The following is a 141,438-nucleotide window of genomic DNA, read 5'->3' on the forward strand; positions in this document are numbered from 1 at the left end:
ACAATGGATGGATACTCTGGAAAATGGATCTTAAGCTTGGATGTTATCCAGGTCCTACAATACGTTGGCATAGGCTGCTCTGTTATTGGAGGACTTGTGAATGGAACTAAGCCATGGAATTATCACCAAACAGCCCTACTCCTGACCTTATGACGGAGGGAAGGCCATTGATGAAGCAGTTGAAGATGATTGAGCCGAGGACACTACCCTGAGCAAGTCTAGTAGCAATATTATGGGGCTTGTGTATGACTCCAGCCACTGAATGGGTTTCACAGTGACTTCAGTTTGTCAGGGCTCCTTCATGCAATTCTTGGTCAAATGATGTCTTGATCAAGTTCCACACGAAATGCTGCTCGTTAAACTCAGTGTCGGACCGGGGATTGGATGAGGAACTGGCTGACGGGTAGGAAACAACATGTTTGTTAGAGGAGTCAAGTCAGCGTGGAGAAGATAACTGAGTCGGTGCCTCGGGTCTCAGTCCTGGGACCGCTAATGTTTCTAATCCATATATTCAACCTGGATTCAGAAACTTGATGCCAAGTGGTCAGATTTTTGGATGGCTCCAAATGCAGAGTGGCAGTAGAATTGGAAGAGGCAACTCGGAAACTACAGAATGAGTTGGACCAGATGTGTAAGCGGAAAGAACAGTGGCAGATGAAAGTTGATGGAGACACATGTAAAGTGCTACTCATAGGAAGGAAAGACTATGTGCTCCGTGACTGGGTTGAGGGTTTTGATAGAATAAATAGGAAGAAACTAGTTCCACTGGCGGTTAGGTTGATAACCAGTGGACACAGATTTAAGATCATTGGCAAAAAAAAACCTAGGGGGAGATTAGATTTTTTTAACAGCCAGTTGTTGTGATCTGGAATGCGCTGCCTGAAAGGGTGGTGGACGCAGATTCAATAGTCACTTTCAAAAGGGAATGGGATATATATTGGAAAGGAAAGATTTGCAGAGCTTTGGGGAAAGAAAAAGGGGGTGCGACTAATTGGATAGCTCTTTCAAAGAGCCGGCACAGAAAGGATGGGCCAAATGGCCTCCTGTAATGTATGATTCTATGACTGGTGTGAATATAGTTGAGGATGAAGCTGAAGGAAACCTGGGAGTCTTAGACTCAACGCTAAAACATGTCCAACCAAAGCAGCGCAGCAATCAGCAAAGCCAATCGGACGTTGAACGACAGAAGCAAAAGAGTAGAATACCAATCAGAAGAGGTAGTGATCAAGCTGTACACGGCTCTGCTCAGACTGCACTGTGTCGAGTTCTGGTGGCCAAGAAACTAGAGAGACGTTCAAGCACTGGAGGTAGTACAGGGAAGAACCACGAGGTATGATCACTAGTGTTGGGAGTCTTGAGTTAGGAGGAAAGACTGGCGAGCCTTGGGCTTTTTGACTTGTCCATGCGATGGAATAGCATCCAGTGATGCTCCCCTCACATGCTTGGTGATAGAGGTCCTGAAATAGGTACATCGGAGGGTCACTAGAACAATCCCTAGTTTATAGGCTTGAGGAGCTGGATCTTTACTCTAGACAAGCAAGATTTAATTGAAGGATCTATATTGTATTGTATTGATCAGGTATCTGCCAAGACTCGGTTTACCATCTCGTCTGGCTTCGAATACCTTTTATTGTCTCTTTTACTTCTTTTGTTTCTTTCACTTCTTTTGTCCGATCGCAGCCCTGCCTTCGATCTATTTTCTTTTCTTTCCAGTTTTGAAGAAGGGTTCGACCCAAAACGTCAACTCAAATTTCTCTCCACGGATGTTGCCTGACCTGCTGAGTTTTTCCAGCATTTTCTGTTGTTATTTCCTCTATATTGTGTGTGTCTATTTTAACGGGACAGGTTAAAATAGTCTGTCTAGGTGAGTGGATCCACGCATATAAACCGCAAATGTCTAGGTCAGATGTCAGGAGGTTTTTCTTTGCGCAGAGGGTTGTCGACACTTGGGACAAGTTACCAGCTCGTGCGGCAAGTGCAGATTTCGCTGAAAAAGTTAATAAAGGAGCTGAAGGACTTCCTTGCTGGGACTGATATCACTGCGTACAGAAGGTAGGTAGGACATTAGGTATGTGCCTCACGGTCACTCTGAATTCTTGGAATTTGTTTTGATCAACCTTTGAGAGTCAGAGATGAAATCCCCAGATTTTTTTCCCCTGAAAATTAGCCTAAGGTTTTTTTAAGTTGTTTATTTTTTGCCTCTTCCAGGGGATGACGTGACTACAAGTGGGAGGGAACACTGGGCATCACGTTGTTTAGTTGCTTCATGACTGGGACAGACCAAATGGACCATAGATTACATAATCTAGGCTTGTATTCCCTGGAATATGGAAGGTTAAGGGGTGATTTGATGTGAGGTTTTTAGGATTTTGAAAGGAATCGGTAGGGTAGATAGAGATCAACTTTTTCCCGCTGGTGGGGGAGGGAACACAACCTTAGAATCCGAGCCAGGCCATTCAGGAGAGAAGTTAAGGATCACTTCTCCACGCAAAGGGTGATAGAAGTGTGGAACTCTCTCCCACACAATGCAGTAGATGCTAGCTCAATTAATAATTGTAATTCTGAGAGCGATCGATTTTTGCTGGACAAGGATATAAAAGGATATGGCAGATGGATGGAGTTAGGATACAGATCAGCCGTGATCTCATTGAATGGCAGAACAGGCTTGAGGGGCTGAATGGCCTCCTGTTCCTATATTACTTGTTCCATATGGATATGACCAACCGGTCTTTTCCTTTCCGTATGTCCATATGGAACAAGGAATATAGGAACAGGAGGTCATTCAGTCCCTCGAGCCTTTTCCTGCCATTCACTTAGATCATGTCTGATCCCTATCCTAACTCCCATCTACCTGTCTTCAGATTGATGAAAGAAGACACTTAATGGCTGGTCTCAATGCAGAGCACAGTGAAGACTGCAATCAAACAATGTCAAGGGGGGAAAAACACTAACCGGCATCTTTACTAATCTCTGTGTTGCAGTTACTATGGAGCCAGAGAATCCCGACACACTTAATTACTCAGAGTTTATTTACTGAAGAAAATCTTGACGGGTACAGAGCACTTCAGAGGATTTTACAGAGATTACTTGGCGAAGCGGTCAGTGAAAATATCTGGAGCAGAGGAATCGGCCAATAGCACAATCAGTTAAAGGGACAGTGTCAGAGGTCAGTTAAAAAAAAAATCCCCACGTCACCCAGAGTGGCCAATGAAATGGTGAAGAAATCATTTCAGATCAAACCCTTGCGTTTATTAAAGATTCCTCTGTTCCATCAAGGTTAGAGATACCTATTAGTGACACAGCAATAGAGCAGGATCTTCAGGAACTTCCAGCTCTGTCCCCCCTCCCCCCTAATTACTAGGAATAATAACCTTTGACCCCAGTGTGAACTATTCTACCCACGATTCCCAGTTGAACCAAACTGGGATGTAGCTGAGTAAAGGATGTCCCAGATGTCACAGTCTGGGAATAGTCAGTATGTTCGTTGACAAGGTGTTTAGTGGTGTGGGATTTACACATGGCAATGAGTTCCTTTACTTATAAGCACCGTGTTACTAGCGTGCATCCAGTGTAGAAGCAGTTAGAGCAATTACCTCAGAAGGCAACCCATTCTATTTGGAGCATTGAGCTCAGCACTGAGCAGAGCAGGGTTTGAAACTCCACGGGGAAATCTCGTTGGATTTCAAGTCTAACGCCTTGACCGCTTGGCCATCGCAGCTAGATCAAATAAAGCTGTTGGACTATAACCTGGTGTTGTGTGACTTCTTACATTTGTCCACCCCAGTCCAACTCCGGCATCTCCACACCACAGATCTTTGTTAGGCAAGGGTATTAACGGTTACGGAACCAAGGCGGGTAGTTGGAGTTAAGACACGGATCAGCCAGGATCTAATTGAATGGCGGAGCAGGCTTGAGGGGCTGAATGCAACGTTCCCGTTAAGATGCGCGGCCATGCAGCGCTCAGGAGGCCCCGCGCAGGCCGCCTGCCGGCTGCACAATGGGAGAAACCGCACATGTGCGGTATTTTGAACGGGCCCCCCACCAAAACAAAATGAAAGGGAACATTGGCTGAATGGCCTCGTCCTGTTCCGATGGCAAACGGTTCAGTGCTCATGTCGGGGCATGTCAGCCGAATCCCGTGCCCGGGTAGAGTGAGAGTGCGGGTGACCCCCGGCTCATGCTGCCTGACTCTACTGCAGGCCATTTACACAGTGATGGCACCACGTGGCCGGTGACCCATGATACTACTGTCAATAGCGGACTTGCTTTTTCTGCCTTCATCAGGTCACTCAACCTCTTTCAGCATTGGACAGGAGAGGACAGTGGGGGTGGGTCATGAGTATCACTGACGGCCGATGCCTCCTTGCCCACCCCGCGCGCCCCCCCCCCCCCACATCACTTCTTTCGCTGAGTATGCAGCAAGCCCTCCGTCCACAGCCTCGTCTCTTTTTGCAGGGCCTCCAGGTTGTCATTGGAGACACTGGAAATGCACTGCTTGGTCCTGTTCCTGGGATTCGTTTTGCGTCAGCTGCTGACGAGGGGTCTTCTGTGACTGGTGGAAGTGTAGGTGTCAGCCGTGGCTCAGTGGCAGCATGCTCATCTCTGAGTCAGAAGGTCATGGGTTCGAGCCCCACTCCAGGAACTTGAACACAAAATCCAGGCTGACACTCCAATGCAGTACTGAGAGAGCGCTGCATTGTCGGAGATGCCATCTTTTGGATGAGACATTAAGCTGAGCCCCGTCTGCTCTCAGGTGTATGTAAAAGAACCCACGTGCACTATTTCGAAGATGAGCAGGGGAGTTCTCCCCGGTGTCCTGGTCAATATTAATCCCTCAACCAAGATCACTTAATCAGATTATCACATTGCTGTTTGTGGGACCTTGCTGTGTGCAAATTGGCTGCTCCTGCTCCCTAATGCTGCTGCCCCATAACAACAGCTTGTATTTATACAGCACCTTTAATAGGACAGCGTCCCAAGGCACTTCACAGGACCTAATTGGACGAAAATGGATGGCAAACAAAGCAGAAATTAGGACAGATGACCAATATCTTGGAGGTGGGTTTTAAGCAGCGTCTTAAAGGAGGAGTGAGGTAAGAGGCAGAGAGGTTTAGGGAGGGGGTTCCAGAGAAACAGCTGCAGGGTTTAAAGGTCTGCAGCAACACCTTTCCTCTCCCCTCCCCCACCAGGCAACGTGAGTTGTGTAATGAACTGACCCTGCAAATTCTGACAGGGTCAGTGGCACAGGTCAACAGACAGGAGGTCCTGTCGCCCCAACCCCCCCACCCTGCTCCTCCTCCAGGGCACACAAAAATAATATGGGACCCCCGCCCCGATCCTTGGAAACCCCAGCCCCGGGATCCCCACCCCCAGGTCGTCCACACTGGGACACCCAGGACCCCAAACGCCAGAAACCCCACCCCCGGGATCCCCACCCCCAGGTCGTCCACACTGGGACACCCAGGACCCCAAACTCCAGAACCCCCACCCCCGGGACTCCCACTCCCGGGGCTGCCGCCCTGGCGCCCCATCCTTGGGACTCCCTCCCCCGGGATATGCACCCCTGGGAACCACACCCCCCGGGACCCCCACTCACGGGGCTGCCGCCCTGGCGCCCCATCCTTGGGACTCCCACCCCTGGGACCCGCATCCCTGGGTCTCCCATCCCCGGGACCCCCATCCCGGGACTCCCGCCCTGTCACCCCTACACCCAAGAGCCCCACCCCTGAGACACCCACCCCCAGGGCCTCCATCCTGGGACTCCCACCCCGGGACCCCCATCCCTGGGACTCCCACCCCGGGACCCCCATCCCTGGGTCTCCCACCCCCGGAACCCCCATCCTGGGACTCCCACCCCGGGACCCCCATCCCTGGGTCTCCCACCCCCGGAACCCCCATCCTGGGACCCCCACCCCCGGGACACCCATTTTGGGACCCCCACCCCCGGGACCTACATCCCCGGGACTCCCACCCCTGGGGCCCCCACCCCCAGGAACCTCATCCCAGGGACTCCCATCGTCCAGGACCCCCATCCTGGGAACCCCACCCCCAGGGGCCCCACCCCCAGGACCCTCACCCCCAGGAACCATAGCCCCGTGCCCCCAGTCTTGGAAGCCCCACCCCGGGACACGCACACCCAGGACCCCCACCACCTGAACCCCATCCTGTGACCCCCACCCCCGGCTCCCCCAGTCTCGGAAGCCCCACCCCGGGACACGCACACCCAGGACCCCCACCACCTGGACCCCCATCCTGTGACCCCCACCTCCAGCTCCCCCAGTCTCGGAAGCCCCACCCCGGGACACGCACACCCAGGACCCCCACCACCCGGACCCCCATCCTGTGACCCCCACTCCCGGCTCCCCCAGTCTCGGAAGCCCCACCCCGGGACACCCACACCCAGGACCCCCACCACTGGGACCCCTACCAACAGGACCGCCGCCCCCAGATCCCTACACCCTGGACCCCCACCCACAGGAATTACACACCCGGGACCGCCAGCTCCAGAACCCCCAGCACCAGGACCCCCATTCCTGGGACCCCCACCCTCAGGGCCCCAACCCTTGGGACCTCCACCCCTGGGACCACCACCTGTTTGTAAATGTTTCTGACGGGCGATGTTGTCTCGCTGTCGTTTGGGGGGCAGATACTCCTGGTCCCGTTGGATTGTCCCGTCATTGCGAGTATTGGAAAACCAGACAAGGTAGAGAGCGTGGTCGTGAGACCGCCCCCCCCCCACCCCGCCCCCACCTCTACCACCTACCTCTCAAATCTTCCTACAGGTGGCCACCCTTGTGCTGGATCCATTTCCTCCTCACTCCACATTCCTGTAGCGGTGGAGCCTGGTCGACCCAGGGGCAGGAGGAGGAAGGTCTGCATCAGCCCGCCCGCCCCCCGTTAAACTTAACCATCACCAGGGATATGTATGGTTCAGAGATCAAAATAGTCGGCGAGATAATTTTGAGGTCAATTTTAATCTAACCCACCCGTCGGGAAATTGATGGGGTCGAGTGCAATGCTGGTTTCACACCCCGCCCAATTTTATTGAAGTCAACATAGAGCAATATCAGGCAGGGTGTGAAACCAGCATTGCCCCCAAGCCCTTGCGTTTCTTGCTGGTGAGTTGGGTTAAAATTACCGCCGGGGCCCATCATTTAACATGTCATTTAACAGAGTTTTAGGGAGGAATTGCCCGAACAAGAAAACGCCGGAAACACTGGTTCGGAGAAGGTGGTTTTAAAGGTGTGTAGGTGTCGCTGATGGTCAGTGATCTGGTAAAAGGACACAGTCCCAGCCTCGTAATCCAGCTGGATGCGGATCCGGCTGATGGCCGGGTACTCCAGTAAAAAAGTGTGCTTGTCTTTCTGACAGGCCGTCAGAAGACCGCGGTAGAAATATAAACACCACGACTTCTTGCTGTTGGTGAAGTAAGACTCCAGCCCCCCCCGATCTATGGTCCCATAGGCCACCCCCACCCCCCAGGCCACGCCGCCGGTCTTCAGGTCCCAGGAGTGGCAGCCAGCGGTGAAACTCTGTGAGCACAGGATCTGGTGCATGTTCTGGAACATTTTGGAGTTGTGCCAGGAGTTCTCCCCCATGTACCCAAACATCACCGTCTTCTCGTCATCGGAAACGTTCAGGAGCCAGTAGGCTGAGTCTGGATCCAGAGTCAGCATCGACCACTGATCTAGGGGAGGAGAGAGACACAAGGGTCAGGCGCTGGCATTACGCCTCACGGGTAAGGCAGTTGAGACCAATTCATTAAATATATTCAAGAAGGAGTTAGATATATTTCTTCAGGCTAAAGGGATCAAGGGATATGGGGAGAAAACAGGGACAGGGTACTGAATTTGGATGATCAGCCATGATCTCATTGAATGGCGGAGCAGGCTCGAGGGGCCGAATGGCCTACTCCTGTTCCTATCATGTTTCTATGTTTAAAGGTCATCGCGCTGATCCCCTCCCCCTTCCCGCCAGACAGGCAGCAGTGTGGCAAATTCCACCAAATAGTGCAAGGAAATTGGAAGAAGAAATATGTAGGCAAATCTACATAGAAGTTGAATAATAATCATGGGAAATTTCAATTACCCCCAAATAAACTGTCAGGGAGAAGCAGCGAAAGGAGAAAAGGGAATTGAGTTTTTACATTGGAAAAGGGACTCCTTTCTCACTCAGTGCATAAGAAATCCAACAAGAAGAGAATCACTGCTGGGTCTTGTAATGGGTAATGAACCAGAACAGGTAACAGAAGTAAGAGTAGGAGAGCATCTTAGTAATAGTGATCACAACATAGTAAGGTTCAGGGTTAGGATCGAGGGTGAAATAAGTCGGCACAGACACGACAGGTCGAATGGCCTCCTTCTGTGCCGTAAACCTCTCTGATTCTATGAAGTAGGACAAAGACTGTGGTAATAGATTGGAAAAGAGCAAATTATGAGGAAATGAGGGTGGAGCTAAAGAAGGAAAACTGGGAGAAAATCTTTGAAAAACAAAGAGACAGAAAAACCGTGGGAAATCTTTAAAGGCGTAATTGATAGAGTTCAAGAGAAATGTATTCTACTAAAAGCCCAAAACAAGCAAGCTAATTATGGGGCACCCTGGATGAATAAAGAACATTGAATCTAAAGAAATAGACATACAAGAAGTACTTTGATACTGAAGGAGAGGACAAAGGGGATTTCAGGAACTTAGGAGAGGTTAAAAAAAACTATCAGGAAGGCAAAGAGAAATTACAAAATCAAATTATCAAGGAATATAAAAAGAAATAAAGTGTTCTATAGACACATAAATAACAAAAGGAAAATTAAAGTAGGGATAGGGCCACCGGAGAATGAGCAAGATAAACTCACTGGTAATGGCAGGTGTATTGAATAACTACTTTGCCTCAGTTTTTACTGAAGAAGATAACAGAATAGACACGTCACTAGAGGGTGAGCTTAAAAAGAATATTTTGGGATAGAAAGGGAGAAAATAATTGACAAACTAGCAAAACTAAAAGAGGATAAGACCCCATGTCCGGATGGTGTGCACCCATGCATACTCAAGGAGACTAGGGAGGAGATAGGAGAGGCATTAGTTTGTATATACAAAAGTTCGATAGAAGAGGGGATGGTGCCAGAGGACTGGTAACAGCTAATGTTGTTCCTATATACAAAAAGGGACAATAGAACAAAACCTGGGATCTATAGACTAATCAGCTTAATGTCAGTGATAGGAAAGATTCTGAAATATATACTAAAAGAAGTGATGGAAGACCATCTAGAGACAGAATGTTTAATAAAAAAGTCATCATGGTTTCCGAAAGGCTGTCATGCTTAACTAACCTGATAGAATTCTTTGAAGAGGTAATGGAAAGAGTAGACAAGAGCAATGCAGTAGATGTCATATACTTGGATTTGCAAAAGGCCTTTGATAAGGTACCGCACGGTAAGCCCATGACAAAGGTTCGGGCATGTGGAGTCAGGGGACAAATAGCTGAACAGATAGCAAATTGACTAAAAAATAGAAAGCAGAGAGTAGGGGTAAAGGGTAGTTATTCAGATTGGAGGAAGGTAGAATGCGGTGTTCCACAAGGATCAGTCCTGGGACCACTGTTACTCATAATTTACACTAATGATTTGAACTTGGGAACAAGTAACTCAATATCAAAATTTGCAGATGAAACTAAACTGGAAGGTATAGTGAACACTGGGGAAGAATGCAACACAATACAAGAAGACATTAGAAAACTTGCAGACTGGGCAGTTACGTGGCAAATGAACTTTAACATAGATAAACGTGAGGTGATGGAACTTTGGTAGTGATGCGCTATCAATTACTCATAAAAGACTGAGAGTTAAGAGAGTAACTAAAGGCTTTTATGAACAAAAGAATGAAGGCCTGCCTCGAGTGGTCGACCGGTCCAGAATACAAAGGGGCTGGGGAGCAGTCACCTTTATACTAGGACTTATGGGAGGAGTCAGCCGAGGCATGTCCAGGCATGTACACAGTGGAATACAAACAGTGGTTTACCACATTCACCCCTTGTTTAAAATTGAGTCCGGCGGGGTGAAGTGTATTAAAAGTTAGTGTATTGGAGTCTCTCCGGAGGTCTTGTCTGCCGCTGTGATCGGCGTGGCGACGGCAGGGGTAGTGGAGCTTCCGGCGCCGAGTCCCGCGTAGGCTGTGGCACAGGCGTGTCGTCCTCGTAGATGTCGAGCGGGTCGCTGGGCCCAGGCCTGCCGTCTGCCGGGGCTGGATATCGGATCGTGGGGGGGGGTGGTAGTGAGTAGTGGGTTACTGCGGCCCCCGAGGGTGCAAGGTCTCTTATGGAGACTGTGTCCTCCCGCCCGTCCGGGTATGCAATGTAAGCATACTGGGGGTTGGCGTGGAGGAGGTCGACCCTCTCGACCAGGGGGTCCGTTTTATGGGTCCTCACGTGCCTTCTCAGTAGGACCGGCCCTGGGGACGTCAGCCATGGCGGTAGCGATGTCCCCGATGTGGACTTCCTTGGGAAGACAAACATTTTCTCATGAGGGGTGGCGTTAGTGGCAGTGCAGAGCAGTGACCGAATAGAGTGGAGCGCATCGGGGAGCACATCCTGCCAGCGGGAGGTTGGAAGGCCCCTAGACTTTAAGGCTAGCAGGGCGGCCTTCCAAACTGTCGCATTTTCTCTTTCCACCTGTCCGTTCCCCCGGGGGTTGTAACTGGTGGTCCTGCTTGTGGCAATACCCCTAGTTAGCAGGTACTGACGGAGTTCGTCACTCATAAACGATGAGCCCCGGTCGCTATGGATATAGCTGGGGAAACCGAACAGGTTGAAGAGGTCGTTCAGACATTTAATGACCGTGGCACTGGTCATGTCCGGGCAGGGGATGGCGAACGGGAAACGGGAGTACTCATCAATAATATTGAGGAAGTACACATTGCGGTCGGAGGAGGGGAGAGGCCCTTTAAAATCAACGCTCAGGCGCTCGAAGGGGCGAGTGGCTTTTATCAGGTGGGCCCTGTCTGGTCTATAAAAGTGCGGTTTGCACTCAGCGCAGACTTGGCAGTTCCTGGTCATGGTCCTGACCTCCTCAATAGAGTAAGGCAGGTTGCGGGCCTTGATGAAGTGGAAGAACCTGGTGACCCCCGGGTGGCAGAGGTCATTGTGGAGGGCCCGCAGTCTATCGATCTGCGCGCTGGCGCAGGTGCCACGCGATAGCGCATCCGGGGGTTCATTGAGCTTCCCGGGCCGGTACAAGATCTCGTAATTGTAGGTGGAAAGTTCGATTCTCCACCTCAAGATCTTGTCATTTTTGATTTTGCCCCTCTGCTTGTTGTTAAACATGAAAGCAACTGAACGTTGGTCAGTGAGCAGGGTAAATCGTTTTCCGGCCAGGTAGTGCCTCCAATGACGCACAGCCTCCACAATCGCCTGGGCCTCCTTCTCAACAGCGGAGTGTCTGGTCTCCGGGCCTTGGAGGGTTCGTGAAAAGAAGGCCACGGGTCTCCCCGCCTGATTGAGGGTAGCGGCCAGGGCAAAGTCGGACGCGTCGCTTTCCACCTGGAAGGGGATGGATTCGTCCACTGCGTGCATGGTGGCTTTAGCAATGTCTTCCTTGGTACGGTGGAAGGCTAAGCGGGCCTCTGCCGTCAAGGGAAAAGAGGTGGACTTGATCAGCGGATGGGCCTTGTCCGCATAGTAGGGGACCCACTGGGCATAATAGGAGAAAAACCCTAGGCACCTCTTCAGGGCCTTGAGGCAGTGGGGCAGTGGGAGTTCCATAAGGGGACGCATCCGGTCGGGGTCGGGGCCGATGACTCCGTGTTCCACAACACAGCCAAGGATGGCGAGGCGGTTTGTGCGGAATATGCACTTCTCCTTGTTATATGTCAGGTTCAGGAGTTGGGCGGTGCGGAGGAATTTTTCGAGGTTTGCGTCATGGTCCTGTAAGTCACGGCCGCAGATGGTCACATTGTCCAGATATGGGAAAGTGGCCTGCAACGCATTTTGATCTACCATCCGGTCCATCTCCCTTTGGAAGACGGAGACCCCGTTGGTGACGCCAAAGGGAACCCTAAGGAAGTGATAGAGGCGGCCGTTTGCCTCAAAGGCAGTATACTGGTGGTCCTCAGGGTGGATAGGGAGCTGGTGGTATGCTGATTTCAGGTCAATGGTCGAGAAGACGCGGTACTGCGCAATCTGGTTGACCATATCAGCTATGCGGGGGAGTGGGTAGGCGTCCAGCAGGGTGTAGCGATTTATTGTCTGGCTGTAGTCGATGACCAGGCGCTGCTTCTCGCCGGTCTTAACGACCACAACCTGGGCTCGCCTGGGGCTGGTGCTGCCCTCAATAATCCCTTCCTTCAGGAGCCGCTCCACTTCGGTTTTAATGAAAACCCTGTCCCCGGCACTGTATCGCCTGCTCTTTGTGGCGATGGGCTTACAGTCGGGGGTGAGGTTAGCAAACAGTGGGGGGGGGGTGACTCTGAGTGTGGAGAGGTTGCACCTGGTGCGCGGCGGGCAATTTGGGAGCTGCTGGCTGCGGACTGTGAGTGGGGGTAGGGGTCCACCATACGCCATCGTAACACTTTTAAGGTGGCACTGAAAATCTAACCCCAGCAGGACGGCAGCGCAGAGGTCGGGCAGGACCAGAAGTTTAAAATGATCGTACACGGTCCCGTCTACGAGTGTCACTACGCAGTAGCCGCCGATGTCCGCCGACTGGGACTCGGAGGCCATAGAAATCCGCTGGTGCGCAGGCAGGACTGGGAGAGAGCAACGCCGCACCGTGTCGGGGTGGATGAAGCTCTCCGTGCTCCCAGAGTCAAAAAGGCAGATTGTATCGTGGCCATTTACCTTAATGTCCATTGTGGAACTGGCCAGCTGGTGCGGTCTCGCTTGGTCCAGTGTAACGGATGCCAGCGTAGGGGTCGGTGTGTCGCTGCGGGTATCAGATGAGGCGGTGTTGGGGGCCTGCTGCGTTCCGGCTGTCGTCCAAGATGGCGGCGTCCATGATCCCCATGTGGCTGGAGGCGTCCAAAATGGCTGCTGTACCGGTGGTTCGCACATGGCCGGGAAGGCCCAAGATGGCGGCCCGCATGGCCCACACGCGGCGCTGCTGGGGTTCGGGGTGGCTTTGGCCCTGCAGACGTTAGCGTAGTGTCCCTTCTTCCCGCAGCCCGAGCAGATCGCGTTTTTCGCCGGGCAGCGCGCTCTGGGGTGTTTTGCCTGGCCACAGAAGTAGCATTTCTGGCCTTGGGGCACTGCTGTCTGGCCTTGGGACACTGCTGCGGTAGTTGGGCCGTTGCTGGGGTGTGGCTGGGGTGGCACGGCGCTATGAGGCGGTCCTACCGTGTCCCAGGCTGTCATTCCCCGCGGCGTCCACGGTGCAGAGGAGTAGGCATCCATGCCCCGGTAGGCTGCATCCAATGATAGTGCGAGTTCAGAGGCCTTGTTGAGGTCGAGGTCCCTCTGCTCCAACAGTCGCTGTCGGGTGTAATTGGATCTGTGGCCCGCTACAAAAGCGTCCCGGATAAGTTCCTCTGTGTACACGGCGGCCTTTACATCCTTACAACCACAGGCCCGGCCAAGCACAGACAGTGCCTGAAGGTATTCCACGGTCGATTCCCCAGGTTGTTGTTTACGACTCCCCAGAAGGTGCCTGGCATACACTTCGTTCACTGGGCGAGTGTACTGGTCCTTGAGGAGCTTGATAGCGTCCGCGTACGAGGTCGCGTCTTGGATGACAGAGTACACTCGGTGGTTCACTTTGGAGGTCAGGACATCCAGTTTGTCCTCGTCCGATTTGATTGCTGCGGAGGCGGTCAGGAATTTTTCGAAACACTTAAGCCAGTGAGTAAACTTGGTGGATGAGTCCGCCTCCCGATGATCTAAGTCCAGGCATGCTGGTGTGAGGATCTTCTCCATTATAAAAATTTTGTTAATAAAATTGATGCGCTATCAATTACTCATAAAAGACTGAGAGTTAAGAGAGTAACTAAAGGCTTTTATTAAGAAAAGAATGAAGGTCTGCCTCGAGTGGTCGACCGGTCCAGAATACAAAGGGGCTGGGGAGCAGTCACCTTTATACTAGGACTTGTGGGAGGAGTCAGCCGAGGCATGTCCAGGCATGTACACAGTGGAATACAAACAGTGGTTTACCACAGGTAGGAAAAATAGAAACATCACCTACACCTTAGAAAATAAGAAACTGAATGAAGTAGAAGAGCAAAGGGATCCGGGGTACAGGTAAACAAATCATTAAAAGCAGCATCGCAGGTCAGCAAAGCAATTGAAAATGATAACAAAGCACTGGGATTTATTTCTAGACGCATAGAATTCAAAAACATAGAAAAACATAGAAAAATAGGAGCAGGCGTAGGCCATTCGGCCCTTCGAGCCTGCTCCGCCATTCAGTATGATCATGACTGATCCTCTATTTCAATACCATATTCCCACTCTCTCCCCATACCCCTTGATACCTTTTGTGTCTAGAAATCTATCTATCTCCTTCTTAAATATATTCAGTGACTTGGCCTCCACAGCCTGCTGTGGTAGAGAATTCCACAGGTTCACCACCCTCTGAGTGAAGAAATTTCTCCTCATCTCAGTCCTAAATGCCCTACCCCGTATCCTGAGACTGTGACCCCTCGTTCTAGACCCCTCAACCAGGGAAAACATCCTCCCTGCATCCAGTCTGTCTAGCCCGGTCAGAATTCTACATGTCATTAATGTCAAATTAAAAGTAGTAAAGTTATGTTAAACTTGTATAGGACCCTGGTTAGACCACACTTGGAGAGAATGTTTCCACTGTGGGAGAATCCAAAACTAGGGGACATGAATACAATAAATCTCATAAATCCGATAGGGAAATAAGGAACAATTTCTTTACTCAGAGAGTGGTTAGAATGTGGAACTCGCTACCACAGGAAGTGGTTGAGGGAAACAGCTTAGATACTTTCAAAAGGAAACTAGACGAGTACATGAGAGAAAAGGGAATAGAAAGATATGCTGAAAGGCTGAGATGAGACGGATGGAAAGGGAGGAGACTCGTGTGGTGTATAGACACCAGCACAGACTGGTTGGACCGAATGGTCTGTTTCTGTCCTGCATATTCAATGAAAAAAATTACTGGCCCGAGAATCACAGTGTTTGTATCGTTATCTCTGTGTCTGTGTGTGTGTGTTTGTATCGCTATCTCTGTGTCTGTGTGTGTGTGTTTGTATTGCTATCTCTGTGTCTGTGTCTGTGTGTTTGTATCGCTATCTCTGTGTTTGTGTGTGTGTGTTTGTATCGCTATCTCTGTGTTTGTGTGTGTGTGTTTGTATCGCTATCTCTGTGTCTGTGTGTGTGTGTTTGTATCGCTCTCTCTGTGTTTGTGTGTGTGTTTGTATCGCTATCTCTGTGTCTGTGTGTGTGTGTTTGTATCGCTATCTCTGTGTCTGTGTGTGTGTGTGTTTGTATCGCTATCTCTGTGTTTGTGTGTGTGTGTTTGTATCGCTATCTCTGTGTTTGTGTGTGTGTGTTTGTATCGCTATCTCTGTGTTTGTGTGTGTGTGTTTGTATCGCTATCTCTGTGTTTGTGTGTGTGTGTTTGTATCGCTATCTCTGTGTTTGTCTGGTTATGTGCCTGTATCTATAATCTCTGTGTTTGTGTGTGTATATATCTCTGTGTCTGTCTGTGTGTGTGTCTGTATCATACCACACAGAAGGAGGCCATTCGGCCCATCGTGCCTGTGCCGGCTCTTTGGTAGAGCTGTCCAATTAGTCCTACTCCCCTGCTCTTTCCCCATTAGCCTGCAAATTTCTTTCCCTATATCCAATTTCCTTTTGAAAGTTACTCTTGAATCTGCTTCCACCGCCCTGTCAGGCAGTGTTTCTTCATGTTGCCTCTGGTTCTTCTGCTCCACAGGAGGTTTCTTTCCTCCTTGAGCTCGCCGAAGGACACCTGCGTTACATTGTGACAGGTGTCCCGCCCCAGCCAAACTCCCCACCTGCCACTGTGTGGTTGGTCAGAAGCGTGTGTGTACTCTTCCGCTTTTTGCTTGTTTAGTTTTGCGATTGTATTTGACAGCTTTATGAAGCAAGTCGGTGATTTTAGTTCTGCTTCAGGCCTACAACATAGTGATGTCAATTTAGAATAATCGTTGCACGTCTGCGGGGAATTTTGTGGTAATTCTAACACAATTTTGCAGCCTCCAGAAGGTTTCCCTTTTTTTATGACCTACATTTCTCTCTCTCGCCCTTCCTCCCTCTCTCCTTCCCTATCGCCTATAAGACAGATTTTACAATGTTATTTTGTTTCAAACAGCTTAATTCTGTGTCCTCTGGTTACTGACCCTCCTGCCACAGGAAACAGTTTCTCTTTATTTTCTCATGATTTTTAACACCTCTATCAAATCTCCTCTTAACCTTCTCTGCTCTGAGGTGAACAACCCTGCTTACATGGGATTACAATAGGATATACGACACAGAAACAGGCCATTCGGCTCAACTAGTCCATGCCGGTGTTTATGCTCCACTCGAGTCTCCTCCCATCTTTCCTCATCTAAATCTATCAGCATAACCCTCTATTCCCTTCTTCATCATATGGTTATCTAACAGTCCCTTAAATGCATCCATACTATTCGCTTCAACCACTCCCTGTGGTAGCGAGTTCCACATTCTCACCACTCTCTGGGTAAAGAAGTTTCTTCTGAATTCCCTATTTGATTTCTTGGTGACTATCTTATATTGATGGCCTCCAGTTTTGCTTTTCCCCACAAGTGGAAACATTCTCTCTGTATCCACTCTATCAAAACCTTTCATAATTTTAAAGACCACTATTAGGTCACCCCTCAGCCTTCTCTTTTCAAGAGAACAGAGACCCAGCCTGTTCATCCTTTCCTGATATGTATACCCTCGCATTTCTGGTATCATCCTTGTAAATCTTCTCTGCACCCTCTCCAGTGTCTCTATATGCTTTTTATAATATGGCGACCAGAACTGTACGCAGTACTCCAAGTGTGGTCTAACCAAGGTTTGATACAGGTTTAGCATAACTTCTCTACTTTTCAATACTATCCCTCTAGAAATAAATCCTAGTGCTGGCTTTGCTTTTTTTATGGCCTTTTGACCTGCTTCGCTACTTTTAGTGATTGGTGTATTTTACTCCGAGATCCCTTTGTTCCTCTACCCCACCCAGACTCGCACCCTCCAAGTAATAAGTGACCTCCCTATTCTTCCTACCAAAATTTAATACCTCACACTTATCTGTGTTGAAATTCATTTGCCAATTATATGCCCATTCTGCAAATTTATTAATGTCCTCCTGTAATTTGTTGCAGTCCTCCTTAGTACTGACTATCGCCCCCCCTCCCCCCCAATTTAGTGTCATCCGCAAATTTAGAAATTGTGTTTTTGATTCCAAAATCTAAATTGTGAACAGCAGTGGTCCCAGCCCTGATCCTTGTGGAACACCCCTACCCACCTTCTGCCACTATGAATAGCTACCCTTTACCCCTACGCTCTGCTTTTTGTCTTGAAGCCAGCTAGCTATCCATTCTGCTACTTGTCCCCTGACTCCACATTCTCTGACATTATTTATCAGTCTATTATGGGGTACCTTATCGAAGGCCTTTGAAAATCTAGATAAATTACATCTACTGCATTACCCTGGTCTACGCTCTCTGTTACCGCTTCAAAAAATTGAATGAGGTTGGTCAAGCAAGACTTTCTCTTTTGAAATCCATGCTAACTATTCATCATTATATTTTTGGTTTCTAGATGTTTTTCTATTTTCTCCTTTAGTAGGGATTCCATTATTTTTCCTACCACCGATGTAAAGCTGACTGGCCTATAGTTCCCTGGACATGTTCTATCTCCCTTCTTAAATATCGGTATTATGTTAGCTATCCACCAATCCTCTGGCACTACACCTTTCTCTAACAAATTATTAAATATATGTAGTAGTGCCTCTGCTATCTCTTCACTAGATTCTGTTAAAATTCGTGGATGCAATCCATCCGGACCAGGGGTTTTATCCTCTTTGAGGGTGACTGTCTGTGTGGAGTTTGCACATTCTCCCCGTGTTTGCGTGGGTTTTCTCCGGGTGCTCCGGTTTCCTCCCACAGTCCAAAGATGTGCGGGTTAGGTTGATTGGCCATGATAAAAATTGGCCCTTAGTGTTAGGGGGGATTAAATACGTGGGGTTATGGGGTTACGGGGATAGGGCTTGGGTGGGATGGCTGTCGGTGTAGGGACCGGGTGCTAGGGTTTGGATGATCAGCCATGATCTCGTTGAATGGCGGAGCAGGCTCGAAGGGCCAAATGGCCTACTCCTGCTCCTATCTCCTATGTTTCTATGTTTCTATGATTCATTTATTTAATATTTCTCTTTTTATTTTAAATGCGGTTATCTCATTTTTAATCTCATCATCCGATGTCATGTCCACCTGATCTGTCTCCCTGGTAAATACTGAAGCAAAATAATTATTTAATATTTCTGCCATTTTGCTATCACTGACAGTGATTTTATCCTGTTCATCCCTTAGTGGCCCTATTCCCATCCCAACTTTCCTTTTTTAAATTTATGTGCCTGTAAAATATTTTACTATTTTGTTTTCTGTTCCTTGATAATTTAATTTCATAGTTCCTTTTTGCTTTCTTAACTGATTTTTTTGACTTCTCTCCTAACTTCTTTGTATCCTCCCTCTCCCCTGCTGTCCATGTACTTTGTGTATGGCCTCTTTCCTTAGCTTCAATTTTCCCCTTATGTCTTTAATCATCCATGGTGTCTCATTAGTGTTTAGTTTGTTCTTGATTTTTAGCGGAATATATTTTCCTGGACTCTGTTGAACACCGTTTTAAATGTTTCCCACTGCTATTCTACATCATTGTTTGTCAATATTGTTGTCCATTTTATTTTCCCAAGTTCTATTCTCAGCCCCTCAAAATCAACTTTTCTCCAATCTATTAGCCTAATCTTTGTCATGCTTATGTCTTTCTCAATTATTATCTTAAAGCGTATTATATTATGGTCACTATTGCCTAGATGTTCCCCTACTTTTACTTCTCTTTTCTGCCCTGGTTCATACCCCATTACTAGATCCAGTAGCGAATACTCCCTTGTTGGGCTTCTTACATATTGGGTTAGAAAGGAGTCCTGTACACATTGTAGGAACTCCATTCCCTTATCCCCTTTACCTACCTCTTCTGCCCAATTAATTTCAGGGTAGTTTCAATCCCCCATGATTAATATTCTATGTTTTTTACTCATTTCCCTAATTTGTTTGCATATTTCTTCCTCCACCTCCCTTCCACCAATAGGTGGGCTGTAGATACCCCCTATTCGTGTGATTGATCCTTTCTTTCTTTTTATCTTTATCCACATGAATTCTATTTCTGTTTTACTGATAGCTGTGTCATATTTTTCTACAGCCATTATGTTATCCCTAATCAGTACAGCTACTCCACTTCCCCTTTTTCCCTCTCTATCTTTTCTAAATATGTTATACCCTACAACGTTTAATTCCCAGTTCTGATTTTCCTGTAGCCATGTCTCAGTAATCCCTACTATATCTGGTTCCTTGCAACGTATTATTGCCTCCAGTTCCCCTGTTTTATTACAGACACTGTGTGCATTGCTGTCCAGGCTGTTTAACTAATTTTTAATAGCAGTTCCTCTCACTTTATTTTTAACCATCTTTTTACACTCCTGTTCTATAACTATTTATTCCCTGGCCATCTATGGCCTCCCTTAGTTTAGTGTTTCCTAAGCTCTCTTTTCCTGTTCGGTTTATATTTAGGCTCGTTTCATTTCTTGTAGGTCCCTCTCCCCACCTTACTAGTTTAAAGCCTCTCCAGTCCCTCCACGTAACTGGAGTCCCTCATCCCTGGTACCATTCTACTAAGTCTCTTCCTAAAGTGCGGTGCCCAGAATTGGACACAATACTCCAGCCGAGGGCTAACCAGTGATTTATAAAGGTTTAGCGTAACTTCCTTGTTTTTGTACTCTCTGTCTCTGCTTATAAAGCCAAGGATCCCGTATGCTTTTTTAGCAGCCTTCTCAACTTGTCATAAGAACATTTGTGTACATACACCCCCAAGTCTCCCTATTCCTGCACCCTCTTTAAAATTGTACCATTTCGTTTATATTGTCTCTCCTCATTCTTCCTACCTAAATGCATCACTTCACACTTCTCTGCGGTAAATTTAATCTGCCATGTGTCTGCCCATTTCACCAGTCTGTCTGGAGTCTGTTGCTGTCTCTGGTTGTGTCTGATCTGTTTTGCCACGAGCCCCTTGTATTTATAAAAGCTGCCCTCTCTTACTTGTGGTTCCCAATATGGCGGACTGGTACGTGAAGGAATTGCTCATCCTATTCTTGATCTGTTCAGGTGCGTTGTACAGATTCAGGACAAGCTTTGGAGCATCTGGATCTGGTTGTTTCTGAGTCTTCGCAACTCTGCAGGGAAAGAGGAGATGAACTGCGTTCATCAGTGAACATATTACAGTTCAGGAATCCAAAGAATCGTTACCGCACCGACCCCGGCACCCGCTCATCCTCACACTGACACCAAGACGTAAATCCTTTGAGAGAGCCGTCCAACGATACCCCACGCTCTCCCCATAGCCCTGGAACTTCTTTTCTTTCAAGTATTTATCCAATTCACTTTTTAAAGTTATTATTGAATCTATTTCCAGCGCCCCTTCAGGCAGTGCATTCCAGATCACAACAACTCGCAGTGTAATTTTTTAATATAGTTATATAGGATCTGGGACTGACGCCTGTGCATAGGATCTGGGACTGATGCCTGTATAGGATCTGGGACTGATGCCTGTATAGGATCTGGGACTGACGTCTGTATATAGGATCTGGAATTGACGCCTGTATATAGGATCTGGGACCGACGTCTGTATATAGGATCTGGGACTGACGTCTGTGTATAGGACCTGGGACCGACGTCTGTATATAGGACCTGGGACTGACGTCTGTATATAGGATCTGGGACTGACGTCTGTGTATAGGATCTGGGACTGACGCCTGTATATAGGATCTGGGACTGACGTCTGTCTATAGGATCTGGGACTGACGCCTGTGTATAGGATCTGGGACTGACGCCTGTATATAGGATCTGGGACTGACGTCTGTGTATAGGATCAGGGACTGACGTCTGTATATAGGATCTGGGACTGACGTCTGTGTATAGGATCTGGGACTGACGTCTGTGTATAGGATCAGGGACTGACGTCTGTCTATAGGATCTGGGACTGACGTCTGTGTATAGGATCTGGGACTGACGTCTGTCTATAGGATCTGGGACTGACGCCTGTGTATAGGATCTGGGACTGACGCCTGTATATAGGATCTGGGACTGACGTCTGTCTATAGGATCTGGGACTGATGTCTGTGTATAGGATCAGGGACTGACGTCTGTGTATAGGATCTGGGACTGACGTCTGTATATAGGATCTGGGACTGACGTCTGTGTATAGGATCTGGGACTGACGTCTGTGTATAGGATCTGGGACTGACGTCTGTATATAGGATCTGGGACTGACGTCTGTGTATAGGATCAGGGACTGACATCTGTGTATAGGATCTGGGACTGACGTCTGTATATAGGATCTGGGACTGACGTCTGTGTATAGGATCTGGGACTGACGTCTGTGTATAGGATCTGGGACTGACGTCTGTGTATAGGATCTGGGACTAATGGTCGTTTTATACTCAATTATGTGTTGACCTTAGCGACTGAGCCACTGGAGAAGTTGGAAGCCAGAGTTGATCCTGACTGAACATCGTCCGCCACCTGAATTGTAAAGGGAGACAACATGTTCTGCTAACTTTAATAACCCTTCTGACAGACGTGGGCACGGGTTCCCGAGCAGCAGCACTTATTTACTATACAACTGAAAGAAACTTACTTCGAAAGGAGCTGGCCTGATTTCTGTGGGGGAGAAAGAAGAGGAGAGGAAGTTAGAGCATTGAGTTACTGGGTCAGCACACAGTGAAATACAACAGTTAGACTGATATTAGAGCGTTGGGTGCATCAGAGCGGGTCACAGGGACCCAATCATTAGATGTGAGGCCCCAGCAGCAACGCTGGGTGACGTGGGCAAAGCTCAAACAATGGCCAGCCTCAGAGAAAGACCTCATTCAACAACAACAACAACTTGCATTTATATAGCGCCATTGACAGAGTAAAACGTCACAGGGCGCTTCACAGGTGCTTTATCAAACAATATTTGACACCCAGCTACATAGAATCATAGAATGGTATAGCATAGAAGGAGACCATTCCGCCCATCGTTTCTGTGCCGGCTGTTTGAAAGAGCTATCCTATTAATCCCACTCCCCAGCCCTTTCCCCTTAGCCCTGCAAATTTTTCTTCTTCAAGTATTTATCCAATTTTGAAAATTATTATTGACTCTGGTTCCGCCACCTTTTCAGGCAGTGCGTTCCAGATAAAGACAGACTTGCATTTCTATGGCGCCTTTCACAACTACCGGACGTCCCAAAGTGCTTTACAGCCAATTAAGTACTTGTTGAAGTGTAGTCACTGTTGTAATGTGGGAAACGCGGCAGCCAATTTGTGCACAGCAAGGCCCCACAGACAGCAATGTGATAATGAGCAGATAATCTGTTTCAGTGATGTTGATTGAGGGATAAATATTGGCCAGGACACCGGGGAGAACTCCCCTGCTCTTCTTCGAAATAGTGCCGTGGGATTTTTTACATCCACTTGAGACAGCAGGCAGTTTAACATCTCATCCAAAAGACGACACCTCCGACAGTGCAGCACTCTCTCAGTACTGCACTGAAGTGCCAGCCGAGATTTTTGTGCTCAAGTCTCAGGTGCAGGACTTGAACCCACAACCTCTGATCATAATAACTGGCTGTGTAATTTTATTTTATAGTAGTATAGAACCTGAGAATTACACTTCTGTTTTTTTTGCCAATTACCTTATATCCGTGTCCTCTGGTTACCGACCCTTCGGCCACTGGGAACAGTTTCTCCTTATTTACTCGATCAAAACCCTTCATGATTTAGAACACCTCTAACAAATCTCTCCTTAACCTTCTCTGCTCCAAGGAGAACAACTCCAGCTTCTCCTGTCTCTCCACATAACTGAAGTCCCTCATCATTCTAGTAAATTTCCTCTGCACCCTCTCGAAGACTTTGACATCCGTCCTAGAGTGTGGTGCCCAGAATTGGACACAATACTCCAGCTGGGCCGTAATCAGTGAGTTATAAAGGTTTACCATAGCTTCCTTGCTTTTGTACTCTATACCTCTGTATATAAAGCCAAGGATCCCGTATACTTTTTAAACAGCGTTCTCAATTTCAAAGATTTGTGTACGTACACCCCCAGGTGCCTCTGTTCCTGCACCCCCTTTAAAATTGTGCCATTTTATTTATATTGCCTCTCTTCCTTCTTCCTACATAAGGAGATATTGGGACGGGTGACCAAAAGCTTGGTCAAAGAGGTAGGTTTTAAGGAGGGTCTTAAAGGAGAAGAGAGAGAGGTGGAGAGGAGGAGAGGTTTAGGGAGGGAATTCCAGAGCTTAGGGCCCAGGCAGCTGAAGGCACGGCCACCAATGGTGGAGTGATTCAAATCGGGGATGCGCAAGAGGCCAGAATTGGAGGAGCGCAGAGATCTCGGGGGGTTGTAGGGCTGGAGGAGGTAGGTAGAGATTGGGAGGGACCATGGAGGGATTTGAACTCAAGGATGAGAATTTTAAAATGGAGGCAGATGATCACCAGCAGGTAATCTGTTGTTTGCTGAAGGTGTACCTGGATAAACGAGAGAGCGTCCATTTGTACCAGATTCTGGGTTTCGTCGTGTATCAGTTTAATCAGATTCATTCTCTTGATCAAATTATCAGCGCAGGTGGTGCTCTGTGTCAACACATTGAGCCCCTCCTCTTCAATCACTTTCAGGGCATATTCTTCATCTTCTTCTAGGCTCCTCCTCCACTCCGAGAACTTCTTCGATAGGTTTCCTTTCAGCTGATCGATCTGCGTCTGAAATTCCAAACCATGGTCTGGTTACAAACTGGTCGCTTACACTGTGAGCACGGGGCACTTTACTGGACCATCGTCATCATACCAAACCGGAATCACCGCTTCATGGAACACATTGGAATCTTCACAGCTTTTTATTCAATTTTTTTTTTTAAACTGTGTGAATATTGTGTTCATCGAGGTGAGGGAATGTTAGTGGTTGGTGACCAGAACACTTGTGGATGATCAGCGCACTCAACAGGCACTCCCCAGGACAGGTAGATGCAGGGCAGAGCGCCCTCTACACTGCCCGCACAACACTCTCCAGCCCTGCCCTCAGGAGAGAACCCTTGCTGCACTGGAGTGATATTCGTCCATTTTTTAAAAATTGATTCACGGGATGTGGGCGTCGCTGGCAAGGCTGACATTTTTTGCCCAACCCTAATTGCCATTGAGAAGGTGGTGATGAGCCGCCTTCTTGACAATTGAGTGTCTCACTGGGCCATTTCGGAGGGCAGTTAAGAGTCAACCACATTGCTGTGGGTCTGGAGTCACATATAGGCCAGACCGGGTAAAAATGGCAGATTTCCAGACTTAAAGGACATTAGTGAACCAGATGGGTTTTTAATGACAATCCAACAGTTTAATGATCATCATTACTGATACTAGCTTTTTATTTCAGATTTATTTAATTAACTGAATTTAAATTCCCCAGTTGCTATGGTGGGAGTTGAACTCATTAGTCCAGGTCTCTGGATTACTAATCCAGTAATGTAACCACTATACCACCGTTCCCATACACTTTCACACACTCCGACTGAGATTTCCTTAGGCACACATTGGTGCGTGGGTGCACGTGTCACAGGACAGATTCGGGATTTTAATTTTGCAAAATGAATCTGAATGGTTGCCATGGATACTCTTCAATATGTTGTTGCTTTTTGCTGCCTTTCCTTCACGTTTTCTCTCTCTCTCTCTCTCTCTCTACCTCAGTCAGGCACAGGATTCAAATGAGTGTCGTTGAAAGCAACTTTTATTCACAACCGAAGAGGTCTCACTGAATTGAACACGCTGCAAGATATTTATTTCATTCTTGGGATGTGGGCGTCGCTGGCAAGGCCGGTATTTATTGCCCATCCCTAGTGGCCCTGAGAAGGTGATGGTGGTGGGCCTCCTTCTCGAACCGCTGGTAGCTGGGAGCGGCTCGCTCGGCCACTTCAGAGGGCAGTTAAGAGTCAACCGCATTGGGGTGTGGGGACTGGAGTCACGTATAGGCCCAGACCGGGTAAGGACGGCAAGTGTCCTTCCCTAAAGGGACATCAGTGACCCAGTTGGGTTTTTTACGACAAGCCGACAGTTTCGCGGTCACTTTTACTGAGACCAGCTTTTTAATTCCAGGTTTTGTTTTGAAAGTGAATTCAAATTCTCAAACCGGCCACGGTGGGATGTGAACTCTGGATTATTAGTCGAGCAACATTAACCACTACGCTATCGTACCCTCCGTAAAACGAGTAGATGGATAGAAAAGAGGACGTCGCTCAACAAATTAAAAATTACAGATATTAATTAAAGGAACAGAAAGTACTGGAAACACACAGCAGGTCAGTCAGTGTCTGGAAGAACTAACGTTTGGAGTGAGGACCATTCTTCAGAACTGAAACACCAGCGGCAGGTTAAAACGATAAGAAAAAGGGGAAGAGGAACATATGTGTGTCATGGGTGAAATAGTGTGAGAGATAACCTCAGTCAAGTAAGCATTAAGATATTAACAACAACAACAACTTGTATTTATATAGCGCCTTTAACAAAGTAAAACGTCCCAAGGTGCTGCACAGGAGCGTAATCAGACAGAAATTGACTCTGAGCCAAAGCGGGAGGTATCAGGAGAGGCGACCAAAACCATGGTCAAAGAGGTGGGTTTGAAGGAGGTGCTTAAAGGAGGAGAGAGGCGGAGAGGTTTAGGGAGGGAATTCCAGAGCTTGGAGCCCGAAGACACAGCCGCCAATGGTGGGGCGAAGGAAGTTGGGGGACGCGGAAGAGGCCAGAAATAGAGGAGCGCAGAGATCCCGGAGGGTGTGCAGCGGAAATAGAAGGCATGGGGGAACAGGAGGAAGTGGGTAGACATGGAAAACCCAGGGCTTGATAATGAGGAGGCAGCTGAATTCTGAAGGTTCATTCACTCCTCGATACAGCAGGCTAAGCAAAAAGAGTGAGCTGCCTGTTTCTACAGGGCTGCAAAGGGCAATTGACGGAACGCACGAAGCAGTCAAACCCCCACAGGAAAAGCCCCATGTGATTCTCCATCCATTAACATTGAGAGTCTGGCTGCTCTAGCCCGACGCGTGCTCCCAGCGGGAGCTCCGGATCACAGAAACACACCTCAAATCCCATCATGTCAGTATAAACAAGCAGCTCGTTCCCATGTTAAAACATCCAGCTCAAGGGAAGACCCTTCTTAAACCCACCCCAGCTGTGTACTCTACCTTTACTTCCGATTCGGTTATCTCCAAGTCTTGGTGTTTGAAATGGCAATTCTGCTGAATTATCCGAAGATTCTCAACTTCCCTTCTCAATTTTTCCTATGAAGACAGTTTAAATAATTCAAAGAAAAAATTATTTGTGGCATGAATCAAAATAGGTATTCCAGGGAGTGCGGTAGACAGTGGTCCAGGGAGTGAGGTAGACAGTGGTTCAGGGAGTGCGGTAGACAGTGGTTCAGGGAGTGAGGTAGACAGTGGTCCAGGGAGAGCAGTAGACAGTGGTTCAGGGAGTGCGGTAGACAGTGGTTCAGGGAGTGCGGTAGACAGCGGTCCAGGGAGTGAGGTAGACAGTGGTTCAGGGAGTGAGGTAGACAGTGGTTCAGGGAGTGCGGTAGACAGTGGTCCAGGGAGTGCGGTAGACAGTGGTTCAGGGAGTGCGGTAGACAGCGGTCCAGGGAGTGAGGTAGACAGTGGTTCAGGGAGTGAGGTAGACAGTGGTTCAGGGAGTGCGGTAGACAGTGGTTCAGGGAGTGCGGTAGACAGTGGTTCAGGGAGTGAGGTAGACAGTGGTTCAGGGAGTGAGGTAGACAGTGGTCCAGGGAGTGCGGTAGACAGTGGTTCAGGGAGTGAGGTAGACAGTGGTTCAGGGAGTGTGGTAGACAGTGGTTCAGGGAGTGCGGTAGACAGTGGTTCAGGGAGTGCGGTAGACAGTGGTTCAGGGAGTGCGGTAGACAGTGGTTCAGGGAGTGCGGTAGACAGTGGTTCAGGGAGTGAGGTAGACAGTGGTTCAGGGAGTGCGGTAGACAGTGGTTCAGGGAGTGAGGTAGACAGTGGTTCAGGGAGTGAGGTAGACAGTGGTCCAGGGAGTGCGGTAGACAGTGGTTCAGGGAGTGAGGTAGACAGTGGTTCAGGGAGTGTGGTAGACAGTGGTTCAGGGAGTGCGGTAGACAGTGGTTCAGGGAGTGCGGTAGACAGTGGTTCAGGGAGTGCGGTAGACAGTGGTTCAGGGAGTGCGGTAGACAGTGGTTCAGGGAGTGAGGTAGACAGTGGTTCAGGGAGTGCGGTAGACAGTGGTTCAGGGAGTGAGGTAGACAGTGGTTCAGGGAGTGAGGTAGACAGTGGTTCAGGGAGTGCGGTAGACAGTGGTTCAGGGAGTGAGGTAGACAGTGGTTCAGGGAGTGCTGTAGACAGTGGTTCAGGGAGTGAGGTAGACAGTGGTTCAGGGAGTGAGGTAGACAGTGGTTCAGGGAGTGAGGTAGACAGTGGTCCAGGGAGTGCAGTAGACAGTGGTCCAGGGAGTGCGGTAGACAGTGGTTCAGGGAGTGCGGTAGACAGTGGTTCAGGGAGTGAGGTAGACAGTGGTTCAGGGAGTGCGGTAGACAGTGGTTCAGGGTGTGAGGTAGACAGTGGTTCAGGGAGTGCGGTAGACAGTGGTTCAGGGAGTGCGGTAGACAGTGGTTCAGGGAGTGCGGTAGACAGTGGTTCAGGGAGTGAGGTAGACAGTGGTTCAGGGAGTGAGGTAGACAGTGGTTCAGGGAGTGCGGTAGACAGTGGTTCAGGGAGTGCGGTAGACAGTGGTTCAGGGAGTGAGGTAGACAGTGGTTCAGGGAGTGCGGTAGACAGTGGTTCAGGGAGTGTGGTAGACAGTGGTTCAGGGAGTGAGGTAGACAGTGGTTCAGGGAGTGCGGTAGACAGTGGTTCAGGGAGTGAGGTAGACAGTGGTCCAGGGAGTGCAGTAGACAGTGGTCCAGGGAGTGCGGTAGACAGTGGTTCAGGGAGTGCGGTAGACAGTGGTTCAGGGAGTGAGGTAGACAGTGGTTCAGGGAGTGAGGTAGACAGTGGTCCAGGGAGTGCAGTAGACAGTGGTCCAGGGAGTGCGGTAGACAGTGGTTCAGGGAGTGCGGTAGACAGTGGTTCAGGGAGTGAGGTAGACAGTGGTCCAGGGAGTGAGGTAGACAGTGGTTCAGGGAGTGAGGTAGACAGTGGTTCAGGGAGTGAGGTAGACAGTGGTTCAGGGAGTGCGGTAGACAGTGGTTCAGGGAGTGAGGTAGACAGTGGTTCAGGGAGTGAGGTAGACAGTGGTTCAGGGAGTGCGGTAGACAGTGGTTCAGGGAGTGAGGTAGACAGTGGTTCAGGGAGTGAGGTAGACAGTGGTTCAGGGAGTGAGGTAGACAGTGGTTCAGGGAGTGCAGTAGACAGCGGTCCAGGGAGTGTGGTAGACAGTGGTTCAGGGAGTGAGGTAGACAGTGGTTCAGGGAGTGCGGTAGACAGCGGTTCAGGGAGTGAGGTAGACAGTGGTTCAGGGAGTGAGGTAGACAGTGGTTCAGGGAGTGCGGTAGACAGTGGTTCAGGGAGTGAGGTAGACAGTGGTTCAGGGAGTGAGGTAGACAGTGGTTCATGGAGTGAGGTAGACAGTGGTTCAGGGAGTGAGGTAGACAGTGGTTCAGGGAGTGCGGTAGACAGTGGTCCAGGGAGTGAGGTAGACAGTGGTTCAGGGAGTGAGGTAGACAGTGGTCCAGGGAGTGAGGTAGACAGTGGTTCAGGGAGTGCGGTAGACAGTGGTTCAGGGAGTGCGGTAGACAGTGGTTCAGGGAGTGCGGTAGACAGTGGTTCAGGGAGTGCGGTAGACAGTGGTTCAGGGAGTGCAGTAGACAGTGGTTCAGGGAGTGCGGTAGACAGTGGTTCAGGGAGTGAGGAAGACAGTGGTTCAGGGAGTGAGGTAGACAGTGGTTCAGGGAGTGAGGTAGACAGTGGTTCAGGGAGTGAGGTAGACAGTGGTTCAGGGAGTGCGGTAGACAGTGGTTCAGGGAGTGCGGTAGACAATGGTTCAGGGAGTGAGGTAGACAGCGGTTCAGGGAGTGAGGTAGACAGTGGTTCAGGGAGTGAGGTAGACAGCGGTTCAGGGAGTGAGGTAGACAGTGGTTCAGGGGCTGCGGTAGACAGTGGTTCAGGGAGTGAGGTAGACAGTGGTTCAGGGGCTGCGGTAGACAGTGGTTCAGGGAGTGAGGTAGACAGTGGTTCAGGGAGTGCGGTAGACAGTGGTTCAGGGAGTGCGGTAGACAATGGTTCAGGGAGTGAGGTAGACAGTGGTCCAGGGAGTGAGGTAGACAGCGGTTCAGGGAGTGAGGTAGACAGTGGTTCAGGGAGTGCGGTAGACAATGGTTCAGGGAGTGAGGTAGACAGTGGTTCAGGGAGTGCGGTAGACAATGGTTCAGGGAGTGAGGTAGACAGTGGTTCAGGGAGTGCGGTAGACAATGGTTCAGGGAGTGAGGTAGACAGTGGTTCAGGGGCTGCGGTAGACAGTGGTTCAGGGAGTGAGGTAGACAATGGTTCAGGGAGTGAGGTAGACAGTGGTCCAGGGAGTGAGGTAGACAGCGGTTCAGGGAGTGAGGTAGACAGTGGTTCAGGGAGTGCGGTAGACAATGGTTCAGGGAGTGAGGTAGACAGTGGTTCAGGGAGTGCGGTAGACAATGGTTCAGGGAGTGAGGTAGACAGTGGTCCAGGGAGTGAGGTAGACAGTGGTTCAGGGAGTGAGGTAGACAGTGGTTCAGGGAGTGCAGTAGACAGTGGTTCAGGGAGTGCAGTAGACAGTGGTTCAGGGAGTGCAGTAGACAGTGGTTCAGGGAGTGAGGTAGACAGTGGTCCAGGGAGTGAGGTAGACAGTGGTTCAGGGAGTGCAGTAGACAGTGGTTCAGGGAGTGCAGTAGACAGTGGTTCAGGGAGTGAGGTAGACAGTGGTCCAGGGAGTGAGGTAGACAGTGGTTCAGGGAGTGAGGTAGACAGCGGTCCAGGGAGTGAGGTAGACAGTGGTTCAGGGAGTGAGGTAGACAGCGGTCCAGGGAGTGCGGTAGACAGTGGTTCAGGGAGTGAGGTAGACAGTGGTTCAGGGAGTGTGGTAGACAGTGGTTCAGGGAGTGCGGTAGACAGTGGTTCAGGGAGTGAGGTAGACAGCGGTCCAGGGAGTGTGGTAGACAGTGGTTCAGGGAGTGCGGTAGACAGTGGTTCAGGGAGTGCGGTAGACAATGGTTCAGGGAGTGAGGTAGACAGTGGTTCAGGGAGTGAGGTAGACAGTGGTTCAGGGAGTGCGGTAGACAGTGGTTCAGGGAGTGCGGTAGACAGTGGTCCAGGGAGTGCGGTAGACAGTGGTTCAGGGAGTGAGGTAGACAGTGGTTCAGGGAGTGCGGTAGACAGTGGTTCAGGGAGTGCGGTAGACAGTGGTTCAGGGAGTGCGGTAGACAGTGGTTCAGGGAGTGCGGTAGACAGTGGTTCAGGGAGTGCGGTAGACAATGGTTCAGGGAGTGATGTAGACAGTGGTTCAGGGAGTGAGGTAGACAGTGGTTCAGGGAGTGCGGTAGACAGCGGTTCAGGGAGTGCGGTAGACAGTGGTCCAGGGAGTGCGGTAGACAGTGGTTCAGGGAGTGATGTAGACAGTGGTTCAGGGAGTGCGGTAGACAATGGTTCAGGGAGTGAGGTAGACAGTGGTTCAGGGAGTGAGGTAGACAGTGGTTCAGGGAGTGAGGCAGACAGTGGTTCAGGGAGTGCGGTAGACAATGGTTCAGGGAGTGAGGTAGACAGTGGTTCAGGGAGTGAGGTAGACAGTGGTTCAGGGAGTGAGGTAGACAGTGGTTCAGGGAGTGAGGTAGACAGTGGTTCAGGGAGTGAGGTAGACAATGGTCCAGGGAGTGAGGTAGACAGTGGTTCAGGGAGTGCGGTAGACAATGGTCCAGGGAGTGAGGTAGACAGTGGTTCAGGGAGTGAGGTAGACAATGGTCCAGGGAGTGAGGTAGACAGTGGTTCAGGGAGTGAGGTAGACAGTGGTTCAGGGAGTGAGGTAGACAGTGGTTCAGGGAGTGAGGTAGACAGTGGTTCAGGGAGTGCGGTAGACAGTGGTTCAGGGAGTGAGGTAGACAGTGGTTCAGGGAGTGAGGTAGACAGTGGTTCAGGGAGTGAGGTAGACAGTGGTTCAGGGAGTGCGGTAGACAGTGGTTCAGGGAGTGCGGTAGACAGTGGTTCAGGGAGTGCGGTAGACAGTGGTTCAGGGAGTGAGGTAGACAGTGGTTCAGGGAGTGAGGTAGACAGTGGTTCAGGGAGTGAGGTAGACAGTGGTTCAGGGAGTGAGGTAGACAGTGGTTCAGGGAGTGCGGTAGACAGTGGTTCAGGGAGTGCGGTAGACAGTGGTTCAGGGAGTGAGGTAGACAGTGGTTCAGGGAGTGAGGTAGACAGTGGTTCAGGGAGTGCGGTAGACAGTGGTTCAGGGAGTGCGGTAGACAGTGGTTCAGGGAGTGAGGTAGACAATGGTTCAGGGAGTGAGGTAGACAGTGGTTCAGGGAGTGAGGTAGACAGTGGTTCAGGGAGTGAGGTAGACAGTGGTTCAGGGAGTGAGGTAGACAGTGGTTCAGGGAGTGAGGTAGACAGTGGTTCAGGGAGTGAGGTAGACAGTGGTTCAGGGAGTGAGGTAGACAGTGGTTCAGGGAGTGCGGTAGACAGTGGTTCAGGGAGTGAGGTAGACAGTGGTCCAGGGAGTGCGGTAGACAGTGGTTCAGGGAGTGAGGTAGACAATGGTTCAGGGAGTGAGGTAGACAGTGGTTCAGGGAGTGAGGTAGACAGTGGTTCAGGGAGTGCGGTAGACAGTGGTTCAGGGAGTGAGGTAGACAGTGGTTCAGGGAGTGCGGTAGACAGTGGTTCAGGGAGTGAGGTAGACAGTGGTTCAGGGAGTGCGGTAGACAGTGGTTCAGGGAGTGAGGTAGACAGTGGTTCAGGGAGTGAGGTAGACAGTGGTTCAGGGAGTGCGGTAGACAGTGGTTCAGGGAGTGCGGTAGACAGTGGTCCAGGGAGTGCGGTAGACAGTGGTTCAGGGAGTGAGGTAGACAGTGGTCCAGGGAGTGAGGTAGACAGTGGTTCAGGGAGTGCGGTAGACAGTGGTCCAGGGAGTGAGGTAGACAGTGGTTCAGGGAGTGAGGTAGACAGTGGTTCAGGGAGTGAGGTAGACAGTGGTCCAGGGAGTGCGGCAGACAGTGGTCCAGGGGGTGCGGTAGACAGTGGTTCAGGGAGTGCGGTAGACAGTGGTTCAGGGAGTGAGGTAGACAGTGGTCCAGGGAGTGCGGCAGACAGTGGTCCAGGGAGTGAGGTAGACAGTGGTTCAGGGAGTGCGGTAGACAGTGGTCCAGGGAGTGCGGCAGACAGTGGTTCAGGGAGTGCGGTAGACAGTGGTTCAGGGAGTGAGGTAGACAGTGGTCCAGGGAGTGCGGCAGACAGTGGTCCAGGGAGTGCGGTAGACAGTGGTTCAGGGAGTGAGGTAGACAGTGGTTCAGGGAGTGCGGTAGACAGTGGTTCAGGGAGTGCGGTAGACAGTGGTTCAGGGAGTGAGGTAGACAGTGGTTCAGGGAGTGCGGTAGACAGTGGTTCAGGGAGTGCGGTAGACAGTGGTTCAGGGAGTGAGGTAGACAGTGGTTCAGGGAGTGCGGTAGACAGTGGTCCAGGGAGTGCGGCAGACAGTGGTCCAGGGAGTGCAGTAGACAGTGGTCCAGGGAGTGCGGTAGACAGTGGTTCAGGGAGGGCGGTAGACAGTGGTCCAGGGAGTGCAGTAGACAGCGTTTCAGGGAGTGAGGTAGACAGTGGTTCAGGGAGTGAGGTAGACAGTGGTTCAGGGAGTGAGGTAGACAGTGGTTCAGGGAGTGCGGTAGACAGTGGTTCAGGGAGTGCGGTAGACAGTGGTTCAGGGAGTGAGGTAGACAGTGGTTCAGGGAGTGCGGCAGACAGTGGTTCAGGGAGTGAGGTAGACAGTGGTTCAGGGAGGGCGGTAGACAGTGGTTCAGGGAGTGCGGTAGACAGTGGTCCAGGGAGTGAGGTAGACAGTGGTTCAGGGAGTGAGGTAGACAATGGTCCAGGGAGTGCGGTAGACAGTGGTCCAGGGAGTGCGGTAGACAGTGGTTCAGGGAGTGAGGTAGACAATGGTCCAGGGAGTGCGGTAGACAGTGGTTCAGGGAGTGAGGTAGACAGTGGTTCAGGGAGTGCGGTAGACAGTGGTCCAGGGAGTGAGGTAGACAGTGGTTCAGGGAGTGAGGTAGACAGTGGTCCAGGGAGTGCGGTAGACAGTGGTTCAGGGAGTGAGGTAGACAGTGGTTCAGGGAGTGAGGTAGACAGTGGTTCAGGGAGTGCGGTAGACAGCGGTTCAGGGAGTGAGGTAGACAGTGGTTCAGGGAGTGCGGTAGACAGTGGTTCAGGGAGTGAGGTAGACAGTGGTTCAGGGAGTGCGGTAGACAGTGGTTCAGGGAGTGCGGTAGACAGTGGTTCAGGGAGTGAGGTAGACAGTGGTTCAGGGAGTGAGGTAGACAGTGGTTCAGGGAGTGAGGTAGACAGTGGTTCAGGGAGTGAGGTAGACAGCGGTCCAGGGAGTGCGGTAGACAGTGGTTCAGGGAGTGCGGTAGACAGTGGTTCAGGGAGTGCGGTAGACAGTGGTCCAGGGAGTGAGGTAGACAGTGGTTCAGGGAGTGAGGTAGACAGTGGTTCAGGGGGTGAGGTAGACAGTGGTTCAGGGAGTGCTGTAGACAGTGGTTCAGGGAGTGAGGTAGACAGTGGTTCAGGGAGTGAGGTAGACAGTGGTTCAGGGAGTGAGGTAGACAGTGGTTCAGGGAGTGCGGTAGACAGTGGTTCAGGGAGTGAGGTAGACAGTGGTTCAGGGAGTGAGGTAGACAGTGGTTCAGGGAGTGCGGTAGACAGTGGTTCAGGGAGTGAGGTAGACAGTGGTTCAGGGAGTGCGGCAGACAGTGGTTCAGGGAGTGCGGTAGACAGTGGTTCAGGGAGTGAGGTAGACAGTGGTTCAGGGAGTGCGGTAGACAGTGGTTCAGGGAGTGAGGTAGACAGCGGTCCAGGGAGTGAGGTAGACAGTGGTTCAGGGAGTGCGGCAGACAGTGGTTCAGGGAGTGCGGTAGACAGTGGTTCAGGGAGTGAGGTAGACAGTGGTTCAGGGAGTGCGGTAGACAGTGGTTCAGGGAGTGCGGTAGACAGTGGTTCAGGGAGTGAGGTAGACAGTGGTTCAGGGAGTGAGGTAGACAGTGGTTCAGGGAGTGAGGTAGACAGTGGTTCAGGGAGTGCGGTAGACAGTGGTTCAGGGAGTGAGGTAGACAGTGGTTCAGGGAGTGAGGTAGACAGTGGTTCAGGGAGTGAGGTAGACAGTGGTTCAGGGAGTGAGGTAGACAGTGGTTCAGGGAGTGAGGTAGACAGTGGTTCAGGGAGTGAGGTAGACAGTGGTTCAGGGAGTGATGTAGACAGTGGTTCAGGGAGTGATGTAGACAGTGGTTCAGGGAGTGCGGTAGACAGCGGTCCAGGGAGTGCGGCAGACAGCGGTTCAGGGAGTGAGGTAGACAGTGGTTCAGGGAGTGAGGTAGACAGTGGTTCAGGGAGTGAGGTAGACAGTGGTTCAGGGAGTGAGGTAGACAGTGGTTCAGGGAGTGAGGTAGACAGTGGTTCAGGGAGTGCGGTAGACAGTGGTTCAGGGAGTGAGGTAGACAGTGGTTCAGGGAGTGAGGTAGACAGTGGTTCAGGGAGTGCGGTAGACAGTGGTTCAGGGAGTGAGGTAGACAGTGGTTCAGGGAGTGAGGTAGACAGTGGTTCAGGGAGTGAGGTAGACAGCGGTCCAGGGAGTGCGGCAGACAGCGGTCCAGGGAGTGAGGTAGACAGTGGTTCAGGGAGTGCGGTAGACAGTGGTTCAGGGAGTGAGGTAGACAGTGGTTCAGGGAGTGCAGTAGACAGTGGTTCAGGGAGTGCGGTAGACAGTGGTTCAGGGAGTGAGGTAGACAGTGGTTCAGGGAGTGAGGTAGACAATGGTTCAGGGAGTGCGGTAGACAGTGGTTCAGGGAGTGAGGTAGACAGTGGTTCAGGGAGTGAGGTAGACAGTGGTTCAGGGAGTGAGGTAGACAATGGTTCAGGGAGTGCGGTAGACAGTGGTTCAGGGAGTGAGGTAGACAGTGGTTCAGGGAGTGAGGTAGACAGTGGTTCAGGGAGTGAGGTAGACAGTGGTTCAGGGAGTGAGGTAGACAGCGGTTCAGGGAGTGCAGTAGACAGTGGTTCAGGGAGTGAGGTAGACAGTGGTTCAGGGAGTGCGGTAGACAGTGGTTCAGGGAGTGAGGTAGACAGTGGTTCAGGGAGTGCGGTAGACAGTGGTTCAGGGAGTGCGCTGGACAGTGGTTCAGGGAGTGAGGTAGACAGTGGTTCAGGGAGTGAGGTAGACAGTGGTTCAGGGAGTGAGGTAGACAGTGGTTCAGGGAGTGCGGTAGACAGTGGTTCAGGGAGTGCGGTAGACAGTGGTTCAGGGAGTGAGGTAGACAGTGGTTCAGGGAGTGCGGTAGACAGTGGTTCAGGGAGTGCAGTAGACAGCGGTTCAGGGAGTGAGGTAGACAGCGGTTCAGGGAGTGAGGTAGACAGTGGTTCAGGGAGTGAGGTAGACAGCGGTTCAGGGAGTGCAGTAGACAGTGGTTCAGGGAGTGAGGTAGACAGTGGTTCAGGGAGTGCGGTAGACAGTGGTTCAGGGAGTGCGCTGGACAGTGGTTCAGGGAGTGAGGTAGACAGTGGTTCAGGGAGTGAGGTAGACAGTGGTTCAGGGAGTGAGGTAGACAGTGGTTCAGGGAGTGCAGTAGACAGTGGTTCAGGGAGTGCGGTAGACAGTGGTTCAGGGAGTGAGGTAGACAGTGGTTCAGGGAGTGCGGTAGACAGTGGTTCAGGGAGTGAGGTAGACAGTGGTTCAGGGAGTGAGGTAGACAGTGGTTCAGGGAGTGCGGTAGACAGTGGTTCAGGGAGTGCGGTAGACAGTGGTTCAGGGAGTGAGGTAGACAGTGGTTCAGGGAGTGCGGTAGACAGTGGTTCAGGGAGTGAGGTAGACAGTGGTTCAGGGAGTGAGGTAGACAGCGGTCCAGGGAGTGAGGTAGACAGTGGTTCAGGGAGTGCGGTAGACAGTGGTCCAGGGAGTGCGGTAGACAGTGGTTCAGGGAGTGCGGTAGACAGTGGTTCAGGGAGTGAGGTAGACAGTGGTTCAGGGAGTGCGGTAGACAGTGGTTCAGGGAGTGAGGTAGACAGTGGTTCAGGGAGTGCGGTAGACAGTGGTTCAGGGAGTGAGGTAGACAGTGGTTCAGGGAGTGAGGTAGACAGTGGTTCAGGGAGTGCGGTAGACAGTGGTTCAGGGAGTGAGGTAGACAGTGGTTCAGGGAGTGCGGTAGACAGTGGTTCAGGGAGTGAGGTAGACAGTGGTTCAGGGAGTGAGGTAGACAGTGGTTCAGGGAGTGAGGTAGACAGTGGTTCAGGGAGTGAGGTAGACAGTGGTTCAGGGAGTGAGGTAGACAGTGGTTCAGGGAGTGAGGTAGACAGTGGTTCAGGGAGTGTGGTAGACAGTGGTTCAGGGAGTGCGGCAGACAGCGGTCCAGGGAGTGCGGTAGACAGTGGTCCAGGGAGTGCGGTAGACAGTGGTTCAGGGAGTGAGGTAGACAGTGGTTCAGGGAGTGCGGTAGACAGTGGTTCAGGGAGTGCGGTAGACAGTGGTTCAGGGAGTGCGGCAGACTGTGGTTCAGGGAGTGCGGTAGACAGTGGTTCAGGGAGTGAGGTAGACAGTGGTTCAGGGAGTGAGGTAGACAGTGGTTCAGGGAGTGAGGTAGACAGTGGTTCAGGGAGTGCGGTAGACAGTGGTTCAGGGAGTGAGGTAGACAGTGGTTCAGGGAGTGAGGTAGACAGTGGTTCAGGGAGTGCGGCAGACAGTGGTTCAGGGAGTGAGGTAGACAGTGGTTCAGGGAGTGAGGTAGACAGTGGTTCAGGGGGTGAGGTAGACAGTGGTTCAGGGAGTGCGGCAGACAGTGGTCCAGGGAGTGTGGTAGACAGTGGTTCAGGGAGTGCAGTAGACAGTGGTTCAGGGAGTGAGGTAGACAGTGGTTCAGGGAGTGCGGTAGACAGTGGTTCAGGGAGTGAGGTAGACAGTGGTTCAGGGAGTGCGGCAGACAGTGGTCCAGGGAGTGTGGTAGACAGTGGTTCAGGGAGTGCAGTAGACAGTGGTTCAGGGAGTGAGGTAGACAGTGGTCCAGGGAGTGAGGTAGACAGTGGTTCAGGGAGTGAGGTAGACAGTGGTTCAGGGAGTGAGGTAGACAGTGGTTCAGGGAGTGAGGTAGACAGTGGTTCAGGGAGTGCAGTAGACAGTGGTTCAGGGAGTGCGGCAGACAGTGGTTCAGGGAGTGAGGTAGACAGTGGTCCAGGGAGTGAGGTAGACAGTGGTTCAGGGAGTGAGGTAGACAGTGGTTCAGGGAGTGAGGTAGACAGTGGTTCAGGGAGTGAGGTAGACAGCGGTTCAGGGAGTGCTGTAGACAGTGGTTCAGGGAGTGCGGCAGACAGTGGTTCAGGGAGTGAGGTAGACAGTGGTCCAGGGAGTGCGGTAGACAGTGGTTCAGGGAGTGCGGCAGACAGTGGTTCAGGGAGTGCGGTAGACAGTGGTTCAGGGAGTGAGGTAGACAGTGGTTCAGGGAGTGCGGTAGACAGTGGTTCAGGGAGTGCTGTAGACAGCGGTTCAGGGAGTGCTGTAGACAGCGGTCCAGGGAGTGAGGTAGACAGTGGTTCAGGGAGTGCAGTAGACAGTGGTTCAGGGAGTGCGGTAGACAGTGGTTCAGGGAGTGAGGTAGACAGTGGTTCAGGGAGTGCGGTAGACAGTGGTTCAGGGAGTGAGGTAGACAGTGGTTCAGGGAGTGCTGTAGACAGCGGTTCAGGGAGTGCTGTAGACAGTGGTTCAGGGAGTGAGGTAGACAGTGGTTCAGGGAGTGCTGTAGACAGTGGTTCAGGGAGTGAGGTAGACAGCGGTCCAGGGAGTGCGGTAGACAGTGGTTCAGGGAGTGCGGTAGACAGTGGTTCAGGGAGTGCGGTAGACAGTGGTTCAGGGAGTGAGGTAGACAGCGGTTCAGGGAGTGAGGTAGACAGTGGTTCAGGGAGTGAGGTAGACAGTGGTTCAGGGAGTGAGGTAGACAGCGGTCCAGGGAGTGCGGTAGACAGTGGTTCAGGGAGTGCGGTAGACAGTGGTTCAGGGAGTGAGGTAGACAATGGTCCAGGGAGTGCGGTAGACAGTGGTTCAGGGAGTGAGGTAGACAGTGGTTCAGGGAGTGCGGTAGACAGTGGTTCAGGGAGTGCGGTAGACAGTGGTTCAGGGAGTGCGGTAGACAGTGGTTCAGGGAGTGCTGTAGACAGCGGTTCAGGGAGTGCTGTAGACAGCGGTCCAGGGAGTGCGGTAGACAGTGGTTCAGGGAGTGAGGTAGACAGTGGTTCAGGGAGTGAGGTAGACAGTGGTTCAGGGAGTGCGGTAGACAGTGGTTCAGGGAGTGCGGTAGACAGTGGTTCAGGGAGTGAGGTAGACAGTGGTTCAGGGAGTGAGGTAGACAGTGGTTCAGGGAGTGAGGTAGACAGTGGTTCAGGGAGTGAGGTAGACAGTGGTTCAGGGAGTGATGTAGACAGTGGTTCAGGGAGTGCGGTAGACAGTGGTTCAGGGAGTGAGGTAGACAGTGGTTCAGGGAGTGTGGTAGACAGTGGTTCAGGGAGTGAGGTAGACAGTGGTTCAGGGAGTGAGGTAGACAGTGGTTCAGGGAGTGAGGTAGACAGTGGTTCAGGGAGTGAGGTAGACAGTGGTTCAGGGAGTGATGTAGACAGTGGTTCAGGGAGTGCGGTAGACAGTGGTTCAGGGAGTGAGGTAGACAGTGGTTCAGGGAGTGCGGTAGACAGTGGTTCAGGGAGTGAGGTAGACAGTGGTTCAGGGAGTGAGGTAGACAGTGGTTCAGGGAGTGCGGTAGACAGTGGTTCAGGGAGTGCGGTAGACAGTGGTTCAGGGAGTGCGGTAGACAGTGGTTCAGGGAGTGCGGTAGACAGTGGTTCAGGGAGTGCGGTAGACAGTGGTTCAGGGAGTGCGGTAGACAGTGGTTCAGGGAGTGAGGTAGACAGTGGTTCAGGGAGTGCGGTAGACAGTGGTTCAGGGAGTGCGGTAGACAGCGGTTCAGGGAGTGCGGTAGACAGTGGTTCAGGGAGTGCGGTAGACAGCGGTTCAGGGAGTGCGGTAGACAGTGGTTCAGGGAGTGCGGTAGACAGTGGTTCAGGGAGTGAGGTAGACAGTGGTTCAGGGAGTGCGGTAGACAGTGGTTCAGGGAGTGAGGTAGACAGTGGTTCAGGGAGTGCGGTAGACAGTGGTTCAGGGAGTGCGGTAGACAGTGGTTCAGGGAGTGCGGTAGACAGTGGTTCAGGGAGTGAGGTAGACAGTGGTTCAGGGAGTGAGGTAGACAGTGGTTCAGGGAGTGCGGTAGACAGTGGTTCAGGGAGTGCGGTAGACAGTGGTTCAGGGAGTGCGGTAGACAGTGGTTCAGGGAGTGTGGTAGACAGTGGTTCAGGGAGTGCGGTAGACAATGGTCCAGGGAGTGCGGTAGACAGTGGTTCAGGGAGTGAGGTAGACAGTGGTTCAGGGAGTGCGGTAGACAGTGGTTCAGGGAGTGAGGTAGACAGTGGTTCAGGGAGTGCGGTAGACAGTGGTTCAGGGAGTGAGGTAGACAGTGGTTCAGGGAGTGAGGTAGACAGTGGTTCAGGGAGTGCGGTAGACAGTGGTTCAGGGAGTGCGGTAGACAGTGGTTCAGGGAGTGAGGTAGACAGTGGTTCAGGGAGTGCGGTAGACAGTGGTTCAGGGAGTGAGGTAGACAGTGGTTCAGGGAGTGAGGTAGACAGTGGTTCAGGGAGTGAGGTAGACAGCGGTTCAGGGAGTGAGGTAGACAGTGGTTCAGGGAGTGAGGTAGACAGTGGTTCAGGGAGTGAGGTAGACAGCGGTTCAGGGAGTGAGGTAGACAGCGGTTCAGGGAGTGAGGTAGACAGTGGTCCAGGGAGTGCAGTAGACAGTGGTTCAGGGAGTGCGGTAGACAGTGGTTCAGGGAGTGAGGTAGACAGTGGTTCAGGGAGTGAGGTAGACAGTGGTTCAGGGAGTGAGGTAGACAGTGGTTCAGGGAGTGAGGTAGACAGCGGTTCAGGGAGTGAGGTAGACAGTGGTTCAGGGAGTGAGGTAGACAGCGGTTCAGGGAGTGAGGTAGACAGTGGTTCAGGGAGTGCGGTAGACAATGGTTCAGGGAGTGAGGTAGACAGTGGTCCAGGGAGTGAGGTAGACAGTGGTTCAGGGAGTGAGGTAGACAGTGGTTCAGGGGCTGCGGTAGACAGTGGTTCAGGGAGTGAGGTAGACAGTGGTTCAGGGAGTGCGGTAGACAGTGGTTCAGGGAGTGCGGTAGACAGTGGTTCAGGGAGTGTGGTAGACAGTGGTTCAGGGAGTGCGGTAGACAGTGGTTCAGGGAGTGAGGTAGACAGTGGTCCAGGGAGTGAGGTAGACAGCGGTTCAGGGAGTGAGGTAGACAGTGGTTCAGGGAGTGCGGTAGACAATGGTTCAGGGAGTGAGGTAGACAGTGGTTCAGGGAGTGCGGTAGACAATGGTTCAGGGAGTGAGGTAGACAGTGGTCCAGGGAGTGAGGTAGACAGTGGTTCAGGGAGTGAGGTAGACAGTGGTTCAGGGAGTGCAGTAGACAGTGGTTCAGGGAGTGCAGTAGACAGTGGTTCAGGGAGTGCAGTAGACAGTGGTTCAGGGAGTGAGGTAGACAGTGGTCCAGGGAGTGAGGTAGACAGTGGTTCAGGGAGTGCAGTAGACAGTGGTTCAGGGAGTGCAGTAGACAGTGGTTCAGGGAGTGAGGTAGACATTGGTCCAGGGAGTGCGGTAGACAGTGGTTCAGGGAGTGAGGTAGACAGTGGTTCAGGGAGTGTGGTAGACAGTGGTTCAGGGAGTGCGGTAGACAGTGGTTCAGGGAGTGAGGTAGACAGCGGTCCAGGGAGTGTGGTAGACAGTGGTTCAGGGAGTGCGGTAGACAGTGGTTCAGGGAGTGCGGTAGACAATGGTTCAGGGAGTGAGGTAGACAGTGGTTCAGGGAGTGAGGTAGACAGTGGTTCAGGGAGTGCGGTAGACAGTGGTTCAGGGAGTGCGGTAGACAGTGGTCCAGGGAGTGCGGTAGACAGTGGTTCAGGGAGTGAGGTAGACAGTGGTTCAGGGAGTGCGGTAGACAGTGGTTCAGGGAGTGCGGTAGACAGTGGTTCAGGGAGTGAGGTAGACAGTGGTCCAGGGAGTGCGGTAGACAGTGGTTCAGGGAGTGATGTAGACAGTGGTTCAGGGAGTGCGGTAGACAATGGTTCAGGGAGTGAGGTAGACAGTGGTTCAGGGAGTGAGGTAGACAGTGGTTCAGGGAGTGAGGCAGACAGTGGTTCAGGGAGTGCGGTAGACAATGGTTCAGGGAGTGAGGTAGACAGTGGTTCAGGGAGTGAGGTAGACAGTGGTTCAGGGAGTGAGGTAGACAGTGGTTCAGGGAGTGAGGTAGACAGTGGTTCAGGGAGTGCGGTAGACAATGGTCCAGGGAGTGAGGTAGACAGTGGTTCAGGGAGTGAGGTAGACAATGGTCCAGGGAGTGAGGTAGACAGTGGTTCAGGGAGTGCGGTAGACAATGGTCCAGGGAGTGAGGTAGACAGTGGTTCAGGGAGTGAGGTAGACAATGGTCCAGGGAGTGAGGTAGACAGTGGTTCAGGGAGTGAGGTAGACAGTGGTTCAGGGAGTGAGGTAGACAGTGGTTCAGGGAGTGAGGTAGACAGTGGTTCAGGGAGTGCGGTAGACAGTGGTTCAGGGAGTGCGGCAGACAGTGGTTCAGGGAGTGCGGTAGACAGTGGTTCAGGGAGTGCGGTAGACAGTGGTTCAGGGAGTGAGGTAGACAGTGGTTCAGGGAGTGCGGTAGACAGTGGTTCAGGGAGTGCGGTAGACAGTGGTTCAGGGAGTGCGGTAGACAGTGGTTCAGGGAGTGAGGTAGACAGTGGTTCAGGGAGTGAGGTAGACAGTGGTTCAGGGAGTGAGGTAGACAGTGGTTCAGGGAGTGAGGTAGACAGTGGTTCAGGGAGTGCGGTAGACAGTGGTTCAGGGAGTGCGGTAGACAGTGGTTCAGGGAGTGAGGTAGACAGTGGTTCAGGGAGTGAGGTAGACAGTGGTTCAGGGAGTGCGGTAGACAGTGGTTCAGGGAGTGCGGTAGACAGTGGTTCAGGGAGTGAGGTAGACAATGGTTCAGGGAGTGAGGTAGACAGTGGTTCAGGGAGTGAGGTAGACAGTGGTTCAGGGAGTGAGGTAGACAGTGGTTCAGGGAGTGAGGTAGACAGTGGTTCAGGGAGTGAGGTAGACAGTGGTTCAGGGAGTGAGGTAGACAGTGGTTCAGGGAGTGAGGTAGACAGTGGTTCAGGGAGTGCGGTAGACAGTGGTTCAGGGAGTGAGGTAGACAGTGGTCCAGGGAGTGCGGTAGACAGTGGTTCAGGGAGTGAGGTAGACAATGGTTCAGGGTGTGCGGTAGACAGTGGTTCAGGGAGTGAGGTAGACAGTGGTTCAGGGAGTGCGGTAGACAGTGGTTCAGGGAGTGCGGTAGACAGTGGTTCAGGGAGTGAGGTAGACAGTGGTTCAGGGAGTGCGGTAGACAGTGGTTCAGGGAGTGAGGTAGACAGTGGTTCAGGGAGTGAGGTAGACAGTGGTTCAGGGAGTGAGGTAGACAGCGGTTCAGGGAGTGAGGTAGACAGTGGTTCAGGGAGTGAGGTAGACAGTGGTTCAGGGAGTGAGGTAGACAGCGGTTCAGGGAGTGAGGTAGACAGCGGTTCAGGGAGTGAGGTAGACAGTGGTCCAGGGAGTGCAGTAGACAGTGGTTCAGGGAGTGCGGTAGACAGTGGTTCAGGGAGTGAGGTAGACAGTGGTTCAGGGAGTGAGGTAGACAGTGGTTCAGGGAGTGAGGTAGACAGTGGTTCAGGGAGTGAGGTAGACAGCGGTTCAGGGAGTGAGGTAGACAGTGGTTCAGGGAGTGAGGTAGACAGCGGTTCAGGGAGTGAGGTAGACAGTGGTTCAGGGAGTGCGGTAGACAATGGTTCAGGGAGTGAGGTAGACAGTGGTCCAGGGAGTGAGGTAGACAGTGGTTCAGGGAGTGAGGTAGACAGTGGTTCAGGGGCTGCGGTAGACAGTGGTTCAGGGAGTGAGGTAGACAGTGGTTCAGGGAGTGCGGTAGACAGTGGTTCAGGGAGTGCGGTAGACAATGGTTCAGGGAGTGAGGTAGACAGTGGTCCAGGGAGTGAGGTAGACAGCGGTTCAGGGAGTGAGGTAGACAGTGGTTCAGGGAGTGCGGTAGACAATGGTTCAGGGAGTGAGGTAGACAGTGGTTCAGGGAGTGCGGTAGACAATGGTTCAGGGAGTGAGGTAGACAGTGGTCCAGGGAGTGAGGTAGACAGTGGTTCAGGGAGTGAGGTAGACAGTGGTTCAGGGAGTGCAGTAGACAGTGGTTCAGGGAGTGCAGTAGACAGTGGTTCAGGGAGTGAGGTAGACAGTGGTCCAGGGAGTGAGGTAGACAGTGGTTCAGGGAGTGCAGTAGACAGTGGTTCAGGGAGTGCAGTAGACAGTGGTTCAGGGAGTGAGGTAGACATTGGTCCAGGGAGTGCGGTAGACAGTGGTTCAGGGAGTGCAGTAGACAGTGGTTCAGGGAGTGCGGTAGACAGTGGTTCAGGGAGTGCGGTAGACAGTGGTTCAGGGAGTGAGGTAGACAGTGGTTCAGGGAGTGTGGTAGACAGTGGTTCAGGGAGTGCGGTAGACAGTGGTTCAGGGAGTGAGGTAGACAGCGGTCCAGGGAGTGTGGTAGACAGTGGTTCAGGGAGTGCGGTAGACAGTGGTTCAGGGAGTGCGGTAGACAATGGTTCAGGGAGTGAGGTAGACAGTGGTTCAGGGAGTGAGGTAGACAGTGGTTCAGGGAGTGCGGTAGACAGTGGTTCAGGGAGTGCGGTAGACAGTGGTCCAGGGAGTGCGGTAGACAGTGGTTCAGGGAGTGAGGTAGACAGTGGTCCAGGGAGTGTGGTAGACAGTGGTTCAGGGAGTGAGGTAGACAGTGGTTCAGGGAGTGCAGTAGACAGTGGTCCAGGGAGTGCGGTAGACAGTGGTTCAGGGAGTGCGGTAGACAGTGGTCCAGGGAGTGCGGTAGACAGTGGTTCAGGGAGTGATGTAGACAGTGGTTCAGGGAGTGCGGTAGACAATGGTTCAGGGAGTGAGGTAGACAGTGGTTCAGGGAGTGAGGTAGACAGTGGTTCAGGGAGTGAGGCAGACAGTGGTTCAGGGAGTGCGGTAGACAATGGTTCAGGGAGTGAGGTAGACAGTGGTTCAGGGAGTGAGGTAGACAGTGGTTCAGGGAGTGAGGTAGACAGTGGTTCAGGGAGTGAGGTAGACAGTGGTTCAGGGAGTGCGGTAGACAATGGTCCAGGGAGTGAGGTAGACAGTGGTTCAGGGAGTGAGGTAGACAATGGTCCAGGGAGTGAGGTAGACAGTGGTTCAGGGAGTGCGGTAGACAATGGTCCAGGGAGTGAGGTAGACAGTGGTTCAGGGAGTGAGGTAGACAATGGTCCAGGGAGTGAGGTAGACAGTGGTTCAGGGAGTGAGGTAGACAGTGGTTCAGGGAGTGAGGTAGACAGTGGTTCAGGGAGTGAGGTAGACAGTGGTTCAGGGAGTGCGGTAGACAGTGGTTCAGGGAGTGAGGTAGACAGTGGTTCAGGGAGTGAGGTAGACAGTGGTTCAGGGAGTGAGGTAGACAGTGGTTCAGGGAGTGCGGTAGACAGTGGTTCAGGGAGTGCGGTAGACAGTGGTTCAGGGAGTGCGGTAGACAGTGGTTCAGGGAGTGAGGTAGACAGTGGTTCAGGGAGTGAGGTAGACAGTGGTTCAGGGAGTGAGGTAGACAGTGGTTCAGGGAGTGAGGTAGACAGTGGTTCAGGGAGTGCGGTAGACAGTGGTTCAGGGAGTGCGGTAGACAGTGGTTCAGGGAGTGAGGTAGAGAGTGGTTCAGGGAGTGAGGTAGACAGTGGTTCAGGGAGTGAGGTAGACAGTGGTTCAGGGAGTGCGGTAGACAGTGGTTCAGGGAGTGCGGTAGACAGTGGTTCAGGGAGTGAGGTAGACAATGGTTCAGGGAGTGAGGTAGACAGTGGTTCAGGGAGTGAGGTAGACAGTGGTTCAGGGAGTGAGGTAGACAGTGGTTCAGGGAGTGAGGTAGACAGTGGTTCAGGGAGTGAGGTAGACAGTGGTTCAGGGAGTGAGGTAGACAGTGGTTCAGGGAGTGAGGTAGACAGTGGTTCAGGGAGTGCGGTAGACAGTGGTTCAGGGAGTGAGGTAGACAGTGGTCCAGGGAGTGCGGTAGACAGTGGTTCAGGGAGTGAGGTAGACAATGGTTCAGGGTGTGCGGTAGACAGTGGTTCAGGGAGTGAGGTAGACAGTGGTTCAGGGAGTCCGGTAGACAGTGGTTCAGGGAGTGAGGTAGACAGTGGTTCAGGGAGTGAGGTAGACAGTGGTTCAGGGAGTGCGGTAGACAGTGGTTCAGGGAGTGCGGCAGACAGTGGTCCAGGGAGTGCGGTAGACAGTGGTTCAGGGAGTGAGGTAGACAGTGGTTCAGGGAGTGAGGTAGACAGTGGTCCAGGGAGTGAGGTAGACAGTGGTTCAGGGAGTGCGGTAGACAGTGGTTCAGGGAGTGAGGTAGACAGTGGTTCAGGGAGTGAGGTAGACAGTGGTCCAGGGAGTGCGGCAGACAGTGGTCCAGGGAGTGCGGTAGACAGTGGTTCAGGGAGTGCGGTAGACAGTGGTTCAGGGAGTGAGGTAGACAGTGGTCCAGGGAGTGCGGCAGACAGTGGTCCAGGGAGTGCGGTAGACAGTGGTTCAGGGAGTGCGGTAGACAGTGGTTCAGGGAGTGCGGTAGACAGTGGTTCAGGGAGTGAGGTAGACAGTGGTTCAGGGAGTGCGGTAGACAGTGGTTCAGGGAGTGCGGTAGACAGTGGTTCAGGGAGTGAGGTAGACAGTGGTTCAGGGAGTGCGGTAGACAGTGGTCCAGGGAGTGCGGCAGACAGTGGTCCAGGGAGTGCAGTAGACAGTGGTCCAGGGAGTGCGGTAGACAGTGGTTCAGGGAGGGCGGTAGACAGTGGTCCAGGGAGTGCAGTAGACAGCGTTTCAGGGAGTGAGGTAGACAGTGGTTCAGGGAGTGAGGTAGACAGTGGTTCAGGGAGTGAGGTAGACAGTGGTTCAGGGAGTGCGGTAGACAGTGGTTCAGGGAGTGCGGTAGACAGTGGTTCAGGGAGTGAGGTAGACAGTGGTTCAGGGAGTGCGGCAGACAGTGGTTCAGGGAGTGAGGTAGACAGTGGTTCAGGGAGGGCGGTAGACAGTGGTTCAGGGAGTGCGGTAGACAGTGGTCCAGGGAGTGAGGTAGACAGTGGTTCAGGGAGTGAGGTAGACAATGGTCCAGGGAGTGCGGTAGACAGTGGTCCAGGGAGTGCGGTAGACAGTGGTTCAGGGAGTGAGGTAGACAATGGTCCAGGGAGTGCGGTAGACAGTGGTTCAGGGAGTGAGGTAGACAGTGGTTCAGGGAGTGAGGTAGACAGCGGTTCAGGGAGTGCGGTAGACAGCGGTTCAGGGAGTGAGGTAGACAGTGGTTCAGGGAGTGCGGTAGACAGTGGTTCAGGGAGTGAGGTAGACAGTGGTTCAGGGAGTGCGGTAGACAGTGGTTCAGGGAGTGCGGTAGACAGTGGTTCAGGGAGTGAGGTAGACAGTGGTTCAGGGAGTGAGGTAGACAGTGGTTCAGGGAGTGAGGTAGACAGTGGTTCAGGGAGTGAGGTAGACAGCGGTCCAGGGAGTGCGGTAGACAGTGGTTCAGGGAGTGCGGTAGACAGTGGTTCAGGGAGTGAGGTAGACAGTGGTTCAGGGAGTGCGGTAGACAGTGGTTCAGGGAGTGAGGTAGACAGTGGTTCAGGGAGTGCGGTAGACAGTGGTTCAGGGAGTGCGGTAGACAGTGGTTCAGGGAGTGAGGTAGACAGTGGTTCAGGGAGTGCGGCAGACAGTGGTTCAGGGAGTGCGGTAGACAGTGGTTCAGGGAGTGAGGTAGACAGTGGTTCAGGGAGTGCGGTAGACAGTGGTTCAGGGAGTGCGGTAGACAGTGGTTCAGGGAGTGAGGTAGACAGTGGTCCAGGGAGTGCGGTAGACAGTGGTTCAGGGAGTGAGGTAGACAGTGGTTCAGGGAGTGCGGCAGACAGTGGTTCAGGGAGTGCGGTAGACAGTGGTTCAGGGAGTGAGGTAGACAGTGGTTCAGGGAGTGCGGTAGACAGTGGTTCAGGGAGTGCGGTAGACAGCGATTCAGGGAGTGCGGTAGACAGTGGTTCAGGGAGTGAGGTAGACAGTGGTTCAGGGAGTGCGGTAGACAGTGGTTCAGGGAGTGCGGTAGACAGTGGTTCAGGGAGTGAGGTAGACAGTGGTTCAGGGAGTGAGGTAGACAGTGGTTCAGGGAGTGCGGTAGACAGTGGTTCAGGGAGTGAGGTAGACAGTGGTTCAGGGAGTGAGGTAGACAGTGGTTCAGGGAGTGAGGTAGACAGTGGTTCAGGGAGTGAGGTAGACAGTGGTTCAGGGAGTGAGGTAGACAGTGGTTCAGGGAGTGAGGTAGACAGTGGTTCAGGGAGTGAGGTAGACAGTGGTTCAGGGAGTGAGGTAGACAGTGGTTCAGGGAGTGATGTAGACAATGGTTCAGGGAGTGCGGTAGACAGTGGTTCAGGGAGTGAGGTAGACAGTGGTTCAGGGAGTGATGTAGACAGTGGTTCAGGGAGTGAGGTAGACAGTGGTTCAGGGAGTGCAGTAGACAGCGGTTCAGGGAGTGAGGTAGACAGTGGTTCAGGGAGTGCGGTAGACAGTGGTCCAGGGAGTGCGGCAGACAGCGGTTCAGGGAGTGAGGTAGACAGTGGTTCAGGGAGTGAGGTAGACAGTGGTTCAGGGAGTGAGGTAGACAGTGGTTCAGGGAGTGAGGTAGACAGTGGTTCAGGGAGTGAGGTAGACAGTGGTTCAGGGAGTGCGGTAGACAGTGGTTCAGGGAGTGAGGTAGACAGTGGTTCAGGGAGTGAGGTAGACAGTGGTTCAGGGAGTGCGGTAGACAGTGGTTCAGGGAGTGAGGTAGACAGTGGTTCAGGGAGTGAGGTAGACAGTGGTTCAGGGAGTGAGGTAGACAGCGGTGCAGGGAGTGCGGCAGACAGCGGTCCAGGGAGTGAGGTAGACAGTGGTTCAGGGAGTGCGGTAGACAGTGGTCCAGGGAGTGCGGTAGACAGTGGTTCAGGGAGTGCAGTAGACAGTGGTTCAGGGAGTGCGGTAGACAGTGGTTCAGGGAGTGAGGTAGACAGTGGTTCAGGGAGTGAGGTAGACAATGGTTCAGGGAGTGCGGTAGACAGTGGTTCAGGGAGTGAGGTAGACAGTGGTTCAGGGAGTGAGGTAGACAGTGGTTCAGGGAGTGAGGTAGACAATGGTTCAGGGAGTGCGGTAGACAGTGGTTCAGGGAGTGAGGTAGACAGTGGTTCAGGGAGTGAGGTAGACAGCGGTTCAGGGAGTGAGGTAGACAGTGGTTCAGGGAGTGAGGTAGACAGCGGTTCAGGGAGTGCAGTAGACAGTGGTTCAGGGAGTGAGGTAGACAGTGGTTCAGGGAGTGAGGTAGACAGTGGTTCAGGGAGTGCGGTAGACAGTGGTTCAGGGAGTGAGGTAGACAGTGGTTCAGGGAGTGCGGTAGACAGTGGTTCAGGGAGTGCGGTAGACAGTGGTTCAGGGAGTGAGGTAGACAGTGGTTCAGGGAGTGCGGTAGACAGTGGTTCAGGGAGTGAGGTAGACAGTGGTTCAGGGAGTGAGGTAGACAGTGGTTCAGGGAGTGCAGTAGACAGTGGTTCAGGGAGTGCGGTAGACAGTGGTTCAGGGAGTGAGGTAGACAGTGGTTCAGGGAGTGAGGTAGACAGTGGTTCAGGGAGTGCGGTAGACAGTGGTTCAGGGAGTGCGGTAGACAGTGGTTCAGGGAGTGAGGTAGACAGTGGTTCAGGGAGTGCGGTAGACAGTGGTTCAGGGAGTGAGGTAGACAGTGGTTCAGGGAGTGAGGTAGACAGCGGTCCAGGGAGTGAGGTAGACAGTGGTTCAGGGAGTGCGGTAGACAGTGGTCCAGGGAGTGCGGTAGACAGTGGTTCAGGGAGTGCAGTAGACAGTGGTTCAGGGAGTGCGGTAGACAGTGGTTCAGGGAGTGAGGTAGACAGTGGTTCAGGGAGTGAGGTAGACAGTGGTTCAGGGAGTGCGGTAGACAGTGGTTCAGGGAGTGAGGTAGACAGTGGTTCAGGGAGTGCGGTAGACAGTGGTTCAGGGAGTGAGGTAGACAGTGGTTCAGGGAGTGAGGTAGACAGTGGTTCAGGGAGTGCGGTAGACAGCGGTCCAGGGAGTGCGGTAGACAGTGGTTCAGGGAGTGAGGTAGACAGTGGTTCAGGGAGTGAGGTAGACAGTGGTTCAGGGAGTGAGGTAGACAGTGGTTCAGGGAGTGAGGTAGACAGTGGTTCAGGGAGTGAGGTAGACAGTGGTTCAGGGAGTGAGGTAGACAGTGGTTCAGGGAGTGAGGTAGACAGTGGTTCAGGGAGTGCGGTAGACAGTGGTTCAGGGAGTGCGGTAGACAGTGGTTCAGGGAGTGAGGTAGACAGTGGTTCAGGGAGTGAGGTAGACAGTGGTTCAGGGAGTGAGGTAGACAGTGGTTCAGGGAGTGCGGCAGACAGCGGTCCAGGGAGTGCGGTAGACAGTGGTCCAGGGAGTGCGGTAGACAGTGGTTCAGGGAGTGAGGTAGACAGTGGTTCAGGGAGTGCGGTAGACAGCGGTCCAGGGAGTGCGGTAGACAGTGGTTCAGGGAGTGCGGCAGACTGTGGTTCAGGGAGTGCGGTAGACAGTGGTTCAGGGAGTGAGGTAGACAGTGGTTCAGGGAGTGAGGTAGACAGTGGTTCAGGGAGTGAGGCAGACAGTGGTTCAGGGGCTGCGGTAGACAGTGGTTCAGGGAGTGAGGTAGACAGTGGTTCAGGGAGTGCGGTAGACAGTGGTTCAGGGAGTGCGGTAGACAGTGGTTCAGGGAGTGAGGTAGACAGTGGTTCAGGGAGTGCCGTAGACAGTGGTTCAGGGAGTGCGGTAGACAGCGGTCCAGGGAGTGCGGTAGACAGTGGTTCAGGGAGTGCGGCAGACTGTGGTTCAGGGAGTGCGGTAGACAGTGGTTCAGGGAGTGAGGTAGACAGTGGTTCAGGGAGTGAGGTAGACAGTGGTTCAGGGAGTGAGGTAGACAGTGGTTCAGGGAGTGCGGTAGACAGTGGTTCAGGGAGTGAGGTAGACAGTGGTTCAGGGAGTGAGGTAGACAGTGGTTCAGGGAGTGCGGCAGACAGTGGTTCAGGGAGTGAGGTAGACAGTGGTTCAGGGAGTGAGGTAGACAGTGGTTCAGGGGGTGAGGTAGACAGTGGTTCAGGGAGTGAGGTAGACAGTGGTTCAGGGGGTGAGGTAGACAGCGGTTCAGGGAGTGAGGTAGACAGCGGTTCAGGGAGTGCGGTAGACAGTGGTTCAGGGAGTGAGGTAGACAGTGGTTCAGGGAGTGCGGTAGACAGTGGTTCAGGGAGTGAGGTAGACAGCGGTTCAGGGAGTGCGGTAGACAGTGGTTCAGGGAGTGCGGCAGACAGCGGTCCAGGGAGTGTGGTAGACAGTGGTTCAGGGAGTGCAGTAGACAGTGGTTCAGGGAGTGAGGTAGACAGTGGTTCAGGGAGTGCGGTAGACAGTGGTTCAGGGAGTGAGGTAGACAGTGGTCCAGGGAGTGAGGTAGACAGTGGTTCAGGGAGTGAGGTAGACAGTGGTTCAGGGAGTGAGGTAGACAGTGGTTCAGGGAGTGAGGTAGACAGTGGTTCAGGGAGTGCAGTAGACAGTGGTTCAGGGAGTGCGGCAGACAGTGGTTCAGGGAGTGAGGTAGACAGTGGTCCAGGGAGTGAGGTAGACAGTGGTTCAGGGAGTGAGGTAGACAGTGGTTCAGGGAGTGAGGTAGACAGTGGTTCAGGGAGTGAGGTAGACAGCGGTTCAGGGAGTGCTGTAGACAGTGGTTCAGGGAGTGCGGCAGACAGTGGTTCAGGGAGTGAGGTAGACAGTGGTCCAGGGAGTGCGGTAGACAGTGGTTCAGGGAGTGCGGCAGACAGTGGTTCAGGGAGTGCGGTAGACAGTGGTTCAGGGAGTGAGGTAGACAGTGGTTCAGGGAGTGCGGTAGACAGTGGTTCAGGGAGTGAGGTAGACAGTGGTTCAGGGAGTGCGGTAGACAGTGGTTCAGGGAGTGCTGTAGACAGCGGTTCAGGGAGTGCTGTAGACAGCGGTCCAGGGAGTGCGGTAGACAGTGGTTCAGGGAGTGAGGTAGACAGTGGTTCAGGGAGTGAGGTAGACAGTGGTTCAGGGAGTGCGGTAGACAGCGGTTCAGGGAGTGCGGTAGACAGTGGTTCAGGGAGTGAGGTAGACAGTGGTTCAGGGAGTGCGGTAGACAGTGGTTCAGGGAGTGAGGTAGACAGTGGTTCAGGGAGTGAGGTAGACAGTGGTTCAGGGAGTGCGGTAGACAGTGGTTCAGGGAGTGAGGTAGACAGTGGTTCAGGGAGTGCTGTAGACAGCGGTTCAGGGAGTGCTGTAGACAGCGGTCCAGGGAGTGCGGTAGACAGTGGTTCAGGGAGTGCGGTAGACAGTGGTTCAGGGAGTGCGGTAGACAGTGGTTCAGGGAGTGCGGTAGACAGTGGTTCATGGAGTGCGGTAGACAGTGGTTCAGGGAGTGCTGTAGACAGCGGTTCAGGGAGTGCTGTAGACAGCGGTCCAGGGAGTGCGGTAGACAGTGGTTCAGGGAGTGAGGTAGACAGTGGTTCAGGGAGTGCGGTAGACAGTGGTTCAGGGAGTGCGGTAGACAGTGGTTCAGGGAGTGAGGTAGACAGTGGTTCAGGGAGTGAGGTAGACAGTGGTTCAGGGAGTGCAGTAGACAGTGGTTCAGGGAGTGCGGTAGACAGTGGTTCAGGGAGTGAGGTAGACAGTGGTTCAGGGAGTGAGGTAGACAGTGGTTCAGGGAGTGCGGTAGACAGTGGTTCAGGGAGTGCAGTAGACAGTGGTTCAGGGAGTGCGGTAGACAGTGGTTCAGGGAGTGCGGTAGACAGTGGTCCAGGGAGTGAGGTAGACAGTGGTTCAGGGAGTGAGGTAGACAGTGGTTCAGGGAGTGCGGTAGACAGCGGTTCAGGGAGTGCGGTAGACAGTGGTTCAGGGAGTGAGGTAGACAGTGGTTCAGGGAGTGTGGTAGACAGTGGTTCAGGGAGTGAGGTAGACAGTGGTTCAGGGAGTGAGGTAGACAGTGGTTCAGGGAGTGAGGTAGACAGTGGTTCAGGGAGTGAGGTAGACAGTGGTTCAGGGAGTGATGTAGACAGTGGTTCAGGGAGTGAGGTAGACAGTGGTTCAGGGAGTGCGGTAGACAGTGGTTCAGGGAGTGCTGTAGACAGTGGTTCAGGGAGTGAGGTAGACAGTGGTTCAGGGAGTGCGGTAGACAGTGGTTCAGGGAGTGCGGTAGACAGTGGTTCAGGGAGTGAGGTAGACAGCGGTTCAGGGAGTGCGGTAGACAGTGGTTCAGGGAGTGAGGTAGACAGTGGTTCAGGGAGTGCGGTAGACAGTGGTTCAGGGAGTGAGGTAGACAGTGGTTCAGGGAGTGCGGTAGACAGTGGTTCAGGGAGTGCGGTAGACAGTGGTTCAGGGAGTGAGGTAGACAGTGGTTCAGGGAGTGAGGTAGACAGTGGTTCAGGGAGTGCGGTAGACAGTGGTTCAGGGAGTGCGGTAGACAGTGGTTCAGGGAGTGCGGTAGACAGTGGTTCAGGGAGTGAGGTAGACAGTGGTTCAGGGAGTGCGGTAGACAGTGGTTCAGGGAGTGCGGTAGACAGCGGTTCAGGGAGTGCGGTAGACAGTGGTTCATTGAGTGCGGTAGACAGTGGTTCAGGGAGTGAGGTAGACAGTGGTTCAGGGAGTGCGGTAGACAGTGGTTCAGGGAGTGAGGTAGACAGTGGTTCAGGGAGTGCGGTAGACAGTGGTTCAGGGAGTGCGGTAGACAGTGGTTCAGGGAGTGCGGTAGACAGTGGTTCAGGGAGTGAGGTAGACAGTGGTTCAGGGAGTGAGGTAGACAGTGGTTCAGGGAGTGCGGTAGACAGTGGTTCAGGGAGTGCGGTAGACAGTGGTTCAGGGAGTGCGGTAGACAGTGGTTCAGGGAGTGCGGCAGACAGTGGTTCAGGGAGTGTGGTAGACAGTGGTTCAGGGAGTGCGGTAGACAATGGTCCAGGGAGTGCGGTAGACAGTGGTTCAGGGAGTGAGGTAGACAGTGGTTCAGGGAGTGCGGTAGACAGTGGTTCAGTGAGTGAGGTAGACAGTGGTTCAGGGAGTGAGGTAGACAGTGGTTCAGGGAGTGAGGTAGACAGTGGTTCAGGGAGTGCGGTAGACAATGGTCCAGGGAGTGCGGTAGACAGTGGTTCAGGGAGTGAGGTAGACAGTGGTTCAGGGAGTGAGGTAGACAGTGGTTCAGGGAGTGAGGTAGACAGTGGTTCAGGGAGTGCGGTAGACAGTGGTTCAGGGAGTGAGGTAGACAGTGGTTCAGGGAGTGAGGTAGACAGTGGTTCAGGGAGTGCGGTAGACAGTGGTTCAGGGAGTGCGGTAGACAGTGGTTCAGTGAGTGAGGTAGACAGTGGTTCAGGGAGTGCGGTAGACAGTGGTTCAGGAAGTGAGGTAGACAGTGGTTCAGGGAGTGAGGTAGACAGTGGTTCAGGGAGTGAGGTAGACAGCGGTTCAGGGAGTGAGGTAGACAGTGGTTCAGGGAGTGAGGTAGACAGTGGTTCAGGGAGTGAGGTAGACAGCGGTTCAGGGAGTGAGGTAGACAGTGGTTCAGGGAGTGAGGTAGACAGTGGTTCAGGGAGTGAGGTAGACAGTGGTTCAGGGAGTGCGGCAGACAGTGGTCCAGGGAGTGCGGTAGACAGTGGTCCAGGGAGTGCGGTAGACAGTGGTTCAGGGAGTGAGGTAGACAGTGGTTCAGGGAGTGAGGTAGACAGTGGTTCAGGGAGTGAGGTAGACAGTGGTTCAGGGAGTGAGGTAGACAGTGGTTCAGGGAGTGCGGTAGACAGTGGTTCAGGGAGTGAGGTAGACAGTGGTTCAGGGAGTGAGGTAGACAGTGGTTCAGGGAGTGCGGTAGACAGTGGTTCAGGGAGTGAGGTAGACAGTGGTTCAGGGAGTGAGGTAGACAGTGGTTCAGGGAGTGAGGTAGACAGCAGTTCAGGGAGTGCAGTAGACAGTGGTCCAGGAGTGAGGTAGACAGTGGTTCAGGGAGTGAGGTAGACAGTGGTTCAGGGAGTGAGGTAGACAGTGGTTCAGGGAGTGAGGTAGACAGTGGTTCAGGGGCTGCGGTAGACAGTGGTTCAGGGAGTGAGGTAGACAGTGGTTCAGGGAGTGAGGTAGACAGTGGTTCAGGGAGTGCGGCAGACAGTGGTCCAGGGAGTGCGGTAGACAGTGGTCCAGGGAGTGCGGTAGACAGTGGTTCAGGGAGTGAGGTAGACAGTGGTTCAGGGAGTGCGGTAGACAGTGGTCCAGGGAGTGAGGTAGACAGTGGTTCAGGGAGTGAGGTAGACAGTGGTTCAGGGAGTGAGGTAGACAGTGGTTCAGGGAGTGCAGTAGACAGTGGTCCAGGGAGTGCGGTAGACAGTGGTTCAGGGAGTGCGGTAGACAGTGGTTCAGGGGCTGCGGTAGACAGTGGTTCAGGGAGTGAGGTAGACAGTGGTTCAGGGAGTGAGGTAGACAGTGGTTCAGGGAGTGAGGTAGACAGTGGTTCAGGGAGTGAGGTAGACAGTGGTTCAGGGAGTGCGGTAGACAGTGGTTCAGGGAGTGAGGTAGACAGTGGTTCAGGGAGTGAGGTAGACAGTGGTTCAGGGAGTGCAGTAGACAGTTGTCCAGGGAGTGCGGTAGACAGTGGTTCAGGGAGTGCGGTAGACAGTGGTTCAGGGAGTGCGGTAGACAGTGGTTCAGGGAGTGAGGTAGACAGTGGTTCAGGGAGTGCGGTAGACAGTGGTTCAGGGAGTGAGGTAGACAGTGGTTCAGGGAGTGAGGTAGACAGTGGTTCAGGGAGTGCGGCAGACAGTGGTCCAGGGAGTGCGGTAGACAGTGGTTCAGGGAGTGAGGTAGACAGTGGTCCAGGGAGTGCGGTAGACAGTGGTTCAGGGAGTGAGGTAGACAGTGGTTCAGGGAGTGAGGTAGACAGTGGTTCAGGGAGTGCGGTAGACAGTGGTTCAGGGAGTGAGGTAGACAGTGGTTCAGGGAGTGCGGTAGACAGTGGTTCAGGGGCTGCGGTAGACAGTGGTTCAGGGAGTGCGGTAGACAGTGGTTCAGGGAGTGCAGTAGACAGTGGTTCAGGGAGTGCGGTAGACAGTGGTTCAGGGAGTGAGGTAGACAGTGGTTCAGGGAGTGCGGTAGACAGTGGTTCAGGGAGTGCGGTAGACAGTGGTTCAGGGAGTGCGGTAGACAGTGGTTCAGGGAGTGCGGTAGACAGTGGTTCAGGGAGTGAGGTAGACGGTGGTTCAGGGAGTGAGGTAGACAGTGGTTCAGGGAGTGAGGTAGACAGTGGTTCAGGGAGTGAGGTAGACAGTGGTCCAGGGAGTGCGGTAGACAGTGGTTCAGGGAGTGAGGTAGACAGTGGTTCAGGGAGTGAGGTAGACAGTGGTTCAGGGAGTGCGGTAGACAGTGGTTCAGGGAGTGCGGTAGACAGTGGTTCAGGGAGTGCGGTAGACAGTGGTTCAGGGAGTGCGGTAGACAGTGGTTCAGGGAGTGAGGTAGACAGTGGTTCAGGGAGTGCGGTAGACAGCGGTCCAGGGAGTGCGGCAGACAGTGGTTCAGGGAGTGCGGTAGACAGTGGTTCAGGGAGTGAGGTAGACAGTGGTCCAGGGAGTGCGGTAGACAGTGGTTCAGGGAGTGAGGTAGACAGTGGTTCAGGGAGTGCGGTAGACAGCGGTCCAGGGAGTGCGGCAGACAGTGGTTCAGGGAGTGCGGTAGACAGCGGTCCAGGGAGTGAGGTAGACAGTGGTCCAGGGAGTGCGGTAGACAGTGGTTCAGGGAGTGAGGTAGACAGTGGTTCAGGGAGTGCGGTAGACAGTGGTCCAGGGAGTGCGGTAGACAGTGGTTCAGGGAGTGAGGTAGACAGTGGTTCAGGGAGTGAGGTAGACAGTGGTTCAGGGAGTGAGGTAGACAGTGGTTCAGGGAGTGAGGTAGACAGTGGTTCAGGGAGTGCGGTAGACAGTGGTTCAGGGAGTGAGGTAGACAGTGGTCCAGGGAGTGCGGTAGACAGTGGTTCAGGGAGTGAGGTAGACAGTGGTTCAGGGAGTGAGGTAGACAGTGGTTCAGGGAGTGAGGTAGACAGTGGTTCAGGGAGTGCGGTAGACAGTGGTTCAGGGAGTGCGGTAGACAGTGGTTCAGGGAGTGAGGTAGACAGTGGTTCAGGGAGTGAGGTAGACAGTGGTTCAGGGAGTGCGGTAGACAGTGGTTCAGGGAGTGCGGTAGACAGTGGTCCAGGGAGTGCGGTAGACAGTGGTCCAGGGAGTGCGGTAGACAGTGGTTCAGGGAGTGCGGTAGACAGTGGTTCAGGGAGTGCGGTAGACAGTGGTTCAGGGAGTGCGGTAGACATTGGTTCAGGGAGTGAGGTAGACAGTGGTTCAGGGAGTGCGGTAGACAGTGGTTCAGGGAGTGAGGTAGACAGTGGTTCAGGGAGTGAGGTAGACAGTGGTTCAGGGAGTGCGGTAGACAGTGGTTCAGGGAGTGAGGTAGACAGTGGTTCAGGGAGTGCGGTAGACAGTGGTTCAGGGAGTGAGGTAGACAGTGGTTCAGGGAGTGAGGTAGACAGTGGTTCAGGGAGTGAGGTAGACAGTGGTTCAGGGAGTGCGGTAGGCAGTGGTTCAGGGAGTGATGTAGACAGTGGTTCAGGGAGTGATGTAGACAGTGGTTCAGGGAGTGCGGTAGACAGTGGTTCAGGGAGTGCGGTAGGCAGTGGTTCAGGGAGTGATGTAGACAGTGGTTCAGGGAGTGCGGTAGACAGTGGTTCAGGGAGTGCGGTAGACAGTGGTTCAGGGAGTGCGGTAGACAGTGGTTCAGGGAGTGAGGTAGACAGTGGTTCAGGGAGTGCGGTAGACAGTGGTTCAGGGAGTGAGGTAGACAGTGGTTCAGGGAGTGATGTAGACAGTGGTTCAGGGAGTGAGGTAGACAGTGGTTCAGGGAGTGCGGTAGACAGTGGTCCAGGGAGTGCGGCAGACAGTGGTTCAGGGAGTGCAGTAGACAGTGGTTCAGGGAGTGAGGTAGACAGTGGTTCAGGGAGTGCGGTAGACAGTGGTTCAGGGAGTGAGGTAGACAGTGGTTCAGGGAGTGCGGTAGACAGTGGTTCAGGGAGTGCGGTAGACAGTGGTTCAGGGAGTGAGGTAGACAGTGGTTCAGGGAGTGAGGTAGACAGTGGTTCAGGGAGTGAGGTAGACAGTGGTTCAGGGAGTGAGGTAGACAGCGGTTCAGGGAGTGAGGTAGACAGTGGTTCAGGGAGTGAGGTAGACAGTGGTTCAGGGAGTGAGGTAGACAGTGGTTCAGGGAGTGAGGTAGACAGCGGTTCAGGGAGTGAGGTAGACAGTGGTTCAGGGAGTGAGGTAGACAGTGGTTCAGGGAGTGCGGTAGACAGTGGTTCAGGGAGTGAGGTAGACAGTGGTTCAGGGAGTGCGGTAGACAGTGGTTCAGGGAGTGAGGTAGACAGTGGTTCAGGGAGTGAGGTAGACAGTGGTTCAGGGAGTGAGGTAGACAGTGGTTCAGGGAGTGAGGTAGACAGTGGTTCAGGGAGTGCGGTAGACAGTGGTTCAGGGAGTGAGGTAGACAGTGGTTCAGGGAGTGAGGTAGACAGTGGTTCAGGGAGTGAGGTAGACAGTGGTTCAGGGAGTGCGGTAGACAGTGGTTCAGGGAGTGCGGTAGACAGCGGTCCAGGGAGTGCGGTAGACAGTGGTCCAGGGAGTGCGGTAGACAGTGGTTCAGGGAGTGCGGTAGACAGTGGTTCAGGGAGTGAGGTAGACAGTGGTTCAGGGAGTGCGGTAGACAGTGGTTCAGGGAGTGCGGTAGACAGCGGTCCAGGGAGTGCGGTAGACAGTGGTTCAGGGAGTGAGGTAGACAGTGGTTCAGGGAGTGAGGTAGACAGTGGTTCAGGGAGTGCGGTAGACAGTGGTTCAGGGAGTGAGGTAGACAGTGGTTCAGGGAGTGCGGTAGACAGTGGTTCAGGGAGTGCGGTAGACAGCGGTCCAGGGAGTGAGGTAGACAGTGGTTCAGGGAGTGAGGTAGACAGTGGTTCAGGGAGTGAGGTAGACAGTGGTTCAGGGAGTGCGGTAGACAGTGGTTCAGGGAGTGAGGTAGACAGTGGTTCAGGGAGTGAGGTAGACAGTGGTCCAGGGAGTGCGGCAGACAGCGGTTCAGGGAGTGAGGTAGACAGTGGTTCAGGGAGTGAGGTAGACAGTGGTTCAGGGAGTGAGGTAGACAGTGGTTCAGGGAGTGAGGTAGACAGTGGTTCAGGGAGTGAGGTAGACAGTGGTTCAGGGAGTGCGGTAGACAGTGGTTCAGGGAGTGAGGTAGACAGTGGTTCAGGGAGTGAGGTAGACAGTGGTTCAGGGAGTGCGGTAGACAGTGGTTCAGGGAGTGAGGTAGACAGTGGTTCAGGGAGTGAGGTAGACAGTGGTTCAGGGAGTGAGGTAGACAGTGGTTCAGGGAGTGAGGTAGACAGCGGTCCAGGGAGTGCGGCAGACAGCGGTCCAGGGAGTGCGGTAGACAGTGGTCCAGGGAGTGCGGTAGACAGTGGTTCAGGGAGTGAGGTAGACAGTGGGTCAGGGAGTGCGGTAGACAGTGGTTCAGGGAGTGCGGCAGACAGTGGTTCAGGGAGTGAGGTAGACAGTGGTTCAGGGGCTGCGGTAGACAGTGGTTCAGGGAGTGAGGTAGACAGTGGTTCAGGGAGTGCGGTAGACAGTGGTTCAGGGAGTGAGGTAGACAGTGGTTCAGGGAGTGAGGTAGACAGTGGTTCAGGGAGTGAGGTAGACAGTGGTTCAGGGAGTGCGGCAGACAGTGGTTCAGGGAGTGCGGCAGACAGCGGTCCAGGGAGTGCGGTAGACAGTGGTCCAGGGAGTGCGGTAGACAGTGGTCCAGGGAGTGCGGTAGACAGTGGTTCAGGGAGTGAGGTAGACAGTGGTTCAGGGAGTGCGGTAGACAGTGGTTCAGGGAGTGAGGTAGACAGTGGTTCAGGGAGTGAGGTAGACAGTGGTTCAGGGAGTGAGGTAGACAGTGGTTCAGGGAGTGAGGTAGACAGTGGTTCAGGGAGTGAGGTAGACAGTGGTTCAGGGAGTGAGGTAGACAGTGGTTCAGGGAGTGCGGTAGACAGTGGTTCAGGGAGTGAGGTAGACAGTGGTTCAGGGAGTGAGGTAGACAGTGGTTCAGGGAGTGCGGCAGACAGTGGTTCAGGGAGTGAGGTAGACAGTGGTTCAGGGAGTGAGGTAGACAGTGGTTCAGGGAGTGCGGCAGACAGTGGTCCAGGGAGTGCGGTAGACAGTGGTTCAGGGAGTGAGGTAGACAGTGGTTCAGGGAGTGCGGCAGACAGTGGTTCAGGGAGTGAGGTAGACAGTGGTTCAGGGAGTGAGGTAGACAGTGGTTCAGGGAGTGCGGCAGACAGTGGTTCAGGGAGTGAGGTAGACAGTGGTTCAGGGAGTGAGGTAGACAGTGGTTCAGGGAGTGCAGTAGACAGTGGTTCAGGGAGTGAGGTAGACAGTGGTTCAGGGAGTGCGGTAGACAGTGGTTCAGGGAGTGAGGTAGACAGTGGTTCAGGGAGTGCGGTAGACAGTGGTTCAGGGAGTGCAGTAGACAGTGGTTCAGGGAGTGAGGTAGACAGTGGTTCAGGGAGTGAGGTAGACAGTGGTTCAGGGAGTGAGGTAGACAGTGGTTCAGGGAGTGAGGTAGACAGTGGTTCAGGGAGTGCGGTAGACAGTGGTTCAGGGAGTGAGGTAGACAGTGGTTCAGGGAGTGCAGTAGACAGTGGTTCAGGGAGTGCAGTAGACAGTGGTTCAGGGAGTGAGGTAGACAGTGGTTCAGGGAGTGCGGTAGACAGTGGTTCAGGGAGTGAGGTAGACAGTGGTTCAGGGAGTGAGGTAGACAGTGGTTCAGGGAGTGAGGTAGACAGTGGTTCAGGGAGTGCGGTAGACAGTGGTTCAGGGAGTGAGGTAGACCGTGGTTCAGGGAGTGCGGCAGACAATGGTTCAGGGAGTGCGGTAGACAGTGGTTCAGGGAGTGCGTTAGACAGTGGTTCAGGGAGTGAGGTAGACAGTGGTCCAGGGAGTGAGGTAGACAGTGGTTCAGAGAGTGAGGTAGACAGTGGTTCAGGGAGTGCGGTAGACAGTGGTTCAGGGAGTGAGGTAGACAGTGGTTCAGGGAGTGAGGTAGACAGTGGTTCAGGGAGTGCGGTAGACAGTGGTTCAGGGAGTGCGGTAGACAGTGGTTCAGGGAGTGCGGTAGACAGCGGTTCAGGGAGTGAGGTAGACAGTGGTTCAGGGAGTGAGGTAGACAGTGGTTCAGGGAGTGCGGTAGACAGTGGTTCAGGGAGTGAGGTAGACAGTGGTTCAGGGAGTGAGGTAGACAGTGGTTCAGGGAGTGCGGTAGACAGTGGTTCAGGGAGTGCGGTAGACAGTGGTTCAGGGAGTGAGGTAGACAGTGGTTCAGAGAGTGAGGTAGACAGTGGTTCAGGGAGTGCGGTAGACAGTGGTTCAGGGAGTGAGGTAGACAGTGGTTCAGGGAGTGAGGTAGACAGTGGTTCAGGGAGTGCGGTAGACAGTGGTTCAGGGAGTGCGGTAGACAGTGGTTCAGGGAGTGCGGTAGACAGCGGTTCAGGGAGTGAGGTAGACAGTGGTTCAGGGAGTGCGGTAGACAGTGGTTCAGGGAGTGAGGTAGACAGTGGTTCAGGGAGTGCGGTAGACAGTGGTTCAGGGAGTGCGGTAGACAGCGGTTCAGGGAGTGAGGTAGACAGTGGTTCAGGGAGTGAGGTAGACAGCGGTTCAGGGAGTGAGGTAGACAGTGGTTCAGGGAGTGAGGTAGACAGTGGTTCAGGGAGTGAGGTAGACAGCGGTTCAGGGAGTGAGGTAGACAGTGGTTCAGGGAGTGAGGTAGACAGTGGTTCAGGGAGTGAGGTAGACAGCGGTTCAGGGAGTGAGGTAGACAGCGGTTCAGGGAGTGCGGTAGACAGTGGTTCAGGGAGTGCGGTAGACAGTGGTTCAGGGAGTGCGGTAGACAGTGGTTCAGGGAGTGCTGTAGACAGCGGTTCAGGGAGTGAGGTAGACAGCGGTTCAGGGAGTGCTGTAGACAGTGGTTCAGGGAGTGCGGTAGACAGTGGTTCAGGGAGTGCGGCAGACAGTGGTTCAGGGAGTGCGGCAGACAGTGGTTCAGGGAGTGCGGTAGACAGCGGTTCAGGGAGTGCGGTAGACAGTGGTTCAGGGAGTGCGGTAGACAGTGGTTCAGGGAGTGCGGTAGACAGTGGTTCAGGGAGTGAGGTAGACAGTGGTTCAGGGAGTGCTGTAGACAGTGGTTCAGGGAGTGCGGTAGACAGTGGTTCAGGGAGTGAGGTAGACAGTGGTTCAGGGGCTGCTGTAGACAGTGGTTCAGGGAGTGCGGTAGACAGTGGTTCAGGGAGTGAGGTAGACAGTGGTTCAGGGAGTGAGGTAGACAGTGGTTCAGGGAGTGAGGTAGACAGTGGTTCAGGGAGTGAGGTAGACAGTGGTTCAGGGAGTGCGGTAGACAGTGGTTCAGGGAGTGAGGTAGACAGTGGTTCAGGGAGTGAGGTAGACAGTGGTTCAGGGAGTGCGGTAGACAGTGGTTCAGGGAGTGAGGTAGACAGTGGTTCAGGGAGTGCGGTAGACAGTGGTTCAGGGAGTGAGGTAGACAGTGGTTCAGGGAGTGCGGTAGACAGTGGTTCAGGGAGTGCGGTAGACAGTGGTTCAGGGAGTGCGGCAGACAGTGGTTCAGGGAGTGCGGTAGACAGTGGTTCAGGGAGTGCGGTAGACAGTGGTTCAGGGAGTGCGGTAGACAGTGGTTCAGGGAGTGCGGCAGACAGTGGTTCAGGGAGTGCGGTAGACAGTGGTTCAGGGAGTGAGGTAGACAGTGGTCCAGGGAGTGCAGTAGACAGTGGTTCAGGGAGTGCGGTAGACAGTGGTTCAGGGAGTGATGTAGACAGTGGTTCAGGGGCTGCGGTAGACAGTGGTTCAGGGAGTGCGGTAGACAGTGGTTCAGGGAGTGTGGTAGACAGTGGTCCAGGGAGTGCAGTAGACAGTGGTTCAGGGAGTGAGGTAGACAGTGGTTCAGGGAGTGAGGTAGACAGTGGTTCAGGGAGTGCGGTAGACAGTGGTTCAGGGAGTGCGGTAGACAGTGGTTCAGGGAGTGAGGTAGACAGTGGTTCAGGGAGTGAGGTAGACAGTGGTTCAGGGAGTGAGGTAGACAGTGGTTCAGGGAGTGAGGTAGACTGTGGTCCAGGGAGTGCGGTAGACAGTGGTTCAGGGAGTGCGGTAGACAGTGGTTCAGGGAGTGAGGTAGACAGTGGTTCAGGGAGTGAGGTAGACAGTGGTTCAGGGAGTGAGGTAGACAGTGGTTCAGGGAGTGCGGCAGACAGTGGTTCAGGGAGTGCGGTAGACAGTGGTTCAGGGAGTGAGGTAGACAGTGGTTCAGGGAGTGCGGTAGACAGTGGTTCAGGGAGTGAGGTAGACAGTGGTCCAGGGAGTGCGGTAGACAGTGGTTCAGGGAGTGCGGTAGACAGTGGTTCAGGGAGTGAGGTAGACAGTGGTTCAGGGAGTGAGGTAGACAGTGGTTCAGGGAGTGCGGCAGACAGTGGTTCAGGGAGTGAGGTAGACAGTGGTCCAGGGAGTGCAGTAGACAGTGGTTCAGGGAGTGCGGTAGACAGTGGTTCAGGGAGTGAGGTAGACAGTGGTTCAGGGAGTGAGGTAGACAGTGGTCCAGGGAGTGCAGTAGACAGTAGTTCAGGGAGTGCAGTAGACAGTGGTTCAGGGAGTGAGGTAGACAGTGGTTCAGGGAGTGAGGTAGACAGTGGTTCAGGGAGTGAGGTAGACAGTGGTTCAGGGAGTGCGGTAGACAGTGGTTCAGGGAGTGAGGTAGACAGTGGTTCAGGGAGTGCGGTAGACAGTGGTTCAGGGAGTGCGGTAGACAGTGGTTCAGGGAGTGAGGTAGACAGCGGTCCAGGGAGTGCGGTAGACAGTGGTTCAGGGAGTGAGGTAGACAGTGGTTCAGGGAGTGCGGTAGACAGTGGTTCAGGGAGTGCGGTAGACAGTGGTTCAGGGAGTGCGGTAGACAGTGGTTCAGGGAGTGCGGTAGACAGTGGTTCAGGGAGTGAGGTAGACAGCGGTCCAGGGAGTGAGGTAGACAGTGGTTCAGGGAGTGCGGTAGACAGTGGTTCAGGGAGTGCAGTAGACAGCGGTCCAGGGAGTGCGGTAGACAGTGGTTCAGGGAGTGAGGTAGACAGTGGTTCAGGGAGTGAGGTAGACAGTGGTTCAGGGAGTGAGGTAGACAGTGGTTCAGGGAGTGAGGTAGACAGTGGTTCAGGGAGTGAGGTAGACAGTGGTTCAGGGAGTGCGGTAGACAGTGGTTCAGGGAGTGAGGTAGACAGTGGTTCAGGGAGTGTGGTAGACAGTGGTCCAGGGAGTGAGGTAGACAGTGGTTCAGGGAGTGCGGTAGACAGTGGTTCAGGGAGTGAGGTAGACAGTGGTTCAGGGAGTGCGGTAGACAGTGGTTCAGGGAGTGAGGTAGACAGTGGTCCAGGGAGTGAGGTAGACAGTGGTTCAGGGAGTGCGGTAGACAGTGGTTCAGGGAGTGCGGTAGACAGTGGTTCAGGGAGTGAGGTAGACAGTGGTTCAGGGAGTGAGGTAGACAGTGGTTCAGGGAGTGCGGTAGACAGTGGTTCAGGGAGTGAGGTAGACAGTGGTTCAGGGAGTGCGGTAGACAGTGGTTCAGGGAGTGCGGTAGACAGTGGTTCAGGGAGTGCGGTAGACAGTGGTCCAGGGAGTGCGGTAGACAGCGGTTCAGGGAGTGCGGTAGACAGTGGTTCAGGGAGTGCGGTAGACAGTGGTTCAGGGAGTGCGGTAGACAGTGGTTCAGGGAGTGCGGTAGACAGTGGTTCAGGGAGTGCGGTAGACAGTGGTTCAGGGAGTGTGGTAGACAGTGGTTCAGGGAGTGCGGTAGACAGTGGTTCAGGGAGTGCGGTAGACAGTGGTTCAGGGAGTGCGGTAGACAGTGGTTCAGGGAGTGCGGTAGACAGTGGTTCAGGGAGTGCGGTAGACAGTGGTCCAGGGAGTGCGGTAGACAGTGGTTCAGGGAGTGCGGTAGACAGTGGTCCAGGGAGTGCGGTAGACAGTGGTCCAGGGAGTGCGGTAGACAGTGGTTCAGGGAGTGCGGTAGACAGTGGTTCAGGGAGGGCGGTAGACAGTGGTTCAGGGAGTGCGGTAGACAGTGGTCCAGGGAGTGCGGTAGACAGTGGTCCAGGGAGTGCGGTAGACAGTGGTTCAGGGAGTGCGGTAGACAGTGGTTCAGGGAGTGCGGTAGACAATGGTTCAGGGAGTGAGGTAGACAGTGGTTCAGGGAGTGCGGTAGACAGTGGTTCAGGGAGTGCGGTAGACAATGGTTCAGGGAGTGCGGTAGACAGTGGTCCAGGGAGTGAGGTAGACAGTGGTCCAGGGAGTGAGGTAGACAGTGGTTCAGGGAGTGCGGTAGACAGTGGTTCAGGGAGTGAGGTAGACAGTGGTTCAGGGAGTGCGGTAGACAGTGGTTCAGGGAGTGCGGTAGACAATGGTTCAGGGAGTGAGGTAGACAGTGGTTCAGGGAGTGCGGTAGACAGTGGTTCAGGGAGTGAGGTAGACAGTGGTTCAGGGAGTGAGGTAGACAGTGGTTCAGGGAGTGCGGTAGACAGTGGTTCAGGGAGTGCGGTAGACAGTGGTTCAGGGAGTGAGGTAGACAGTGGTTCAGGGAGTGAGGTAGACAGTGGTTCAGGGAGTGCGGTAGACAATGGTTCAGGGAGTGAGGTAGACAGTGGCTCAGGGAGTGAGGTAGACAGTGGTTCAGGGAGTGCGGTAGACAGTGGTTCAGGGAGTGAGGTAGACAGTGGTTCAGGGAGTGCGGTAGACAGTGGTCCAGGGAGTGAGGTAGACAGTGGTTCAGGGAGTGAGGTAGACAGTGGTTCAGGGGCTGCGGTAGACAGTGGTCCAGGGAGTGAGGTAGACAGTGGTTCAGGGGCTGCGGTAGACAGTGGTCCAGGGAGTGAGGTAGACAGTGGTTCAGGGAGTGATGTAGACAGTGGTTCAGGGAGTGAGGTAGACAGTGGTTCAGGGAGTGAGGTAGACAGTGGTTCAGGGAGGGCGGTAGACAGTGGTTCAGGGAGTGAGGTAGACAGTGGTTCAGGGGCTGCGGTAGACAGTGGTCCAGGGAGTGAGGTAGACAGTGGTTCAGGGAGGGCGGTAGACAGTGGTTCAGGGAGTGCGGTAGACAGTGGTCCAGGGAGTGCGGCAGACAGTGGTTCAGGGAGTGATGTAGACAGTGGTTCAGGGAGTGCGGTAGACAGTGGTCCAGGGAGTGCGGTAGACAGTGGTTCAGGGAGTGCGGTAGACAGTGGTTCAGGGAGGGCGGTAGACAGTGGTTCAGGGGCTGCGGTAGACAGTGGTCCAGGGAGTGAGGTAGACAGTGGTTCAGGGAGTGCGGTAGACAGTGGTTCAGTGAGTGCGGCAGACAGTGGTTCAGGGAGTGCGGTAGACAGTGGTTCAGGGAGTGAGGTAGACAGTGGTTCAGGGAGTGCGGTAGACAGTGGTTCAGGGAGTGCGGTAGACAGTGGTTCAGGGAGTGCGGTAGACAGTGGTTCAGGGAGTGAGGTAGACAGTGGTTCAGGGGCTGCGGTAGACAGTGGTCCAGGGAGTGAGGTAGACAGTGGTTCAGGGAGTGCGGTAGACAGTGGTTCAGGGAGTGCGGTAGACAGTGGTCCAGGGAGTGAGGTAGACAGTGGTTCAGGGAGTGAGGTAGACAGTGGTTCAGGGAGTGAGGTAGACAGTGGTTCAGGGAGTGCGGTAGACAGTGGTTCAGGGAGTGTGGTAGACAGTGGTCCAGGGAGTGTGGTAGACAGTGGTTCAGGGAGTGAGGTAGACAGTGGTTCAGGGAGTGAGGTAGACAGTGGTTCAGGGAGTGAGGTAGACAGTGGTTCAGGGAGTGAGGTAGACAGTGGTTCAGGGAGTGAGGTAGACAGTGGTTCAGGGAGTGCGGTAGACAGTGGTTCAGGGGCTGCACTCTCTGATTCCGGTCGGTGAACAGAACTATTTGCTTCTCAGTAAAGAAGCAAGAGGGCTTATATTTCTATAGCGCCTTTTACCACCTCAGGATGCCCCAAAGAGCTTCGCAGCCAACGAAGTACTTTTGAAGTGTAGTCACTGTTGTAATGTAGGAAACGCGGCAGCCAATTTAAACACAACAAACAACAATGAGATAAATGACCAGATCACCTGTTTTGGTGATGTTGGTTGAGGGATAAATGTTGGCCCAGGACACTGGGAGATGCTCTTCTTCGAATTAAGCCATGGGACTGTTTATGTCCACCTGAGAGGGCAGATGGGAACTCATTTTAACCTCTCATTCAAAAGACAGCACCTCCAACAGTGCAGCTCTCCCTCAGTACAGCACTGGGAGTTTCAGCCTAGATTATGTTCTCATGTCTCTGGAGTGGGGCTTGATTCAGAGGCAAGAGCGCTACCCTCTGAGCCAAGGGTTGATGTAGACCCTGCAATGGGCAAAGAACCTGTTTCTGTCCGTCTGATGGGTTGGAGAGAATCTCCAGTGAGTAGCTGAGCTGTACAGGAATCTCCTAGGTTCGATTCTCGAGGTCAACCAGGGCAACGCGAGGTCTGCCACAGTCCACCTCAGAGCCTCTGGGGCAGGGAGGAGAATAGCACCCAGAATCTCCAGTGAGCAATGCCTGCTGGGAGTGTGCATGAGTGTGGACGTAGAGTGAGGAGTGGGGGGGGGGTGCGACCCGGGGTTGGGGGGGTGGTGAACGTCCCGAAGTAGGGAGGGGTGGATGGGAGGTGGGTGAGCCGGGGTAGGGGGGATGGGGGTGGGTGTCCTGGGGTTGGGGAGATGGGGGGTGGGTGTCCTGGGGTTGGGGGGGTGGGTGTCCTGGGTTTGGGGGACTGGGCGTCCTGGGGTTCGGGGGTGGGCGTCCTGGGGTTCGGGGGTCGGCGTCCTGGGGTTCGGGGGTGGGTGATCCGGGGTTGAGGGGGTGGGTGTCCCGGGGTTGAGGGGGTGGGTGTCCCGGGGTTAGGGGGTGGGCGTCCCGGGGTTCGGGGGATGGGGGGTGGGTGTCCCGTGGTTTGGGGTTGGGGGGGTGGGTGTCCTGGGGTTCGGGGGATGGGGGGTGGGTGTCCCGTGGTTTGGGGTTGGGGGGGTGGGTGTCCTGGGGTTCGGGGGATGGGGGGTGGGTGTCCTGGGGTTTGGGGGATGGGGGGTGGGTGTCCTGGGGTTGGGGGGGTGGGTGTTCTGGGGTTGGGGGGTGGGCGTCCTGGGGTTCGGGGGATGGGCGTCCCGTGGTTCGGGGGATGGGTGTCCCATGGTTTGGGGTTGGGGGGTGGGTGTCCCGTGGTTCGGGGGATGGGGGGTGGGTGTCCCGTGGTTTGGGGTTGGGGGGGTGGGTGTCCTGGGGTTTGGGGGATGGGGGGGTGGGTGTCCTGGGGTTCGGGGGATGGGGGGTGGGTGTCCTGGGGTTTGAGGGTTGGGGGGTGGTGTCCTGGGGTTGGGGGGTGGGTGTCCTGGGGTTCGGGGGATGGGGGGGTGGGTGTCCCGGGGTTGGGGGGGTGGGTGTCCTGGGGTTTGGGGAGATGGGGGGTGGGTATCGTGGGGTTGGGGGGATGGGGGCTGGGTGTCCTGGGGTTCGGGGGGCGGGTGTCCCGGGGTTGGGGGGGTGGGTGTCCCAGGGTTGGGGGGCTGTGTGTCCCGGGGTTGGGGGGTGGGTGTCACGGGGTTTGGGGGGGTGGGTGTCCCGGGGTTGGGGGGGTGGGTGTCCCGGGGTTGGGGGGTGGGTGTCCCAGGGTTGGGGGGGTGTGTGTCCCGGGGTTGGGGGGGTGGGTGTCCTGGGGTTGGGGGTTGGGTGTCCCGGGGTTGAGGGGGTGGGTGTCCCGGGGTTGGGGGGTGGGTGTCCCAGGGTTGGGGGGGTGTGTGTCCCGGGGTTGGGGGGGTGGGTGTCCTGGGGTTGGGGGTTGGGTGTCCCGGGGTTGAGGGGGTGGGTGTCCCGGGGTTTGGGGGGGTGGGTGTCCCAGGGTTGGGGGGGTGTGTGTCCCGGGGTTGGGGGGGTGGGTGTCCTGGGGTTGGGGGGGTGTGTGTCCCGGGGTTGGGGGGGTGGGTGTCCTGGGGTTGGGGGGGTGTGTGTCCCGGGGTTGGGGGGGTGGGTGTCCTGGGGTTGGGGAGTGGGTGTCCCAGGGTTGGGGGGGTGGGTGTCCCGGGGTTGGGGGGTGGGTGTCCCAGGGTTGGGGGGGTGTGTGTCCCGGGGTTGGGGGGGTGGGTGTCCTGGGGTTGGGGAGTGGGTGTCCCAGGGTTGGGGGGGTGGGTGTCCCGGGGTTGGGGGGTGGGTGTCCCGGGGTTGGGGGGGTGTGTGTCCCAGGGTTGGGGGGTGGGTGTCCCGGGGTTGGGGGGGTGGGTGTCCCGGGGTTGGGGGGGTGTGTGTCCCAGGGTTGGGGGGTGGGTGTCCCGGGGTTGGGGGGGTGTGTGTCCCGGGGTTGGGGGGATGGGGGGGTGGGTGTCCCGTGGTTTGGGGTTGGGGGGGGGTGGGTGTCCTGGGGTTTGGGGGTTGGGTGTCCCGGGGTTGAGGGGGTGGGTGTCCCGGGGTTGGGGGGTGTGTGTCCCGGGGTTGGGGGGTGGGTGTCCCAGGGTTGGGGGGGTTGGGTGTCCCGGGGTTGAGGGGGTGGGTGTCCTGGGGTTGGGGGTTGGGTGTCCCGGGGTTGGGGGGGTGTGTGTCCCGGGGTTGGGGGGGTGGGTGTCCCGGGGTTGGGGGGTGGGTGTCCCAGGGTTGGGGGGGTTGGGTGTCCCGGGGTTGAGGGGGTGGGTGTCCTGGGGTTGGGGGTTGGGTGTCCCGGGGTTGGGGGGGCTGGGTGTCCCGGGGTTGAGGGGGTGTGTGTCCTGGGGTTGGGGGTTGGGTGTCACGGGGTTGGGGAGGTGGGTGTCCCGGGGTTGAGGGGGTGGGTGTCCTGGGGTTGGGGGTTGGGTGTCCCGGGGTTGGGGGGTGGGTGTCCCAGGGTTGGGGGGTGTGTGTCCCGGGGTTGGGGGGTGGGTGTCCCAGGGTTGGGGGGTGGGTGTCACGGGGTTGGGGGGGTGTGTGTCCCGGGGTTGGGGGGGTGTGTGTCCCGGGGTTGGGGGGTGGGTGTCACGGGGTTTGGGGGGGTGGGTGTCCCAGGGTTGGGGGGTGGGTGTCACGGGGTTGGGGGGTGGGTGTCCCAGGGTTTGGGGGGTGTGTGTCCCGGGGTTGGGGGGGTGTGTGTCCCGGGGTTGGGGGGTGGGTGTCACGGGGTTTGGGGGGGTGGGTGTCCTGGGGTTTGGGGGGGTGGGTGTCCCGGGGTTGGGGGGGTGGGTGTCCCGGGGTTGGGGGGTGGGTGTCCCAGGGTTGGGGGGGTGGGTGTCCTGGGGTTGGGGGGTGGGTGTGTCCCGGGGTTGGGGGGGTGGGTGTCCTGGGGTTGGGGGTTGGGTGTCCCGGGGTTGAGGGGGTGGGTGTCCCGGGGTTGGGGGGTGGGTGTCCTGGGGTTGGGGGTTGGGTGTCCCGGGGTTGGGGGGGTGGGTGTCCCGGGGTTGGGGGGTGGGTGTCCCGGGGTTGAGGGGGTGGGTGTCCCGGGGTTGGGGGGTGGGTGTCCCAGGGTTGAGGGGGTGTGTGTCCCGGGGTTGGGGGGTGGGTGTCCCAGGGTTGCGGGGGGGTGTGTCCTGGGGTTGGGGGGTGGGTGTCCCAGGGTTGGGGGGGTGGGTGTCCTGGGGTTGGGGGGTGGGTGTCCCGGGGTTGAGGGGGTGTGTGTCCTGGGGTTGGGGGGTGGGTGTCCCGGGGTTGGGGGGGTGGGTGTCCCAGGGTTGGGGGGGGTGTGTCCCGGGGTTGGGGGCTGGGTGTCCCGGGGTTGAGGGGGTGTGTGTCCTGGGGTTGGGGGGTGGGTGTCCCGGGGTTGGGGGGCTGTGTGTCCTGGGGTTGGGGGTTGGGGGTTGGGTGTCCCGGGGTTGGGGGGGGTGGGTGTCCCGGGGTTGGGGGTTGGGTGTCCCGGGGTTGGGGGGGGTGGGTGTCCCGGGGTTGGGGGTTGGGTGTCCCGGGGTTGGGGGTTGGGTGTCCCGGGGTTGGGGGGGGTGGGTGTCCCGGGGTTGAGGGGGTGGGTGTCCCGGGGTTGGGGGGTGGGTGTCCCAGGGTTGGGGGGGTGTGTGTCCCAGGGTTGGGGGGGTGGGTGTCCCAGGGTTGGGGGGCGGGTGTCACGGGGTTGGGGGGTGGGTGTCCCGGGGTTGGGGGGGTGTGTGTCACGGGGTTGAGGGGGTGGGTGTCCCGGGGTTGGGGGGGTGTGTGTCCCAGGGTTGGGGGGCTGGGTGTCCCGGGGTTGAGGGGGTGTGTGTCCTGGGGTTGGGGGGTGGGTGTCCCGGGGTTGGGGGGCTGTGTGTCCTGGGGTTGGGGGTTGGGTGTCCCGGGGTTGGGGGGGGTGGGTGTCCCGGGGTTGGGGGTTGGGTGTCCCGGGGTTGGGGGGGGGTGGGTGTCCCGGGGTTGGGGGTTGGGTGTCCCGGGGTTGGGGGTTGGGTGTCCCGGGGTTGGGGGGGGTGGGTGTCCCGGGGTTGAGGGGGTGGGTGTCCCGGGGTTGGGGGGTGGGTGTCCCAGGGTTGGGGGGGGTGTGTGTCCCAGGGTTGGGGGGGTGGGTGTCCCAGGGTTGGGGGGCGGGTGTCACGGGGTTGGGGGGTGGGTGTCCCGGGGTTGGGGGGGTGTGTGTCACGGGGTTGAGGGGGTGGGTGTCCCGGGGTTGGGGGGGTGTGTGTCCCAGGGTTGGGGGGGTGGGTGTCCCAGGGTTGGGGGGTTGGTGTCCCGGGGTTGGGGGTTGGTGTCCCGGGGTTGGGGGTTGGGTGTCCCGGGGTTTGGGGGGGTGTGTGTCCCAGGGTTGGGGGGGTGTGTGTCCCAGGGTTGGGGGGTGGGTGTCCTGGGGTTGTTTCCTCCTTCTCGCTGTGGTGAAGCCGAGAGGACAGGCAGCCATGTCCTCTCGGCTTCACCACAGCGAGAAGGAGGAAACAATCGAATGGCAGTGACCTCAGCACAGCCCAGCAGGAACAGACTCAATCCGCACCATCTCAATCACATCAGTGACACAGGAACAGGAGGAGGCCATTCAGCCCATCGAGCCTGTTCTGCCTTTCAGTTAGATCACTGCTGATCTGTAACTTAAATCCATTTACCCGCCTTGGATCCGTAAGCCTTAATCCCTTACCTAACAAAACTCTATCAATCTCAGCTTTGAAATTTTAAATTGACCCCCAGCCTCCACAGTTTTTGGGAGAGAGTTTTCCCGATTTCCACTACCCTTGGTGTGAAATAGTTTCTCTCTCTCTAACCTATCAAATCCTTTAATCATCTTAAACACCTCACTTAGATCACCATTTAATCTTCTATACTCGAGGGAATACAAGTCTAGTCTATGCAAGCTTTTCTCATAATTTAACCCTTTTAGCCCTGGTATCATGCTGGTGAATCCGTGCTGCACTCCCTCCAAAACCAATATATCCTTCCTGAGGTGGACTGCCCAGAACTAAACGCAGTGCTCCAGATGGGGTCAAACCAGAGCCTTATATAACTGTAACATAACCTCTACCCCTTTTTATTTCCAGCCCCCTCGAGTTAAAGGCCAGCATTCTGTTAGTCTTTTAATTTTTTTTGTTCCTGTCCACTTGCTTTTCGTGATTTCTGTACTCGGACTCCTAGTTCTCTCTGCTCATCCACAGCTCCTAACTTCGCACCATTTAGAAAATACTCTGATCTAAGGTCCAAACTGGGTGACCTCACACTTCCCCACCTTGAATTCCATCTGCCACAGTTTTGCTCACTCACTTAATCTATCAATGTCCCTTTGCAACTTTCTGCTCCATCTACACTATTTATTGTGCCACCTTAGTGTTGTCAGCAAACTTGGATATAGGGCTCTCTATTCCTTCATAGAAACATAGAAACATAGAAGATAGGAGCAGGAGTAGGCCATTCGGCCCTTCGAGCCTGCTCCGCCATTCAATGTGATCATGGCTGATCATCCAAATTCAGTACCCTGTCCCTGCCTTTTCCCCATATCCCTTGATCCCTTCAGCCTCAAGAAACATATCCAACTCTTTCTTGAATATATTTAATGAACTGGCCTCCACCGCCCTCTGTGGCAGAGAATTCCACAGGTTCACCACTCTCTGGGTGAAGAAATTCCTCCTCATTTCAGTCCTAAATGGCTTACCCCTTATCCTTAGACTATGACCCCTGGTTCTGGACTCCCCGGCCATCAGAAACAGCCTTCCTGCATCTAGTCTGTCCAGACCTGACAGAATTTTATAGGTTTCGATGAGATCCCCTCTCAATCTTCTAAACTCCAGTGAGTATAAGCCCAATCGACACAATCTCTCCTCATACGTCATTCCTGCCATCCCAGGTATCAGCCTGGTGAATCTTCGCTGCACTCCCTCCATGGCAAGAACGTCCTTCCTCAGGTATGGTGACCAAAACTGCACACAATACTCAAGGTGCGGTCTCACCAAGGCCCTGTACAACTGTAGCAAGACATCCTTGTTCCTGTACTCGAACCCTCTTGCTACGAAGGCCAACATCCCATTTGCCTTCTTAACCGCCTGCTGCACCTGCATGCTTACCTTCAGCGACTGGTGCACAAGGACACCCAGGTCTCTTTGCACTTCCCCTTCTCCCAATCTATTGCCATTCAAATAATAGTCTGCCTTCCTGTTTTTGCCACCAAAGTGGATAACCTCACATTTATCCACATTATAGTGCATTTGCCATGTTTCTGCCCAGTCACCCAACCTGTCCAAATTGTACTGGAGTTTCCCGACATCCTCCTCGCAGCTTACCCTCCCGCCCAGCTTTGTGTCGTCTGCAAATTTGGAGATATTACATCCAATTCCCTCGTCGAGATCATTAATATATATTGTGAACAGCTGGGGTCCTAGGACCGATCCTTGCGGTACCCCACTAGTCACTGCCTGCCACTCAGAAAACGACCCGTTTATTCCAACTTTTTGCTTTCTGTCCGCCAACCAGTTCTCTATCCAAGTCAATACCTTGCCCCCAATCCCATGTGCCTTAATTTTGCACGCTAATCTCTTGTGTGGGACCTTATCGAAAGCCTTCTGAAAGTCCAAATACACCACATCCACTGGTTCTCCCTTATCTATTTTACCAGTTACATCCTCAAAAAATTCCAGTAGATTAGTCAAGCATGATTTACCTTTTGTAAATCCATGTTGACTTTGTCCGATCCTGTCACTGCTTTCCAAGTGCTCTGCTATTACATCTTTTATAATAGACTCTAGCATTTTCCCCACTACTGATGTCAGGCTTACCGGTCTATAATTCCCCGCTTTTTCTCTACCACCTTTTTTGAATAGTGGGGTAACATTAGCTACCCTCCAATCCATGGGTACAGTTCCAGAGTCTATCGAGTTCTGGAAGATGATCAGTAATGCATCTACTATCTCTAGGGCCACTTCCTTAAGTACCCTGGGATGTAGACCATCAGGCCCTGGGAATTTATCGGCCTTCAGTCCCATCAATTTTCCTAACACCATTTTCCTACAAATACTGATTTCTTTCAGTTCCTCTCTTTCATCAGACCCTATGTTCCCCGGCATCTCTGGGAGGTTATTTGTGTCCTCCTTTGTGAAGACAGAACCAAAGTATGCATTTAGTTGGTCTGCCATTTCCTTGTTTCCCATTATAAATTCCCCTGATTCTGACTGTAAGGGACCTACGCTTGACTTCACTAATCTTTTTCTCTTCACATATCTATAAAAGCTTTTACAGTCAGTTTTTATGTTCCCTGCAAACTTACTCTCATATTCTATTTTCCCTTTCTTAATTAATCCCTTTGTCCTCCTTTGTTGACTCCTAAACTGCTCCCAATCCTCAGGATTATTGCTTTTTCTAGCCAATTTATATGTCCTCTCCTTGGATCTTATGCTATCCCTAATTTCCCTTGTTAGCCACGGTTGAGTCACCTTTTTTGTTTTATTTTTACGCCAAACTGGGATGAACAAATTCTGTAGCTCATCCATTCGGTCTTTGAATGTTTGCCATTGCCTATCCACCATCAACCCTTTGAGCGCCATTCCCCACTCAATCCTACCCAACTCGCTCCTCAGACCATCGTAGTTTCCTTTATTTAAATTGAGGACCCTTGTCTCTGAGTCAACTACTTCATTCTCCATCTTAATGAAGAATTCGATCATATTATGATCGCTCTGACCCAAGGGGCCTCGTACAACAAGATTGCTAATTAATCCTTTCTCGTTGCATAATACCCAGTCTAAGATGGCCTGATCTCTGGTTGGTTCCTCGACATATTGGTCCAGGAAACCATCCCGTAAACACTCCAGGAATTCCTCCTCCACAGTATTGTTACTAATTTGGTTGGCCCAATCTATATGTAGGTTAAAGTCACCCATGATGACTGCTGTGCCCTTATTGCACGCTTCTTTAATTTCCCTTTTAATGCCATCCCCAACCTCCACCTTACTGTTTGGAGGTCTATATACCACTCCCACTAATGTTTTTTTCCCCTTAGTATTTCTCAATTCTACCCATACAGATTCCATATCATCAGAGCTAATATCCTTCATTACAATTGTATTAATCCCTTCTTTAACCAGTAATGCTACCCCACCTCCCTTTCCTTTTCGCCTATCTTTCCTGAATATCGAATACCCCTGGATGTTGAGTTCCCAGTCTTGGCCATCCTTGAGCCACGTTTCTGTAATCCCAACCAAATCGTATTCGTTTACCTCTATTTGCGCAGCCAATTCATCCACCTTATTACAAATGCTCCTCGCATTAAGACACAAAGCCTTCAGGCTTGTTTTTTTAACGCTCTTAGACCTATTAGAATTATTATTTACTGTGGCCACGTTTGATTTAAACCGTTGATTTCTCTGACTGCCACTTTTGTTTTTCTCCTTCCTATCTTTTGCTTTTATCCCTGTTTTCCTTTCCTCTGTCTCCCTGCTCAGGTTCCCAACCCCCTGCCATTTTAGTTTAAACCCCCCCGAACGGTGCTAGCAAACCTCCCCACAAGGATATTTATCCCGCTCTGTTTCAGGTGCAACCCGTCCGACTTGTACAAGTCCCACCTTTCCCAGAAGCAGGCCCAGTGATCCAGGAAACTAAAGCCCTCCCTCCTGCACCAACTCTTTAGCCACGCATTCATCTGCTCTATCCTCCTATTCCTATACTCACTAGCATGTGGCACCGGGAGTAATCCAGAGATTACAACCTTTGAGGTCCTGCTCTTTAATCTGCTACTTAGCTCCCTAAATTCTTGTTGCAGGACCTCATCCCTCTTCCTACCTATGTCGTTGGTCCCAATGTGAACCACGACCTCTGCCTGTTCACCCTCCCCCTTCAGAATGCCCTGCAGCCGTTCAGTGACGTCCTTGACCCTGGCACCAGGGAGGCAACAAACCATCCTGGAGTCACGTCTATGGCCACAGAAACGCCTATCTGTTCCCCTTACGATAGAATCCCCTACCACTATTGCTCTCCCACTCTTTTTCCTCCCTTCCTGAGCAGCAGCAACACCCCCGGTGCCAGGAAGTTGGCTGCTGCTGCCTTCCCCTGGTGAGTCGCCCCCCTCAACAGTATCCAAATTGGTATACCTGTTTGAAAGGGGGATGGCCACAGGGGTCTCCTGCACTACCTGCCTGCTTCTACTGCTCCGCCTGGTTGTCACCCATTTCCCTCCTGCCTGTGCAGCCCTACCCTGCGGCGTGACCAACTCATCAAACGTGTAATCCACGACCCTCTCAGCATCGTGAATGCTCCACAACCCATCCATCCGCAGCTCCAGCGCCTCAATACGGCCTGTTAGTAGCTGCAGCTGGATGCATTTCTGGCACACATGGTCATCAGGGACACTGGCAGCATCCCTGAATTCCCACATAGAGCAAGAGGAGCATAACACGGGGCTGGGCTCTCCTGGCATGACTTACCCCTTTAATTAGTTTAAATTAATTCAATACCACCAGTTAAAGATATACTCTAGGGCGCTTATTTAAAAACTGTCCCCACTACACCACAGAGACCCAAGAAAATATAAACCGCAGAATTTAAGCTTGTAATAAAAGAAATACTCACCAACCAATCATCTAAGTCATTTATAAATATATAGTGAAAAGCTGTGCCTCAGAACAGATCCTTGGGGACACCACTAGTCACATCCTGACAATTTGAGTAATACCCAGTACCCCTACCCTCTCTCCTACCTCCTAGCCAATACTCTACATGTCAAGAGGTTGCCTCCAATTTCATACACTTTCATTTTTGCTAACCATCTCTTATGTGAAACCTTATCGAATGCCTTCTGGAAGTCCATATAAATAACATCCATAGACACTCCGTTATCTACCACATTAGTAACCTCCTCAAAAAATTCAACTAGGTTAGTTAGACATGACTTACCCTTTACAAATCCATGCTGGCTCGCTCTAATCAATCCGTACTTGTCCAAGTGCTCAGTTACTCTGTCCCTAATAACAGATTCTAATAACAACTGACGTTAGACTAATCGTTCTATAATGTCCTAGTTTCTCTCTCCCATCCTCCTTAAATGATGGAGTGACATTGGCAATTTTCCAATCCAAGGGGGCAATTCCTGAATCAAGAGAGTTTTGGAAGATCATGACTAACCCATCAACAGTTTGCTCACTGGCTTCTTTTAATGTCCTGGGGTGGAAACCCATCAGGTCCTGGAGATTTGTCAATCTTCAATCCCATTAGTTTCTCCATTATCATTATTTTACTTATATTAAATCTAGTTAGTTCCTCCCCTTGATTTAATTCTATTTGCCCTTGAATCTCTGGCACTTTATCCTCTCCTTTTGTGAATAATTACAAAGTAATTATTTAGCAAGTCTGCCACTTCCTTATTTTCAATTACAATATCACCTGCGTGTGTCTTTAAGAGGCCCACATTACCCTTAGCCACCCTCTTTCTCTTAATATACTTCTAAACACTTTTACTGTTGTCCTTCATATCCCTCACAAGTTTTTTCTCATATTCCCTGTTTGCAGCTCTTACTATTTTCTATGCTGCTCTGTATATCTCTCCCAGACTGCAGGATCTCCAATATTCTTTACATGTGTATAAGCCCTTTCCTATAATTTTATACTATCTCTCACTTCCCTTGTTGACCGAGGTTGTTTAACTATACAAGTAGAGCTCTTGACCATTTCGGGGTGTGTGCAGGTCTTGTATTGTAACCTTAAACCTTGATCTGATCATTTCCATTCCTGCCACTCACCTGAAATTCAACTTGTGCCACCTCCAGGCTCATCAGTGTGTGGGTTTTGTGTCTGCCTGTTATTGTACAGGCGCCACACACACATTCTCCATCATCTTCACAGTAAAACTCCAGAACCTCCTTATGCTCGTGGCACTGTGTCTCTGTGAGATCGGTGGTGGCCTCGATGGGAGCGTCATCTTCGCCGGCCTCCTGTGGGCCTCCTCCAACCGAGGGGAGGTCGGCAGTGGGGGCAGAGTCCGCAGCAGCCACCTCCTCCGGTTGCTTTGGCTCGTCCGGGTCACCCAGGCCGGGGCTCGGTTCCAGATCGGGCTCGAGGGCGAACGGGATGCTGCACCGCGGGCAGTCTAACGCGTCCTCGCCTGTCGCCTGGGGCCGGAGATCCTCGCTACACTTTGTGCAAAGGCTGTGGTCGCAGGGCAACTGCACAGCGTCCGGGGACGGTAAGAGGCACACGACACAAGTCAGCTCCTCGAATGGAACCCTGCGCTCCATCCTCACCTAAACCTTGCAGACAGGTTAGACGCAGCACGGCAGAGAGTGTGCAGCCCAGAGCAGGGGAAGGGCAGTGACTTACAAGCAACTGACTGGGAGGGACTGAAGATCGGTTGTTACAGTTTCTCAAGCTTTGCTCTGGCTGGAGATTAACCCTTCGTAAGCTGCAGCAGCAGCTCTGCAGGAGATTGACCAGACTGCGATCTCACAGCTTCCCCTTCCCGTGTACAATGGCTCCCTGGGACCAGTACAATTTTAAAGGGGGGGGGGCAGGAGCAGAGAGACCTAGGGGTGTACCTACACAAATCTTTAAAGGTGGCAGGACAGGTTGAGAAAGCTGTTAAAAAAGCATACAGGATCCTGGGCTTCATAAACAGAGGCATAGACTACAAAAGAAAGGAAGCTTTTGTAAAACATTGGTTAGGCCTCAGCTGGAGTATTATGTCCAATTCTGGGCACCACACTTTAGGAAGGACGCAAGGCCCTGGAGATTTACTAGAATGGTACCAGGGATGAGAGACTTCAGTTACGTGGAGAGACTAGAGAAGCTGGGATTGTTCTCCTTAAAGCAGAGATGGTTAAGGGGAGATTTATGAACTACTTGGGTAGCTCTTTCAAAGATTCAGTGCAAGCATGATGGGCTGAATGGCCTCCTCCTGTGCTGTATAATTTTGTGATTTTGTTCTTGGTGGTGGCAGTCACGGGCATGGGAGGAGCTGTCAAAGTGCTGCTCACTGATCAAACAGAGTACCCGATGCATCAATCAGCATAGCCTGATCTTCCATCACCTTCCCACCCCACTAAGCCTGATCCAGCTGCATCTCTCAGAGTATGAAAGACTGCTATATCCCCAAACTGACGCGCAACCTGGGCATCAGTAGGTAACCATATTAGTGGCTCCATATAGATTCATAAAATCATAGAATGACACAGCACAGAAGCAGGCCATTCAGCCCATCTTACCTGTGCCAGCTCTTTGAAAGAGCTATCCAATTAGTCCCATTCCCCTGTCCTTTCCCCATAGCTCTGCAAATTTTACCTTTTCAAGTATTTATCCAATTCCCTTTTGAAAGTTACTATTGAATCTGCTTCCACCGCCCTTTCAGGCAGTGCGTTCCAGATCATAACAACTCGCTGTGTAAAGAAAATTCTCCTCATCGCCACTGGTTCTTTTGCCTTAAATCTGTGTCCTCTGGTTACCGTCCCTCGTGCCACTGGAAACAGTTTCACTTTATTTACTCTATCAAAACCGGGGTTTCCCGCTCAGTGACAGGTGGAGCGTCAGGTTGTCTAGAACACAGGGCTTCCTCTTCATATAGATTGGACAAATCAAATTGGCAAAGGTAGCCTTGAGGAAGAGTCCATAGAGTGTATTCGGGATGGTTTCTTAGAACAATACATTGTGGAACCAACCAGGGAGCAGGCTATTTTAGATCTGGTAATGTGTAATGAGATAGGATTAATTAATGATCTCATAGTAAAGGATCCTCTGGGGAAGAGTGATCATAGCATGTTAGAATTTCAAATTCAGTTAGAAGGTGAGAAACTTGGGTCGCAAACTAGTGTCCTGAACTTAAATAAAGGCAATTACAAAGGTATGAAGACAGAGTTAACTAACCTGGACTGGGAAAATAGATTAAAGGGTAAGACGGTAGATAAGCAGTGGCAGACATTTAAGGAGATATTTCATAATTCTCAGCAAAGATATATTCCAGTGAGAAAGAAAGACTCTAAGAGAAGAATGAACCATCCGTGGCTAACTAAGAAAGTTAAGGATGGTATCAAATTGAAAACAAAGGTATACAATATTGCGAAGATTAGTGGTAAGCCAGAGGATTTGGAAATTTTTAGAAACCAGCAAAGGACGACTAAAAAAATATAAAGAGAGAGAAGATAGATTATGAGAGTAAACTAGCAAGAAATATAAAAACAGACAGTAAGAGCTTCTACAGGTATATAAAAAGGAAGAGAGTAACTAAAGTAAACGTTAATACAATAGCAAAATACTGCGGATGCTGGAAACCTGAAATAACAACAGAAAATGCTGGAAACATAATCAAATCAAATCAAATCAACTTTATTGTCATTGTTAGTGCACAAGTGCAGTACAACGAAATGTAGGCTTGCGGCTCCCGAGAGTTTACATTTAGATTAAGACATTTAAACATTCAACATACATTTGGTTTGTAATACATTAACATAAACATAACCATAATAAAGTGCATTGGCAGACGTGCAGGCTTTAGAGTTTATTTGTGGAGTTCAGTAGGATGACAGCCCTGGGAAAGAAGCTGTTCCTAAATCTGGTCATACGGGTGCGAGTGCATCTGTAGCGTGTCCCAGATGGCAGGAGGGCGAACAGACTGTGGCTGGGGTGGGTAGGGTCTTTGATGATGGACCGTGACCTCCGTAAACAGCGTTTCTGGTATATGTGCTCTATGGTCGGTAGCCGGGTGCCGGTAATGCGTTGGGCAGTTTTGACTACCCGCTGCAGGGCTTTCCGGTCATAGTAGCTACAGCTGCCATACCATACTGTGATACAGTTCGTCAGGATGCTCTCTATTATGCAGCGGTAAAAGTTAGAGAGGATCAGGGGTGACAGGTTACATCCCTTCAGCCTCCTTAGGAAATATAGGCGCTGCTGGGCCTTCTTCACCAGAGAGGAGGTATTGAGGGACCAGGAGAGGTCTTCCGTGATGTGGACTCCGAGGAACTTAAAGCTGTCCACCCTTTCCACCACAGCCCCATTGATGTGGATGGGGGTATGACTTCCGCCTTTAGACTTCCTGAAGTCCACAATGATTTCTTTGGTTTTCTTGATGTTAAGGGCCAGGTTGTTATCGGCGCACCACTTCACGAGATGCTGGACCTCCTCCCTGTAGGCTGACTCATCGTTGTTGGTGATCTGGCCTACTACCGTGGTATCATCCGCAAACTTGATGATGTTGTTGGAACCATGAACAGCCACACAGTCGTGGGTGAAGAGGGAGTAGAGGAGGGGGCTCAGCACACATTCTTGTGGGGCCCCCGTGTTCAGGGTCAGGGGGGGGGAGGTGTGGTTACCTAATTTGACAGAACATAAGAACATAAGAAATAGGAGCAGGAGTAGGCCAATCGGCCCCTCGAGCCTGCTCCGCCATTCAATAAGATCATGGCTGATCTGATCCTAACCGCCAATCCACTGTCACAGGACCATCTCCTGAATCTAACAGAATTAGACACACGAAATAGGAGCAGGATCAGGCTACACGGCCCCTGGGCCCGCTCCGCTACCCACAGGGCCATGACCAATCCGAACCTAGACTCATGTCCAAATTCCTGCCCGCTCCCCGTAACCCTTAATTCCCTTTACTTCTAGGAAACTGTCTATTTCTGTTTTAAATTTATGTAATGATGTAGCTTCTACAGCTTTTTGGGACAGCATATTCCATGGACCTACCACCCTCTGAGTGAAGTAGTTCCTCCTCATCTCAGTTTTGAAAGAGCAGCCCCTTATTCTAAGGCTATGCCCCCTAGTTCTAGTTTCACCCATCATCAGGAACATCCTCCCCGCATCCACCCGATCCAACCCCTTCACAATCTTATATGTTTCAATAAGATCGCCTCTCATTCTTCTGAACTCCAATGAGTAGAGTCCCAATCTACTCAACCTCTCCTCATATGTCCATCCCCTCATCTCCAGGATTAACCGAGTGAACCTTCTTTGTACTGACTCGAGAGCAAGTATGTCCTTTCTTAAGTATGGACACCAAAACTGTACGCAGTATTCCAGGTGCGGTCTCACCAATACCTTGTACAACTGAAGCAATACCTCCCTATTTTTATATTCTATCCCCCTAGCAATGAAAGCCAACATTCCATTGGCCTTCTTAATCACTTGCTGCACCTGCATACTAACCTTTTGAGTTTCGTGCACCAGGACCCCCAGATCCCTTTGTACTTCAGTACTTTCCAGTTTCTTGCCATTAAGATAATAACTTGCTCTATGATTTTTCCTGCCAAAGTGCATAACATCACACTTTCCAGTATTGTATTCCATCTGCCAAATCTCTGCCCACTTACTTAGCCTGTCGATGTCCCCTTGCAGGTTTTTTATGTCCTCCTCACTCACTACTTTCCCTCCCATCTTAGTATCATCTGCAAACTTTGATATGTTACACTCGGTCCCCTCCTCCAAATCGTTAATATAGATTGTAAAGAGTTGGGGACCCAGCACTGACCCCTGCGGAACACCACTAGTTACTGATTGCCAGTCTGAGAATGAACCATTTATCCCAACTCTCTGCCTTCTGTTAGATAGCCAATCCTCTATCCATGCCAGAATATTACCCCCAATCCCGTGATTTTTTATCTTAAGCAATAATCTTTTGTGTGGCACCTCAGCAGGCCAGACAGCATCCGTGGAGAGAGAAACAGAGTTAACGTTTCAGGTCTGGGACCCTTCATCAGAACAAACAGATAAACATTGGTCCCTTAGAGGATGAGACTGGGGAATTAATAATGGGAAACAGGGAAATGGCAGAGACTTTGAACAAACATTTTGTATTGGTCTACACGGTAGAAGACACTAAAAGTATTCCAATAATAATAGATAAACAAGGGGCTACAGGGAGGGGGGAACTTGAAACAATCGCTATCACTAGAGAAAAAGTACTCGGCAAACTTATGGGACTAAAGGTGGACAAGTTCCCTGGACCTGATGGCCTGCATCCTAGGGTCTTAAAAGAGGTGGCTGCAGAGATAGTGGATGCATTGGTTGTAACCTACCAAAATTCCCTGGATTCTGGAGAGGTCCCAGCGGATTGGAAAACCGCAAATGTAACGCCCATATTCAAGAAAGGAGGGAGACAGAAAGCAGGAAACTATAGACCAGTTAGCCTAACATCTGTCATTGGGAAAATGCTGGAGTCCATTATTAAGGAAGTGGTAGCAGGACATTTAGAAAATCATAATACAGCCAAGCAGAGTCAGCATGGTTTTATGAAAGGGAAATCATGTTTGACAAATTTGCTAGAGTTCTTTGAGGATGTAACGAGCAGGGTGGATAAAGGGGAACCAGTAGATGTCATGTATTTGGATTTCCAGAAGGCATTTGATAAGGTGCCACATAAAAGGTTACTGCACAAGATAAGAGCTCACGGAGTTGGGGGTAATATATTAGCATGGATAGAGGATTGGCTAAATAACACAAAACAGAGTGTCGGGATAAATGGGTCATTTTCAGGTTGGCAAACGGTAACTAGTGGGGTGCCGCAGGGATCAGTGCTGGGGCCTCAACTATTTACAATCTATATTAATGACTTAGATGAAGGGACCAAGTGTACTGTAGCCAAATTTGCGGATGATACAAAGATAGGTGGGAGACCAAGTTGTGAGGAGGACACAGAGTCTGCAAAGGGATATAGACAGGTTAAGTGAGTGGGCAAAAATTTGGCAGATGGAGTATAATGTGGGGAAATGTGAGGTTCTCCACTTTGGTAGGAAAAATAAAAAAGCAAATTATTATTTAAATGGAGAGAGATTACAAAATGCTGCAGTACAGAGGGATCTGGGGGGCCTTGTACATGAAACACAAAAAGTTAGCATGCAAGTACAGCAAGTAATTAGGAAGGAAAATGGAATGTTGGCCTTTATTGCAAAGGGAATGGAGTATAAAAGTAGGGAAGTCCTGTTACAACTGTACAGGGCGTTGGAGAGACCACACCTGGAGTACTGCGTACAGTTTTGGTCTCCTTATTTAAGTAGGGATATATTTGCATTGGAGGCAGTTCAGAGAAGATTCACGAGGTTAATTCCTGAGTTGAAGGGTTTGTCTTATGACGAAAGGTTGAGCAGGTTGGGCCTATACTCATTGGAGTTTAGAAGAATGAGAGGGGATCTTATTGAAACATATAAGATTCTGAGGGGGATTGACAGGGTGGATGCAGGGAGGATGTTTCCCCTCATGGGGGAATCTAGAACTAGGGGGCATAGTTTCAGAATAAGGGGTCGCCCATTTAAAACGGAGATGAGGAGGAATTTCTTCTCTCAGAGGGTCGTAAATCTGTGGAATTCTCTACCCCAGAGAGCTGTGGAGGCTGGGTCATTGAATATATTTAAGGTGGAGATGGACAGATTTTTGAACAATAAGGGAGTCAAGGGTTATGGGGAGCGGGCAGGGAAGTGGAGTTGAGGCCAAGACCAGATCTCAAATGGCGGAGCAGGCTCGAGGGGCCAAATGGCCGACTCCTGCTCCTATTTCTTATGTTCTCCCGCTCCCTCAGTGTGCTCTTGCCTTCGGCGGGTGGGGGCGAGGGGAGTAACCCGATCGCTTAAAGGAGGCAGCCGTGTCGTTTATGTCTCCGTGTTGCGTTTGAGAACAAATGATGAGAACCATTTGCTGATCCCAGCTGTGAAGACGACGCCCATTAAACGCTGACAGGAATGTTCAGTGTTAACCCTCACATGGAGAGGTCAAGGCTCTGATTACAAAACAAATGCCTTTCATTCCACTGAAGTCAGCATAAAGCTGGGCGAAGTAACACTTTGGGTCCGAGGTACTATCTGAGCCCCTGAAAGACCAGCAGCATCTGACAGCACAATGAAACATTTATCAGGCCCAACAGTGGGCTGACACTGGTCTCCTCCCGCACACAACTCTGATAAGGAGCCACAGATTGAGTTTGTAACGTATGAGCGGAAACACAACACTCCCCACATTCTTCATCTTTATTGCTGCTCAGCACTAGCCCCGAATCGGTTGACTACTTGGGTCCTAGTGATGGTTCAGCTGCCAAGGCCCTAAGCTCTGGAATTCCCTCCTTAAACCTCTCTACCTCTCTCACTTTAAGACGTTCCTTAACACCTATGTCTTTGACCAAGCTTTTGGTCACCTGCCCGAATATCTCCTTTCCTGGCTCGGTGTTTTACTACATTAAAGGCAAGTTGCTGTTGTGCAGTTAACTTTGATACTGAAGGTTAAAAGACCCCGATGCTCATTAATTTTAGTAAATGTATTCTATTGTGTGCGGACCTCAGCCTTGGATCACTGCTTTTGCATAAATTCACCAATAACAGAATAATTTAGTCCACGAGAATGATTTCACCTCAGCTAAGAGGAGAATGAATGAAAGGAGTGAGCATGATGGAGCTGTTGAATAATCATAGCAATCAATCTTTATCAATTCGTCTACTGTAGGAATTGACGAATTCCTAACTAATAACTGAGGTCAACTCAGGAGATCAATCAAACAGGTCTTTAATGTAAGACTAAACGAGTTCCAACAGTTTGTTGAGATCGATACAGGAGAACCATGAAAACAGGTCTTAACAAGATGGAGATTCCACGAGGACTGCCTGGGCAGTCACGTGGTTTGCGACATGACGTCATCACATTTACCCGCGTTTTCCCGTGCTCTTAAAGGGGCCACGCCCCGTACATACAAAACACTATATACAAAACAAAGTAATGTCTAACACAATGGTACAGGCTTAGGCTGGTGTTAGAACATCGTTAAAGGGAATTATATACAGTTGCCCAGAGTCATTCAGTGGCTCCGCCACATGAGCCCCCCCAGAATTCGCTTTAACGGACAAAGTCAAGCGGTGAGGGGGTCTGACGAGCCTGTCAGAACAACTCCTGTACTCTCGAGGCGGAGGCTGTTGGGCGGCTGGCGGTCTGGCGGGCGGTTGCACGTGGTCTGCTGTAACGGCGATGGGTGGCCGACCTCGTCTCGGTGGTTGTGCTGTCTCGACGGGGCGGTCGAGGTCCAGATGTGCTGGCTTTAAGCGATCGACTGAAATGTGGTCTGGTTTACCACCGACATCTACAGTGAAGGTTTTGTCCCCTGCCTCCAACATGCGGAAGGGACCAGTATATCGGGCCTTGAGTGGATCCCTATGTGCATCATGGCGAATAAAGATGTATTCCGCCTTGTGAAACTCCGTGGGAACGTGTGACCTCTGCAGCCCGTGGTGCGAAGTGGGCATCGGCGCGAAACATCTGGCCACCTCCTGGTGACTAGTAAGCTGGTCAGACGCGGACCAAGGCTTCGTCGATGCTGGTAGGAAATCCCCTGGGACTCGCAGCGGTTGACCATACACCAGCTCCGCTGATGAAGAGTGAAGGTCTTCTTTGGGGGCCGTGCAAAGGCCCAACAGGACCCACGGTAGCTTGTCTGCCCATCCAGCGTCCTGGAGGCTGGCCCTCAGGGCGGCTTTCAGTGACCGGTGGAAACGTTCACAGAGACCATTCGCCTGTGGGTGGTAGGCTGTGGTGCGGTGTAATTTGACACCGAGTCCTTGGGCCACTGCATTCCAGAGTTCGGAGGAAAACTGCGGTCCCCTGTCTGAAGAAATATCAGCGGGCACTTCGAAACGGGCGACCCAGGTGGAAATGAACGCCCTGGCCACATCCACCGAAGTAGTGGATGATAGGGGAACCGCCTCCGGCCATCTGGTGGTGCGGTCAACCATGGTCAGGATGTGTGAAAAACCATGGGAGGGTGGGAGTGGACCCACCAGGTCCACAATGACATGGTCAAAACGTCGCTCCGGAACTGTGAAGGTGGCCAACGGAGCTTTGATGTGGCGCTGTACTTTTGGCAGACCATGCAGGTGTTGGTCCAGTCGCGGACATCCTTGTGCATGCTGTGCCATACGAATTTCGCTGACATCAGCTTCTGAGAGGCCTTCATTCCTGGGTGTGACAACCCATGTATGGCGTCGAACACTTTGCGGCATCAGACAACCGGTACGACAGGGCGAGGGTGCCGTACGGAGACGTCACACAAGAGCGTAGTACCTGCCGAATGGAACTTGATGTCGGCCAACTGGAGGCCAGTGATGGTCGTTCTGTACGCTTGGACTTCTGGGTCTGAGGCTTGATCCGCTGCCATGAGGGTGTAATCGATGTCTAAATGAACCGTATTGACGGTCGCGCGGGAGAGGCAGTCGGCCACCAGGTTGTCCTTACCGACCATGTGCTGTATATCCGTGGTGAATTCAGATATGTAGGTCAGTTGCCGCTGCTGTCGGGATGACCACGGTTCGGCGGTCTTGGCCATGGCGAAGGTGAGCAGCTTATGGTCCACAAAAGCGGTGAAGGGACGTCCTTCCAGGAGGAAGCGAAAATGGCGGATGGCCAGAAAAAGGGCGAGCAACTCCTGGTAGTACCTGCCGAATGGAACTTGATGTCGGCCAACTGGAGGCCAGTGACGGTCGTTCTGTACGCTTGGACTTCTGGGTCTGAGGCTTGATCTGCTGCCATGAGGGTGTAATCAATGTCTAAATGAACCGTATTGACGGTCGCGCGGAACGAGTATATGCTCTCTCGTTCCGCCGTAGTTGACGGCTGAAGAATGCCAACAGCTGCCACGTCCCGTTCACCCACTGCTCTTGCACGATGCCGATTGTGTAGTTTGACGCGTCGGTGGTGAGGGCGATGGTGGCTCCTGGCAGCGGGTGCGCCAGCATAGTCGCGTTGGCCAAGGCGCTTTAGGTGTCGGCGAACGCTCGGGCCATGTCATCCGTCCAGTCCACCGTATTCTTGCCAGTCTTGCCCTTGAGGGCCTCGTACAGGGGCTGCATGAGTAGTGCTGCCTTAGGCACAAAATGGTGGTAAAAGTTTACCATGCCTAGGAATTCCTGCAGGGCTTTAATGTTTTGCGGGCGTGGAAAGGATGTCATCGCCTCTACCTTCGCCTGTAAAGGAACCGCTCCCTCTGAAGTGATGCAATGCCCCAGGAAATCAATTTGGTGCAGGCCAAACTGACACTTGGCCAGGTTGATAATCAGGCCGTGTTGGCTGAGACATCGATAAAGGGTGCGTAGATGACAGATATGTTCTTCTTTAGTGGGACTGGCAATGAAAATATCATCCAGGTAGACGAAGAGGAACTTGAGGTCCCGCAGCACGGAGTCCATCAGGCGTTGGAAAGCCTGGGCGGCGTTCTTTAACCCAAACGACATTCGTAAAAACTCGAAAAGGCCGAATGGGGTGATGACTGCGGTCTTCTGGACGTCTTGGGGATGAACTGGGACCTGGTAGTAGCCCCGGATGAGGTCGACTTTCGAGAAGACAGTGTTCCCTGCCAAATGGGCGGAGAAATCCTGGATGTGGGGGATCGGGTACCGATCAGGAGTGGTGGCGTCGTTTAGGCGTCGATAGTTGCCGCATGGCCGCCATCCGCCACCAGGCTTGGGGACGATGTGGAGGGGTGAAGACCAGGGGCTATTCGACTGGCGAATAATCCCTAACCGTTCCATGGTCGCGAACTCCGCTTTTGCGACCGCCAGCTTGCCAGGTTCCAGGCGCCGGGCCCGCGCGTAGACCGGGGGGCCGTTGGTGGTGATGTGGTGTTCCACACCATGTTTCGTGGCCGTGGAGGAGAACGTGGGTCTCGTCAGGTCGGGGAATTCGCCGAGCAGGCGAGCGAACTCATCCGGAGTCGGAAAAGCACAGGCGACGGTGCGTGACGTAGTGTTACTGCGGTAACAAGGGATATTATGAAAAGTTGCCGCGTTGATCAACCGCCGGTTCTGCACGTCGACCAGGAGGCTGTTGGCGCACAGGAAATCCGCACCGAGAATGGGTTGCGAAACCTTAGCCGTAACAAACTCCCAGTGAAAACGTTGGCCCCCGAAACACACCTGCACTCGCCATCTGCCGAAGGTCCGAATTGCTCCGCCATTGGCCGCACATCGAGGGCGGACGCAGGTAAAATGCTGCACTGCGCTCTGGTGTCGCACAGAAAACGACGACCGGAGAAGGTATCGGTGATAAACAGCAACCGCGCCTTGAGGGTTTCATACTTGCGCTCCGTTGGAGGGTTCTCGAGGAGGCTGCCGATCCGTGAGGCGGTAGAGCTGTCGAGTGCGGAGACCACATGGAGATATTTGGTCTGATCCGCAACGATGTCCCTTAGGGCGAACTGGGCCTCGACCTGAATGAACCACGAGGTCGCTTGCTGCTCCCAGAACTGCGGTAGCTTCAGCGAAACAGCGTTGGCCTCCATGTTGTGTCCTTTTTGCGAAAAACGTTCACAAAAAAAACGGGGTCACCAATGTAAGAATTGATGAATTCCTAACTGAGGTCGACTCAGGAGATCAATCAAACAGGTCTTTAATGTAAGACTAAACGAGTTCAAACAGTTTGTTGAGATCGATACAGGAGAACCACGAAAACAGGTCTTAACAAGATGGAGATTCCACGAGGACTGCCTGGGCAGTCACGTGGTTTGCGACGTGACGTCATCGCGTTTTCCCGCGCTCTTAAAGGGGCCACACCCCGTACATACAAAACACTATATACAAAACAAACTAATGTCTAACACCATGGTACAGGCTTAGGCTGGTGTTAGAACATCGTTAAAGGGAATTATATACAGTTGCCCAGAGTCATTCAGTGGCTCTGCCACACTACAATTGATTGCTAGGGGGTTGGAGTACGAGAGTGAGGAAGCTGCAATTGTACAGGGCCTTGGTGAGACCACACCTGGAGTACTGTGCACAGTTTTGGTCTCTTTATTTAAGGAAGGATATACTTGCCTTGGAGGCGGTGCAATGAAGGTTCACTAGATTGATTCCTGGGATGAGAGGGTTGTCCTATGATGAGAGATTGTGTAGAATGGGCCGATACTCTCTGGAGTTTAGAAGGAAAGGTGATCTCATTGAAACATACAAGATTCTGAGGGGGATTGACAGGGTAGAGGCTGAGAGGCTGTTTCCCCTGGCTGGCGTGTCTAGAACCAGGGAGCATAGTCTCAAGATAAGGGGTTCGGGCATTTAGGACTGAGATGAGGAGAAATTTCTTCACTCAGAGGGTTGTGAATCTTTGGAATTCTCTACCCCAAAGGGCTGTGGATGCTCAGTCGTTGAGTATATTCAAGACTGAGGGGTTTAAACTAACTTGGCAGGGGGATGGGGTACAGAGTGGAGCTATAGTAGGGGGTGATTTACAGCCAAATACAGAGGAAAAAGCAAGTCAGCTGGGAAGGCAGAGCAAATATGTGAAGGCAAAAGGGAATATGGCAGGGCTGGAAGGCATATATTTTAATGCAAGGAGTCTTACAAATAAGGTGGATGAACTGAAGTTGTTGTTGAACACATGGGAGTACGATATTGTTGCTATCACGGAGACATGGTTGAGGGAGGGTCAGGACTGGCAGCTCAATATTCCGGGGTATAGAATCTTCAGGCGAGACAGAGGGGGGTGTAAAAGGGGAGGGGGTGTTGCAATATTAATTAAGGAGTCAATTACTGCTGTAAGGAGGGACGATATATTAGCGGGTTCCTCTAATGAGGCCATATGGGTAGAACTTAAAAACAAAAAGGGGGCAAGCACTTTGCTGGGAGTGTACTATAGGCCCCCAAACAGTCAGGGGGAGATAGAGGAACAGATATGTAGGCAAATCTCAGGGAAGTGCGAAAATAATAGGGTAATAATGGTGGGGGATTTCAACTTCCCCAATATAAATTGGGATAGTCAGAGTGTGAAAGGCTTAGAGGGTGCAGAATTCTTAAAGTGCATCCAGGAGAGCTTTTTGAGCCAACATGTAGAAAGTCCTACAAGAGAGGGGGCGGTACTGGACCTAATTCTGGGGAATGTAGCCGGGCAAGTGGTGGAAGTATCAGTAGGAGAGCATTTTGGCGACAGTGACCATAATTCGGTGAGGTTTAAGGTGGTCATGGAAAAAGACAAAGACGGCCCGGAAATAAGAGTTCTAAATTGGGGGAAGGCCGATTTTAATATGATAAGGCAGGATCTGGCCAAAGTGGACTGGGAGCAGCTACTTATAGGAAAATCCACATCAAAACAGTGGGAGACTTTCAGAAGGGAAATAGAGAGAGTACAACGCCAACATGTTCCTGTAAAGGTCAAGGGTGGGACCAACAAGCAAAGGGAACCTTGGATGACAAGGGATATACAAAAATGCATTAGAAATAAAAGGGGGGCTTTTGGCAGTTACAAAAGACTAAAGACGGAAGAAGCCCTAGAGGAGTATAAAAAGTGCAGGGGCATACTTAAAAAAGAAATTAGGAGGGTGAGGAGGGGCCATGAAATAACACTGGCGAGCAAAATAAAGGAAAATCCTAAGATGTTTTTGATGCGCTATCAATTACTCATAAAAGACTGAGAGTTAGAAGAGTAACTAAAGGCTTTTATTAACAACAGAATGGAGGTCTGCCTCGCGTGGTCGACCGGTCCATGATACTAAGGGCTGGGGAGCAGTCACCTTTATACTAGGACCTGTGGGAGGAGTCAGCCGAGGCATGTCCAGGCATGTACACAGTGGAATACAAACAGGACAAACAGGAATACAAACAGTGGTTTACCACATTCACCCCTTGTTTAAAATTGAGTCCGGCGGGGTGAAGTGTATTAAAAGTTAGTGTATTGGAGTCTCTCCGGAGGTCTTGTCTGCCGCTGTGATCTGCGTGGCGACGGCAGGGGTAGTGAAGTTTCCGGCGTCGAGTCCAGCGTAGGCTGTGGCACAGGCGTGTCGTCCTCGTAGATGTCGAGCGGGTCGCGGGGCCCAGGCCTGCCGTCTGCTGGGGCTGGATATCGGATCGTGGGGGGGGGTGGTAGTGGGTAGTGGGTTACTGCGGCCCCCGAGGGTGCAAGGTCTCTTATGGAGACTGTGTCCTCCCGCCCGTCCGGGTATGCGATGTAAGCATACTGGGGGTTGGCGTGGAGGAGGTCGACCCTCTCGACCAGGGGGTCCGTTTTATGGGTCCTCACGTGTCTTCTCAGTAGGACCGGCCCTGGGGACGTCAGCCATGGCGGTAGCGATGTCCCCGATGTGGACTTCCTTGGGAAGACAAACATTTTCTCATGAGGGGTGGCGTTAGTGGCAGTGCAGAGCAGTGACCGAATAGAGTGGAGCGCATCGGGGAGCACATCCTGCCAGCGGGAGGTTGGGAGGCCCCTAGACTTTAAGGCTAGCAGGACGGCCTTCCAAACTGTCGCATTTTCTCTTTCCACCTGTCCGTTCCCCCGGGGGTTGTAACTGGTGGTCCTGCTTGTGGCAATACCCCTAGTTAGCAGGTACTGACGGAGTTCGTCGCTCATAAACGATGAGCCCCGGTCGCTATGGATATAGCTGGGGAAGCCGAACAGGGTGAAGAGGTTGTTCAGACATTTAATGACCGTGGCACTGGTCATGTCCGGGCAGGGGAAGGCGAACGGGAAACGGGAGTACTCATCAATAATATTGAGGAAGTACACATTGCGGTCGGAGGAGGGGAGAGGCCCTTTAAAATCGACGCTCAGGCGCTCGAAGGGGCGAGTGGCTTTTATCAGGTGGGCCCTGTCTGGTCTATAAAAGTGCGGTTTGCACTCAGCGCAGACTTGGCAGTTCCTGGTCATGGTCCTGACCTCCTCAATAGAGTAAGGCAGGTTGCGGGCCTTGATGAAGTGGAAGAACCTGGTGACCCCCGGGTGGCAGAGGTCATTGTGGAGGGCCCGCAGTCTATCGATCTGCGCGCTGGCGCAGGTGCCACGCGATAGCGCATCCGGGGGTTCATTTAGCTTCCCGGGCCGGTACAAGATCTCGTAGTTGTAGGTGGAAAGTTCGATTCTCCACCTCAAGATCTTGTCATTTTTGATTTTGCCCCTCTGCTTGTTGTTAAACATAAAAGCAACTGAACGCTGGTCAGTGAGCAGGGTAAATCGTTTTCCGGCCAGGTAGTGCCTCCAATGACGCACAGCCTCCACAATCGCCTGGGCCTCCTTCTCAACAGCGGAGTGTCTGGTCTCCGGGCCTTGGAGGGTTCGTGAAAAGAAGGCCACGGGTCTCCCCGCCTGATTGAGGGTAGCGGCCAGGGCAAAGTCAGACGCGTCGCTTTCCACCTGGAAGGGGATGGATTCGTCCACTGCGTGCATGGTGGCTTTGGCAATGTCCTCCTTGATACGGTGGAAGGCTAAGCGGGCCTCTGCCGTCAAGGGAAAAGAGGTGGACTTGATCAGCGGACGGGCCTTGTCCGCATAGTAGGGGACCCACTGGGCGTAATAGGAGAAAAACCCTAGGCACCTCTTCAGGGCCTTGAGGCAGTGGGGCAGTGGAAGTTCCATAAGGGGACGCATCCGGTCGGGGTCGGGGCCGATGACTCCGTGTTCCACAACACAGCCAAGGATGGCGAGGCGGTTTGTGCGGAATATGCACTTCTCCTTGTTATATGTCAGGTTTAGGAGTTGGGCGGTGCGGAGGAATTTTTCGAGGTTTGCGTCATGGTCCTGCAAGTCACGGCCGCAGATGGTCACATTGTCCAGATATGGGAAAGTGGCCTGCAACGCATTTTGATCTACCATCCGGTCCATCTCCCTTTGGAAGACGGAGACCCCGTTGGTGACGCCAAAGGGAACCCTAAGGAAGTGATAGAGGCGGCCGTTTGCCTCAAAGGCAGTGTACTGGCGGTCCTCAGGGCGGATGGGGAGCTGGTGGTACGCTGATTTCAGGTCAATGGTCGAGAAGACGCGGTACTGCGCGATCTGGTTGACCATATCAGCTATACGGGGGAGTGGGTAGGCGTCCAGCAGGGTGTAGCGATTTATTGTCTGGCTGTAGTCGATGACCAGGCGCTGCTTCTCGCCGGTCTTAACGACCACAACCTGGGCTCACCAGGGGCTGGTGCTGCCCTCAATAATCCCTTCTTTCAGGAGCCGCTCCACTTCGGTTTTAATGAAAACCCTGTCCCCGGCACTGTATCGCCTGCTCTTTGTGGCGATGGGCTTACAGTCGGGGGTGAGGTTAGCAAACAGTTGGGGGGGGGGTGACTGAGTGTGGAGAGGTTGCACCTGGTGCGCGGCGGGCAGTTTGGAAGCTGCTGGCTGCGGACTGTGAGTGGGGGTAGGGGTCCACCGTATGCCATCGTAACACTTTTAAGGTGGCACTGAAAATCTAACCCCAGCAGGACGGCAGCGCAGAGGTCAGGCAGGACCAGAAGTTTAAAATGATCGTACACGGTCCCGTCTACTACGAGTGTCACCACGCAGTAGCCGCCGATGTCCGCCGACTGGGACTCGGAGGCCATAGAAATCCGCTGTTGCGCAGGCAGGACTGGGAGAGAGCAACGCCGCACCGTGTCGGGGTGGATGAAGCTCTCCGTGCTCCCAGAGTCAAAAAGGCAGATTGTATCGTGACCATTTACCTTAATGTCCATTGTGGAACTGGCCAGTTGGTGCGGTCTCGCTTGGTCCAGTGTAACGGATGCCAGCGTAGGGGTCGGTGTGTCGCTGCGGGTATCAGATGAGGCGGTGTCGGGGGCCTGCTGCGTCCCGGCTGTCGTCCAAGATGGCGGCGTCCATGATCCCCATGTGGCTGGAGGCGTCCAAAATGGCTGCTGTACCGGTGATTCGCACATGGCCGGGGAGGTCCAAGATGGCGGCCCGCATGGCCCACACGCGGCGCTGCTGGGGTTCGGGGTGGCTTTGGCCCTGCAGACGCTAGCGTAGTGTCCCTTCTTCCCGCAGCCCGAGCAGATCGCGTTTTTCGCCGGGCAGCGCGCTCTGTTGTGTTTTGCCTGGCCACAGAAGTAGCATTTCTGGCCTTGGGGCACTGCTGTCTGGCCTTGGGACACTGCTGCGGTAGTTCGGCCGTTGTTGGGGTGTGGCTGGGGTGGCACGGCGCTATGAGGCGGTCCTACCGTGTCCCAGGCTGTCATTCCCCGCGGCGTCCACGGTGCAGAGGAGTAGGCATCCATGCCCTGGTAGGCTGCATCCAACGATAGTGCGAGTTCAGAGGCCTTGTTGAGGTCGAGGTTACTCTGCTCCAACAGTCGCTGTCGGGTGTAATTGGATCTGTGGCCCGCTACAAAAGCGTCCCGGATAAGTTCCTCTGTGTACACGGCGGCCTTTACATCCTTACAACCACAGGCCCGGCCAAGCACAGACAGTGCCTGAAGGTATTCCACGGTCGATTCCCCAGGTTGTTGTTTACGACTCCCCAGGAGGTGCCTGGCGTACACTTCGTTCACTGGGCGCGTGTACTGGTCCTTGAGGAGCTTGATAGCGTCCGCGTACGAGGTCGCGTCTTGGATGACCGAGTACACTCGGTGGTTCACTTTGGAGGTCAGGACATCCAGTTTGTCCTCGTCCGATTTGATTGCTTCGGAGGCGGTCAGGAATTTTTCGAAACACTTAAGCCAGTGAGTAAACTTGGTGGATGAGTCCGCCTCCCGATGATCTAAGTCCAGGCATGCTGGTGTGAGGATCTTCTCCATTATAAAAATGTTGTTAATAAAATTGATGCGCTATCAATTACTCATAAAAGACTGAGAGTTAGAAGAGTAACTGAAGGCTTTTATTAACAACAGAATGGAGGTCTGCCTCGCGTGGTCGACCGGTCCATAATACTAAGGGCTGGGGAGCAGTCACCTTTATACTAGGACCTGTGGGAGGAGTCAGCCGAGGCATGTCCAGGCATGTACACAGTGGAATACAAACAGGACAAACAGGAATACAAACAGTGGTTTACCACAGTTTTATAAGTATATTAAGGGCAAGAGGATAACCAGGGAAAGGGTAGGGCCCATTAGGGACCAAAGTGGCAATCTGTGTGTAGAGCCAGATGATGTAGGCGGGGTTTTAAATGAATTTTTTGCATCTGTGTTCACTATGGAGAAAGACGATGCAGACATAGAAATCGGGCAAGGGGACTGTGACATACTTGAACATATTAGCATCGAGAGGGAGGAGGTGCTAGCGGTTTTAGCAGGCCAAAAAGTGGATAAATCCCCAGGCCCGGACGAGATGTATCCCAGGCTGCTGTGGGAGGCAAAGGAGGAGATTGCAGGGGCTCTGACACAAATTTTCAGAACCTCTCTGGCCACAGGGGATGTACCAGAGGACTGGAGAACAGCTAATGTAGTACCATTATACAAGAAGGGTAGCAGGGATAAACCAGGGAATTACAGGCCAGTGAGCCTAACATCTGTGGTAGGGAAATTATTGGAAAAAATTCTGAGGGACAAAATTAGTCTACACTTGGAGAGGCAAGGATTAATCGGGGATAGTCAGCATGGCTTTGTCAAGGGTAAATCATGTCTGACAAATCTGATTGAATTTTTCAAGGGGGTGACTAGGGGGGTGGATGAGGGAAATGCTGTGGATGTGGTTTACATGGACTTCAGTAAAGCTTTTGACAAAGTCCCGCATAGGAGGCTGGTCAAGAAGGTAAGAGCCCATGGGATCCAGGGTGCCTTGGCGCGTTGGATCCTAAACTGGCTGAGTGGCAGGAGGCAGAGGGTGATGGTCGAAGGTTGCTTTTGTGACTGGAAGCCTGTGTCCAGTGGGGTACCTCAGGGATCGGTGCTGGGTCCCTTGTTGTTTGTGATCTACATAAATGATTTGGATGAGAATGTGAAAGGTATGATCAGTAAGTTCGCAGATGACACGAAAATTGGTGGGGTGGTAAATTGCGAGGAGGAAAGCCTCAGGCTACAGGACGATATAAACGGGTTGGTCAGATGGGCGGAAAAGTGGCAAATGGAATTTAACCCTGAAAAGTGCGAGGTGATGCATTTTGGACGGACAAATAAGGCAAGGGAATACACAATGAGTGGTAGGACCCTAGGAAGTACAGAGGGTCAGAGGGACCTTGGTGTACATGTACATAGATCACTGAAGGCAGCGGAACAGGTAGATAAGGTGGTTAAAAAGGCATATGGGATACTTGCCTTCATTAGCCGAGGCATAGAATATAAGAGCAGGGAGGTTATGATGGAGCTGTACAAAACGCTGGTGAGGCCACAGCTGGAGTACTGTGTGCAGTTCTGGTCGCCTCACTATAGGAAGGATGTGATTGCCTTGGAGAGGGTGCAGAGAAGATTCACCAGGATGTTACCTGGGATGGAGCGCCTCAGCTATGAAGAAAGACTAAACAGGCTGGGGTTGTTTTCCTTGGAGCAAAGAAGGCTGAGGGGGGACCTGATTGAGGTGTACAAAATGATGAGGGGCATAGATAGGGTAGACAAAGAGGAACTTTTCCCCTTAGTAGGGGGGTCAATAACAAGGGGGCATAGATTCAGGGTAAGGGGCAGGAGATTTAGAGGGGATTTGAGGAGGAACTTTTTCACCCAGAGGGTGGTTGGAATGTGGAACTCAATGCCTGAAAGGGTGGTAGAGGCAGGAACCCTCACAACATTCAAGAAGCATTTGGATGAGCACTTGAAATGCCATTGCATACAAGGCTATGGACCAAATGCTGGAAAATGGGATTAGACTGGACAGGGATGGATGGGCGGCGCAGACACGATGGGCCGAAGGGCCTCTTTCTGTGCTGTAAAACTCTATGACTCTATGACTCTATGATAGATTTTTGAACTCTAAGGGAATCAAGGGATATGGGGATCCGGCGGAAAAGTGGAGTTGAGGTTGAAGATCAGCCATGATCTTATTGAATGGCGGAGCAGGCTCGAGGGGCCGAATGGCTGACTCCTGCTCTTAATTCTTATGTTCTTATGTACCAGACCCAGACATGAGGTGAAGAAAACCCTAGTGATGGAAAGCTTTGCAAACCATGGGTCCAAAGCTACCTGTTCTTCCCAAGCATGTTTCACTTACCATGTTTCATGTCTCAAATTACTCATGTACTGTATTTTAGCAAAATATTATTTTGGTAAAATACATGTCTAACATTTTAATGTTACCTTAAAGAAAATTGTTTTCACCTCTGAGTTAGAAGGTTGTGGGTTCTGTAACGTCCATGTGTAATTGAGACACGGACTGCAGGAGTTGGTTATAACAGGCGTTTACTGAATGGAGACAAAACTGGAACTACTATACAAAGTTACTACACAGGCTTATATACCGGGGTGGTCACTACTGGTACTGCAGTATACAGGGGCTGCAGAATATAGTTCCTTCTTCAAAGTACATACACTACAATTCCTCCCCTTTTAGCTAAACAGTACATAACATTCGATTAATAATTAAATAACATATTTACAATTACAGTTGCTAGATACATTAGCTGAAGTTAAGCAATTATAAATTCAGTCTTTGAGGAGGCTTCCTGATTCTGTCCGGATAACGCCTCTTTGGGGTATCAGGTTCTTCTGGCAAAGTTGATTCGGGATCAACGTCGTTGTTTGGTTCGTCTGCTTCCAATATCACCGATTCTGAGGTAGATGCAATTGGTACTTCGGTTTCATCACCAGGTGTATCGGATCGTGGTGTGGATTTGACATTTTCCAATGACTCTAGAATCTGGTCAGCATGGCGTCTTACAATGCTCGCTCCAACGTCCACGGTATACATTAGAGGTCCTTGCCGTGTGCAGATCGTTCCTGGCTGCCATTTCTCTGTGCGGTAGTCCCGGGCCAAAACTGGTTGACCTATCTTAAAACTCCTGGTTGGCCTTTCATTCATATTCTAAAACTGCCTGTTCTCCACATCTCTTCTGATGTTTGGCTTAACCAAATCCAAGCGGCATCTTAGTCTTCGATTGAAGAACATCATGGCTGGAGTTTGGTTGGTAACCGCATGTGTCGCATTCCGGTAGGCAAACAAGAAGTTATCCACCTTGTGTTGTAGGGGTATGTCTTCATTACACATTGCCTTGATAGCCTTCTTGAATGTTTGAACGAACCTCTCGGCCAATCCATTGGTGGCTGGATGATATGGGACGGATGTGTAATGCTTAACACCATTGTTCTTTAAGAACCTCCGGAACTCTTCAGACACAAACTGTGGTCCATTGTCGGAGCAAATCTGTTCAGGCAGCCCATTTCTGGCGAATATGGTTCGTAAGACTGTGATGGTTTTTTCTGTGGTGGTTGAGGACATTTTTATTACCTCTGGCCACTTTGAATGTGCATCCACCGCAATTAAAAACATCGAGTCCATAAATGGACCAGCAAAATCAATGTGTACCCTTTGCCATGGAGATGAGGGCCACTCCCATGGATGTAGAGGGGCTTGTGGTGGGGCGTTTTGGACCTTCTGGCATCCTGTACAGCTCTTGGTCATCTCTTCGATTTCTCTATCGATTCCTGGCCACCACACAAACGCTCTGGCTAAGTTCTTCATTTTTACCCCTCCCAGATGACCCTCATGAAGCTCATTGAGCACTCAATCCTTCAATTTGGGTGGAATTACTACTCTGGATCCACACATCAAGGTTCCTCGGCACACTGACAGCTGTTCTCTTCTCGGCGAGAATGCTGGCAACAGTGGTTCGCCATGTGCTGGCCATCCCTTCACCGTTAAATCATAGACCCTGGAGAGTGTCGGGTCATTTCGTGTTTCCTTTTCTATGTTTGCATTCGTCACAGGTAGACATTCGACTATGGTTGAGTGGAATATCTCCACAGGATCCACTGCAGGTGTTTCTTCCACCGTCGGCAACGGTAGGCGCGACAATCCATCAGCATTCCCATGCTGTTTAGTTCCTTTGTACTCGATGTCATATTGGTGTGCCCCTAGGAAAAGGGACCACCTCTGTAGCCGTTGTGCTGTCATTATCGGGACGCCCTTCTTTGGGTTGAAAATGGAGACAAGAGGTTGATGATCAGTTAGTAGAGTAAATTTCTGTCCGTGCAGGTAGTGATTGAACTTCTTCACCCCCCACACCAGGCTGAGGGCCTCTCTGTCAATCTGGGCGTAGTTACGCTCGGCTGCAGTTAACGAGCGTGACGCAAAAGCTATCGGCCTCTCTGAACCATCAAGGGATTTATGTGACAGTACCGCTCCAACGCCGTAGGGAGACACATCACACGCCAGTCTTATCGGTAGTGATGGGTTGTAGTGAGCCAATACTTCTCTTGAAGTGATCAGGCCTTTACACTTCTGAAAGGCCTGCTTACATTCATCGCTCCATTTCCATGCTACTCCAGTTTGTAGCAGGGCGTTCAGTGGGTGCAGAATTATGGACAAATTCGGCAAAAACTTATGGTAGTAATTCACCAATCCGAGGAATGACCTCAGTTGCGACACATTTTCAGGCGCTGGAGCCTTAACTACCCCTTCAATTTTGTCAGGGGGCTTATGTAACCCCTCTTCATCAATCACGTGGCCACAATACGATATTTGTTTCTTAAAAAACTCGCACTTGGGGCGATTGGCTCATAGCCCATGTTCTCTTAGTCTAGTGAGCACCTGCTCTAGGTTGGCAAGGTGTTCACTGTCATTTTCACCTGTCACTAGGATGTCGTCCAAGTAACACTGAGTCCCCGGAATCCCTTGCAGGACTTGTTCCATCGCTCTTTGCCATATAGCCGGAGCTGATGCAACTCCGAATACCAGTCGATTATGCTGGTAAAGACCTTTGTGAGTGTTTATCGAGAGATATTTCCTAGAGGATTCTTCAACCTCCATCTGCAAATATGCTTGCGCTTGGTCAATTTTTGTAAAACGTTTCCCTCCACATAGTGAGGCGAAAATATCTTCTATCCTCGGAAGAGGATATTGTACTGTGTGAAGGACTGGGTTCACAGTCACCTTGAAGTCCCCACAGATGCGAACCTTCCTTGGCTCCTCAGACTTATTGTTTAACGTTTTCTTCATGACAGGAACGATGGGTGTCGCCCACTCGCTCCAGTCTACCTTAGATAACACGCCTGCATTCTCCAGATTCTCCAGCTCTGCCTTGACGGCTGGGCGAATTGCATATGGTACCGGTCTTGCTTTGAAAAACTTGGGAATTGCATTCTCTTCTATTTTTATCGAGGCGGTTACGCCTTTAAGAGTTCCCAGTTCTTGTTGAAATACCTCTTTAGTGTTAGCCAAAATTTTTGACAATCATCCAGGTGTGACGTCGTCATCCTTTTTACCAGCCACCGTCAGTGCCTGAATGGAGTGCCAGTCTAAACTTATCTTTCTGATCCATTCACGTCCCAATAACGGTGGTCCACTATCTTGCAGTATGTACAGATACAATTTCTGTATTTCCTTGCCGTTGTATTCGACAGGCACCCTTATTTTCCCTCTGGGGTATACTTTCTGCCCCGTATATGTCTTCAAGACAATGGATGTGTCTTTCAAGGGTACGTGTGAGAATAGCCGCTCGTAGTCTCGTCGATTCATGACGGTCAGGGCTGATCCTGTACCCAATTCCATTTTGACTTGGGACCCTGCTATCGTGAGGGTGACCCAAATGGTTCGGTGATCCTCTTTTGTGATTACGTTGTGTAGTTTGAGACAGCTTAGTCTCTTGTTCCTGGATTCACTATCGCTCTTCTGGTCTTCGGAACTACTGTCCGTCATCTTTTGTACTTCCCTGTACTTTTCCTTAGTAGTCTTTTTGTTGTCGTTAGTCTTCTTCCCAGACCTGCAAACTCATGCAATGTGTCCCATCTTTCCGCATTGCCTGCATATTTTGTCCTTGGACCAGCAGTCCTTCTGGTCATGGGTTGTTCTGCCGCAGCGATAACATTTTTCAAATCCCCATGTCATTTCATGGGTGCCGTATTCCTGTGGCTTTTGCTGTATTTCCACAGCTCCCCTTGCTGCTGCTTCATACGATACTGCCACGCTGAAAGCCTTATCTAGCGTCAGCTCTTCCTCTGAGAGTAACCTCTTCTGGGTTCCTTCACTCAGGAGTCCACAGACAAATTTGTCCCGTAGGGTATCTGCCAGTCCTGCTCCGAACTGGCAGTGCTTTGATAGCTTGCATAGTTCCGTAAGGTAATCAGCATTGCTCTCATCTTTATGCTGATTTCTCTTGTGGAATTTAAATCTTTCTGCTATCAGCAGCGGTGTAGGATTTAGGTGTTCCTGTAGGATATCAACAATTTCGTTAAAACTCTTCGCCATCGGTTTGACTGGAGTGATCAGGTTCCGCAATAGGCCGTACGTTCTTGCGCCCATTAAGTTTAGTAGTACCGATGCCTTTTTCTCATCGGCTACTTCATTTGCCTTGCAATATACTTCGACTCTTTCCACATACGTGGTCCAGTCTTCTATTGCATTATCGAAGGCAGTGATATTGCCAGTCTTCGGCATCTTGGAGATCTAAGATGGCGCCTCCCACACTTTGCCTTCTTCCCCGATTGAACAAAATGGCGCCTCCCGCGCTTTGCCTTCTTCCCCGCTGGATTAAGATGGCACCTCCCGTGCTTTCTGTCTTTTCCGCTGCTGCTAGCGCTGTTGCTGGCGTTTTTATGCCTTGATGGCGACGCCCTATGGTCTTCGCGCACTTCCCCCCCGCGCTGCTGCCAACGCCGCTCTCCGCGGTCCCCGTGGCAAACTGCAGCTCCTCGCGGCTTTCTGCGCTTCTAATTTCTTTTATTTTAATTACTGTTCCCGTCGTCAGAGCAGACCCTATGGGACACTTTCCTCCCTCTTCTCGGGTCTGTACGCTGCCCGGCTTTGTAGCACCGGCCGCGCCCTGTGTGCTCCACCCTCTCTCTCTCTCTCCTCTTCCCGACAATGCTGCTCGGCCCCGTTGAAAAGCCACCCGATCGAGCTCTAGCCCGCCGCAGCCCAGGGAGGATCAGTGTACTACCTGCCACCAGCCCGATTAGCTGGAACACCATAGACTGGATAACCAAGCCCAGCTCTCGACAGCCTCTCCTGCAAATCTTCGAATTCGATGAATCAGAGGGCGGTTGTCCACGGTCAACGCCCATTTCTTCTGTTTGTTTTTTTTTCTTTTTGGATTTCTTCCTTCTGGCCTCGACCTCTAACAACTTCGCTTCAGGGATGGATCCCCGTGAGGTGGTGCAGAACTGTAGGTAAGTTCGGATCTGTTCGTCGCCAATGTAACGTCCATGTGTAATTGAGACACGGACTGCAGGAGTTGGTTATAACAGGTGTTTACTGAATGGAGACAAAACTGGAACTACTATGCAAAGTTACTACACAGGCTTATATACAGGGGTGGTCACTACTGGTACTGCAGTATACAGGGGCTGCAGAATATAGTTCCTTCTTCAAAGTACATACACTACAGGTTCAAGTCTCACTCCAGAGACCTGAGCACAAAATCTAGGCTGAAACTCTAGCGCAGTGCTGAGGGAGTACGGCACTGTTGGAGGTGCCATCTTTCAGATGAGATGTTAAACTGAGGCCCCGTCTGCCCTCTCAGTAAAAGATCCCATGGCACTATTGGAAGAAGAACAGGGGAGTTCTCTCCTGTGTCCTGGCCAATATTTATCCCTCAACCAACATCACTAAAAAACAGATGACCTGGCCATTATCACGTTGCTGTTTGTGGGAGCTTGCTCTGCACAAATTGGCTGCCGCATTTCTTACAACAGTGACTACACTTCAAAAAGTACTTCATTGGCTGTAAAGCATTTTAGGATGGTTTGCGATTATGAGAGGCGCTATATAAATGCATGTCATTTGCGAAGTTACCGCCTGTGCTTCTCTATGCTGTATTTGAGCGACAGTGTAATCAGCTATTTGCTGTTGTATTGTTACATTTGGGTAACATTTGCCTGTAGCCCCTTGCTACATTTTGTTTGCTACATTGAGGGACAGGTTATTCCAGTTATTTGCTACATTTTTTTGCTACATTTGAGCGACATCCTGTGCTAGTTAGATGGGATTTCATGCTGAGAGATAGCTTGGGCTGATAAAAGAGAAAAGGTTAAAAGTAGCCGATCTCCCAATGGCATCACGGCACCTGACAGTATCTAGAACGACTCCAGGGATATTTGGCTTCCCGACCCTACCCCAGTAACAATGTAAGGGCCCATTTTCCCAGGTGGGATCTCAGCCGTCGGGAGTGCAGGTCGGGAGGTCACGGGCCTGCTCCCCATAATATTCCCATCATTGATGGATGGAAAATCGTCGGGAGCCCGTAATTTCCTGAAACATGCTCCCAGCAAGGCAAGGGCCCCACCGGGGCGCAGTTACAAACGACCGGCTCTGTAATGTTGGATTAGGGGAGGTGCTGAATGCAACACTGCAGTGGGCAGTGCTTGGAGATTTGTTGTTTCTTATCTACATTAAACCACCTCATTGTGGAAACCAACTGTAAGCTTAGGTTTGCACACAGCACTGCTACTTCAGTTATGTGGAGAGACTAGAGAAGCTGGGATCGTTCTCCTTAGAGCAGAGAAAGTTAAGCGGAGATTTAATAGATTAGTTCAGAATTCTAAAAGGTTTTGATAGAGTAAATAATGAGAAACTGTTTCCACTGGCAGGCGGGTTGTTAACCAGAGGACACAGATTTAAGATAATTAGCAAAAGAACCAGAGGGGAGATGAGCAGAATTTTTTTTATGCAGCGAGTTGTTGTGATCTAGAATGCACTGCCTGAAAGGGCAGCGGAAGCAGATTTAATAGGAATTAGGGGAGTGGGACTAATGGGATCGCTCTTTCAAAGGGCCAGCACAGGCACGGTGGGCCGAATGGCCTCCTCCTGTGCTCTATGATTCAGCTAGAGATTTCCAGAAGGATTTGGATCAGCTATTCAACTGGTAGACAAATGGCAAATGAAAACTAAGAAAGAAAAAGAAAGGACTGGTGTTGTGTATGTCCCTTTAAGGGAATAACTGGTCTTAGACTGCAGTACCGGCAGTGACCACCCCTGTATAAAAGGCCCTAGCAGGTTTCTGTATTTTCAGTCTGACACTGCCTCCTGTTCAGTAAAGTACCTGTTTAACTGTTCTCCCGAAGTCCGTGTATTATTGAGGCGCGGACTTTATAGTGGCGACGAGTAAGTTCGAACTCACCTGCAGTGTGGCATCATCTCACGGGGATCTCGCCTGAAAGGAAGGTCCTGGAAGGTCGTAGTCTGAGCAACGGGCGTCGACCGAGGGCAACCGCCCAAAGAATCCATCGGTGTTCGGAGAATTGCGGGAGAGACTGTGGTTCCAGCGAATCGTGCTGGTAGCAGGTAGCGCGCTGACCCTTCTGGACTGCGGCGGGCTCAAGCTCGATCGAGCGGCTCTACAAATCGGGCCGCGCAGCGTCGCCGGGAAAAGAAAACAAGAGAGAGAGGGTGGAGCGCACAGGGCACGGTCGGTGCTCGAGAACAGGACAGCGGAGAGAAACTAAACGGGGGGGAAGGAAAGCGAGACGCGCCGAAGCTGCGGGTCGCCGCCATTACCCCGTAGGACGCTAGGAGCAGCGTGGCAGTAAGGGGAAGAAGCAAAAGCGCGGGAGGCACCATTTTATCCCGTTGGGGAAGAAGCAAAAGCGCGGGAGGCGCCATTTTATTCCATTGGGGAAGAAGCAAAAGCGCGGGAGGCGCCATTTTAAATCGCCCAAGATGCCGAAAAAAGTGGCAGTATCACTGCTTTCGACAACGAGGTAGAAGACTGGACCACGTATGTGGAAAGAATTGACGTGTACTGCAAGGCAAATGAGGTGGCTGATGGAAAGAGGGTGTCGGTATTATTAAATCTGATGGGTGCGAGTACGTACGGCCTATTGCGGAATTTAATTACCCCAGCTAAACCAATGGAGAAAAGTTTTGAGGAGATTGTTCATATCTTACAGGAACACCTAAGCCCTACACCACTGCTGATAGCAGAAAGATTCAAGTTCCATAAAAGAAACCAGCACAAAGATGAGAGCAATGCTGACTATCTTACGGAACTACGCAAGTTATCGAAGCACTGCCAGTTCGGAGCAGGACTGGCAGACACCTTACGGGATAAGTTTGTCTGCGGGCTCCAGAGTGAAGGAACCCAGAAACGACTACTTTCAAAAAAGGACCTGACGCTAGAACAGGCTTTCAGCGTGGCAGTATCCTACGAAGCAGCAGCACGGGGAGCTGCAGAAATACAACAGAAACCACAAGAATACAGCGCTAACGAAATGGCGTATGGAGCCGAAAAGTGCTATCGCTGCGGCAGAACAACCCATGAGCAGAAGGACTGCTGGTTTAAAGACAAAATATGCAGGCAATGCGGGAAAATGGGACATATAGCAAGAGTCTGCAGGTCGGGAAAGAAGGCCAACATAACAAGAACTACTAAGGAACAGTACAGGAAAGTAAAGAAACTGACAGATAGTAGTTCAGAAGATCAGGAGAGTGATAAGGACTCCGGGAGCAGGCGACTAAGTTGTTTAAAGTTACACAACGTGATCGCAAAAGGAGATCACCGAACCATTTGGGTCACCCTCATGATAGCAGGGTCCCCAGTGAAGATGGAATTGGACACAGGATCAGCCCTAACTGTCATGAATCGACGAGACTATGAGCGGCTATTCTCACACATACCCTTAAAGGACACGTCCATTGTATTGAAGACATACACGGGGCAAAAGGTCTACCCCAGAGGAAAAATAAGGGTGCCAGTTGAATATAACGGAAAGGAAACACAGAAACTATACATGTATATACTACGAGATGGAGGACCACCATTATTGGGACGTGAATGGATCCGAAGACTACAATTGGATTGGCATTCCATTCTGGCACTAACTGTGACTGACAAAAAAGATGATGACGTCGCACCTGGACGTCTGTCACAAATTCTATCTGACGCGGAAGAGGTGTTCCAACAAGGACTTGGGACTCTAAAAGGAGTAAAGGCAACCATAAAGATTGAGGATAACGCAACCCCAACATTTTTCAAGGCCAGACCAGTGCCATACGCAATAAGCTGAACTGGAGAGTCTGGAGCGTTCGGGGGTGCTGTCTAAGGTGGACTGGAGCGAGTGGGCCACACCCATCGTTCCTGTAATGAAGAAAGCATTGAGCAGCACGCCTGGGGAGCCAAGGAAGGTTAGCATCTGTGGGGACTTCAAGGTGACTGTGAACCCAGTCCTGCACACAGTACAGTATCTGCTTCCGCGGATAGAAGATATTTTTGCCTCACTATCTGGAGGGAAACGTTTTACAAAGATTGACCTGGCTCAAGCGTATCTACAAATGGAGGTGGAAGAAGCATCTAGGAAATACCTCACGATAAACACTCACAAAGGCCTTTACCAGTACAATCGACTGGTATTTGGGGTAGCATCGGCCCCGGCTATGTGGCAGAGGGCAATGGAACAAGTCCTGCAAGGGATCCCGGGGACCCAGTGTTATTTGGACGACATCCTAGTTACGGGCGAAAATGACAATGAACACCTTGCCAACCTGGAACAGGTGCTCACGAGATTGCAGGAATATGGGCTACGAGCCAACCGTCCCGAATGTGAGTTCTTCAGGAGACAAATCTCGTATTGTGGCCACATGATTGATGAGGAAGGGTTGCATAAGTCGCCGGACAAGATTGAGGCTGTAGTCAAGGCTCCAGCACCAGAAAATGTGTCGCAACTGAGGTCGTTCCTCGGGTTGGTGAACTACTACCATAAGTTCTTGCCGAATTTATCTACAATTCTGCACCCACTGAACGCCCTCCTTCAAACTGGTGTAACATGGAAATGGAGTGATGAGTGTAAGCGTGCCTTTCAGGAATGTAAATGCCAAATCACTTCAGTATTGGCCCACTACAACCCAACACTACCGATTCGGTTGGCGTGTGATGCGTCACCTTACGGCATTGGAGCGGTGCTGTCACACAAATTCCGTGACGGTTCAGAGAGGCCAATAGCCTTTGCATCGCGCTCGCTAACCTCAGCTGAGCGCAACTACGCCCAGATTGACAGGGAGGCCCTCAGCCTGGTGTGGGGGGTGAAGAGGTTCAATCACTATCTGCACAGGCAGAAATTCACCCTACTGACTGATCATCAACCCCTGGTCTCAATTTTTAACCCAAAGAAGGGCGTTCCGGTGATGACGGCGCAACGGCTGCAAAGATGGTCACTTTTTCTAGGGACACATCAGTATGACATAGAGTACAAAGGTACGAAACAACATGGAAACGCTGATGGGCTGTCGCGCCTACCGTTGCCTATGGCGGAAGAAGCACCTGCAGTGGACCCTGTGGAGATATTCCATGCAACCATAGTCGAATGTTTGCCTGTTACAAACGCAAGTATTGAGAAGGAAACCCGAAATGACCCGACACTCTCTCGGGTCTATGATTTGACAGTGAAGGGATGGCCAGCATATGGCGACTCACTGTTGCCAGCATTCTCGCCAAGGAGGGAACAGCTGTCAGTGTGCCGGGGAACCTTGATGTGTGGATCCCGAGTGGTAATTCCACCCAAGTTGAGAGATAGAGTACTCAATGAGTTTCACGAGGGTCATCTGGGAGGGGTAAAAATGAAGAGCCTAGCCAGGGCGTTTGTGTGGTGGCCGGGAATCGATAAAGAAATCGAGGATATGACCAAGAGATGCACAGGATGCCAGAAGGTCCAAAACGCTCCACCACAGGCCCCGCTACATCCATGGGAGTGGCCCTCATCTCCATGGCAACGGGTACACATTGATTTCGCTGGTCCATTTATGGACTCAATGTTTCTAATCGCTGTGGACGCCCATTCGAAATGGCCAGAGGTCGTTAAAATGTCCTCCACCACCACGGAGAAAACTATTGCAGTCCTAAGGACCATCTTCGCCAGGAATGGGTTGCCAGAACAGATCTGTTCCGACAATGGCCCACAGTTTGTGTCTGAGGATTTCCGGAGGTTCCTGAAGAATAATGGGGTGAAACATTACACATCTGCCCCATATCATCCAGCCACAAATGGATTGGCTGAGAGGTTTGTTCAGACCTTTAAAAAGGCCATAAAGGCAATGTATAATGACGACATACCACTGCAACACAAGGTGGATAACTTCCTGTTTGCTTACCGGAATGCGACACATGCAGTAACCAACCAAACTCCAGCCGTACTGTTTTTCAACCGGAGACTAAGATGTCACTTGGATTTGCTCAAACCAAACATAAGACGAGATGTTGAGGATAAGCAGTTCCAGCACATAAATGAGAAGCCAACCAGGAGCTTCAAGATAGGGCAACCAGTCTTGGCCCGCGACTACCGAACAGAAAAATGGCAGCCAGGCACGATATGTACACAGCAGGGACCACTAATGTACACAGTGGACGTTGGAGAGAGCATCGTGAGACGCCATGCTGACCAGATTCTAGAGTCACAGGAACAAGCCAAACCTGTACCACAAGCATGTGCACCTGGTAATGAGCCCGAAGTACAGATTGCGTCTACCTCAGAAGCAGGGGTATTGGAAGCTGATGAACCAAGCAATGACAATGAGCCAGAATTGACTCCACCGCCAGAACAGGATACTCGAGAAAGGCGCTATCCAGTCCGGATCAGGAAGCCTCCTCAAAGACTGAACTTATAAATGACTATTTCAGTTGATGTATATAGTACTGAGAAAATTGTAATTGTAATTAGTTATTATTTAGTTGTTAAATGAATGTTATGTACTGTTTATCTAAAAGGGGAGGAATTGTTGTGTATGTACCTTTAAGGGAATAACTGGTCTTAGACTGCAGTACCGGCAGTGACCACCCCTGTATAAAAGGCCCTAGCAGGCTTCTGTAGTTTCAGTTTCAAGCTGCCTCCTGTTCAGTAAAGTACCTGTTTAACTGTTCTCCCGAAGTCCGTGCATTATTGAGGCGCGGACTTTACAACTGGCATTTATATAGCACCTTTCACGACATTAGGACCTCCCAAAGCTCTTTGAAGCCAATTAAGTACTTATGAAGTGTAGTCCCTGTTGTGATGTAGGCAAATTAATGCTGGCAGAAATGGAGGGTTGCATATTGGGTGAAAAAATGGGTGATATAGATATATAATGAAAGGAACAGGGTTAGCAGAGAGGAGCTATGATAGAGACCATGGGGTAACTTTCGATGTTGAAACCAATGTGGAGAAACAATTTGAAGAGTGCACAGAATGCGAGTCTGCTGAGGGTACGTGACGCTCTGATCAGAGCTCGCGTGGAGCTGCATATGATTCGGTACCTCGCCATTCAACACAAATGGATTGCAGAGAGGACTAAGCGGGTGTAAAGGGTACGAGCTGTGACAGAAGAGTGGATGTTTAAAGCTTTATACAGTCTAGAGGAAGGGTTACGGGGACCTTACTGCAAACAAGGCATTATAGTTGTATAGATAAGGCGAGCCCAGCTCTGGCAGGCGTAGAGGACATTAAATTAGTGACAAGTTAATTTAAAACCGATATTAGAAAAAAAATGCCTTTTCTCAAAATGTGTGATGCATATTTGGAATAATCTGATAGGAAAGGCTGTGGAATCAGATGTTTCGTGTTCAAAATGCAGTTGGTTGCTGGGCAGGGAGTGTTAGTTACAGTACCGGAGGGACGAGCTTCAGTGGGCTGGATTATGAGGAGAGATTACATAAACTAGACTTGTGTTCCCTGGAATACAGAAGGTTAGGGGGTGATTTCATTGAGGTTTTTAGGATTTTGAAAGGAATTGAACGGATAGAGAGAGAGAAACTTTTTCCGCTGGTGGGGGAGTCGAGGACAAGGGGGACAGAACCTTAAAATCAGAGCCAGGCCATTCAGGAGAGAAGTTAGGAAACACTTCTTCACACAAAGGGTGGTAGAAGTGTGGAACTCACTCCCTCAAAAAGCAGCAGATGCTAGCTCAATTAATAATTTTAAATCTGAGATCGATCAATTTTTGCTCGACAAGGATATTAAGGAGTATGGAGCCAAGTCGGGTGGATGGAGTTAAGATACAGATCAGCCGTGATCTCACTGAATGCCAGAACAGGCTTGAGGGGCTGAATGGCCTACTCCTGTTCCTATGTCTTGGCCATGATTTCTGTTCTCATGTGCCGTGAAGCTGCAGGTAATGACCCCCTGATGAATCAACAGCAAGAATTGGAATTTGGACGGTGCCTTTAATGTCTCAGTATCCTGAGGTACTTTGCAACATCGGAGCAGGAGGAGGCCATTCAGCCCCTCGAGCCTGCTCCGCCATTCTAACATACGATGGCTGACCTGTTACCTCAACTCCATTTACCCACATTAGCTCCATATCCCTTGATAATCTTACCTAACAAAAATCTATTCATCTCAGTCCTGAAATCTCCAATTGACCTCCAGCATCCACAGCCCTTTGGGGGAGATTGGCTGCTGTGTTTCCTACATTAACTACATCATGTTTTAACTAACTTGATTGAGTTCTTTGATGAGGTGACAGAGAGGGTTGATCAGAGCAATGCGGTTGACGTGGTGTACATGGATTTCCAAAAGGCATTCGACAAAGTGCCAGCAAAGTTGAAGCCCATGGAATAAAAGGGACAGTGGCAGCATGGATACGAAATTGACTAAGTGACAGGAAACAGAGTAGTGGTGAATGGTTGTTTTTCAGACTGGAGGAAGGTATACGGTGGTGTTCCCCAGGGGTCGGTTCTAAGACCACTGCTTTTCTTGATATATATTAATGACTTGGACGTGGGTGTACAGGGCACAATTTCAAAATTTGCAGATGACACAAAACTTGGAAGTATAGTGAACAGTGAGGAAGATAGTGATAGACTTCAAGAGGACATAGGCTCAATGAATGGGCAGACACGTGGCAGATGAAATTTAATGCAGAAATGTGCAAAGTGATACATTTTGGTAGGAAGGACGAGGAGAGGCAATATAAACTAAAGGGCACAATCCTAAAGAGGGTGCATGAACAGAGAGACCTGGGGGTATATGTGCACAAATTGTTGAAGGTGGTAGGGCAGGTTGAGAAAGCGGTTAAAAAAGTATATGGGATCCTGGGCTTCATAAATAGAGGCATAGAGTACAAAAGTAAGGAAGCTATGATGAACCTGTATAAAACACTGGTTCGGCCTCAACTGGAGTATTGTGTCCAATTCTGGGCACTGCACTTTAGGAAGGATATGAAGGCCTTAGAGGATGCAGAAAAGATTTACGAGAATGGTTCCAGGGATGAGAGACTTCAGTTACGTTGATGGACTGGAGAAGCTGGGGTTGTTCTCCTTAAAGCATAGAAGATTGAGAGGAGATCTGATAGAGGTGTTCAAAATCATGAGCGGTCTAGACAGTAGACAGAGAGAAACTGTTCCCATTGGCGGAAGGGTCGTGAACCATTCTATGATTCTATGATAACAATAATGACTGCACTTCAAAACTACTTCATTGGCTGTAAAGTGCTTTGGGATGTCCTGAAGGCGCTATAGAAATGCAAGTCCTTACTTTTAAAAATGGATTGCAGAGAGGAGCAAGCGGGTGTGAAGAGCACAAGCTAGGAGAGAAGAGTGGAAGTTTAAGTTTTATACAGTCTACTTTTTAGGGAAGAATAAAATTCAGATGCTGTAAAAGGAGGTTTGAGGAGTTAGGAAGTTGATTAGGAAGTTAGGAAGCAGGGTCTCAAACGTAGCAATCCCAGGATTTCTACCAGTGCTAGAAGCTAGCCAGTACAGGAACAGCCAGATTAGGAGGGTAATTGAGCAGTGAGCAGTAATGCCAACTCTCGTGAATTAATCGCGAGGCATGCAATTTTTTTAAATGCCCCAACTCGCGATTCCGCGAGCCATCTGTAAATCATAGAATCATAGAATGTTTACAGCACAGAAGGAGGCCATTCAGCCTGTCGAGCCCATACCGGCTCACTGCAAGAGCACTTCAGCTAGTCCCACTCCCCCTTGCCTGTTCCCCGTAGCCCTGAAAATGTTTTTCCTTCAGGTACTTATCCAATTCCCTTTTGAAAGCCACGACTGAATCTGCCTCCACCACCCTTTCAGGCAGTGAATTCCAGATCCTAACCATTCGCTGTGTAAAAAAGTTTTTCTTCATGTCGCTTTGGTTCTTCTGCCAATCACCTTAAATCTGAGTCCTCTGTAAAAGTCATGATTTTACTTTTGGAGCAAAGGGAGTCTGTCAAACCGTGCCGCGTTGCTGCACTGGAAACAGCTTCAGCTTTGAATCCAACCGACCCCGCGCGAGCTTTGAAACCATTAGTTACCGTGGTCCAATAGGAGGAAGGGGCGATAAAGAGATAGCCAATCAATAATGGACCCAGACGCGTGGGCAAGGACCAGACCCCGCTGCCCAGCCATTTTCGGTGAAGGGCAGAAGCGCCCACCACGGCAGAACTTCCTTCCTGCAGACCCCCCCTCCCGACGGCCCAGGCGTATCTTTGTTGATCCGTTACAGTGCGTCCCAGTCCCGTCTGCCCACCGGCCAGCGAGGGCCCGGTGCTTGTCTCCCTGTCTCTGTGGTACCGGCATCCCGGCACCCACCCACCCCTCCCTCTCTCTCCTCCCCACGATAATCACACTGCGCTCGGTACGGGTCGGCTGTTTGTACCGCGACCTCACTCGCTCTTTCCGATTCATCCTCTCGCTTCAGCTGCCCCAGCTGTAAGATGGCGTGGCCATGTCACCCTACCCCCACCCTCCTGATTCCTAGTGACGTATTCGCTAGGCACAGCTCCTTAGCAACCTCCCTGCATCCCTAAAAAGGGATGGCCCTGCATCATTTCTTCATCCCCAAGATAAGGCAACCCTTTCAGCAGAGTGAGCAACTGCCCATCATCCCTTAACGTTACATCAGTATAAATAGCAGACGGATGAGCACCTGGGCATCAGTGAAAGAAAGACTTGCATTTATATAGCGCCTTTCGCGACTCCAGGACATCCTTTTACAATGTTTTACATGCTTTACAATCAATGAAGTACTTTTGAAGTGTAGGAAACACTACAGCCAATTTGCACACAGCAAAGTCCCACAAACAGCAATGTGACAATGACTAGATAATCTGTTTTTTAGTGATGTTGGTTGAGAGATAAATATTGGTCAGGACACCGGGGAGAACTCCCCTGCTCTTCTTCAAAATAGTGCCAGGGGATCTTTTATGTCCACCTGGGAGCGCAAATGGGGCCTCGGTTTAACATCTCATCTGAAAGGCGGCACCTCCAACCGTGCAGCACTCCCTCAGCACTGTACTGGAGTGTCAGCCTAGATTTTGTGCTCAAGTCTTTGGTGTGAGACTTGAGCCCACAACCTTCTGACTCAGAGGTGAGAAAGAGACACGGACACCTATACATTGTGTACTGTTAGGTAGCTGCTACAGTTATAGTAAATTGTAGTATAAAATTTAAGGTTAGCACCCAAACTCAGTAATAACACGCAGTTTTTAATGAAATTTACCCCAACTTGCGAAGGGTGGCGATAACAGGTAGGATTTTTTAAAAGTTTTTTGTAAAGCATTTTCAGATGCAGTAATATAGTTTTTGTAAAGAGCTGTGACTTGTTAGAGATTAAATAAAGCCACTAATGAGGTTTATAAACCAAAAAATATCAACTCATGATTTCTTACCAAATCTCAGTATTGTTAAGAGTTTCTCTCATGATTTATGAGACGGTGGGGTTTGTTAGATCCGTGGTTCAGTGGATAAATAATTACACGGATGCTGTACATAAACAAACAACAGGTCTTTACTGGAGGAGGGTCATCTCTAGACTGGGGTACAGAGGCATGCGCACAGCTTATATACCGGTGTGGTCACTGCCGGTACTACAGTATACAGGAGCTGTAAAAAGTAGTTCTGACTTAAAGCACATACACTACAATTCCTCCCTTTTTAGATTAATAATACCCCCTTAATATTCAAATAACAATTACATTTTTACATGTACATTTAATAACAAAAGTCCATTTATAGATTCAGTCTTTGGGGCAGCTTCCTGACTCTTTCGGGATAGCGCCTTTCCGGAGGTTCTTGTTCTTGGCGTAGAGGCGATTCTGACCCCTTTTCATCGGGTAGTTCATCGGGTTCCACTGCTACTGGGTCTGAAGTAGATGCTACTGGTATGTCGGGTTCATCCCCAGGTACTCGAGACACGGGGTTGACGCCTTCCTGTGATGCTAAGATCTGATCGACGTGGCGTCTCACAATGTTCTCCCCGACATCCACTGTGTACATTAATGGCCCCTGCCTTGTACATATCGTTCCGGGTTGCCACTTCTCTGTTCGATAGTCACGGGCCAAGACTGGTTGCCCTACATTGAAGCTCCTTGTCGGCTTCTCGTTGATGTGCTGGAATTGTTTGTCCTCAACATTTCTTCGCACATTTGGTCTGAGCAAGTCCAGACGAGATCTCAACCTTCGGTTAAAGAACATCATGGCCGGGGTCTGGTTGGTAACTGCATGTGTTGCGTTTCGGTAGGCTAATAAGAAATTGTCTATCTTATGCTGTAGTGGAATTTCCTCGTCGCACATGGCCTTTATCGCCTTCTTAAAGGTTTGTACGAACCTCTCAGCCAATCCATTGGTGGCTGGATGATACGGGGCGGATGTGTAATGCCTTACCCCATTCCTTTTCATGAATTTTTGGAACTCGTCGGACACAAACTGTGGTCCATTATCAGAGCAGATCTGCTCTGGCAAACCGTTTCTGGCAAATATGGTCCGTAGGACTGCAATCGTTTTCTCTGTAGTGGTTGAAGACATCTTTATCACCTCAGGCCACTTTGAATGAGCATCCACTGCTATTAAGAACATTGAGTCCATGAATGGACCAGCAAAATCAATGTGCACCCGTTGCCATGGAGAGGAGGGCCACTCCCATGGGTGTAGAGGGGCATGTGGTGGTGCATTTTGGACCTTCTGGCATCCTAAGCAGCTCTTAGTTAGGTCTTCGATTTGTTGATCGATTCCCGGCCACCACACATAAGCCCTAGCAAGGCTTTTCATTTTCACTCCCCCCAAATGACCTTCATGTAGCTCCTTTAGCACTCTCTCCCTTAACTTGGGTGGAATCACCACTCTGGATCCACACATCACTGTCCCCTGGCATACTGACAGCTGTTCTCTTCTGGATGAGAATGCTGGCAACAGTGAGTCGCCATGTGTTGGCCATCCCCTCACCGTCAATTCATATACCCGTGACAGCGTCGGATCATTGCGGGTCTCCTTCTCTATATCCGCGTTTGTTACTGGCAATCGTTCAATTATCGACGAATAAAATATCTCGATAGGGTCCACTGCTGGTGCTTCCTCCACCGTAGGCAGTGGCAGGCGCGATAGCCCATCAACGTTCCCATGCTGTTTCGTGCCTTTATATTCTATTTCATATTGATTCGCCCCTAGAAACAGGGACCATCTTTGTAACCGCTGTGCAGTCATTACTGGCACGCCCTTCTTAGGATTAAAGACGGAGACAAGTGGTTGGTGGTCAGTCAGCAAGGTGAACTTCTGCCCATGCAGATAATGGTTGAATTTTTTTACTCCCCATACTAGGCTGAGGGCCTCCCTGTCAATTTGGGCGTAGTTGCACTCGGCTGAGGTTAGTGACCGAGACGCAAAGGCCACTGGCCTCTCCAACCCGTCTGGGAATTTGTGCGATAGCACCGCTCCAATGCCGTAGGGTGATGCATCACATGCCAAACGAATTGGTAGTGCTGTGTTGAAATGGGCCAACACCTCTTTTGATGTGATCAATTCTTTACACTTCTGGAAAGCTCATCTACGTTCGTCATCCCACTTCCATGGTACCCCTGTTTGCAGTAGGGTGTTCAGCGGGTGTAGTACCGTAGACAAATTTGGTAAGAACTTGTGGTAATAGTTTACCAGCCCGAGGAACGACCTCAGTTGTGACACATTTTCCGGTGCTGGAGCCTTGACTACTGCCTCAATCTTGTCAGGGGACTTATGTAACCCCTCTTCATCGATGAAGTGGCCGCAATACGAGATCTGTTTCTGGAAAAACTCGCACTTGTGGCGATTAGCTCGTAGCCCATATTCCTTTAATCTGGCGAGCACCTTCTCCAAGTTAGCGAGGTGATCACCGTCATTTTCGCCCATGACCAAGATGTCGTCTGTTAAGTCTGTGTGTCCCAGTTATGCTTATTATAAATCACTGGACACAGACCACAAGAATAACTTTAACAGGTCTTTCCTATTCGGAGGTCAGGGCTGAACTGCCCAGCAAATCCCTACACAACACTTATATACCGGTGTGGTCACCACCGGTATTACAGTATACAGCAGCCAAGAGAAAGTAGTACATCTCTTAAGGTAGTTCTCTTAAGGTGGAACAGGTTACATACACCACAATCCTCCCTTTTTAGCTTAACAGTTATATCCCCATTTAACATAACATAATAACATATATATATACAACTTCATGCAAAACAGTTCAAAGATTCAGTCTCTGAGGAGGCCTCCTGATTCGAGTTGGATAACGCCTTTCAGGGGTCTCTGATTCTCGTTGCTGGGGTGACTCATCTAGTTGGTCTCTTATGGATTGGACATCATCATCAGGTACATTCACTTCTGAGGTAGATGCTTCAGGTTCACTAACTTCTTCCACGGTTGTCTCTGCCGTAACCATGGGTTCGACCCTTGTTCTCGATTCTACCAGTTGGTCAGCATGACGCCGTATTACATTTTCACCAATATCTACCGTGTACATCAGGGGTCCTTGTCTGGCCCAAATTGTTCCAGATTGCCATTTCTCGTTTTTATAGTCCCGGGCTAACACTGGTTGTCCTATTTCGAAACTCCGAGTGGTCTTGTTATTTATATGCTGGAACTGTTTGTTTTCAACTTCCCTCCGCACATTTGGTTTTAACAAGTCCAACCTGGACCGCAACCTCCTGTTATAGAACATCATGGCAGGACTTTGGTTTGTCACTGCATGAGTGGCGTTTCGATATGCCAGTAGGAATTTGTCCACCTTGTGTTGTAGTGGAATCTGATCTTCGCTCATGGCCTTTATTGCTTTTTTGAACGTTTGTACAAATCTCTCGGCCAACCCGTTTGTAGCCGGATGATATGGGGCAGAGGTATAATGTTTCACCCCATTCTTCTTCATGAATTTCTGGAATTCTTCTGACACGAACTGCGGTCCGTTGTCTGAACATATTTGTTCTGGCAATCCATTTCTTGCAAATATCGTTCTTAGCACCGCGATCGTCTTTTCCGAGGTAGTGGTAGTCATCTTAATCACTTCTGGCCATTTAGAATGTGCGTCCACCGCAATTAAAAACATGGAGTCCATGAATGGACCAGCAAAGTCAATATGTACACGTTGCCATGGGGTTGAAGGCCATTCCCATGGATGCAGCGGTGCAATCGGAGGTGCATTTTGCACTTTTTGGCACCCTGAGCAGCTTTTCGTCAGATCCTCTATCTGTTGGTCGATACCTGGCCACCACACATAAGCCCTAGCAAGGCTTTTCATCTTGACTCCCCCCAGATGACCTTCATGCAGTTCCTTTAGAACTCTCTCTCTTAATTTAGGAGGAATAATCACCCTTGTTCCATACATCAATGTTCCTTGACAGACGGACAGCTGTTCTCGTCTTGCTGAGAATGCCGGTAACAGTGGATCACCATGTGCTGGCCATCCCTTCACTGTCACTTCGTAGACCCGGGACAGTGTCGGGTCATTCCTGGTTTCTCTTTCAATACTTGCATTGGTGACTGGTAAACATTCGATGATGGTCGAGTGAAATAACTCAACAGGGTCAACCGTCGGTGCCTCCTCCTCTGTAGGTAGTGGCAGGCGCGACAGCCCATCAGCATTACCATGCTGCTTTGTACCTTTGAATTCGATCTGATATTGATGTGCCCCTAGGAAAAGGGACCATCTCTGGAGTCTCTGTGCTGTCATCACCGAAACACGCTTCTTAGGGTTAAAAATGGATACCAACGGCTGGTGGTCTGTCAGAAGCGTAAACTTTTGGCCCTGCAGGTAATGATTAAACTTCTTTACTCCCCACACAAGGCTGAGAGCCTCCCTATCTATCTGAGCATAGTTGCGCTCCGCGGAGGTCAATGATCTGGATGCGAACGCGACTGGCCTCTCCAGGCCATTTGGCAACTTGTGTGAGAGTACTGCCCCAATACCATATGGAGAAGCATCACAAGCCAAACGAATAGGCAGCGTTGGGTTGAAGTGAGCCAACACTTCCTCTGAGGTGATCAATGCCTTGCTTTTGCGAAAGGCCCTCTTACAGTCCCCGCTCCACTTCCATGGTACTCCCTTCTGCAAAAGAGCGTTCAGCGGGTGCAGCACCGTGGATAAATTTGGCAGAAACTTATGGTAATAGTTAATCAACCCTAGGAACGACCTCAACTGGGATACATTATCCGGAGCGGGAGCCTTCACAACAGCTTCGATCTTGTCAGGAGACTTATGAAGCCCCTCCTGGTCAATGACATGACCACAGTACGAGATCCGCTTCTGAAAGAACTCACATTTCTGGCGATTAACTCGAAGTCCATATTCTTTCAATCTGGTGAGCACCAGTTCCAAATTTGCAAGGTGTTCCTCGTCATCATCTCCTGTAATCAGAATATCATCCAGGTAACATTGTGTGCCTGTAATTCCCTGTAATACCTGCTCCATGGCCCTCTGCCAAATTGCTGGAGCCGATGCCACTCCAAAAACCAGTCTATTATACCGGTACAAGCCTCTATGCGTGTTGATCGTGAGATACTGGCGTGACTCTTCCTCAACTTCCATCTGTAAGTACGCCTGCGCCAGGTCTATCTTGGTGAAGTGTTTCCCACCAGACAACGAAGCGAAGATATCCTCAATCCGCGGAAGCGGATACTGCACCGTGTGAAGCACCGGATTAACAGTGATCTTGAAATCTCCACAGATGCGAACCTTCCCCGGTTCCCCCGGCTTGTTGCTCGATGAACGCTTCATGACGGGGACAATGGGCGTGGCCCACTCACTCCAGTCTACCTTAGACAGTACTCCTGAACGTTCTAGCCCTTCCAGCTCAGCTTCCACAGCAGGTCGTATCGCATAAGGTACCGGTCTGGCTTTGAAAAATTTCGGGTTTGCATGTTCTTCAACCTTGATGTTTGCCGTAATTCCTCTCAGTGTTCCCAGTCCCTGTTGGAACACCTCTTTAGCATCGTCCAATATTCTGAACAATCGTTTAGGTTTGACATCTTTTTTACCGGAATCTACCGTTAGTGCTTTTAAGGAATGCCAGTCCATATTTATTTTCCTAATCCACTCCCGTCCCAGTAGTGGTGGACCTCCCTCAGGTAGCACATATAAGTCCATTCCTCGGCTTTCTTTGCCCTTGTGGACCACCTTTACCTCTATCTTCCCGATGGGGTATAACTCTTTGCCCCGTGTATGTTTTCAATACAATCTCCGTATCCCGTAGGGGAATATGTGGGAATAACCTTTTGTAATCTTGCTTATTCATGACCGTCAATGCCGATCCAGTGTCCAATTCCATCTTCACTTGGACTCCTGCTATCTGAAGTGTGACCCAGATTGTTTGGAGGTCTGCTTCATTACCAACATTGTGTACTCTTAGACTACCCAGTTCATTACTGCTGGAGTCTGAATTTGACTTCTGTTCGTTCGAACTGTTCTCTGTCACCTTGTGTACCTTTCTGTACTTTTTCTGCGGTGACTTTTTGTTGCTGGTCTTCTTTCCTGACCGGCATACTTTAGCTATGTGACCAAGCCTGCCACATTTTCTGCATTCCTGATTTTTGAACCAGCACTGGTTCTGATCGTGCGTTGTCTTTCCACAACGATAACATTTTACTGTACCCAAGACCATTTGATTGGTGCTGGGTTCCGGTGACCGTAGCTGCATTTCCGCAGTGCCTCTCGCTGCGGCTTCGTGCGATGCTGCAATAGTGACAGCTTTATCAAGCGTAAGATCATTCTCCTCAAGCAGTCGCTTTTGTGTTCATTCTTTTAACAATCCACACACAAATTTATCTCTCAGCGCATCTGCTAGTCCTGTTCCAAACTGACAGTACTTTGATAGCTTACGCAGTTCAATTAAAAATTCAGCGTTGCTTTCGTCTTTCAGCTGCATTCTTCTGTAAAATTTAAATCGTTCCGCTATCATTAGCGGCATGGGGTTTAAATGATTTTTCAGGACAGTAACAATATTCGCAAAAGTCTGATCCGCCGGTTTATCTGGTGACAGAAGGTGCTTCAATAGCCCGTATGTCTTCGCACCCATTGAGCTTAATAAGGTTAGTGCTTTCTCATCATCTGGTACCTTATTTGCTTTACAATAAACTTCCATGCGTTCTACATACGTGGTCCAATCTTCGATATCGCTATCAAAGGTATTAATGTTCCCATGTTTAGGCATCCTTGCAAGTTTTTAAATTTTTCTTTTCTCAAAATGGCGGCTTGTCTTCGTCCCCCGCCTACTAAAATGGCGGCTTCCCGCGCTTGGCGGTCTTTCCCGCGCTCGTCTTCTTCCCCCGCCGACTACAGTGGCGGATTCCCGCGTTTGCCTTCTTCCCCCGCTGGCTACAATGGTGATTGCCGTGCTGCTGCCGTTCTCGCCTCCCCAGCGGTTCTCAATTCCCCGACGCTGCTTTTACTCCCCCGCGGTTCCCGTGGGCATTCACGCTTCCCCTGCTGTTGTGCCTCTCAGCCCCGCATGCAGCCCGGTCCTTTACCCCGGCTGCGTTTGAGTTCTCCGCGGCTCTCATGCCTTAAGCTGCCCCAGTCGCTGCGCCTCTTGGCCTCGATTGCAGCCCGGCCCTTTTCACCGGCCGTGGTCGAGTTCTCCGCCCTTTTTCCTCCGTTTTCCCTCCCCACTCCACAGTCAACGAGGCCGACTTTCTGCTCGTGTCGCTGATCGGCTTACCCACCACCGTGGTAGAAGGGATGATCACTGCCTGTCGCTGATGGAGGGCTTCATGGTCAGAATTTTTCTTTTTAACCCGGGTTCTCGATGCCTCCCGTGCGATGGTGCTCAGCAGGATGATGAGGGCGGATGCCTCTTCTCGACGCCCGTTCTGAGGACGAAGCTGCCTTGGATGTAAAACTGCCGCAGGGTAAGATCGGACTCGTCGCCACTGTTAAGTCTGTGTGTCCCAGTTATGCTTATTATAAATCACTGGACACAGACCACAAGAATAACTTTAACAGGTCTTTCCTATTCGGAGGTCAGGGCTGAACTGCCCAGCAAATCCCTACACAACACTTATATACCGGTGTGGTCACCACCGGTATTACAGTATACAGCAGCCAAGAGAAAGTAGTACATCTCTTAAGGTAGTTCTCTTAAGGTGGAACAGGTTACATACACCACATCGTCCAAATAACACTGGGTCCCTGGAATCCCTTGCAGGACCTGATCCATCGCCCTTTGCCAGATAGCCGGAGCCGAGGCTACTCCAAACACCTTTATGGGTGTTGATCGTAAGGTATTGTTTCGAAGCTTCTTCTACCTCCATTTGCAAGTACGCCTGAGCTAGATCAATTTTGGTGAAGCGTTTACCACCAGATAGCGAGGCGAAAATATCCTCAATTCGTGGAAGCGGATATTGCACCGCGTGAAGGACTGGGTTCACTGTCACCTTAAAATCCCCACAGATGCGGACCTTCTTTGGTTCCCCAGGCGTATTACTCAATGACCTCTTCATTACAGGGACGATGGGTGTAGCCCACTCACTCCAGTCCACTTTGGACAGTACTCCTGAACGTTCCAACCCTTCCAGCTCTGCTTCAACCACTGGTCTGATCGCATAAGGCACTGGTCTGGCCTTCAGAAACTTTGGGCTTGCATTATCCTCTATTTTAATTGTTGCTGTTATTCCTTTTAGTGTTCCTAGTCCCTCCTGGAACACTTCTTTTGCGTCAGTTAGTATTTTTGGCAGTCGTCCAGGTGTGACGTCGTCATCCTTTTTGGCCTCCACCTTCAGTGCCTGTATGGAATGCCAATCTAAATGTATCTTCTGGATCCACTCACATCCTAGCAGTGGTGGTCCTCCATTTGGCAATGCATATATATCCATTTTAGGTATTTCCTGACCTTTATATGTCACTTTCACCCTTATTTTTCCTTTGGGGTAGACTTTTTGCCCCGTATACGTCTTCAAGACAATCTCTGTAGCTTTCAAGGGTATGTGTGAAAATAGCCGCTTGTAGTCTCTTTGATTTATGACTGTTAGAGCTGACCCTGTGTCCAATTCCATTTCCACTTGGACTCCGTCTATCTTGAGTGTAACCCAGATAGTCTGGTGATCCTCTATTTCGGTTACATTATGTAGTTTCAGACAACCCAGCTCCTTGCTTCCGGAGTCTGTGTCACTTTTCTGTTCACCTGAACCACTGTCCATCACCTGGTGTACCTTTTTGTACTTCTCCTGTGGAGATTTCTTACTGTTGGTTTTCTTCCCAGACCTGCAGACTCTTGCTATGTGTCCTGCTTTCCCACACTGTCTGCACACTTGGTCCTTGAACCAACAATCTTTCTGGTCATGTGTTGTTCTGCCGCAGCGATAACACTTCCCTGTTCCATAGATCATTTCGTTGGTGCCGTATTCTTGCGGTCTCCGTTGTATCTCTGCAGCGCCCCTTGCGGCTGCTTCGTGTGATACTGCCATATTGAAAGCTTTGTCCAGCGTAAGGTCCTTTTCTGATAGAAACCATTTCTGGGTTCCTTCACTTTGTAGCCCACACACAAACTTGTCCCTTAACATGTCTGCTAGTCCCGCTCCAAACTGGCAGTATTTCGATAGCTTGCGCAGTTCCGTTAGGTACTCAGCATTGCTTTCGTCTTTGTGTTGGTTCCTTTTATGGAACTTAAATCGTTCTGCTATCAGCAGCGGTGTGGGGCTTAAGTGGTCCTGTAGGATTTCTACTATGCTTCCAAAATCCTTGTTTACCGGCTTCTCTGGGGTTATTAGATTTCGCAGTAACCCATAAGTTTTTGCACCCATGGAATTTAACAGAACCAGTGCTTTATTAGCATCTGGCACTTCATTTGCCCTGCAGTACACCTCAATACGTTCCACATATGTCACCCAATGTTCGACTTCATTGTCAAACGTAGAGATACTGCCACTCTTCGGCATCCTTGGTTGTGCGTTAACTATCCCCAATGGCGCCTCCCGCGCTTCCCCTTCTTCTCCGCTGGCACAAAATGGCGTCTCCCGCGCTTTCCTTCCTTCCCGCGCTCGCCCGTCTTCTCCGCTGCGGCTTCGCAAAATGGCGTCTCCCGCGCTCTTCCTTTTTCTCCGCGGCTCAATGGCGCCTCCCGCGCTCTCCCTGCTTCTCCGCGGCTCAATGGCGCCTCCTGCGCTCTCCCTGCTTCTCCGCGGCTCAATGGTGTCTCCCCTTGCTTCGCCCCGTGGACCCTGATCAGCCCGTGATCCCTGGCTGTGCTCTGCGCATTCTTCTCTTGATATTTGTCGACGCTGCTCAGTCTAGAACCCGGCTGTTCCTTACCCTCTCTCTCTCCGGTTTGCAGTATTTTTCCTCGACGCCGCTCGGTGATCAATCCCCGGCTGCGCCCTGCTCTCTTCACCCTCTTTCTTACCCCGTCGACGCTGCCCGGCTCTCTCTCTCTGCCGTCGGTCGGCTCCAGCCGCCGCTGCTCGGGAAGGGTCTGCTCTGGACCTGTCGTCGGTCTCTTACTGTTCGTTGTGGCTGGGGAACCAAGCCCGGCTCTCCACAGCCTCCCCAGCGAAGTTGGATCTCTGCCTGACTGCTGGGCGGTTGCTCGCGGTCGACGCCCGTGTTCCTGGACTCGACTTTTTTTTTAATGTTGCAGGTAGATTCGCATCAACACTCGTCACCACTGTTAGATCCATGGTTCAGTGGATAAATAATTACACAGATGCTGTACATAAACAAACAACAGGTCTTTACTGGAGGAGGGTCATCTCTAGACTGGGGTACAGAGGCATGCGCACAGCTTATATACCGGTGTGGTTACTGCCGGTACTACAGTATACAGGAGCTGTAAAAAGTAGTTCTGACTTAAAGCACATACACTACAGGGTTGGCATTACTGGGCGAGAGACATGAAAACCAGGGATTTACCGCCCCTCCAGCACACTCCAGTCCAAAGTCCGGCCCAAAAACCAGCCTAAAGTCCAGTGGAAGGCCGGAAGTCCAGTCCGATGTCTGGGTGGATGTTAGGCGTGGACCCGCCTAAACCGAATCCTGCTAGTTTCTGCGGGGCCTTGTTTAGGGCGAAACCTCCATCAACCCCAAGCCTGGTCCCATGCATTGGAGGGGAGGGGATTCCCAGGCCAGGGGGGTTTCCTCATCCCCAGCCTGGTGGAGCAGTGGTGGGGTCTGGTACACTGAGCAAGAGGAGGTGTAGCCCTCCTTCTATTGGGCAGCAGTGGGGGCACCTCTGTGGGGTGCGGGCCTGGGGTGTGGCAAGAACCCCGGAAGATTTAAAGCGTTTTTGATGTTTGTTTCGGCCTCCTTACAAATGGGGCAATGGCCGTCCCAGGTCATTTCTCCAGGGGGACCCCTACACCCACTTCCCCTCCCCAGATCGAGTGCCTTCTACTGCTTGTTGTGGCCTTATCCCTCTGGAAGGCACCTCTGATGCACCTCTAGTCTCGTGGGCACCCACCTGGATTACAACAACAACAACTTGCATTTATATAGTGCCTTTAACGTAGGAAAACGCCCCAGGATGCTTTACAGGAGTGATTATCGGACAGATATTGTCACGTGCCACATAAGGAGACATTAGGATAGGTGACCAAAAGCTCGGTCAGAGGTAGGTTTTAAGGAGCATCTTAAAGCCAAGGATATTAAGGGATAATGGAGCCAAGGCGGGTGGATGGTGTTGGTATACAGGTCTCATTGAATGGGGTTAGTATACATGATCAGATTGAATGGCGGAACAGGCTCGAGGGGCTGAGTGGCCTCCTCCTGCTCCTATGTTTCTATGAGAGAGAGGTAGAGAGGCGAAGAGGTTTAGATGAGGGAATTCCAGAGGTAAGGGCCTAGGCAGCTGAAGGCACGGCCGTCAATGCTGGGATGAAGGAAATTGGGGATGCACAAGAGGCAAGAATGGGAGGAACATAGAGATCTCGGAGGGTTGTAGGGCTGGAGGAGGTTACAGAGATCTCGGAGGGTTGTAGGGCTGGAGGAGGTTACAGAGATCTCGGAGGGTTGTAGGGCTGGAGGAGGTTACAGAGATCTCGGAGGGTTGTAGGGCTGGAGGAGGTTACAGATCTCGGAGGGGTGTAGGGCTGGAGGAGGTCACAGAGATCTCGGAGGGTTGTAGGGCTGGAGGAGGTTACAGAGATCTCGGAGGGTTGTAGGGCTGGAGGAGGTTACAGAGATCTCGGAGGGTTGTAGGGCTGGAGGAGGTTACAGAGATCTCGGAGGGTTGTAGGGCTGGAGGAGGTTACAGATCTCGGAGGGGTGTAGGGCTGGAGGAGGTCACAGAGATCTCGGAGGGTTGTGGGGCTGGAGGGGGTCACAGAGATCTCGGAGGGTTGTAGGGCTGGAGGAGGTCACAGATCTCGGAGGGTTGTGGGGCTGGAGAAGGTTTCAGAGATCTCGGAGGGTTGTGGGGCTGGAGGAGGTCACAGAGATCTCGGAGGGTTGTGGGGCTGGAGGGGGTCACAGACATCTCGGAGGGTTGTAGGGCTGGAGGAGGTTACAGAGATCTCGGAGGGTTGTGGGGCTGGAGGAGGTTACAGAGATCTCGGAAGGTTGTGGGGCTGGAGGAGGTTACAGAGATCGCGGAGGGTTGTAGGGCTGGAAGAGGTTACAGAGATCTCGGAGGGTTGTAGGGCTGGAGGAGGTTACAGAGATCTCGGAAGGTTGTGGGGCTGGAGGAGGTTACAGAGATCACGGAGGGTTGTAGGGCTGGAAGAGGTTACAGAGATCTCGGAGGGTTGTAGGGCTGGAGGAGGTTACAGAGATAGGGAGGGGCCATGCATGGATTTGAATGCGAGGATGAGAATTTTAAAATCGAGTGCGATCTCCCTTGACCCTGCAAACTCTGACAGGGTCACCGCTGGACATCAGAGGTAGGCTGAACGGCCCCGGGACTTCCAGGCCCGCGGTGTAGGAGGGAAGGGTTCGGATGATGTGGCAGCAGAGTGATCAAAGACAGGCAACTGCAACATGTTTCCTGACTGCAGCAATGAAGAGGGAAAGTGCCTTTGCGCAGATCAGCGAAGTACCGAAGTGATAACATCAAAGGGCGTTGGGGCAGCCCAGTGTCCGCCTTCTCTGCAAACTCCACATTTAAATAACAACAGGGTGGATGACATCATCAGACAAAGCTCAAAAAGAGCACAGGAACAGGAGGAGGCCATTCAACCCATCGAGCCTGCTGCGATCATGGCTGATTTGTACCTCAACTCCATTTACTTCTTATTAAGGACAATCAGCTGCCTGACATTGAGAAAGAGTAAATAAGCTGCCCATAGTGGTCAGTGGCTACTGAGGAGGCAGAGAGCAGTGGTGACTAAGATCTCTGGTAGAATAAGTGGGAGAGTGGAGAAGAGAAAGAGATCCTAACCGCAACTGGAGAAAATGCATCTCTGGCCAACACTTGGCATAAAATGGAAAGCTCTGATTGACCCGGTGCCAGCATCACGGGAGTGACAACATCTGACTGGAATTAAGCTGGTTTGTTATCCTCATCCAAAAAGAAAATACTGCAGATGCTGGAAATCTGAAATAAAAACAGATAATGCTGGAGATACTCAGCAGGTCAGGCAGCATCTGTGAAGAGAGAAACAGAGTTAACATTTCAGGTTGATGACCTTTCGTCAGTAGGTTTGTTAGCCTACTGTGTGTGTGGTGTGGAGATGCCGGAGTTGGACTGGGGTGGACAAATGTAAGAAGTCACACAACACCAGGTTATAGTCCAACAGCTTTATTTGAAATCACAAGCTTTCGGAGCGTTGCTCCTTCGTCAGGTGAAGTGGACGTCGTCACCTGACGAAGGAGCAGCGCTCCGAAAGCTTGTGATTTCAAATAAAGCTGTTGGACTATAACCTGGTGTTGTGTGACTTCTTACTGTGTGTGTAGCATACCCCCACCTTGTGGCTATAGGAGCAAGGGCACTGAGAGTTCAGAGGCAGGGGAAGTGATTTTTTTCATTCTCGGGATGTGGGTGTTGCTGGCAATTTATTGCCCATCCCTAGTTGTCCTTGAGAAGGTGGCAGTGAGCCACCTTCTTGAACCGCTGCAGTCCGTGCGGTGAAGGCACTCCCACAGTGCTGTTAGGGAGGGAGTTCCAGGATTTTGACCCAGCGACGATGAAGGAACGGCTGATAATATTTCCAAGTCAGGATGGTGTGTGACTTGGAGGGGAACTTAGAGGTGATGGTGTTCCCATGCGCCTGCTGCCCTTGTTCTTCTAGGTGGAAGAGGTCGCATGTTTGGGAGGTGCTGCCGAAGAAGTTTGTTTACGATGGATCGAACTGTCTGAGAGGCGGCTGAATGACCACCATCATGTACTTTTCTTTAAGATGGAAAAAAGACTGAATCCTTCAACGATGTCAGTTTAAGAATTGAGAAATAAAAGATCACAGGAGAGATTTTCGGCTACAGGAGCCCCTGGGCTATGAACGGTGTGCAGCGCGACTCCTGGTCCACTCATGGTGTACAACACCAAAGGCAAGCGCGAGCTCTGGGAGTTGACACACAGGGATGTTGAGTGCTGCTGTTATTGAAAGGGCTGTGGCAGCAGAGTTCCGCGGGGGGTAGAGGTGCTGGTCGGGGGAGCTTCTTGCTGTAACTTTGGCAGGAGTTTCCCCCCCACCGCCCCATCGGCTGGATTGCCATGTCTTTTTTAGGCCTGTCACACTGAAGTCACGGGCTACATTATGTAACTAGTGATAGACATCAAATTACAGCTGGCACATTATACAGTAGGAGAAATAAGTACACAAACGAGGAAAGAGATTGCACTGATTCACCCACATTAAAGAGCGACAAATCGTTAGGTCGTTCTGTGCTGCAATGATCCTGAGTTAGGTACAGTGGCGGTCGGAAGAGATTTAAGGGTCCGTGTACACAGATCACTAAAATGTCGTAGTCAGGTACAAAAATAATCAAAATGGCTAATGGAATGTTAGCCTTTATAACTAGAAGGCTGGAATATAAAAGGGGAGGATGTTTTGCCACAAAGCCCTGGTTAGACCACATCTGGAGCACTGTGTACCGTTCTGGGCACGACACCTTAGAAAGGATATACTGGCCTCGGAAGGAGTGCAGCAGATTCACCAGAATGTTACCAGGGCTCCAGGGGTTAAATTATGAGGAGAGATTAAATAAACTAGGCTTGTATTACCTGGAATATAAAAGGTTAAGGGGTGACTTGATTGAGGTTTTTAGGATTTTGAAAGGAATTGATCGGGTAGATAGAGAAACTTTTCCCGCTAGTGGGGGAGCCTAGGACAAGGAGGACATAGCCTTAAATCAGAGCCAGGCCAGTCAGGGGAGAAGTTAGGAAACACTTCTTCACACAAAGAGTGGTAGAGGTGTGGAACTCTCACCCACAAAAAGCAGCAGCTCAATTAATAATTTAAAATCTGAGATTGATCAAGTTTTGCTAGGCAAGGATATTAAGGGATATGGGGCCAAGCCGGGTGATGGAGTTGGGATACAGATCATCCGTGATCTCTTTGAATGGCGGACCAGGCTCGAGGGGCTGAATGGCCTCCTCCTGTTCCGATGAGTGTTGAGTATTTTCTGATTAATGTGTGATTTGTTTTCACTGAAAGGCACAGATTTGAATTGAGGGTGAGATTGATTTCAGTATTAAAAGCAGCCTCAGTGGGCTGCGAATGCAGTGAGGAACCAGTCACAGGAAAAATCTTACCTAAAGTCCCCTCATGACCTATAAATAAAATCAATCAGTTTATGCAGAGTCCGGGGGGTGGGGGGAGGGCAGAGAGGAAGAAACGTCTTAAAATTGAGATCGATAAATCCTCGGGATTGAAGCCCTATTGCAGGTGAACTGAAGCGAGGGACCAGATGGCGTGCTCCCTCTTTCTCCATCACATGGATTTTGTACCAGTCGGGTGGGTGGTCGCTCATTGCAGATGGAGAAGGCTGAGATGAACTGGTGAACAGTCTCAGTTGCCTCGTCTCAATCCACACTGTCAGAGTGGCAGGAGGATGTAGATCAGCCATGATCTCACTAAATGGCGGAACAGGCTCGAGGGGCTGAATGGCCTGCTCCGGCTCCTATTGGTCCTGGGATCAGGGCACAGAGGTCGGGTTGCTGACTCTGGTTGGACGTATTCCTGGAGGTTTGGTCACATGACCTCCCGTCTCCCGCTGCCTTGCCCCCACCATTGGTCGCCCAACACGTCCACCATCGTGCCGCTCCGCCTTCCCAAGCCACTTGAAAAGCAAACAGGCTCTTTATTACTTTGATCCTCAACTTCATCTCATAGAGTCATAGAAACTAGAAACTGACAGCACAGAAGGAGGCCATTCGGCCCGTCGTGCCTGTGCCGGCTCTTTGAAAGAGCTGTCGTGCTCAGTCCCACCCCCCCGCTTTGTGTCCGTAACCCTGTGAGTTCCTCATCCTCCAGTACCCGTCCAACTCCCTATTCAAATTATTGATGGGATCAGCTTCCAGCAGCTTTTCAGGTCGAGCGTTCCAGATCCCGACAACTCCCAGAGTGAAGAAATTTCTCCTCATCTCCCCTCTCGATCTTTTGCCAGTGATTTTGAATCTCTGACCTCTGGTTATTGTCCCACTCTCCAGAGGGAATAGTTTTTCTCTCTCTACTCTATCAAAACCTCTCATCATCTTGAAAACCTCTATTCGGTCGCCTCTTAACCTTCTCTGTTCCAGGGAGAACAGTCCTAACTCCTCATAACTGAAGTCCCTCATTCCTGGTAACATCCTGGTAAATCTCCTCTGCACCCTCTCTAAAGAATTTACATCTTTCCTGAAGTGTGGGGCCCAGAACTGTCCACAAAAGTCCAGCTGGGGCCTAACCAGTGATTTCCAATTCTTTTTTTATAACAAATAAGCGAATGTGTTCAAAGAAAATTTTAAAACATTTTTTATGTAATGTCCCTGTGATTTTTCTCCCGGGAGTTGCTCGCAGCGGGCGGTGTCCAGGAGATCAGTCTTCAATTCCTGGAGACTCCGGGACACTCCTGGAGGTTTGGCAACTCCTAGCCGGAGGCGATATCAGGCAGTGACTATGGCAGGGCCTCAGCTTGATGCCGAGTAGTGCTGAGCTCCAGATGTGGTGGGACGGGCTCACTGCCACATCTGCCTGAGGACTTAGATCTTTAATGACTAAATGCTGGGGCGAGGGGCCTGACTGTTGAATGGTAACCGCCTGCTGATGAAGGGCCAGAGCTGGCTGATTGAGCTGGGGCAGAGGTGTCAAACCACTTGTGTCTGCAGTGCATCTCAGTGTTTTAATGAAAGACTTGCATTTCTATAGCGCCTTTCACAATCCTGACATCTCAAAACTCTTTACAGCCAATGAAGTACTTTTTGAAGTGTAGTCACTGTTGTAATGTGGGAAACACGGCAGCCAATTTGCGCACAGCAAGCTCCCACAAACAGCAATGTGATAATGACCAGATAATCTGTTTTTGTTATGTTGATTGAGGAATAAATATTGGCCAGGACACCGGGGATAACTCCCCTGCTTTTCTTCGAAATAGGGCCATGGGATCTTTTACGTCCACCTGAGAGAGCAGAGAGGGCCTCAGTTTAACATCTCATCTGAAAGATGGCACCTCCAACAGTGCAGCACTCCCTCAAAGTGTCAGCTTAGCTTTATGTGCTCAGATCCCTGGAGTTAGACTCGAACCTACAACCTTCATGACTCAGAGGTGAGTGTGCTACCCACTGAGCCAGCTGACAACAATGTCACAGTTGTTGAGTCTGTGTTTTCAATTGCAGTTATACTGAATAACAGGACACAGACTACAGAAGTAAGTAAACAGGTCTTTAGTGATTGAGGGTCAGGGCTGAACTGGGATACACTTTGCTCTGCAGGGTTTATATACCGGTGTGGTCACCACCGGTACTACAATGTACATGAGCCATCAAAAAGTAGTCCATCACCTTAAGGTATCCTCTTAAGGTGGTACAGGTTACATACACTACAATTCCTCCCCTTTTAGCTTAACAGTGTACACCCCAAATTAAACATTACATGGATAACATATATACAATTTACACACAAAACTGTTCAAAGATTCAGTCTCTGAGGAGGCCTCCTGATCCGGCCCAGATAACGCCTTTCAGGGGTCTCTGGTTCTCGTTGCTGGGGTGACTCATCCACTTGATCTCCTATGGATTGAACATCATCAGGTACGTTCGAGTCTGAGGTAGATGCTACAGGCTCAATAAGTTCTTCAACTGGTGTCTCTGCCGTAGACATGGGGTCGACCCTTGTTCTCGATTCCACAAGTTGGTCAGCATGACGTCGTATTACGTTCTCTCCAACGTCTACCGTGTACATCAAGGGTCCTTGTCATGCACGAATTGTTCCAGGTTGCCATTTATCATCCCTATAGTCCCTGGCCAACACTGGTTGTCCTATTTCGAAACTACGAGTGGCCTTGTTATTTACATGCTGGAATTGCTTGTTTTCGACTTCCCTTCGCACATTGGGTTTTAACAAATCCAACCGGGACCGCAACCTTCTGTTATAGAACATTATGGCAGGGCTTTGATTTGTCACTGAATGCGTGGCGTTTCGATACGCCATCAGGAAATTGTCCACCTTGTGTTGTATTGGAATATGGTCTTCACTCATGGCCTTTATCGCCTTTTTGAACATTTGTACAAATCTCTCGGCCAACCCATTTGTAGCCGGATGATATGGGGCAGATGTATAGTGTTTCACCCCATTCTTTTTCATGAATTTCTGGAATTCTTCTGACATGAACTGTGGTCCGTTGTCTGAACATATTTGCTCCGGCAACCCATTCCTTGCAAATATGGTTCTTAGAACTGTGATCGTCTTCTCAGAGGTAGTGGTCGACATCTTAATCACTTCTGGCCATTTAGAATGTGCGTCTACTGCTATCAAAAACATGGAATCCATGAATGGACCTGCAAAGTCGATATGCACACGTTGCCATGGGGCTGAAGGCCATTCCCACGGATGCAGCGGTGCAATTGGAGGTGCATTTTGAACTTTTTGGCACCCTGAGCAGCTTTTAGTCAGATCCTCTATTTGCTTGTCGATACCTGGCCACCACACATAAGCCCTAGCAAGGCTTTTCATCTTGACTCCCCCCAGATGACCTTCGTGCAATTCTTTCAGAACTCTCTCTCTTAATTTCGGAGGAATAATCACCCTTGTTCCATACATCAATGTTCCTTGACATACGGACAGCTGTTCTCGTCTGGCTGAGAATGCTGGTAACAGTGGTTCGCCATGTGCTGGCCATCCCTTCACTGTCAAGTCGTAGACCCGAGACAGTGTCGGGTCATTTCGGGTCTCTCTCTCAATACCCGCATTGGTGACTGGTAAGCATTCGATGATGGTCGAGTGAAATATCTCTACAGGGTCAACTGCCGGTGCCTCTTCTGCTGTAGGTAGTGGCAGGCGCGACAGCCCATCAGCATTACCATGTTGTTTTGTACCTTTGAATTCAATATCATATTGATGTGCCCCTAGGAAAAGGGACCATCTCTGAAGCCTCTGCGCCATCATTACCGGAACACCCTTCTTAGGGTTGAAAATGGAAACCAACGGCTGGTGATCTGTCAGCAGCATAAACTTTTGGCTTTGCAGGTAATGGTTAAATTTCTTAACTCCCCACACAAGGCTGAGAGCCTCCCTATCTATCTGAGCATAGTTGCGCTCAGCGGAGGTCAATGATCTGGATGCGAAAGCGACTGGCCTTTCCGAGCCATCTGGAAACTTATGTGAGAGCACTGCCCCGATACCATATGGAGAAGCATCACAAGCTAAGCGAATAGGCAGCATTGGGTTAAAGTGAGCCAACACTTCCTTAGAGGTGATCAGTGCTTTGCTCTTTTGAAAAGCCCGCTTACAATCATCGCTCCACTTCCATGGTATTCCCATTTGCAAAAGAGTGTTTAGCGGGTGTAACACCGTGGATAAATTTGGAAGAAACTTATGGTAATAGTTAACCAACCCGAGGAACGACCTCAACTGGGATACATTCTCCGGTGCAGGAGCTTTTACAACAGCTTCGATCTTGTCAGGTGACTTATGGAGCCCCTCCCGGTCAATGACGTGGCCGCAGTACGAGATTCGCTTTTGAAAGAACTCGCATTTCTGGCGATTAACTCTGAGCTCATATTCTTTCAATCTGATGAGCACCTGCTCCAAATTCGCGAGGTGATCGTTATCGTTATCTCCTGTAATCAGGATGTCATCCAGGTAGCATTGTGTGCCTGGAATTCCCTGCAATACCTGCTCCATGGCCCTTTGCCAAATCGCTGGAGCCGATGCCACTCCAAAAACCAGTCTATTATACCGATATAAGCCCTTATGCGTGTTGATCGTGAGATACTGACGTGACGCTTCATCAACTTCCATCTGTAGGTACGCCTGCGCCAGGTCTATCTTAATGAAGTGTTTCCCGCCAGACAGCGAAGCGAAGATATCTTCAATCCGCGGAAGTGGATATTGCACCGTGTGAAGAACCGGATTAACAGTGATCTTGAAATCGCCACAGATGCGAACCTTCCCAGGTTCCCCTGGCTTGTTGCTCAACGAACGCTTCATGACAGGAACAATGGGTGTGGCCCATTCGCTCCAGTCCACCTTGGACAGTACCCCTGAACGTTCTAGCCCTTCCAGCTCTGCTTCCACAGCAGGTCGTATCGCATAAGGCACCGGTCTGGTTTTGAAAAATTTTGGGTTTGCATGTTCTTCAACCTTGATGGTTGCCGTAATTCCTTTCAGTGTTCCAAGTCCCTGTTGGAACACCTCCTTAGCATCGTCTAAGATTTTGGACAGTCGTTTAGGTTTGACGTCGTCCTCCTTACAGGCATCTACAGTCAGTGCTTGTATGGAATGCCAGTCCATGTTTATTCTCCGGATCCATTCCCGTCCCAGTAGTGGCGGACCTCCATCAGGTAACACATACAAGTCCATTTTCTGAAATTCTTTACCATTGTAGACCACGTTTACTCTTATCTTTCCTTTGGGGTATACTATTTGCCCCGTGTATGTTTTCAATATAATCTCCGTATCCCTCAGGGGAATGTGCGAGAATAACCTTTTGTAATCTTGCTTATTCATGACCGTTAATGCCGACCCAGTGTCCAATTCCATCTTCACTTGGACTCCTGCTATCCGAAGCGTGACCCAGATAGTTTGGTGGTCTGCTGTGTTACCCACATTATGTATTTTCAGACAACCCAGTTGCTTACTGCTGGAGTCTGAATCCGTCTTCTGTTCATCCGAACTGTACTCTGTCACCTTGTGTACTTTTTTGTACTTCTCCTGCGGTGACTTTTTGCTGCTGGTCTTCTTTCCTGACTGGCATACTCTCGCTATGTGACCAAGTTTGCCACATTGCCTGCATTCTTTATCTTTGAACCAGCACTGGTTCTGGTCATGCGTTGTCCTTCCACAACGATAGCACTTTACTGTGCCCAATGCCATTTCATTGGTGCTGAATTCCAATGGCCTTTGCTGTATCTCTGCAGCGCCTCGTGCTGCTGCCTCGTGCGATGCTGCAATGCTGAAAGCTTTGTCCAGCGTAAGGTCCTTTTCCTCTAGCAGTCGCTTCTGGGTTCCTTCCCTTAGGAGCCCACACACAAACTTATCTCTCAGTGCGTCTGCTAGTCCTGTTCCGAACTGGTAGTACTTTGATAACTTGCGCAGTTCTGTTAGGAATTCAGCGTTGCTTTCTTCTTTAAGTTGAATTCTTTTGTAGAATTTAAATCGTTCCGCTATCAGCAGCGGCGTGTGGTTTAAATGCTCCTGCAGGATAGTAACAATATCCGCGAAACTCTTCCCTACCGGTTTGTCTGGTGTTACAAGGTTCCTTAATAACCCGTACGTCTTCGCACCCATTGAGTTTAATAGGGTTAGTGCTTTCTTATCATCCGGTACCTCATTCTTAGTACAGTAAACTTCGATGCGTTCCACATAAGTGGTCCAATCTTCCACATCGTTATCAAAAGCAGTGATGTTACCCGTTTTTGGCATCCTTGCTGAGTTTCTCCTTCCCCTTTGGATATTATTATTTATTTTTTTTCAAAATGGCGGCTTTTCCCGCGCTTGGCGGCTTTTCCCGCGCTTGTCTTCTTCCCCCGCCGACTCAAAATGGTGATTCCCGCGCTGTTGCCGTCCACACCTCCCAGCGGTCCTTTATTTTCCCCTGCGTTGCTGCTCTTGTTCCCCCGCCGCTCCCGCGGTCCTTGTGGCCATAAATGCTTTTCTGGCTGCTGCGCGTCTCTGCCCGATTGCAGTCCGGCCCCTGACACCGGCTGCGGTCGTGTTCTCCGCCCTTTTCGTCGTTTTCCCTCCCCTTCTCCCACTGACAACTCGGCCGACTTTCCCCCCCGTGCCGCTCGATCGGGCTTACCCGCCGCTGTCGTAGAAGGGATGCTCACTGATGCTTGCCTTCATGGTCAGCAAACCAACCCGGGTTTCCGATGGCTTCCCGTGCGATGCAGGATGTTGAGGGCGGATGCCCTTTTTTTGACGTCCGTGTCTGAGGACGAAGCTTCCTTTGATGCAAAACTGCCGCAAGGTAAGATCAGACTCGTCGCCACTGTTGAGTCTGTGTTTTCAATTGCAGTTATACTGAATAACAGGACACAGACTACAGAAGTAAGTAAACAGCTCTTTAGTGATTGAGGGTCAGGGCTGAACTGGGATACACTTTGCTCTACAGGGTTTATATACCAGTGTGGTCACCACCGGTACTACAATGTACATGTGCCATCAAAAAGTAGTCCATCACCTTAAGGTATCCTCTTAAGGTGGTACAGGTTACATACACTACAACAGTCTTGACATGTGATAGAACCAGGCCATATTGGTAGGGCCTGAGAAAACATTGGTGGCCGTGCCTTCACTCGTCTAGGCTCTAAGCTCTGGAATTCCCTCCCCAAACCTTTCCGCCTCTCTCTCCTCCTTTAAGACTCTGCTTAAAACTTGACCAAGCTTTTGGTCACCTGTCCTAATGTCTCCTTCTTTGGCTCAGTGTCAAATGTTGTCTGATTATGCTGCTGTGAAGCACCCTGGGGCATTTTACTACATTAAAGGCGCTGTATAATTGCAAGTTGTTGTTGTTCGGAGGGATGACCAAAAGCTTTGTTGAAGAAGTGGATCTAAAGGAACATCCTAAAGGAGGAGAAAGAAATGGAGATGTGGAGGGCTTTAGGCCGCTGAAGACTTTGCCTCCAATGGAAGAATGAAGCTAGGAGGATTCACAACAGGCCAGAATTAGTGGAACAGAGCATTTGGAGGAAACATAGAAAAAAAATAGGAGCAGGAGTAGGCCATTCGGCCCTTCGAGCTGATCATGGCTGATCCTCTATCTCAATACCATATTCCCGCTCTCTCCCCATGATGCCTTTTGTGTCTAGAAATCTATCTATCTCCTTCTTAAATATATTCAGTGACTTGGCCTCCACAGCCATCTGTGGTAGATAATTCCACAGGTTCACCACCCTCTGAGTGAAGAAATTTCTCATCATCTCTGTCCTAAATGTCCTACCCCGTATCCTGAGACTGTGACCCCTCGTTCTAGACACCCCCAGCCAGGGGAAACATCCTTCCTGCATCCAGCCTGTTTAGCCCTGTCAGAATTTTATACGTTTCAATGAGATCCCCTCTCATTCTTCTAAACTCTAGTGAATACAGGCCAAGTCGACCCAATCTCTCCTCATACGACAGTCCTGCCATCCCAGGAATCAGTCTGGTGAACCTTCGCTGCACTCCCTCTATAGCAAGTATATCCTTTCTTAGGTAAGGAGACCAAAACTGCACACAGTACTCCAGGTGTGGTCTCACCAAGGCCCTGTATAACTGTAGTAAGACATCCTTGCTCCTGTACTCAAATCCTCTTGCAATGAAGGCCAACATACCATTTGCCTTCCTAACTGCTTGCTGCACCTGCATGTTTGCTTTCAGTGACTGGTGTACAATGACACCCAGGTCCCTCTGTACATCAACATTTCCCAATCTATCAATATTTAAATAATACTCTGCCTTTCTGTTTTTCCTACCGAAGTGGATAACTTCACATTTATCCACGTTATACTGCATCTGCTATGTATTTGCCCACTCACTCAACTTGTCTAAATCACCTTGAAGCCTCTTTGCATCCTCCTCACAACTCACAATCCCACCTAGTTTCGTGTCGTCAGCAAACTTGGAAATATTACATTTGAGGGGCAGGTCTGGAGGAAGGGAAAAAGCTATTTAAAGACAAGGACAAGAATTTTCAATATTAGGCACGGTGATTGAGGAGTCCATGTTGAGTAGCGAGGGAAAGGTGATGGGCAAGCTGGACTTGCTGCAGGATGGGATACGGATGAGCCAGTGTTTATGAAGGTTGGAGCATTGGAGGCAGGCAAGAGACTATTGGAGTAATTGGATCAGGAGGTGATAAAAGAAAGACCTGCCTTTCTATAGCGCCTTTCGCAACCTCAGGACATCCCAAAGCGCTTTACAACCAATGAAGTACTTTTGAAGTGTAGTCCCTGTTGTAATGTAGGGAAATGCAGCAGCCATTTTGTGCACAGCAAGCGCCCACAAACAACATAGTGATAAATGACCAGGTAATCTGTTTTCAGTGATGTTGGTTGAGGGATAAATATTGGGCAGAACACCAGGGAGAACTCTAATACGGTAGCAAAATACTGCAGATGCTGGAAATCTGAAATAACAACAGGAAACGCTGGAAAAACTCAGCAGGCCAGGCAGCATCGGTGGAGAGAGAAACAGAGTTAACGTTTCAGGTCGATGACTCTTCGTCAGATGAAAGGTCATCGACCTGAAACGTTAACTCTGTTTCTCTCTCCACCGATGCTGCCTGGCCTGCTGAGTTTTTCCAGCGTTTCCTGTTGTTATACCAGGGAGAACGCCCCTGCTCTTCTTCGAAATTGTGCCATGGGATCTTTTACGACCACCTGAGAGGGCAGATGGACATGTATGAGGGTTAAACTAACAGCATGCTGAGCTAGGGGTGGGAGTGGGCTGTGTTACGGAGGTGGAGGTAGGCGGTCTCTGTGGTGGAGAAGATGCGGGGGTCTGTAACTCAGTTTAGGATTGAACAGGATACTGAGATTGCAAACAGTCTGATTCAGCCTGAGACTGGGGCTGCTAAAAAAGCATACAGGATCCTCGGCTTTATTAACAGAGGCATAGAGTACAAAAGTAAGGAAGTTCTGCTAAATCTTTATAAATCATTGGTTAGGCCTCAGCTGGAGTATTGTGGCCAATTCTGGGCACCACACTTTAGGAAGGATGCCAAGGCCTTGGAGAGGGTGCAGAGGAGATTTACTAGAATGGTACCAGGAATGAGGGAATTCAGTTAATGTGGAGAGACTGGAGAAGCTGGGATTGTTCCCCTTAGAGCAGAGAAGGTTAAGGGGAGTTTAGAGGTGTTCAAAACCATGAGGGGTTTTGATAGAGTAAATAGGGAGAAACTGTTTCCACTGGCAGGAGGGTCGGTAACCAGAGGACACAGATTTAAGGTAATTGGCAAAAGAACCAGAGGGGAGATGAGGAGAATTTTTTTTACACAGCGATTTGTTGTGATCTGGAATGCGCTGCCCGAAAGGGCGGTGGAAGCAGATTCAATAGTAACTTTCAAAAGGGAATTGGATAAATACTTGGAAAGGAAAAATTTACAGGGCTATGGGGAAAGAGCGGGGGGAGGGGGAGTGGGACTAATTGGGTAACTCTTTCAAAGAGCCGGCACAGGCACGATGGGCCGAATGGCCTCCGGCTGTGCTGTAAGATTCTTTGATTAAGAGTGGCAGAATTGTTGTTATTTCGAGTGCACCCAGTAGGTGGTGCTGTCCCATTACGGAGGCTGGAAACTATTTTCTTGTTCTGCCCATATTTCTGCTTCCCCTTCGCCGCGGTTCGCAGCCTGGAACTTTTCTCCCATCTCTAACCCCCACCCTGCCCCTCCCCTTCCTTCGCCGCCCCTTCCTGATGAAAGCAGAGCCTTGATTTCCAGAGAGAGGGAGCGAGAGAGAGAGCGACGAGTGCGAGTGTGGAAAGTGTGATGTGTTTCCTCACCCCTGCCCGGCCCCTCGCCCAGGCCTCTCTCGTTTCCCTAACCTTGCCAGTGCTGGTGGAATGCAGCCTCTGAGCAATGTGCCAGCACTCACAGCTCGAGCAGGGGAGCCTCTGAGGGAGGCTCCGAAAAGAATCTAAAATGGAACCGGGGCTCCCACTGGGAGTTCAGAATCTCAGCAACGGCTAAACGCAGTGTAACTTCTCCCGCTTTCAATTCACATCTACAATCCTGTGTGCCTTGTTTCCACAATAGTTTCATTGCTGCAGACCCTCCCCACCTATCACCGCCCCCCCCACCCCCACCCCCACACCCACCGTCAGCTGTGGCTCAGTGGGTAGCACACTCGCCTCTGAGGTTAGAAAGTTATGGGTTCAAGTCCCACCCCAGAGACTTGAGCACATAAAGCTAGGCTGACACTCCAGTGCAGTGCTGAGAGTCTTCTTCTTCTTAGGCAGTCCCTTGGAACCGAGGATGACTTGCTTCCACATTAAAAATGAGTTCCCAGGTGACTGATGAGTCCAATGCGGGACCTACAGTCTCTGTCACAGGTGGGGCAGATGGTGGTTGAAGGGGCGGGTGGGTGGGGTGCTTGGGTTGACGTGCGCTGCTTCCGCTTGCTCCCGGCGGAGAGACTCAAGGTGTTCGCCGCCTTCCCGGATGCTTCTCCTCCACTTTGTGCGGTCTTGGGCCAGGGATTCCCAGGTGTCGGTGGGGATGTTACACTTTTTCAAGGAGGCTTTGAGGGTGTCCTTGAAGCGTTTCCTCTGCCCACCTGGGGCTCTCTTGTCGCGCCGGAGCTCCGAGTAGAGCGCTTGTTTTGGGAGTCTCGTATCGGGCATGCGGATAATGTGACCCGTCCATCGGAGCGGATCGAGCGTGGTCAAAGCTTCGATGCTGGGGATGTTGGCCTGAGCAAGAACACTGACGTTGGTGTGCCTGTCCTGCCTGTCGGAGGTGGCATCTTTTGGATAAGACGTTAAACGTTTGCTCTCTTAGGTGGACAGAGATCTCGGAGGGTTGTAGGGCTGGAGGAGGTTACAGAGATCTCGGAGGGTTGTGGGGCTGGAGGAGGTTACAGAGATCTCGGAGGGCTGGAGGAGGTTACGGAGATCTCGGAGGGTTGTAGGGTTGGAGGAGGTTACAGAGATCTCGGAGGGTTGGAGGGCTGGAGTAGATTACAGAGATCTTGGAGGGCTGGAGGAGGTTACAGAGATCTCGGAGGGTTGTAGGGCTGGAGGAGGTTACAGAGATCTCGGAGGGTTGGAGGAGGTTACAGAGATCTCGGAGGGTTGTAGGGCT

The 141,438-nt window shown here is 51.5% G+C and overlaps 1 protein-coding gene across 1 annotated transcript; it reads right to left on the reverse strand.

Moving 5' to 3' along the window:
- Positions 1-6,465: 6,465 nt before the first annotated feature.
- On the reverse strand, positions 6,466-78,546 carry LOC147116925 (E3 ubiquitin-protein ligase TRIM21-like). Its single transcript, XM_085987385.1, has 6 exons — positions 77,995-78,546; positions 26,439-26,534; positions 23,746-23,976; positions 21,875-21,897; positions 20,278-20,411; positions 6,466-7,687 (listed from the first exon to the last, which is right to left on the reverse strand). Exons 1-6 carry the CDS (start codon positions 78,487-78,489, stop codon positions 7,167-7,169), a joined length of 1,500 nt encoding a protein of 499 aa, XP_085843511.1. The 5' UTR covers positions 78,490-78,546; the 3' UTR covers positions 6,466-7,166.
- Positions 78,547-141,438: the final 62,892 nt, after the last annotated feature.

This window comes from Somniosus microcephalus, chromosome 5 (assembly GCF_052327205.1).
Source record: "Somniosus microcephalus isolate GS21.2 chromosome 5, FLI_Smic_1.0, whole genome shotgun sequence".
Classification (NCBI taxonomy): Eukaryota; Metazoa; Chordata; class Chondrichthyes; order Squaliformes; family Somniosidae; genus Somniosus; species Somniosus microcephalus.

Coding starts and splice junctions, on each gene's coding strand:
- LOC147116925 (XM_085987385.1), bottom strand. CDS start 78,489: ATGGAGCGCAGGGTTCCATTCGAGGAGCTGACTTGTGTCGTGTGCCTC. Junction 26,535..77,994: donor TGGCACAAGTTGAATTTCAG/GTGAGTGGCAGG, acceptor CTGTCTTCATAG/GAAAAATTGAGAAGGGAAGT. Junction 21,898..23,745: donor ACGCTCTCTCGTTTATCCAG/GTACACCTTCAG, acceptor TCTCCCCCACAG/AAATCAGGCCAGCTCCTTTC.